The sequence below is a fragment of the Ornithorhynchus anatinus genome, chromosome 12 (genome assembly GCF_004115215.2).
Source record: "Ornithorhynchus anatinus isolate Pmale09 chromosome 12, mOrnAna1.pri.v4, whole genome shotgun sequence".
Taxonomy (NCBI): Eukaryota; Metazoa; Chordata; class Mammalia; order Monotremata; family Ornithorhynchidae; genus Ornithorhynchus; species Ornithorhynchus anatinus.
The window spans coordinates 4,934,570-5,078,748 of record NC_041739.1 but is presented as its reverse complement, the minus strand read 5'-3'; the positions used below and the strand labels follow the sequence as shown (position 1 = coordinate 5,078,748).

The window sequence follows — 144,179 nt, the reverse complement described above, 5'->3', positions numbered from 1 at the left end:
ACCGAGAGCTATGGCTCCCTCACCTCACCCAAATAATGGTTATTAATGGTATTGATAATAATGGCGATGATAACAGTGGTTTGTGTTTAATGCTTACTGAGTAAAGCACTGTATTAGGACTGGAAGAGATCATATCATTCAGACCAGACTCAGTTTTAGTCTCCTGCAGGACTCACAGTCAAAAGAGGGAAATTGGGTATTTTATCCCCATTTTACGGATGTGGAAACAAAGGCCCATTAACTGGGCCAAGTAAGTAACGGAACTGGCTTTAGAACCCGGCCCCTTATACTTCCAGTGTCATCTCACTGCACTGTGTGCAAAGCACTGTACTAAACACTTGGGAGAATACAATATAACAATAAATAGACACATTCCTGCCCGCGATGATCTCAGAGTCTAGAGGGGAAGACAGGCATTATTATAATAAATAGATACATAAATGAATAAATTCCAGATATATACATATGTGCTGTGGTGGAGGGATGGAGGATGCATGGGGGAGCAAGGAAAAATGGTGTAGAAGGGAGTGGGAGAAGAGGAGAAGAGAGTGCAGTCCGGGAAGGCTTCTTGGAGGAGAGGTGTCTTCAATAAAGTTTGGAACAGGGGATTATGGTGGGAGGGGAGGGTGCAGATTTTGATTTTTTTATCCTTGACACCTAGTACCTGGCCTGGCATATATCCCGTTCCAATTTGTGGGATGAGGCCTTGAAAAACAAATGACACAGTCTCCACTCCATCTGGTTATTGGGTTCCAAACTCCTTCAGGTCAGGACAGGAATCACATTTAGTATTACAGTTAATAATGATAATAATAATTACAATAAATATAACAATGATGACTACAGTATTTGTTAGGAGCTTACAACGTGCCAAGGACTGTACTATGTGCTGGGGTAGGTAAAAGTAATTAGGCTGGGCAATGTTCCCGTCCCACATGGGGCTCACTGTCTAATTAGGAGGGAGAAAAGGTATTGAACCTTCATTTTAATAAAAATAATAATGATGGCATTTGTTGAGCGCTTACTATGTGCAAAGAGCTGTTCTAAGCACTGGGGGGGATACAGAGTAATCGGGTTGTCCCACATAGGGCTCACAGTCTTCATCCTCATTTTCCAGATGAGGTCACTGAGGCCCAGAGAAGTGAAGTGACTTGCCCAAAGTCACACAGCTGACAAGTGGCGGAGCTGGGATTAGAACCCATGGCCTCTGACTCCCATGTCCGGGCTGTTACCACAGAGCCACGCTGCTTCTCGTAAGAAACTGAAGCACAGAGTTGTGAAGTGACTTGTCCAAATTCACACAGCAGGCAAGTAGAGCGGGGATTAGAACCCAGAGCCTCTAATTCCCGAGTCCTGTGCTCTTTCCATTCGGCAGTGAGGCTTAGTGGAAAGAGCCCGGGCTTGGGAGTCAGAGGTCATGGGTTCTAACCCCGGCCTCGCCACTTGTCAGCTGTGTGACTCGGGGCAAGTCACTTCACTTCTCTGGGCCTCAGTGACCTAATCTGTAAAACTGTGAACCCCACGGGGGACAACCTGATTACCTTGTATCTACCCCAGCACTTAGATGAGGGTTTGGTATATAGTAAGTGTCTAATAATAATAATAATGATAATGATGATGATATTTGTTTAGCTGCTTAACAAATAGCATTATTATCATTATTATTATTATTATCATTAGGCCACACTGTTTCTCAGTGCTTCTTCTAATTCTGTTAACTGCTTAAATATTCAGTTAGGTTTTCTGAACCCCTTGAACCCTTAACAGAAACTACTGATTGAGTGGCCTCTTTCTTGAGTCAAAGAATGACCTGGTAGAGAGGAAAGAACCGGTGGAAATGGACATGTAGATTTTCTGGGGAGATCAGCCGCCTTTCCCGATGATGAGAAGCAATTTTATAAAATATTGCCTGAACAATGGAGCTTAATCTCATTTAGAGAGAATCCCTTAGCCTTTCCCATATGCTAGAGAAAAAGGCAATACTGAAATACCGCAAGTTTGGTACGTAACATTTAAAACTTTAAACTAATTAACCTAAGGAAGTCTAGTAGTTTTTCACTGTCTTTAAACCTGTAGATAGCAATATGTTTATGTCAAAATACAGTCCCGTTGCACTTAACTTGGGAAAGCAATAAAGAATTTTAAATGATATCATCAGCTGACCGCTAAAACAGTTCAGAAATTAGGAATAGTGTGAGATCTGGGGTGGGGAGGGAGTAAATTTCAATTGATTCTTGCTCAGAGTGACACCAACTTTTATGGAGACACGCAGAATGAGATGTCTCATTTCTTTAGGTGAGGGATTTTTTCGGCCCGCATCCGTGCTTGAGCCCGTGGGAACCCAACCAAGACAAAGGGGAAGATCGAATGATTATGTGCGATCCAGTTTGTCGGGAGAGGATGATTCATCCATTCAGGACCGTTTGATCTCGGTTACCTGGAGTAACTGGGAGTGGAAAATAAATCACTAGATCCCCAACTTTTCCCTCCGGATCACAGAGAATGGAGGTGGAATTGTACGGGTACGTGGGCTTAAGGCCAGCCGGACCTCCAATCCATATAATTTAAAAAGAAAAGAGAAACGAAAGAAAAGAAATGCAAAGGAAACGCAAAGGAAAGCAAAAAGAAAATGGTTACAAACAACATTCCATAAATCGGACCAGAAATGTCACGTGAGCAGTATCTGTGAAGCAGAATACTTGTCTGAGATTATGTCCGTGCCCGGAGCGTAGCTGAAAAGGTCAGCTGAAAAGATAGAAGAGCAGCGTGGCTAGAGAAGCAGCGTGGCTCAGTGGAAGGAGCACGGGCTTGGGAGTCAGAGGACGTGGGTTCTATTCTCGGCTCCATCGCTTGACTGCTGTGTGACCTTGGGCAATCCACTTCTCTTCTTTGTGTCTCGGTTACCTCATCTGTAAAATGGTATTTGTTAAGCACTTACTATGTGCAGAGCACTGTTCTATGTACTGGGGTAGATACAGGGTAATCAGGTTGTCCCACGTGAGGCTCACAGTTTTCATCCCCATTTTCCAGATGAGGGAACTGAGGCCCAGAGAAGTGAAGTGACTTGCCCATAGTCACACGGCTGCCAAGTGGCAGAGCCTGCATTCGAACCCATGACCTCTGACTCCCAAGCCCGGGCTCTTTCCACTGAGCCACAGTGCTCCTCTAAAATGGGGATTAAGACTGTGAGTCCCATGTGGGACAACCTGATTACCTTGTATCTACTGCAACGCTCACAATAGTCTTGGAACATAGTAATCGCATAATTATTATTATTATTTATCAATATGGAATCAGCAGCACGAGAAGCAGGATGCCTAGTGGATAGAGCATAGGCCTGAGAATCAGAAGCTGATGGGTTCTAATTTGGGCGGTGACACTTGTCTGGTGTGTGACCTCGAGATGTTCTTCCCCTTGACTCTATTTTTTGCCATCGTTCATGTCTGTCTTTCTCCCCGATCAGATCGTAAGCCCGTCAAAGGGCAGGGACTGTCTCTATCTGTTGCTGATTTGTACATTCCAAGCGCTTACTACAGTGCTCTGCACATAGTAAGCGCTCAATAAATACTATTGAATGAATGAATGAACCTCGGGCCAGTCACTTCCCTTCTCTGGGCCTCAGTTAGCTCAACTCTAAAATGGGGATTAAGACGGTGAGCCCCATGTGGGATAGGGACGGTGTCCAACCTGATTAGCTATCTGCCCCAGTGCTTTGAACAGTATCTGACACATAGTAAGCCCTTAACGAGTAATAAAAATGCCGGTATTTGTTAAGAGCTTACTTTGTGCAGAGCACTGTTCTAAGCACTGGGGTAGATACAGGGTAATCAGGTTGTCCCATGTGGGGCGTCCAGTCTTAATCCCCATTTTCCAGATGAGGTAACTGAGGCACCAAGAAGTGAAGTGACTTGCCCACAGTCACACAGCTGACAAGTGGCAGAGTCGGGATTAGAACCCACGACCTCTGACTCCCAACCCCGTGTTCTTGCCACTGAGCCACGGTGCTCCTCGTTTTATTGATTATGATTAATATAAGATCCCAGGCCTCCAGGCCAAAAGACTTCCCTGGAGGAGGGTGACATTCTCTTCATCGCCACCCCAATTTCTCTACGTCAGGCTGCTCTGATCTCTGCTGAGCTCTCCCATCCGACTACCTCTTTCACGTCTCTGATTCGGAGCGGAACAAGGTATAATCCCTGGTAGGAAGTGGGTGTCCTGAGCTCTCCTTTCACCAGGGATCTATTAGATGCATCGCGCCCCATCTGTGGCAAAAGTAAAGAAGACTGTGCCGTAGCAAGGTGGTGTACTAAATCTGCATCAGAGGACCTGGTCATTCATGTCATGGATGCAAAATGGGGAATTAATGCCTGTCCTCCCTCTGAGTTAAACTGTGACCCCCGGGCGGGATCTGATTATCTCGGGATCTGATTCTTTTCTATCTACTCCAGCACTTAGTATAGACCTTGACATGCCGTAAATGCTGAAGGACCGTAAGCACGTCCTCTAGACTGTAAACTCGTCTCCTAGACTGTAAGCTCACTGTGAGCAGGAATTATAAATAAATAAATAAAAATAAATTGTGCTATTGTTAAGCGCTTACTATGTGCAAAGCACTTTTCTAAGCGCTGGGGCATACAAGGTGATCAGGTTGTCCCACGTGGGGCTTACGGTTTTAATCCCATTTTACGGACGAGGGAACTGAGGCACAGAGAAGTGAGGTGACCTGTCCAAGGTCACACAGCTGACTAGCGGCGGAGCCGGGACTAGAACCCAAGACCTCTGACTCCCAAGACCGGGCTCTTTCCACTGAGCCACGCTGGTGTTTAATGCTATATTTCGCTCTCTGAAGAGCTTAGTATGGTTCCCAGCACAAAGTAAGGGCTCACTAAATAGGACAGTGAAATACTGCAATCATTACCACTATAATCACAGTGCTCATGCTGATGATGATGACGCTAGTGATCAGGTAGCCCTGCCTACGGAGAAACCGAAGCAGCGTGGCTCAGCGGAAAGAGCGCGGGCTGGGGTGTCAGGAGTCATGGGTTCGAATCCCGGCTCTGCCACTTGTCGGCTGTGTGACTGTGGGCAATTCACTTCACTTCTCGGTGCCTCAGTTCCCTCATCTGGAAAATGAGGATGAAGACTGCGAGCCCCACGTGGGACAACCTGATGACCCTGTATCTCCCCCAGCGCTTAGAACGGTGTTCTGAACACAGTAAGCGCTTTACAAATACCAACATTATTATCATTATTATAAAGTAGTAATGATATTTATCGAGTACTCGATGTAAAAAATAGAGAGAAAAATAGAATTGCAAGACTAGATCCCTGTCGACAAGAAGCTTACAATCTAATGGGGCCTCTAGTTTCAGAATCATGTGGCCATTAAAATATATTCTTATGGAACAGCTCAGTTTACTGTGATTTCTTATGAAATGATCCCATGTCACTTTGTGGGATAAACTCCCATTCCTAAAACAACTTCTTTATTGTTCAATCATATCTAAACACTCTCAACCAGAGAGAGACAACTTCAATATCTACAGCATTTGGAAGTGGATTGATGATGCACTGTACGGGATATGGAGGAATCATTCCCATAAAATTTAGAGGATTATCGTTCGGGGACTAGTTAACCTTTAATGCAAATCTTTTTTTATTGTCCCACTAGAATTGAAAACATTTTATTTTCTTTCTTTGCCATTTTCCTGCACTAGGCTGACTGCGATCTTTGTCTTTGTGAATATGGAAAGAGAAAAAAGAAATGCTCTGACTCTCCTATAGCTAATTCACATAACAACTTGCAGTTTGTCTGCTTTTTCTTCAATTAGGGCAAATGTAGAGAATAAATGTGGAAGTCAGATCATTTAAGGAACAACATCAATTTCATCTCGCTTCACCCCGACTTCTCTCCCATGGTGCCTTTCAGAATTGACTTCCTCTTCCTTCCCCATCCAGCCTCGGGCTCTTAGAGCGCATGTGACGTCTTTGACTGGTGCCTGAAAATAGTAATTTTTGACCTTGACTCTATGACCGATATCAAAGCCTCTTATTTCTGATGGTTATCGCTGATAGGTGCATTTGTGTTTTCTTATTTGGCACCCCTTAATTATTCAGTCTCAATATTCATCGCCAGAAAAAGGTCCACTGAGGACTATAAGAAATCAATTTCAGCAGTTCCGAGTGTCTCACCATTCTAACCATTCCGGGCCCAATTTCTCACTCATTTACGCAAAAAAAAAAAAATTGCAGCCGTAAAAGTTGCCGCTCCTCATATTGCTTTTCTCAGTTGTTGGGTAATGCAATCGTACTTTCTGTTCTTCCCCTTCTTCGAGCTTGCCAGAGACCGAAATTGCAGCGGACGCGGCATGGGAAAATGGAAAAAGAAAAAAAAAAAAAGAAGAAACGCAATATAAAAGAATAAAGTGCTTTGAATTCCAGAGGGGAAATAAAAAAGATTTGTGTTAAAGGTTAAATAGTCCCTAAACCATAATGTTACAAGTTTTATAGGAAGGATGTCTCTATACCCTAGTACAGTGTATCATCAATCCACAGCCAAATGCCACTGACACAGTACATTTTTTATCTCTACAGAACAATATTTGGATACCACTTACCTCTGAGGCAGTTCTTCTGGAAATTATAAATATATTTCTTTCCAGGGATCAAAAGAAAAGACATCAAAATGAATGATGGACTGTGGAATCTGAATTCACAGCTGTTTTATGTAAACTGGGATCAAGAAGGGCAGAATTTCTCGTTCTAGTTGACTTCGCGAAGCTCTGCGGATAGAAGCCTGAAAACGTTGCGACTGGGATATTACTTTACATCCCTTTTTCCCATGACAGAACAAATGATTACAAACAATCTGATTTTCTTTGTTCAAAAAGACCCACGAAATTACAATCTGAAAGATTCTCATATGTAATTTTAGCTCTACTCTGGCCAGTGTGACAGTTTAAACAATAGCCCACTCTAACGAGAACGCAAATTCATCTCTGCACAAAAGTTTCCCTCGCCAGAAGTTAACTTTCTCCTCTCTGCGTTTGGGAGATTGACTGTGGCTGTCTGCCCAGAGAAGACGTATTGTTTCATAGGAGGTCTCCTTCGATAAGGAGGCCCCAGTTCAATCCGAACCCCCCCCCCCCCCAACAAGGTTAACCCATCCAACAGCCGCCGATAACTCTAACGTATTTATTTCTATCCACTCTCGATGCTTAGATGTATGTGTCTAACGAAAGGTATATTAGGTCATTCTGAATACTCCGTCTGTAAATATCTCTATTCTCCTTTCTGCCACTTGCCTGCGACGTGACCTTGGACAAGTCACTGAATTTCGCTGTGCCTCAGGTAGGTAAAACAGGTATTAAATACCTGCTTTCCTTTCTTCACAGCCTGTGAGCCCCGTGTGGGACAAGGGCTGTGTGAGAGCTGATTGTACTCTATCTACTCCAGTGCTTAGCACAGAGTAAGGGCATAAGAACAAATGGCCCAAATATTATGATCATCATTATTATTATATGTCAGTCTTCCCCATTCGAGTGTAAGCCCTCTGTGGTCCCGGAATATGTTTTGTGCTTCTGTTGCAATTTCCCAAGTGCTTGGTTCAGTGTCTTGCACCTAGCGCTTGCTCTAGAAAAAACATCACTTCTCCAAAAAGCAGCGTGGCTCAGTGGAAAGAGCCAGGGCTTGGCAGTCAGAGGTCATGGGTTCTAATCTCGTCTGCTGTGTGACCTTGGGCAAGTCACTTCACGTCTCTGGGCCTCAGTGACCTCATCTGTAAAATGGGGATGAAGACTGTGAGCCCCACGTGGGACAACCCGATTACCTTGTATCTACCCCAGCGCTTAAAACAATGCTTGGCACATAGTAAGCGCTTAAATGCCATCATCAAAAAATGGAATTGGCGTGAGTGTTCAGCATGTTGGTTTGGGGATCCAAGTTGACAGTGTTGAAGGCAGAATTCCCAGCCCCGGCAATTCAGAGTGAGCCCTTTTTTAAAAGTCAAAACTTTTACCGGTATAAATTCTCCAGCTAGTCAGAACTCGGCACAGCCCAAGGTGGAACTTGGGCAGGATAACCAACTGACTTGGATGGCTCAAGACAATTTTCCCAGCAAATGGATTCCCAATGTATGAGGGATGAAAGAATCCTAAATACGGTGAAGGGAATTTGGCACAAATCTATCTCTAGTGGCTGGGACTAGTTAAGATGACTGAAGTGGAAGTGTGGAGATCTTTCCGGGGTATTTTCCAAAAATGTCTGGTGGGAAACGATCCAACAGTTCCTTCCAGCTTCCCATTGCTACTGTTGGAGAAAGAACATCCTTCTGGGTGGACCTATGATAATAATAACGTTGGTATTTGTTCAGCGCTCACTCTGTGCAGACCACTGTTCTAAGCGCCGGGGTAGATACGGGGTAATCCGGTTGTCCCACGTGAGGCTCACAGTCTTAATCTCCATTTTACAGATGAAGTCACTGAGGCACAGAGAATAATAACAATAATAATAATGTTGGCATTTGTTAAGTGCTTACTCTGTGCAGAGCACTGTTCTAAGTGCTGGAGGAGATACAGGGTAATCAGGTTGACCCACGTAGGGCTCACAGTCTTCATCCCCATTTTACAGATGAGGTAACTGAGCCACAGAGAAGTAAAATAACTTGCTCACAGTCACACAACTGAGAAATGGAAGAGCCGGGATTCAAACCCATGACCTCTGACTCCCAAGCCCGGGCTCTTGCCACTGAGCTTGTTACTGACCTCCCTGCCTGAGTAAAATAGAACCATATCATGTCCCGGAGAAACCCAAGTTGAGTTTTCAGTCAGGTGTCATCAGACCAATACATTTATCTTGCGAAAACCAGAGCTCATTTCCCAAAAGAGAAAAAATCCCTCTTTCCCACTGATTTCACGATTCTCCTCCCGTGGGGTGTGAGGTCACCCATCTCATTCCACATTAATCACGGCATGGTTATAAGATGGTAACGACTTTTGCCGAGTGTGATTGAGGCCGCGGCCGAACCAACGACATTATGGCCAAAACCTCCATATCCTATTTCCAATTCCATTACCGACGCCTTAAGCTATCCAGTCCTTGATAGATAGCCTGTTTCTTTAAAGACTCAGATGAAGTGCTTTTGAAGTCCGTTACTCGGAAGTCAGAAATCAAAGCGAGACTTGTATCGATAAAAGACGGGTGGCGAATTTCGTCCAACTTTGCTCCCGCAGTTTCGCGGCTTCCGAAAATCTACTTCATTCTGTCGGAGAAAAGGTATTTTTTTTCTACAAGTGTGTCGGCGGACTAATTGGAAGGCTTGTGATCCATTCCCCATTGCGCTTTGGTTGTCAGTTCATTAGAATTTGTCTCGATTTATAAATATTTCATTGGAAATGTTTTGTTGAATAAGCTCTAAGCCCCGTCACTGCTCTGAGAAGCTGATGGTCTCACCGAAGCCTTCCTGGTGAGCCGTTTTAAAGCCGTGGGTCGGGAACGCGCTGTATAAGCTCTTAATGAGGACGTGAGTCGACTGCCTCTCGGCTTCTTGTTCCCTGTTTCGGGCTGAATATTTTTCTCTCCTCGGTCCACGCTTCACCGAAGAACGGGCGGAAATAGGGCTTCTCCATTAGACTGAAGGCCGTACCGTGCGCTACTATTATTAATGATTACGGTATTTGTTAAGAGCTTACTGTGTGCCAGGGGCTGAACTAAACGCCGGGGTGGATACCAGCAAATGGGGTTGGACACGGTCCCTGTCCCAAGTGGGGCCCACAGTCTCAATCACAGTTTTTCAGCTAAGGTAAGCGAGGCACAGAGAAGTGAAGCAACTCGCCCAAGGTCACGGAGCAGACAAGTCGCGGAGTCGGGATTAGAACCCATGACCTTCTGACTCCCAGGCCTGTGCTCAATCCGCTACCTTATGCTGTTTCTCATGTACTCATGTCCTCTTATAGCCTTTAAGAATGATGCCGTACATTTTAGTAGCTTGGCCTAGTTGAAAGACCACCGTCCTGAGAGTCAGAGGACTCTGTCTGCCGTTTGCCTACTGTGTGTCTTTGGGCAAGTCAATTTCCTGTCTGGGCTTGTTTCCCCCTCTGTAAAATGGAGATTAAATACCCATTCTCCCTCCCACTTAGAGTACGTGGAACAGGGGCTGTGTTTGACCTGATGACCTTGTGCAGAGTACAGGGGGCATAGAAAAACTTAATGCCTAAGATCAATTTTATTACATCATTCTATCTCTTGAATGTCGCAGCGTGGCTTAGTGGAAAGAGCCAGGGCTTGGGAGTCAGAGGTCGTGGATTCTAATCCCGGCTCCGCCGCTTGTCAGCTGTGTGACTTTGGCCAAGTCATTTCACTTCTCTGGGTCTCAGTTCCCTCAACTGTAAAATGGGGATGAAGACTGTGAGCCCCACGTGGGACAACCTCATTACCTTGTATTTACCCCAGTGCTTAGAACAGTGCTCGTCATATAGGAAGCGCTTAACAAATGTCATCATCACTGAGTCGTGTTCTATTCATAGCGACTCCAAGGTTACGTCTTCTCCAGAATGCCTCATCCTCTATTATATCTGCAGCCCCACCCATGGCTCCTCCGCCTCTGTGGTCATGGTCTCCATCCATCTAGATGTTGGTCTGCCCCTTCCACGCCATTCTGGTGTGTGGATCCATAGAGTTTTCTTGGGAAAAAATAGGGAAGTGGCTTATCTTTGCCTTCTTCTGGGCAGTAAAAACTTTAGTCTCTGTCATTGTCTTCGATCAACATTTTGATCACTAGATCATGCCTTTGAGTCTTTCCCATGCTGCTGCTGCTGCCCAGCGCAAGTGAATCATCTTCATCTGATGCTGAGGCTTGGACTTTTCCGTTTGGGGTAACCCTGATGAGAGAATGTCTCTTGGTGGCATAATGCTAAGCTTCATTGGGGAATGCAAGCTCTCCTGCCATGATAAGGTTCTTAGGAGAATATTATATTATTTATCTTATCATATCATATATCATATCATACCGTATCATAACATGTCATGTCATGGCGTGGCATATTGTATTATATTACATTATGTTATGTTTTATGTTATGTTATGTTGTGTTTTATGTTATGTTGTGTCTTATGTTGTGTTATGTTAATTATTGTCAGCGTATTTTTCTGAAATGCTTACTCTGAACCGAGAAATATACTAAGTACTGGAGTAGATACAAAATAATCAGGACCTAAACAACCGCTGACTCACTTGGGGCTCAAGTCTTAAACGAGAGCAAGAGTTCAATCCCCATCTCATAGATGAGAATACTGAGTCTCACAGAAGTAGTCGAGAGGCGTGACCAAGGTTTACCAGCAGGCCAATGTTAGAAGTGAGAACTCCACTCTTCCCACGATTAAGTAGTCCACTTCACCATTTTCAATTATTTTTTTGTCTACTTCCCTCGGCAACAATCACGATTGTCTAGCTAATAGACTGCACTCCCCCAGATGATTAGTACAGTGTTCCACATATAGAAAGTGCTCAGTACATGCCAATGATTGATTAAACTCTCTATGCCTCAGTTTCCTCATCTGTAAAATGAGAAAAATACCCATCTCTCCCTACCTCACGAGGATGTCATGAGGACATGGGTGTGGAAGCACTTTGATATGCCCGTCAGCCTCCCAATACATCTGTAGATATTCTTAAGCTCTACTATTTCCCCTATTCTTAGTCTAGTTTAATATCTCTGTGTCCTGTAGACTGAAGGTTTCTTGTGGGCAGGGATTGTCTCTATTTGTTGCTGAATCGTACTTCCCAAGTGATTAGTACAGTGTTCTGCATACAGTAAGCACTCAACAAATATGATTAAATGACTCAAATAATGCACCTTCCCATGACAGAAGAATTATAAAAAAAGTTGTTAACAGGAGCCAGACATTCTTTTCATTTTCGTAATCAAGGGAATCCAATTTCTCTTTCAAAAGACTTGGACCCGGAGCTTCATCACGCAACAGCAGTCTGTCCACCTCCCCAGATTAGACCGTAAGCCCGTCAAAGGGCAGGGACTGTCTCTATCTGTTACCGATTTGTACATTCCAAGTGCTTAGTACAGTGCTCTGCACATAGTAAGCGCTCAATAAATACTATTGAATGAAAGAATGAAGATATGGGCTCAGATTTGTAGAATTAATCAATCAATCAATTGATGGTAATAATCAAGCATTTACTGCTCACTGTGTGCAGATCCCTGTTCTGAGCATTTGGGAGAGTACAGTACAATAGAATTGGTAGACATAACCCTTCTCTTCAAGGACTTTAGAGTGAAACTTGAATATAGTTTTTCAGAGAGACAGTAACATTAGGCCACTCACTAACGATGAAGAGATCACGACATCTCTCCTAGTGAAGTTCACTTCTCACTTCCAAATCACAGATTCGAAGAAAGTCATCCCGGCTTCTACTAATTTTGCTGGATAATAGTGATGATCGTGATATTTGTCGAGGGCTTACTACTTGCCTCGTCGGGGTAGATACAGTACTGAGAACAAGTATTTAATTTCCATTTTTACAGATGAGAAAATCGAGGCCCAGAGAAATTAGGTGACTAGGCCAAGGTCACACGACAGGCAAGGATTGGAGCCAGGATTAGAACTCAGGTCCTCTGTGTCCTAGGCCTGTGCTCTTTCTGCTAGGTAATGCTGCTTCCCATGGCAAAAGAAGACATCCAATCCCTGAGTAACTGTGCCCTCTACAATGGTAGAAAGATGATTTCGGGATCCCGGCAGCTGTTTAGCTTTGCTAAGATCAGCAGTAGCTCCCAGCAGATTGAATCATACAATTGGCTTTCAAATTGAGATTTGGTTTTCTGAAATGAGCATTCCATTCCTCAGTGAAATATGAGCTCGTCCAGGTAATTCCACTCTGTCCCCGATTTCCTGACATCGGACAGTGGCTCTGGAAATTATTTGAAGGGACCGGGATTCCCTTGGGAACAGAAAAGCCATATTTCCAACCTCTTCAAAGACCAGTCATGAATCAGTGAGAGTCTTGTGGGATGTAGCAGAAAATGCCCTCTTTTGCGTAGAAAAAGCGGGAACAGAAATCCGGGAAGACGAGAGAGGGGATTTATTGGTGTCAGCACACAGGCAACAGCTGGAGAATAGCTGACCATACAATGGGCTTGCTGAACCACTGCAAGACAATAATTGATTTCTTCATTGTTCTGTTTGCTTGGTAGCTGTGCGTGTTCTGCTGATGAAGATGTCTTTGATAGCGGCATTACTTTCTCCTATTTGCTGGAATTTGGCTCCCGATAACTTTCTTGATGGAGAAATGGAAAAGGTCAGGGTGGAAGGTTCTTAAAACGGGATGTTTAACACGCTATGCTATTTTAGTTACCAATATAAACATTAGTCAGACGTGCACAGGACAAACTAACAATTCGTCGATAGTATTTCTGGAGCATCTTCTGAGAGAAGCAGTGTTTCCTAAGGGAAAGAGCCCAGGCCTGGAAGACAGAGGGACCGGGTTCTAGTCACGGCTCCGTCGCTTGTCTGCTGCGTGACCTTGGACAAGTCAATTCACTTCTCGGGGCCTCAGGTGCCTCATCTGCAAAATGGGGATTAAGACTGTGAGTCTCATGTGGACAGGGGCTGTGTCCAACCTGATTATCTTCTATCTAGCCTAGAGCTTAGTATGGTGCCTGGCACATACTAAGGCACATACTAACAAATGCCATTTGAAAAAAAAAAATAGAGAGAGAGAACTGGACTGAGCACGTGGGAGAAAATATCATAAGCAAGTTACATGATTCGTGCCCTCGAGGAGCTTACAATTTAACTGGGGAGATGTAAGCAAAGTGTGGAGAAATGGAAAAGGGAATGCGTCTCTTTATTGGTACATTGTACTCTCCCAAGCACTAGCACAGTGTTCTGCAGACAGTAAACACTTAATAAATATGATTGAATAGAAAGCTCCAGTCTAGAAACTGGAGGACCTGGGCACTAGTCTGAGCTCCGCTACTATCCTGCTGTAGGGCCTTGGACAAGTCACTTAACCTCCCTGTACGTCAGTTTCCTCACCTGAAAAAGGGGATGACAAAAATCTGTCTTTCTATTCACCTCACGGTGTTACTGGATGTAGACAGAAAAAATAGTGCAAAAATAGTGCAGAAAAAATAGAAAAAAAAGAGAGTTTGGGGAATCAAAGCACTCTACAAAAACCAAGTAGTCTTAGCAGTTTGAAAAGCTTTAGCAGATGGCCTCTTTCACAGTGGCTTTAGCCAAACCTCTCGTATTAATCAGGGGATAATAAGGTTAGCTTCTAGTGCTTTTGAAAACAATTCATCATGAACAGACTAAAAAGCATTTGCATCACTGTGTGTTTCAAACAGTGCTTTGCACATAGTAAGCACTTAACAAAAACCATTATCATCATCATTATTGTTATTATTATTACTCTGCTGTTCATCCAAACCATAGAGGCTTCTCACCTCATTTCTGGACAGCTCTTAAATCTGGGCCCACAGACAATAATAATTATAATGATAATATTATAATAATGGTAATTGTTGTACCTGCTAAGCACTTACTATGTGCCAAGCACCGTTCTAAGCTCTGGGGTAGATTCAAGTTTGTCAGGTTGGACACAGTCCCTGTCCCACCTCGGGGCTCACGCTCTCAATCCTCATTTTACAGATGACGGAACTGAGGCACAGGTAAGTGAAATGACTTGCTCAAGGACACACAGCAGACATGTGGAGGATCCAGGATTCGAAGCCTTGACCTAACTCCCAAGACCGTGCCCTATCCACTAAGCCACGCTGCTTGGCGGGAGGATGAGGCAGAAGGAGAGTGTGAAAGTTCTCTCATCTAATTGAAAGGATCTGTATAATAGAGAAAATGGTGATAATAATAATAACTGTATTTGTTTAGCAGCTGTTATGTGTCAGGCACTCTGCTAAACACTGGGGTAGATACAGTAATAATAATAATAATAATGTTGGTATTTGTTAAGTGCTTACTATGTGCAGAGCACTGTACTAAGCGCTGGGGTAGACACAGGGGAATCAGATTGTCCCACATGGGGTTCATAGTCTTAATCTCCATTTTACAGATGAGGGTAACTGAGGCCCAGAGAAGTGAAGTGACTTGCCCACAGTCACCCAGTTGACAAGTGGGAGAGTCGGAATTCGAACCCATGACCTCTGACTCCAAAGCCCGGGCTCTTTCCACTGAGACACAGCCTTAAGGTCACGCTCCTTTTATTAGGCTGCACTGCTTCTCTCAGTTATTACTGGATTTGGTCTCCGGGAGAGAGTGAACCGCTCAGGTTTTCTGTTTCTGTCTGCAGCCCCAGCTCCTGGAGAATTCGAATGTTGCTCTTTTGGAAGAAGGAAAAACCTATTCAATTTTTGATATATTGCCTCCTGCGATCACCTTCTGCCCGAGTTCTGCAAAATTTATGACTCTTCAAAGGAGCTTACTACCCAGGGAGTGACTTCATGAATGGTTTCTCTTTAAAAAGTAAGGTTTAAGGTCTCTAAGGATCGGGGCGAGTGATTATACTTTCATATTTCCCGAATGAAGTATCACAATATGTTCCAAAAGCCCACCCGGTCAAATAAGTTAAATGGAAACTTTTGTATTTCTGATATTGATGTGTGTGGCACAAGGCAATCCTGGGGTTCTTTCTCTTTGAGAAAACTCGCAAATATTCCCAAGTAGATGGTAACAGTACATTTTCTTTCCCATAGGCATTTCCTTGAGCTTTGTCTTACCTTCTGGAGAAGCAGCAACACCTAGTGGGTAGAGCCTGGGCCTGGGAGTTAGAAAAATGTGGGTTCTGATCCCTGGCCCACCACTGGTCTGCTCTGTGTCACCTTGGACAAGTCGCTTCATTTCTCTGAGCCTCATTTCCCTCATCCCTTCTCACTGTACTTCCATTTCACCATCAGACTTTTGCCCGCGTCCCGCCTCTGGCTTACAGTGCCCTCCCCCCCGATATCCGACAGACAATTATTCTTCCCCCACTTTCCAAGACTTATTAAAGGCCCATCTCCTCCAGATGCAAAGTCGTCCTTTCCTCTTCTCCCACTCCCTTCTGCTTCGCCCTGATTTGCTCCCTTTAATGAAGTTGGTATTTGTTAAGCGCTTACTATGTGCAGAGCACTGTTCTAAGCGCTGGAGGAGATACAAGGTCATTAGGTTGTCCCACGTGGGGCTCACAGTCTTCATCCCCATTTTACCGATGAGGTAACTGAGGCACAGAGAAGTGAAGTGACTTGCCCACAATCACACAGCTGACAAGTGGCAGAGCTGGGATTCGAACCTACGACCTCTGACTCCCAAGCCCGGGCTCTTTCCACTGAGCCACGCTGCTTCTCTCCTCCCAGCCCCACAGCACTTAAGGACATATCTGTCATTCATTTATTGATATAAAAGTCTCTTTCCCCCTCTAGACTGTAAGCCGGTTGTGGGCAGGGAATGTGTCCGTGTATTTTTATATTGTCCTCTCCCAAGCGCTCGGTACAGGGCTCTGTTCACAGCAAGTGCTCAATAAATACACTTGAGTGACTGATTGACTCACATGTCAAATGGGGATTAAGAGGGTGAGACCATGTGTCCAACCTCAGTTCCCTCATCTGTAAAATGGGGATTATGACTGTGAGCCCCACGTGGGACAACCTGATTCCCCTATGTCTACCCCAGTGCTTGGAACAGTGCTCGGCACATAGTAAGCGCTTAACAAATACCAACATTATTATTATTATCCTGATCGCCTTGTATCTATCCCGGCGCTTAGAAGAGCGGTTGACAGTTCTAGACCGTGAGCTTGTCGTGAGCAGGGAATTTGTGCGTTATTGTATTGTACTCTCCCAAGCACTTGGTACAGAGCTTTGCACAGAGAAAGTGCTCAATAAATACAACTGAATGAATGAATGAGTCATAACAAGCACTTTTCAATTACCATCATCATGACTGTTATTATTATTATGGGAGACATAGAGGTGTTTGTGCCTCAGCCAATAAATAAATTCAGTAAGAGTGACTGAGATATGAAGTGAAGTTGGTATTTGTTAAGTGCTTACTATGTGCAGAGCACTGTTCTAAGCGCTGGGGTAGACACAGGGGAATCAGGTTGTCCCACGTGGGGCTCACAGTCTTAATCCCCATTTTACAGATGAGGGAACTGAGGCACAGAGAAGTTAAGTGACTTGCCCACAGTCACACAGCTGACAAGTGGCAGAGCCGCGATTCGAACTCATGAGCCCTGACTCCAAAGCCCGTGCTCTTTCCACTGCACCACGCTGCTTCGCCTATAACCAGTGTCTTCCAAGCAAAGTCTAAATATGTAGCACACCTGGGAAATGCTGACAGAAAACTGTACTTTTCTCTCTCAGAAATCAAAGAGAGTGCTGCGAGAGAGAAATTTTGCATCTTGCCAAATGAGGGAAACAAATAGTTATGATGAGGTATGTCAAGGGAAGAAAGAATTACCTGCAGAATTTCATATAAAATCATACCCTGCTTGAGAGAAATAGATGTACAACTTTACCACTGTAAATAGAGAACGTATTTCTAGGGAAAGACATCTTCATACCCTTTCCAGGTAAATGATCTCTAAAAAGAGACGTGTTAAGATAAAAATGAGGCCTTAATCCAATAAATTTAAAAATATAGAAATGGGGGGAAAGGTCATGCACCAACAGGACAAGAATGAAGAAATCCACATGATCTAGTGGATAAAGCAAGGGCTTGGGAGTCAGAAGGACCTGGGTTCTAATCCCAGCTCCACCATTTGTCTGCTGTGTGACCTTGGGTAAATCAAATTAACTACTTTGTGTCTCAGTTACCTCATCTGTAAAATGGGGATGAAGACTGGAAGCCCCATGAGAGACTCGAGCTGTGAATGCTTTAGCAAGTATCCTAAAAACACACACACCCATACTAAAGCATGTGTGGTTTTCCTCCAGTTGAAAACAGATTGATTTCAGCAGTACAGGGAGTTTTATTTTCTTTGCTTACCCAGGGCCAGTTAATCAGGTTCTGAAAAATAGGGAAATCAACTTTGAAAGAGTTCTTGGGTTCTCTAAAAAATGATTAGAATCCATAATCAATCAATAATCAATAGCGTCTATTGAGTGACTGCTTAGTGCAGAGGTCTATACTGAGCTCTTGAGAGAATACGGTATATCCGTTGTCACTTTGAGTGGAGGTATAGGACACGAAGACCCCAAAAAAGTAAAGCGTTTACAAAAAGAAATGAAACATACCTGCTAAAGTTTGGAGGCAAACAATGTATTTTTTTTTTTCCCCCAAATTTGCCTTTTCTGTTTTCCAGCTCTTCATCTCTGCTACCCAAACCCTTTCTGCTAGCTACTTCTAACCACTCTCCCTGAGCCTCCGTGCTTCCTTGTACTTGGAAGCTTTATTTTAAAAAGTCAAATGGTGCCACTATTCTAAAGGATATTCAAAGAGCCTGCCTTTAGAATGGAGGGCTGGAAGATGAAAACTCGCTTGTGAAAGGCTAGCTAAGCAGAGAGGCTGGGCTGAGATGATCTGACGGAGAAACTCCAAAAAAAACCTCCTCTAATTGTTCTGTTCTGGTGACTTCAAAAGGGGTGCTGAGGTGTTCCAGATATATATTTTTCCTTCTCCATTTACTAAAGAAGGTGCTTAGGCGGCTAAGAAAAAAATCCATTCCACATTTTACATCTCTCTTCTAATATTTGGAGTGAATAGCTATCATTCTTCTTTTCTCACCTGGGGAAGCACCATAATAATAATAATAATGATAATAATAATAACGATGTTGGTATTTGTTAAGCGCTTACTATGTGCCAAGCACTGTTCTAAGTGCTGGGGTAGATACAGGGTAATCAGTTTGTCCCACGTGAGGCTCACAATCTTAATCCCCATTTTACAGATGAGGTCACTGAGGCACAGAGAAGTGAAGTGACTCGCCCACAGTCACACAGCTGACAAGCGGCGGAGCTGGGAGTCGAACTCATGACCTCTGACTCCGAAGCCCAAGCTCTTAGTGGAAGGAGCAATATCGTGAGAATCAGAGGACCTGGGTTCTAATGTCTGCTCTGCCGCTGGCCTCCATGCAAACTTGACCAAATCACTTAACCACTCTTTGCCTCTGTTTCCTCATCTGTGAAATGGGGATTAAATAGCTGTTCTCCTTTCCTACTTAGACCTTGAGTTCACTCCAAGTTCAACAGGTCAGACACAGTCCCTGTCTTAGATGGAACTCAAGGTCTAGGTAAGAAAAGAGAACAGCTATTTAATCCCCATTTCACAGATGAGGAAACAGGGGCAAAGAGTGGTTAAGTGATTTGGCCAAGGTTGCATGGAGGCCAACGGCAGAGCAAAGATTAATAATAATAATGTTGGTATTTGTTAAGCGCTTAGTATGTGCACTGTTCTAAGCGCTGGGGGAGATACAGGGTAATCAGGTCGTCCCACGTGAGGCTCACCGTTAATCCCCATTTTACAGATGAGGTAACTGAGGCACGGAGAAGTGAAGTGACTTGCCCACAGTCACACAGCTGACGAGGGGCAGAGCCGGGAGTCGAACCCATGACCTCTGACTCCGAAGCCCAGGGTCTTTCCACTGAGCCTCGCTGCCTGGATTAGAATCCAGGTCCTCTGATTCTCAGGATATTGCTCCTTCCACTAGATTACAGTACTTCCCCAGATGAGAAAAGAAGAATGATAGCTCTTAGATGGAAGCTCCAGCTCATAGTTCAGTGCTTGGCACATAGTAAGCACTCAGCAAACGCCACAATCAATTAATAAAGTCATTTTCCTCATCTAGTCTTAAATTGAAGCCGCAACAACATGGCGTAGGGGGTAGAGGACAGGCCTGGGAGGCAGAACGTCATGGGGTCTAATCCCAGCTCCACCACTTGTCTGCCCTGTGACCTTAAGCAAGTCACTTCACTTTCCTGGGCCTCAGTCACCTCATCTGTAAAATGGGAATTGAGAGGATGAGCCCCACCTGGGACAGGGACTGTGCCCAATCCCATTTGCTTGGATCCACCCCAGCGCTTAGTACAGGGCCTGGCACATAGTAAGCGCTAATGAAATATCACGGTTATTATTATTCTTAATATCCACCACGTGGAGGATCGATAACAATGTGCATTCTTTCTCTGTATTTTTGGAAGCAATAAGCCTGGTGATTTTCCCCCGTTTCCCCCGTCTCCTCACGTCTCCTGGATCGGTTCCCTTGGTTTCAGACTTGGTCCTGAAATAGATTTTGGTCGCGGGCCTGATCGTTTTCAAATAATGCACTTTTGGGGGCTAATGTAGACCTGTTAGAACATCCTTTCTGTTTCCTATTTAATCTAGGAATTCATTGACCAGCTAAAAGTTCCCTGTCTACCTCTGGGAACCCCGTTGGTAATAGTTTAATCCATTAGAGGTACCGTAAGGTTGTACTATTTACGGAAGATAATTAAAGACTGTTTCAGGACTTAATACGGAGAGGCTTGTTTGGGTTTATGCAGTTGAATCATTTGAGCCATATTAAAATGAGATAATATATTTTGCCTATTTATTACACAGCTTCGGGGACTTTTTCGAGACATAATGATGCTTAGTATTTACCGTAAAAGCTGCTTAAAATGCTTTTTTCGTGTTTTCAAAATGCTGTAGTGATCCTGTTTCGTGTGAGGTATCTAAGGCATCGGATTCTTCACCTGGTGGCTTGAGAAATGGAAAATTAGGGTCGAATATGAGAGGGCCTAGTGGAAAGAGCCCGGGCTTGGGAGGCAGAGGACCTGGGTTCTAATCCCAGGCTCTGCCATTTATCTGCTGCGTGACCTTGGGCAAGTCACTTCACTTCTGTGGCCCTCAGCTACGTCATCTGTAAAATGAGGTGTAAGAGTGTGAGCCCTAGGTGGGACAGGAACTGTGTCTGACCCCATTATCTTGTATCTAACCAATCGCTTAGTACAGTGTCTGGCATAAAGTAAGTAGCGGTGAAACAGTGTGGCTCAGTGGAAAGAGCCCGGGCTTGGGAGCCAGAGGTCATGGGTTCGAATCCCAGCTCTGCCACCTGTCAGCTGTGTGACTGTGGGCAAGTCACTTTATTTCTCTGTGCCTCAGTTCCCTCATCTGTAAAATGGGGATGAAGACTGTGAGCCTCACGTGGGTCAACCTGATTACCCTGTATCTACCCCAGCGCTTAGAACAGTGCTCTGCACAGAGCAAGCGCTTAACAAATACCAACATTATTATTATTGAAAGCCAGAAGTCATGGGTTCTAATCTTGACTCCGCCACTTGTCAGCTGTGTGACTTTGGGCAAGTCACTTAACTTCTCTTGTCCTCTCAGTTATCTCATCTGTAAAATGGGGATCGAGACTGTGAGCCCCATGTGGGACAACCTGATTACCTTACATCCCTCCCCCAGTGCTTAGAACAGCCACATCTAGTCTGGGAGGACTCCTTTCGGGTCACTCCATTCAGGGACGCAGAGAGGTCTAGTGGATAGAACCCGGGCCTGGGAGTCAGAAAGACCTGGGTTCTAATCCCAGCTCCACCACTTGTCTGCTGTGTGACCTTAGGCAAGTCTCTTCACTCCTCTGTGCCTCAGTTCCCTCATCTGTTAAGATTATGAGCCCCGTGTGGGACAGGGATTTTGTCCAGCTTAATTATCTTGTATCTACCCCAGCTCGGAGTACGGTGCCTGGCACGTAGTGAGCACTTAACGGTTACCACAATCTTTATTCTTATCAATCAGTGGTATTTTTGGAGTGTTTACTGAGTGCAGAGGACTGTACTAAGCGTTTGTAAGAGTACAATACAGCGGAGTTGGTAGACCTCTTCCCTACCCACAACAAGCTTACACTAGATTATAAGATCCTCAAAGGTAAGGATGTGCTCTTTTAGTTTTGATCCTGGCTCTGCCGCTTGCCTGCTCTGTGACCTTGGGTGAATCTTTTAACATCTATGTGCCTCAATTTTCCACATCTGTAAAACGGGATTTCAATACCCTTACTTGGTCTGACCTCGTGAATTTGTATCTATGCCAGTACTTGAAAAGGGCTGGCGAGCGGATGGTCTCGCGGGTAGAACATGGGCCTGGGAGTCAGAAGGACGTGGGTTCCAATCCCAGCTCGGCCATGTGTCTGCTGTGTGATCCTAAGCAAGTCACTTAACTTCTCTGTGCCTCAGTTATCTCACCTGTAAAATGGGGATTAAGACTCTGCCCAACTCGATTGCTTGTATTTCACCCAGTGCTTAGAACACTGACACATAGTAAGTGCTTAACAAATACCATTATTCTTGTTGTCATTGTTATATAGGAAATATCATCATCATCCTTATCATCCTCATCAAAGAATAGTTCAGAAGCTTTCTGGAACACATTTTTCCAGAAGATAAGAATCCTGCATTTCTACTTACCTGTGGAATCCCATAAAGTTAAGTAGCAATCACCTACCCTTTAGTGGAAAACACCGGAAGCAAAAATAAAGAAATAAAATATAATAAAATGGCCCTAGAAAAACTCTCATATTCAGCAGATTTCAAAAGTAAACTTTATCGAAAGGCAACTCTTTCCAAGCTTCTCTGACAGAGAAGTAAATTTGAAGTGAGGTAAAACATTTAATTAAACCCAGAGGGGCTACCCAGCCATCTGACTCTCAACCATATTTTCATTTTCTCTCAGTTACACGGTAAAAAAAAAAAAAAAAAAAAGGAGCTCCAACTTACTACTGCAGAGAAGGGTTTTGGCATGTTGGACAGGGGTGACATAAATTTAAGTTCGGGATTTTTGTTAGAGAAAGGAGCTTTTCAGGGAACGTCAAATGTCCGTTGCCCAACTCTGTGACTCTGGGGACGATGAGAGTTTGGAATGATTGATTGATTCATTCAATAGTATTTATTGAGCGCTTACTGTGTGCAGAGCACTGTACTAAGCCCTTGGAAAGTACAATTTGGCCACAGGCAGAGACAATGTCTACCCAACGAAGGCCTCACAGTCTAGAAGATAATAATAATGGTACTTGTTAAGCGCTTACTATGTGCCAAGCACTTACTATGTGCCAAGCACTGTTCTAAGTGCTGGAGTAGATACAAGCAGCGTAGCTCAGTGGAAAGAGCCCGGGCTTAGGGAGTCAGAGGTCATGGGTTCTAATCCCGGCTCCGCCACTTGCCAGCTGAGTGACTTTGGGCAAGTCACTTCACTTCTCTGGGCCTCAGTTCTCTCATCTGTAAAATGGGGATGAAGACTGTGAGCCCCACGTGGGACAACCTGATCACCTTGTATCCCCCCAGCGCTTAGAACAGTGCTTTGCACATAGTGAGCGCTTAACAAATGCCACCATTATTATTATTACTATGCAAGGTTATCAGGTTGTCCCACATGGGTCTCACAGTCTTAATCCTCATTTTAGAGATGAGGTAACTGAGGCCCAGAGAAGTTAAGTGTCTTAACTTCTTAAAGTTTCCGTTTAACTCCTCTCTTGCAAGACTGTAGGCTTCTTGAGAGTATGGATTAAATCTCCTTAATGCTTAAATACATTTCGATATACTCAGTTACTGCCCCGACAATATTTGGTTTCACTCTCTGTCTCCCCTGCTAAATGGTAAACTCCTTTAGATTGTATCTACTAAAATGAATTGCACTCTCCACGTGCTTATTACAGAGCTTTGCACAGGGTAAGTAGTTCATAGTCTAATGGATCGAGTGACCAATAATTGTACTCCCCCAAGCTCAAAGTACAGAATAAATCAATGATTCAGTGGTATTTCAATCAGTGGAATTTATCGAGCATTTACTGTATGCACTGCATTGTTCTAAGCCCTTGGAGTGCAATATAATGATAAACTGAGGCACAGAGAAGTTAGGTCACATAATATAGAAGTTAGGGAAGCAGCATGGCGTAGCGGATAGGGCCTGGGAGTCAGAAGGTCATGGGTTCTAATTCTGGGTCTGCCACTTGGCTTCTGTGTGACCTTAGACAAGTCGCTTCATTTCTCTGGGCCTTGGTCACCTCATTTGTAAAATGGAGAATAAGACTCTCAGCCCTATGCAGGACAGGGACTGTCTCCAACCCGATTTCTTTGCTTCCATCCCAATGCCTGGTACAGATCCTGGCCCGTAGGAAACACTTAGCAAATACCCTAATTATTTTTATTATCATTAATATCGTAGAAAAGTGGCAGTTTGCATCCTCAGGGTTAGGGATGGACATAGTAAGTGCTCAATATATACTTTAGCTTGACTGGTTGGTTTATAAGATCCAGTCCCTAATTCGTGTCTCCGGAGTGGGTGTCTTTCACCTTGACCTCGGCATTTCATAGCACTGATGGTGATAACATCCGGCTACCGCCACACGTTCAAAACCGATAACAAATTTAAACCATAAAATCACAAACCTCAGAGCAAATCACCCCTTTCAACACCTATACGGTCCTGATGACATCTCTCATATTTGGGGAAGCAGCGTGGCTCAGTGGAAAGAGCCTGGGCTTCGGAGTCAGAGGTCATGGGTTCGACTCCCGGTTCTGTCACTTGTCAGCTGTGTGACTGTGGGCAGGTCACTTCACTTCTCTGTGCCTCAGTGACTTCATCTGTCAAAAGGGGATTAACTGTGAGCCTGACGTGGGACAACCTGATTACCCTGCATCTGCCCCAGCGCTTAGAATGGTGCTCTGCACATAGTTAGCGCTTAATAAATACCAACATTATTATCCTTACATGCCTCCAACTCTTTCTTGAACTTCTTGATGCACTCATTCTACTCAACGTAATGTGAATAATGGCCTTCGCTAAAAATATCCTTTCCGCTACGCTGTTACAAGATAAAGAGCCTTGATGCAGGCTCCTTTTCTTCATCCCCCCATTTCTTATATCACAGTCTTTGAGGCAGGGAGATCAGGTCACGTCTCCCTTTTCAAATGGGGAAATCTGTCACTGAATCAATATTTATTGAGTACATAATGTGTCACGCCACCTCTTCATTAATTTCCTCTGTATTTGGAGCTTGAGGGTGTATGCGATCCTCCTTCTGGACGGTGAACCCACTGTGGGCAGGGATTGTCCCTATTCGCTGCTGAATTGTTCTTCCCAAGCTCTTAGTACTGTGTTCTGCACACAGTAAGCACTCAATAAATACAAACGAAAGAATAAATGAATACTATCATCAATTAATCAATCTGTAGAATCCCACGTCTTTACTCTGTGCAGAGCTCTGTACTAAGCACTTGGGAAAGTACTTAGAATCAGTATGCGTAATCTCTGCCTTCTAAGGGTTTACCATAATTGCCCAAGGTCACACAGAAAACCAGGGACAGAATGGGGAATTGAACTCCTAGATTTATGCTCTGTCTACTATTACGAATAATAATAATGTTGGTATTTGTTAAGCGCTTACTATGTGCCAAGCACTGTTCTAAGTGCTGGGATAGAAACAAGGTAATCAGGCCATCCTACGTAGGGCTCACAGTCTTAGTCCCCAGTTTACAGATGAGATAACTGAGGCATAGAGAAGTTGCCCAAAGTCAGACATCTGAGAAGTGGCAGAGATGGGTTTCGAACCCATAACCGCTGACTCCCAAGCCCATTTTCTTTCCACTAAACCATGCTGCTTCTTTAAACCATTAAATTAAACTCAACCCCGCTACCTACCACGATCAATAATAATGATACTGGTCGCATTTGATAAGCGCTTCCTATGTGCCGAGCACTGTTCTAAGCGAAGGGGTAGATACAGGGTAATGAGGTCATCCCATGTGAGGCTCACAGTCTTAATCCCCATTTTACAGATGAGGTAACTGAGGCTCCGAGAAGTTAAATGACTTGCCCACAGTCACACAGCTGACAGGTGGCAGAGCCGGGATTAGTACCCTTGACCTCTGAGTCCTAAATCCGGGCTTTTTTCCACTGAGTCACGTTGCTTCTCAAGAATTCAAGAATAAGAATTCTATGTGTCTATAAACCCAGCAGATATTCCTGGCACTTATGTTTTATACCTCCCTATCCTGAGCATTCCTTTATGTGCACTTTTTCAATTGTATATTCAATTGTTCCTTTGGATTATTCTAGTTGTAAATATTATTGTGATTATACGATTACATTTGTTAAGCCCTTACTGCCCCAAAAGCTGGAGAAGAAACAAGATAATTCTGTCAGTCAGCCAGTCAGTCATATTAATTCTTTACTGTGGGCAGAGCACTGTCCTAAGCACTTGGGAGAGTACAGTGTAAGACAGAGCCCCCGTCTCATATGGACTAAGGGAGGCTAAGTACTTTTAAGTCCATCTTTCCCATTCCAGTGTAAGCCCCTCGTGGGTAGACGATTTGTCATGGGTTTTGTACTTTTAAAGTGCTTAATACAGTGTCTTATATTCTGTGGGTGTCCAATAAATGCTCCCGCTCTTATTATTATTAATAATAATAATAATAATAATGTTGGTATTTGTTAAGCGCTTACTATGTGCCGAGCACTGTTCTAAGCGCCGGGGTAGACACAGGGGAATCAGGTTGTCCCACGTGGGGCTCACAGTCTTAATCCCCATTTTACAGATGAGTTAAGTGACTTGCCCAAAGTCCCACAGCTGACAGGTGGCCGAGCTAGGATTCGAACCCATGACCTCTGACTGCAAAGCCAGGGCTCTTTCCACTGAGCCACGCTGCTTCTCCATATCCTCCTTTTACCTCCACCACCATCACTATGCTACCCGTGTGATATAATTAGGGTACTAATAATAATAATAACAACGATAATATCGTCGTCTTCATCTCAGTCCACCTCAGGCTGTTTCCCTCTGAAATCCAGGGCAGTAGGAATCATTCTGTCCTGTGAATGCTCCCCTTTTCCCCACTGACTATTCCAAGGATGGTTCAGGAAGGTGGCGATGAAAGAAGAGTGAGTAGGATCCTGTCCACCGTCTAATCGCCAAGAAAGTCCTTCTGTGTCCCATCTCTTCGTAATTGCTGGATCTGATATGGATACATAAATGCATTTCCTTGTGCATTTTAATATAATACCATACAATAATAGCTCAGAGGTCTCACATCGAGGAGATATTAATTATTGCGAGCTTATTCCCGAAATGTATATTTTCCCATCTGTTTTATCCTTCGGATTTATGGCTTTGATCTTATTTCAGGTTCGGCCATCAATTTGGGTTGAGGTCCTGATCGTTTCGGTGAATTTAGTGAACTCCGAGACATAAAATGGTTGTAAGTAAAATCTCCTCACATTTTCACAGTGGTCGGGGTCAGTGAGAGTTCTTACATGAAATATTTAAGAAAGATCTGACTATAACCCAGCCAGCGTGTGTGGAAATTACATTATTTCTTAGACTATTTTAACATCAAAGGTAGCTCTGAAGTGAAAGATAGTCATTAAAAGTCGAATTGCCGAAAGTGGGCCTGGATTGTGCACTCGAACACATTCCCGCAGACTGAAATAATTTAAAATCTGAAGTGCGATCCGGAGTCACACATGTCAATTACCGTGTTGTCTGTGGTATTAAAAATGTATGCAGCTGAAAAGCTTTAATTATAATGGAGTTTTTTTGAGGTAGAAACTCTTCAGGGTTTCCTTGTGGGGGAAAAGCAAAACAAAACAAAACAAACAAAACAAAGCAAAACAAGAGTCTTTATGGAAACCCAAAGAAAACCATTTGCAAAATGAATACTACTTTTTTTTATGACCTGTTATTGAAAGACAGGCGAACACTAGAGATTTGTCAACATCAAACTCAAAACTCAAAATATTGTTTTCTGGGGAATTCGATTAACATCTTATGACACTGATTGGCAGAAAAGATGAATCTTTTGAGGCTTTGGGGGTTGTATTTTAGGGGAGAAGCAGTATAAATCAATCTCCTGCCTATTGAGATTTTCACTCTTCCAACAACAAAGTATCTTTCTAATTAGAATTACACGTTGGAGTTTGGGTAACATTTTATTTTAACTTTGCAAATCTGGAACACTATTTGGCATCACACTAAGATTTCAGGTCTGGGCAAGTTGACTGCCTTACTTTTCTCAGCGATATAATATTTTTTCTTGAATCTGTTAAGCACTTACTTTGCGACAAGCACTGTACTAAGCCAGGGGTTAAATACAAGATAATTAAGTTGGACACGGTCCCCCGATATGGCGAGAAGGGAATGCGTCTGTTTACTGTTGCACCGTACTCTCTCAAGTGTTTCTGTACCGTTCTCTGAGCACAGTAAGTCCTCAATAAATACGATTGAATAAATGAATGAATACCGTATGGAACTCAATATGAGTTGGAGGGAAAACTTGGTAATAAATGGGGCTGGGAATCAGCCCAACGTAAGGTCATCCGAGACTTCCAGTCGATCCCAAGTCACTCGAGCCGGTTTTCAAAGCTAGTTAGGAAGCAGTGAACTCCTTCCTCCGTGAAGACGTGAATCCCGGTTTGAACACGAGGTTCAAACCCAAGAACGACTCACGCTGTTATTTTTGTGGAGTCGTCCGTCCAGGCCCAAATCCCGGGACTTCCCCGTGTCACGTTTCAGCCTGGAGCAAAGACAAGTACGAGGTATTCACCGTTCAGTTAGGCGATATCGTTCATTTCGAAGGCAGGTGAGCGCGTTCCATCTCCCATCCCCTGAACTCGCCTTGCGGGATCTCGGATGGGAAGGGAAAAGCTAGGTGACCCAATTTTCCAAGCGATCTTTCAAGAATAATTGCTCAACCAGCCCGTCGAAAAGGAGGTTAATTGACTCTGAAGCGTATCAGGGTTCTTTAATTGATAAGAAAATGCCACCTTACTACGCCTCTGAAAATTGAGCCACTAATTTGGCGAACCACGACTCTCCCAGGTTCGCTTGAGTTTATTGGAATTGTCTCCATTCTCCCTGGGTAGCTCTCAGGACGCAGGAGCGTGGCTGATGAGGGACAAGCAAACTCCATCAGCCTCCTGAATCTTCTCCTGGTTGTCCAAAATTATGCAGAGAAATCATACTTCCCCTGGGCTCAGCACCCAGGCTAGGAAAGGAATTCCCAGACATCGGGAAGTGATGAAGGTCAAAATGTGGGCAGCAAGCAATGGGATGATTGATTCCCACGATCGCTAAGACTGATCGGGTTTCAGAATAGTAATGATGATGACGATAATAACTATTGTACTTGTCAAGTGCTTATTTTGTGCCAACCACTGTTCTATGCACTGGGTTAGAAGCAAGTTACCCAGGTTGAACACAGTCTCTGTCCCACACGGTGCTCTCGCTCGTCCCCATTTTACAGTTGAGATAACTGAAGAACAGAAATTAAGTGACTTGCCCGAGGTCACACAGTAGGCGTGTGGTCGAGGAGGGATTGGAAACCAGGTCCTTCTGATTCCCACTCCCATGCTATGTCCACTAAGCCATGGTTCTTCTCCATGAATAGATATCCAGAGAGCTAAACTGAAGGTGGACACACGTCCACACATTTAGGGATAGTTTTCTAGACTGTAAACTTGTGAGTGGGGAATGTTTCTGCTATACCGTGCTCCCCTAAACGCTCAGTACAGTGCTACGCACAGTAAGCACTCAAGAAATACGACCGACTGACTGGTCGACCACTCTAGGAGCCACACTAAGACCGAAGCAATTTTCTTTTCACCAGTGATTTAGGAAAATGTAAAATGGCTCCCCTCTAGAGGATTTCAACTCCAGTTTCGAGGGGGCCAATCCTTTCGCCATTTTCTCTGGTTCCAGAGAGCTGTCGTGCGGAAGTTACCATGATTTGAAACTGGGGCATGGAGCCCTAAGGAGGAGCCGGCGTCCGCCGTCTCCCTTTCCTCGGTTGCGAGCACAGCCCGGGGAAGCTCCCGAACATAGTTCCAGCCGGTAAATGGAATCAGAAACACGTTCAGGGGAAGATCAGGTCAGCGCCACCTTGGCCTGGATTCCCTCAGCGGTAAACACAGCCGGTTAGTCCTTGAAACTTTGATTCCGTCGTCAATCGTTTTAAAGCTCCGGGACATCCCCGGGGAGACGGCAGAGATGTTAACAGAATCTTTCTGACACGGGGAGAGATGTCCACGGGTCAGCCGGGGAAAAGACAAACCATCTTCAAAGGAATTTTGCAGTGGAAAGTTCCGCTTGTGACCTAGTTCTGCAAGGCGGCCTCTGTCCACACAGTCCGGGGAAGGTACGGTGTCCAGGGCTTTGTTCAGTGACCGATGTATAATAAGCACTTAACAAAAAACGAAATAATAATAATTTTGGAATTTGTCAAGCACTTACTATGTGCCAGGCACTGTATTAAATGCTAGGGTGGATACAAACAAAACATGTTGGATACAGTCCCTGTCATTCATTCGTTCATTCAGTCGTATTTATTGAGCACTTTCTAAGTGCAGAGCACTGTACTAAGCGCTTGGAGTGTACAATTGGGGTCCAGATAGAGACAGTCCCTGCCCAACCACAGGTTCACAGTCTAAACAGCGTGGCTCAGCGGAAAGAGCACGGGCTTTGGAGTCAGAGGTCATGGGTTTGAATCCCTGCTCTGCCACTTGCCAGCTGTGTGACCTTGGGCAAGTCACTTAACTTATCTGTGCCTCAGTGACCTCATCTGTAAAATGGGGTTGAAGACTGTGAGCCCCACGTGGGACAACCTGATTCCCCTGTATCTCCCCCAGCGCTTAGAACGGTGCTCTGCACATAGTAAGCGCTTAACAAATGCCAACATTATTAAACAGGGGAGACAGACAACAAAACAGAACAAAACAAATAGTCTGGCGTCAATATCATCAAGATAAGTACAATCATAGATATATATACACATCATTTAGAAAATAGACTACTAAATAGTATATACAAATATACACAAGTGCTGTGGGGAGAAGAAGGGGGAAGAGCAGAGGGAGGGAGCAAGGGGAATGGGGAGGGGAGGAGGAGCAGAGGGTTTAGACTGTAAGCCCATCAATGGGCAGGGATTGTCTCTGTTGCCGAATTGTACATTCCAAGTGCTTAGTACAGTGCTCTGCACAAAGTAAGCGCTCAATAAATACGATTGAATGAATGAATGAAAGGGAGGGCTCAGTTTGGGAAGGCCTCCTGGAGGAGGTGAGCGCTCATTAGGGCTTTGAAAAGGGAAAGAGAGTTAGTTTGGCGGAGGTGAGGAGGGAGGGCATTCCGGGACAGAGGGAGGACGTAGGCCGGGGGTCGACGGCAGGACAGGCGCAAACGGGGACCGTGAGGACGTGAGTGGCAGAGGAGCGGAGCGTACGGGTGGGCAGTAGAAAGAGAGAAGGGAGGTGAGGTAGGAGGGGGCAAGGTGATAGCCTCAAAGCCTAGAGTGAGAAGTTTCTGTTTCTTTCCTCCAGAGATCGATAGGCAACCACTGGAGGTTTTTAAGAAGGGAAGTGACAGGCCCAGAGCGTTTCTGCAGGAAGATGAGCCGGGCGGCGGAGTGAAGAATAGACTGGTGTGGGGAGAGAGGGGAGGATGGGAGATCAGAAAGGAGGCTGACACGATAATCCAGTCTGGATATTATGAGAGCTCCCACAAAAGGCTCACAGTCTCAATCCCCATTTTAAAGATCACGTAACTGAGGCTCAGAGAAGTGAAATGACTTGCCCAGGGTCACAGAGGAGACAAGTGGTGGAGCCTGAATTAGAACCCACGATGGACTGACCCCCGGGCCCTATTTGTTGCATCTAGCTCGATTTGCTTGTACCCAACCTGGCATTTACAGTGCCTGGCACATAGTAAGCGCTTAACAAATACCATTATTAATGAAACCGCAGAGCTAGTCAATCAATCAGTGGTAGCTATTGAGTGCTGACTTTATCGAGAGGTTGGGAGAGTACAACGGAGTGGACAGACTATCACGTGGGACAGCCTGATTACCTTATATTTACCCAGTGTTTGGAACAGTGCTTGGCACATAGTACGTGCTTAACAAATATTATTATTATTATTATCTTTATTATTATTATTCTCTGTGTCTTAATTTCCTCACCTGTACAATGAGACTGTGAGCCCCACATGGAACAGGGACCGTGTCCAACTCCATTATCTTGTATCCACCCCAACGCTTAGTACAGAGCCTGGCACATAGTAAGTACTTAACAAATACCACAATCATTATTATTAGTATTATTCATATCCACTAACTCTATTCTACTATTCCAAACCCATAGACCAAGTGCTCTACTCCCCGGTCTCACCTACTGGACTGTCAACTCCTTGAAGGCAGGGATCATGTCTACCTAATCTAAAGTACTCTCTCAAGTGCTCGACACAGTGCTCCTCATTCAACAAGTACCCACTGTCTCTTGCTAGACTGTAACCTTAAAGGCAGAGATCATGCCTACTAACTCTCCCAATTAAATAGCACAGTGTTCAGCACAGAGTAAGTGGTTAGTCTCCCCTGCTAGCCTGTCAGTTCCTATAAGATATGGATCAAGTCCGCCAACTCTCCCGGGAACTGAGCGCAGAGCTCTGCACTCAATAGGAGTTCGTTAAACACATGATGATGATGATGACGATGATGATGATGATGGAATTGGTTAAATGCTTATTATGTGTCACACACTGTTCCAAACACTGGGGGAGATACAAGCTAATCAGGTTGGACACAGTCGCTGTCCCACATGAGGCTCACGGTCATAATCTCCATTTTACAGATGAGGGAACCGGCACAGACAAGTGAAGTCACTTGCCCAAGGTCACACAGCAGACAAGCGGTGGAGCGGGGTTTAGAACCCAAGTCCTTTATAGTAATAATGGTACTTGTTAAGCACTTACTATGTGCCAAGCACTGTTCTAAGCACTGGGTACGAGGTACAGATACAGAGGAGGTAACTGAGGAACAGAGAAGTGAAGTGACTTGCCCAAGGTCCCGCAGCAGACGAGTGCCTTCCACTAGGCCACGCTGGGGTGAGTCTATCTCCCGCCATCCTAGGTAAAGCGAGGGAAATCTCCATCGGCTTTTTCACGCCACCTTTATCACTCTTCCGGAATCAACTTACAATATTCCGATGCCAGGCGGAACCAAGGCCCTCTACCTTCTGCCAAAACATTCTTAATTCGGGCCTGTCACATCGTATCGGGATTGTGCACCTGACGCTGGATCTGCGGTGTGACCTCCCCTGGAATCTCCTGACTTTATTGAAGGTAGTATCTTCGGAGCCCCGGCGAACCTTCATACATTTTAATGAGCCCCTCGGAAAATAATAGGCCTCTGTCAGCGGGTTCACAGCAAAGTCTACACGGGGAAGGGATATTTCACTTGGGCAGTAATCCCGGCGAATATTAGGGTCAACGCTGGCCTCTATTTCATAGTTACGTGGCACATTCTCATTTCTGGTAGTTATGCCGGTGGTTTTGTGGTTGGCCCATAGAGCGGCGGGGGGGGTCATGCTTCTCTCATGTATCGATTTGTTTTGGGTTTTTTTTTGTTTGTTTGTTTCTCAATATTCATCCTGCAATAATGGCACAGAGTGTTAGATTTCTGTCTCCTGCTTGTTTTCCAAACACCATGGTTGAAGTCTGGAGAGCACGTCCCTTTGATTCAGTCAGCATGGAGAGGTGATCTAAAGTAGTCATGGACATCCCAGCTCTGCCACCTGTCAGCTGTGTGACTGTGGACAAGTCACTTAACTTCTCTGTGCCTCAGTTATCTCATCTGTAAAATGGGGCTGAAGACTGTGAGCCTCATGTGGGACAACCTCATTCCCCTGTATCTCCCCCCAGCGCTTAGAACATTGCTCTGCACATAGTAAGTGCTTAACAAATACCAACATTATTAGAATTATCCTGCGGGTGCCACCGTTTTATTCCCACCTGAAATGTGATTCGATTATTCTCCCCAGATCTTGGTATAGTGGTCTGCACACAGTGAGTGCTCAGTGAATGTCATCGATCGATCGACTGAACTGACTGGTAAGCACTTACTATTTGCCAAGCACTGTGCTAAGTGCTGGGGTAGATACGAGATCAATGGATCAGTCGGGTTTACTGAGCACCTACTATGCACAGAGCACTGTACTAAACACTTGGGGGAGTACAAACAACAGAATTAGCAGACACGGTCCCTTCCCGGAATCGGGTTGGACAGTCTCTGCCCACATGGAGCTCATAGTCTAAGGGAGAAGGAGAATAGCAATTTGATCTCCATTTGACAAATGAGGAAACTGAGGCACAGAAAGTCAACCAATTAATAGTATTTAACAAGCAATTAATGTGTGCAGAGCAACAGTGTTAATTGTTTGGGAAAACAAACAACCAACTATAGAATTGAGTTAATAGATAGGCTCCTTGCCCACCAGCGTATATCTGTTGTGTGACCGAGGACAACTTCAAAAGCCTACTGAGAGCTCACCTCCTCCAAGAGGCCTTCCCAGACTGACCTTCCCCTTTTCCCTCTACTCCCCCTCGTCCCCCACTCCACCTCCCCTCAGTTAAGCCCTCTTTTCCTCCCTTTCCCTCTGCTCCTCCCCCTCTCCCTTCCCCTCCCCTCAGCACTGTGCTCGTTCACTCAATTGTATATATTTCCATTACCCTATTTATTTTGTTAATGAGATGTACAGCCCCTTAATTCTATTTATTGCTATTGTTTTAATGAGATGTTCATCCCCTTGAGTCTATTTATTGCTATTGTTTTTGTCTGTCTGTCTCCCCCGTTTAGACTGTAAGCCCATCAATGGGCAGGACTGTCTCTATCTGTTGCCGATTTGTCCATTCCAAGCGCTTAGTACAGTGCACATAGTAAGCGCTCAATAAATACTGTTGAATGAACTCACTTATCTGTGCCTCAGTTCCCTCATTTCCAAAATGGGGATTCAATACCTGTTGTCCCTCTCTACATGGGATCTGATTATTGGGTATTTACTCCGGCGCTTAGTATAAGGCTTAGTGCTTATCAAATCCCACAGTTATTATGATTACAGAAACCCAGTCCCGTGCTCTTTCCACTCGACCTCGGTGCTCAGATAATTATGATGATGATAACAGTATTTGTTAAGTGCTTACTAGGTGCCAAACACGATTCTAAGTGCTCCGATCCGTGGAAAGTCATGGGAATCCCCCTGGGAGCTGCTGTGTTCAGGAAGGACATTATCCACAAACATTATGTTCATGGGTGAGAAAAATCCCCCTGTGCAAACTTATATAGACTCCTGCACGCAATGGCCACCTAGATATTAGGAGATAGACATTCTAGGGAAGCAGCCTGGCCTGGCGGATAAAGCACGGGCCTGAGAGTCAAAGGGTCATGGATTCTAATCCCGGCCCCATCACTTTGCTGCTACGCGACCTTGGACAAGTCACTTCCCTTCTCTGTGCCGCAGTTCCTTCGTCTATAAAATGGGGATCAAGAAAGAGTATGAGCCCCACGTGGGACAGGGACTGTGTCCAAACCGATCTGCTCGTATCCACCTCAGTGGTTAGTGTAGCTGTAGTTTCTGACACAGAGTAAGTGCTTAATAAATACCACAATTATTAGCATTACTATTATTATTTTGTGGCTTTCTTCCCCATCAAGGGGAAGAGAATAGGCTGGATCTGATTTTTCCAAGAAGCCTATATTGATTCATGCCAGGCTATGCCCGCCCTAAGTTGTTCAAGGCTGAACTTGGAAAAGGCAACCAGCTATTAGTTTCTCCGGCTGTCATATTGCTCCATCAGAGACTAAACTTCCATTCATTCATTTAATCGAATTTATTGAGCGCTTACTGTGTGCACCGCACTGTACTAAGCACTTGGAACGTACAATTCGTCACCAGAGATAATCCCTGCCCAATAACGGGTTCACCGTCTAAACATCAGAGAAGCAGTGTGGTTTGGTGGAAAGAACATGGACTTGGGAGTCAAGGAACATGGCCCACTCTGCCATTTGTCTTCTATGTGACCCTGGGAAAGCCACTTAACTTCTCTGGGCCTCAGTTACCTCATCTGTCAAATGGGGATTAAGACTGTGAGCCCCCCGTGGGGCAATCCGATTACCTTGTATCTACCCAGGCGCTTAGAACAGTGCTTGATGCATAGTAAGTGCTTAACGGATACCATAATTATCAATTATTATTATCAATCGTGGTGCTGTAGGGGGCTTTAACCTGACCCGTGGTGGACAGAGCTGAGGCCGGGGGGTCGGAAGGACTGGGTTCTAATCCCGGATCCACCGCAAGTCCATTCATTCAATAGTATTTATTGAGCGCTTATTATGTGCAGAGCACTGTACTAAACACTTGGAATGGACAAATCGGTAACAGATAGAGACAGTCTCTGCCCTTTGATGGGCTTACAGTCTAATCGGGGGAGGCAGACAGACAAAAACAATAGGAATAAGTAGAATCAAGGGGCTGAACATCTCATTAAAACAATAGCAAATAAATAGAATCGAGGTGATGTACATTTCATTAACAAAATAAATAGGGTAATGAAAATATATACATTTGAGCGGACGAATACAGCGCTGAGGGGAGGGGAGTTGGCTGTGTGACCTGGGGAAAGTCACTTTGCTTCTCTGGGCCTCAGTTACCTCATCTGCCAGATAGAGATGGAGAATCTGAGCTCCACATGGGACAGGGACCGTGACTAACCTGAATGACTTGGATTTAGAATTTAGAATAGGCTTGGCACAGAGTAAGTGCTTAACAAGCACCAGAGCCGTTATTATCAATAGTCCCCGTTAGAAGTCAAGCTCCTTGAACGCAGCTGTATTGTACTTTCCCAAGTCTCAGGAGTGTTCTGAACCAGGATATTGCTCAATAAATACCTTTGATCGATCGAATGAGACAAGCTCCTCCTGTACGACGGTAAGGCAGGGACCATGTCTATCAACTCTAGCAAGGATTAGTACAATGCTCAGCACACAATAAGGGGTCAGTAAATAGCATCGATGGTTGATTGATTGAGACAAAGTAGCAAGGAGAATGATTCCTATCTCTGCTCACGGTAAGCACTCAATCAATACCATCGATCGACTGTTTTTCTACCTAAAACTGTCCTAGGCGAAATGTAGCATTTTTAAGTCTGAGTTTATCTGTCCTTACTCCTTGAAAACAGGCACTGTGCCATTCATGTGTTCCACAAGACCGGCTGGCACGTTTTAGTGGCTTAATAAAAGTTGAATAATAACTTGATGATGTAGTATAAGCAGAATGTGTCTTCTATTTAATTAACTTATGGTATGTAAAAAGAAATTATCCCCTCTCCCCCGTGCCCTCAAAGCAAACCATTATAAAATGCTAATGATGAAATGAGCATGAAATTATATTTATTTTGAAATCCTCTGAAGTTTATTTTAATAAAATCGATTGCTTATTTGCTTGTTTTTACCCTTTAAAATCATCATTTGTCTTTTCTGCCTTAGCTCGGAGAGGCATAAGCACCCTTAAAATGCAGCAGCTTCGGACTGTAAAGTTTTGTTCGGTCACAGTGGGCAGATAATTGAGAGGAAAAGGAGTATAGAATCATCACTACAAATGAGTGAGAAGCATCAAATCACCTGGGAAGGAATAGAGTTGTTAATCCCTGGGGTTCATGGCATACTTTGGCGTGTGAGTGTTTGTGTATATGTAGTGTGGTTGTGTGTGTTTCTTTGTTTGATATTTCCCAACTTCTCCACTTCACTAAGGCACCCTTCTCCCTAGAGATTTGTGGTATTGGCACCAGTCCCTGTCTCCCATTTGGTGTTTGTCATTTCTGCCGCTCAAGGAAGGTGGAAAAAATGATACAAATAGAGATGAAGTGTGTCTAGGCCACCCGTTGGAAGGAAATACCCCAATTGCTTCCTCAAATTTAGCAGTGTTATAATCTCAGGGCTATCGACGAGAGTTTCTGGGGGCTGAAGCAAGGACCCTGGACAAGTCACTTAATTTCTCTGTGCCTCAATTACCTCATCTGTAAAATGGGAATCAAGACTGTGAGTCCCATGTGGGACTTGGACTGTGCCCAACCTAATTAGATTGTATATCCCCCAGCACTTAGTACGATGCGGGGCGCATAGTAAATGCTTAACAGATACTGTTAAAAAAATACAATAAAAAAATAGCGACAACCACTTGAAACAGTCCACAGGAGAGAATGTGCATTTGCATCCAAAGAGAGGGAAAAAAGGAAGAGCCAGGGTGTGCAATCCCAAAATCGGGAGGGTTCTCAGCAGGGAATTAACATTTTATTCTAGTGAGAGAGTGGAGCCGAGGGGAAAATATTGGCATCAGTTTACTGTTTCTTCCTAACAAAACTGGCCAGAGATGAGAGGGTGCCAGGAAAAGATGCCATAATGCAATGAAATTTCCTGAAATTCTTGAAATATCGATTTAAGTGAATGATGTATATTATTAATCAGTATCTGTGGGTTGACCTAACTGCTTTGTGTCATCTTAGGCTATGAGCCTCTTGTCCCTGCCCTGTGTCCAACTTAATTATCTTGTATTTACTCCAGTGTTTAATACAGAGTTCGGCAAATAGTAAGCACTTAGCAAAAACATACTATTATTTTCATCATCATCGAAAGAGTGAGAATAGGTTGGGGGGAGAGAGCTTATTGAGAGAAGGAACATGGATAGAAAGGATGAAAACAAGTAAGCAATTAAATAAATAGACAGGTATGGCTACGGGTGGCTGGAATCAGAAAACCATCACTGCTGCCCTCTCCAAGAAGTGTGTGTGTGTTTGTCTGTGTTTATGTTGCTCTTTATTCAACCTCCTTTTGTTTTCCCGAATGCTCTGCTAACTGTGTCAGACTCAAAGGAGACTGTGAGTCTCCTGTGGGAAAAAAACCAAAAAAACAAAACCAAAAACCCACTGATTTAGAATTCCCCACAGAGCTTGTTATAGCACAGAGCAAGTGCTCAATAAACGCCATTCCGCCTCCTCCTACTAATACTGCTAATACTAACAACCATTCTATTTTAAAATACTTAATCGTGTGCCAGTTACTGGGGTAGATATAAGATTATCGGGTCAGATATAGTCCCCCTTCCTATAGGTGACTCACAGCCTAGTGGGAGACAGGGGAGACTGTGGCACAAATAAGTGACTTGCCCAAGATCATACAGAGAAGTAACTTGCCCAAGGTCACACAGCAGACAAGTGGCCGATCCAGAATTAGAACCCAATATGGGAAATGAGGGAGCTGAGATTCAAATCCATGTCCCTGGACCCTCAGCTCTGCACTCTTTGTATTGGTTCACGTTGCCTCTCAGGTGACTGTTGGTTAATACGACCAGAAAGAATGATGGAGTTGTACATTCCAAGCACTTAGTACAGTGTTCTGCACATAGTAAGTGCTCAATAAATACAATGAATGAATGAATGAATGAAGATTGGTTGACTAACACCTGACCTTCTGAAGGTTGGGAAGAATATAGTTTGAAGAATTGAGAGGGAAAGTGGTTGCATGAGGTAAAGGGAATGGCGATCTGGAGAAAAAGCCTAGTGAGTGATAAGATTTTATTGGTGATTACAAAGAGAACGAGGAACTGCATCCTGAAATGAATTTTCAAGAGAAAACAGGTATATCTAAGCCTTTTTTTATGGATCTGTTCACATGGATGGTGCTTTGCATATGAGTAAATCAATTATACTGATGGTCCTACTTATAAATAGTTTTATGTCTGTCTACCCCATTAGAATGAAAGCCTTTTGTGGGCAGGGAGCGTGGCTCATGTTTTATAATCCTACCGCTACTATAGAGGAAAATTCCCCGCTCTTACTTCACCTCACTGAATTTTTAATACAGACCCGACTGTATTCTTCACTCCTTTAGCTTCAACTTGTTCAATGTGCCTCGATCTCTTTCTATTTCACCGCCAACCCCTTACCCACATCCTCTCTCTGTCCTGGACTACACAATAATAAAAATAATGATGGTATTTGTTAAGCGCTTACTATGTGCCAAGCACAGTTCTATACACTGGGATAGATACAAGGTCATCAGGTTGTACCACGTGAGCTCACAGTCTTAATCCCCATTTTACAGATGAGGTAACTGAGGCACAGAGAAGTTAAATGACTTGCCCAAAGTCACACAGCTGGCAAATGGTGGAGCCGGGATTAGAACCCGTGACCCCTGGCTCCCAAGCCCATGCTCTTTCCACTAAGCCGTGCTGCTTCCCACATCCCTCTTCATATCCACCAGAGCAGCACTCTCCCCACCTTCAGAGTCTTATTAAGGTCATGGAAAGAACTCTGGCTTGGGAGTCAGAGGTCGTGGGTTCTAATCCTGGCTCCACGACCTGTCAGCTGTGTGCCCTTGGGCAAGTCATTTCACTTCTCTGTGTCTCAGTTCCCTCATCTGTAAAATGGAGATTAAGACTGAAAGTCCCAGGTGGCACAATCTGATGATCTTGGATCCCTCCCCCAGCGCTTAGATCAGTGCTTGGCAGAAGGGCTTAACAAATACCATCATTATTATCTCCTTCAAAAGTCCTTCCTTCCCCTCTACTCCATGACTCCTTCTCCCTCTCTCTTCTGGGTCATCTATGCAGCTGGATCTGTAACCTCTGGGCCTTGGATATTTGCCCTCTCCTCAGCCCCACAGCATTAGATTATAACTACGTTATAATATCTCTACGTTATATATTTTCATTTCTTACCGTATTCGTTAAGCACTTACTACCGGTTGGGCACTGTATTAAGAAAATTGGATGGAAACAGTCCCTGTCCCACATGGGACTCACAGTCTTAATCCCCTTTTGACAGAAGAGGTAACTGAGGCACAGAGAAGTGAGTCACCTAAAGTCACAAAGCAGACACATGGTACAGGCTGGGTTGGAACCCAGATCCATCTGACTCCCGGATCTGTGCTCTCTCCAGTAAGCTCCACTGCAGACTGTGAGCTCGCTTTGGGCAGAGAATGTGTCTGTTCTATCTTTTATAGTACTTTCCCAAGCGGTAAGTACAGTGTTCTGCAAACAGTGAGCGCTCAGTAAATAAGATAGACTGACTGGCTGGCAACTCTGATGTAGTTCAGTGACATGCATATAATAAGTGCTAAATAGATGTCACTGTTTGATTGATTGATCAAAGCCAAGACCACATAATTTTTAATTTCTACCTTGAGCATCCAGACTAGTCAGAGCTTAGCCTTTCCTTTGCCACCAATGGAAAAGCCCTTATCCTCTGATGAAACAATCATCCTCAACATGCAACTGATAATGTGCTGAGGAACTGTGAGGTCTCAGACAAAAAAAAAAATCACATATTTCAAGACACATATTTACTTTCTGAGGTCCAGATTCCCGTAACATTTAAATGGAGATAGAGGAGGGGGACGAAAAGGAACTATTTATTCCGTTTTTTTTCCCCCTCTGAGGCCTATGACTGTGAATTGCTTCAGCATCTTCCCATCTTTAAGGACTGTGCATGAAGGAACATCTAAATTTGTGTAATAGATTTTTGAATCACTTCATATAATTACAAAGGAAAGTATGTGCTTTAAATAGTCAAATTTGGATTAAAAGAGAATAATTTACAATTAAGTTGCAATCTGCGATGCTGACAGTCTGCTTAAAGGGAGAATTTTTTTTCTTTTCTTTATACCATCAATGCATAAGGTTTTAGAAACTAGATTATTTTAGATGATCCCGTTTAGATTTTCAGCCTTTTAGAAGGGTACAAGAAACAATAAAGAGATTTTATGTTTGAAGAAGCCAGAGAAGTTTCTATTTCCTGTGTAGTCTTCTTTTTATGCCTAGTGGTGTTCTCTTCCACTGTTAAACTGAAAGGTCCTGGTGGTCAGAAAATACATTTCTTGCTTCTTTGCAATCAGTCCTAATGCTTTAGAGTATAAGCTCAGTGGGAAAGTAGAACAGAAACAAAGCCCACGTTCCCTGTCCACAAGGAGCATCCAGTCTGATGGAAGATTCTGAATCTTCCAACAGATTTGAAGCAGTGAGATCTAATGGGTAGAACACAGGCCTGGGAGTCAAAAGGATCTGGGTTTTAGTTCCGGCTCCACCATTTGTCTGCTGGTGACCTTGGGCAAGTCGCTTCGCTTCTCTGGGCCTTGGTGACTTCATCTGTACAATAGGATATAAAATTGTGAGCTCCATATAGGGCAGAGACTGTGGACTGATTACCTTATATCTACCTTAAATCTTGGAACAGTGCATAGCACATAATGCACACTTAATAAATACCCCCCAAAAAAAAACCCAAGAACTTGTCACTCTTTCCATGAACAGTCTATGAAGAAAGGAAAAGGCAGGGGGACATATTGGGAAGGCTGATTTCAAAGCATCTCAGCTTTTGGAATAACTTGAAAAATTGGGAGTTGGTTTTCTAGACTTCCACTCCTGTCACTATTAATTCCCTTACAGTGATTCTGTCTTGTCCCGGAACATTTGGGTTTAATGATAACCCACAGTCAACTGAATGTGTGGTGTAATGGGGTTCCAGGTTTATCCAGAAGATAGTGTTGTCAACAGGCCGCTAAAGTGGTACGCAGTATCTGAGACTATCTTAGAATTCTGGGATGCATAAAAAGACCCATACTAGTCTTTGCTAGCACTGAACCATTAGCTTTATTGCTGGCATGCTTTCTGTGTGCAGAAAACACTGTCCTAGATGCTCAGAAATGTAAGATGTTTCACTGCCCTTGAGCACTTCATTCATTCAATAGTATTTATTGAGTGCTTACTATGTGCAGAGCACTATACTAAGCCCTTGGAATGTACAATTGGCAACAGATAGAGACAATCTTTGCCCAATGGCGGGTTTAGTTTACATTTTAAGCTCAGTGATGCCTATTGTTTGATCGATTGATTGATGGTTTGAGAAGATGCATGGTCTACTGGAAGAAGGGGGCCCTGCCAGTTGGAAGGCCTCAATAATTCAATCGAACTACGATATTTACTGGACATATATTGTATGTAGAGCACTGTGTTGAGAGCTTGAGAGAGTACAATAAAATAGAATTGGTGGGCAGGCAACCTGTGAGGAGGGGGGGACGGAAATTAAAATGAATAACAATTGTGTACATACACACTGAAGAGATGAGGGTTGGATAAATATCAAGCCCTGGCTCTGCCATTTGCCCTCTGTGTGACCTTGGAGAAGTTACTTAACTTCTGTGGGCCTCAGTTTCATCGTCAGTGAGATGGGGGTGAAATATCTGTTCTTTTTCTCCATTAGATTGGGACCTCAACATGGGGCAGGGATGGGGCACAATCTCCTTATTGTGGACCTATGCCAGTGTTTAGTACAGCCTGTACTATAAAGTCATGAGCAACGTGGGTAAGAGTAAGAGCAGCAGGGCACCGATAGCTGAAATTACCCATTAGGAAGCTGGGTGTACTTAGCTGTAATGTGGAGTCTCTTTTTGGATACTTTGAGACACCTCCTCTAGACGCTAAGCCCACCTTGGGCAGGCAATGTATCTGTTATATTGTCATACTGCACTCCCCCAAGTGTTTAGTGTTCTGCACACAGTAAGAGCTCGATAAATATGACTGAGTGACTCTTGAATCCAACTGGCCCTTTAGAATCCTCAAATGGTGCCAGTGAGTCCCCCATATATAGTGGCTTGAAAAGTCAACAGAGTCTTCCTCAGTCTCTAATCCGTTGCCCTCAGGGAATATCTCATGAACGAGTCTCGGTGGTGCTGAGGTATCAATCGACGAGAATCTGAACGGAGAAATGCGGTTTCCCTGTAATGGAGTAATGTACGAACGATTGGTCTGATCGCCTGCATTTCAAATCTGGTGAACAGAAATCAAACATAATGCACTGCTCGATGCAATATTGATGAGTGCTTGATGGTGTGCTATAGAATCTTGGGAGAAATTGCTGCCATTCTTTCTTAAAAAAAACAAAAAAAAACAGAAACAAACTTAAGCGTCTTCAATCCATGTTGAAGATGTGATTCGGCTTTATGAGCCTAGCTTTTACTCAGCAGAGAGTTCTGGAAGCTTGGTTTGCCATATTAATATCTGCTAGTGACACTTAGGATACCTCTAATCAGATATAATCCATGATTTTTCCACACAAGAATCCAGATCTCCTGTTACAACCATTTGTTGAGGGCAGGGAATGTATCTGTTCATTGTTTCCTGTTTATTGTATTCTCCCACGTGCTTAGTACAGTGTTTTGGACACAGTAAGTGCTCAATGAACACGGTTGATTGATCCATTAGTGGTGCCTTAAAAAAAGCTTGACCCTAACCCTATAACAACTAGCAAGAACGATTAAACATTTTGATGAACAAACAATCTCTAAGGAATATTCCCATTCATGCTTCTGATGGACCAGAACACTCCTACCCAAGTGCCTGTGACAAGGTAATGCAGTATGCAAGGTAATCATATTGTCCCACGTGGGGCTCAGAGTCTTAATCCCATTTTACAGATGAGGAAACTGAGGGAAAGAGAAGTCAAGTGACTTGCCCAAGGTCACACAGCACCGGGGTGGGGCCCAGAATGTCCAGGGTCTGTCAATGAACTACAAGAGCCTTCCCGCTTTCCCTGCTCCAGTAGTTGCTCAGTCAGTGCCTCCTGATCTCCACCCAACATCCAGCCTGGGTTCCTTCTTCCTGAGCTTCACGGGAAATTCCCACCTCCCTCTTTCAGGGCCCTGTCCTTTCCTGGGAAGATTGGGTGACCTATTAATTTAAACTCGGAAGAAAGCTGATCAGGAGGTGCTAAAATCACTTGTTTATTTCATCATCTTGTGGGATTTTACCCCATTAATGTGCCAAAGGGCAAGATATTCTAATTTGTCATGGAACTGTTCCCAGCAGAGGGAATACTGTATATTCCTATGGGCCTATAGACTTACTAGTAATAATAATGTTGGTATTTGTTAAGCGCTTACTATGTGCAGAGCACTGTTCTAAGCGCTGGGTTAGATACAGGGTAATTAGGTTGTCCCATGTGAGGCTCACAATCTTAATTCTCATTTCACAGATGGGGTAACTGAGGTACAGAGAAGTGAAGTGACTTGCCTGCAGTCACACAGCTGACAAGTGGCAGATCTGGGATTCGAACCCATGACCTCTGACTCCCAAGCCCGGGCTCTTTCCGCTGAGCCAAGCACTTACCATGTGCCAGACACTTTACTCAGCACTGGGGTGGATACAAGCAAATAAGGTTGGACACATTCCTTGTCCCATATGGGGCTCACAGTCTTAATCCCCATTTTACAGATGAGGTAACCGAGGTCCAGAGAAGTGACTTGACCTCTTCAGTGCTACACAGCAGACAAGTGGCAGAACCACAATTAGAATCCACGACCTTCTGACTCCTAGGCCGGTGGTCTATCTAATGTGCCATGCTGCTTCTGCAGAGACTTGGCTGGGAGGCCACCATCTTTAATTTTCCTCTACATGGGTGTTCACCCTTGGGAGCACACTGAAGAAAATCTAGCCGACCCATGAGGACCTTCCCTATTGCAATCCTGGTGATTCCCACCTCCCTGTAGTTAGCAAATTCAGCCTCAGATCAACTACGCAGGTCAGGAGGCCGGGGAAATGGCTTAGGTGAGGAATCCAACGGACGGTTATTGTGCCCTCCTTCAAAATCTTACTGGAAGCCCAACTCCTCCAAGAGGCCCTCCCTGACTAAGCCCTCCTTTCCTCTCCTCCCACTCCCTTCCGCGTCACCTTGACCTGCTCCCTTTGTGCTTCTCCCATCCCATCCCCACAGCACTTATGAACACATATGTACCTTATTTATATTAATGCTTGTCTCCCCCATCTCTCGAATGTAAGCTCGTTGTAGGCAGGGAATGTGTCTGTACATTGTTATATTGTACTCCCCAAGCACTAAGTACAGATCTCTGCACACAGTATGTGCTCGATAAATATGATTTAATGAATGAAATGTCTTCTTATCACTAAAGTGCTCTCTGTCCTCAATGTCCTTCTAAAATCACTTCTCTTCCAGATCCCTTTTCTGGATTTAATCTCATCTTCCCACCCTCTTCCCAACTACTCCCACTTCAGAATTTACGCATCACGTACCTATTAGGGTACTGGACCCTACCTCTTCCCGTAGCAGTTATAGAAATGATTCAAACTGCGCTGTTTCCCCATATTGGTCTCTCACCTCTTCTCGACTGTCAGTTCCTTGAGGGCAGGGATTTTGTCTAAATTTCTATTGTGTTCTCCCAGATACTTATTACAGCGCTCTATGCTGAGTAAGCACTCAATAAATACTACTGATCCATTGTTTGAATGAAGAGAAATATTTAAAGAACTGCTCGGCTGATAAACTTGGCAGCAGCAGCCAAGTTGCTGAATTTAATTTCAGAAATTTTACATCTCCAGCTAGCTTTTCTTTACGGTGTCAAAAATCTCAACAGGAAATATTAAAAATAAATCATCTCTTTCCAGTTGTTATAGCATCTGTTCTTATGAAAATTGCAGGCTGAATGGGTATATTGAAGCATACATTTTTAAAAATAGTTTTTAAAATATTACTCTGATTCAGACATAAAACTCTGGAGAGCCTAGATCTGAAAAAATCCCATGAAAGCAAAACAAAGGAAATTTCTAAAAAGTCTGTTCTCTTGATTAACGTAGGTGAGATTCATTCTGAGCTGTGGCTTTTAATAGGCTGTAGTAATTCATATGAATAGGCACATAGTAAGCATGCAATTTTACAGGTTAATACTCCCTCCAAATGTTAAAGTCTTTAACTTATTTTTACTTTTTGGAACATGGCTTAGTAATATTTCTTAGACAACAAACATCTTTCATTCACAGCCTGGCTTAATGCTATCTACTGAGCACTTACAGTATGCAGACAACTGTGCTAACCTCTTGGGAGAGTACAATACAATAGAAAATGAATATAGAACCGGGGTCAAGCGACCTAGGTAAAACATTCAACCTCCTGTTCCTCAGCTTTCTTGTCTGAAAATGGGGATTAAATATCTGTTTAGACTCTGAGCACCATGTGGGACAGGGACCGTACTCCACTGATTATATTGAGTAATAATAACAACGTCAATAATAACAACAACCAAAATAATAGTAATAATCATAGTACTTCTTAAGTGCTTACTATGTGCCTTTTTCGAAGCACTGGGGTAGATACGAGTTAATTAGGTTGGACACGGTCCCTGTCCCACATGGGGCTCGCAGTCTTAATCCCCATTTGACAGATGAGGGATCTGAAGCCTGGAGAAGTGAAGTAACTTACCCAAGGTCACACAGCAGACACATGGCCAAGATGAGCTTATAACCCATATCCTTCTAACTCCGAAGCACCTGCTCTATCGCCCAAGCCACGTTGGTTGAACTCTTAATTCTGACCAGATGGACCCCAAGACTATCCCTGAAATCAGCTTGTGAAAGTATATTTTACCCCAGTGCTCAGTTCAGTGGTTGGCACAAATGTAGTTGCTAAATATTATCTTTGCATATCTGGCTGCGAGGTCCTGGTTGACTATCTAGATTTCTAGCCATGCATCTGCCATTCACTCTTGACTTTACCTCTTCAGTTCTGGAGTGAACCCGCTAACGATTCCTTCCTCAGTTTGTGAAACCTCCCCTCCTTCAGAGCCCTCCTAAAACGTCCCCTCGTCGAGTAGGTCATCTCTAATGAATGGCTTCTTCAACCAGCTGATGATAGGTTTATGGAATCTGTGATCAGTAGAAGTTTGCAGGCGGAAAATAACCGTAGATTTGGTCAATGGATAGATGAGATGTCCATAATGGGTTACCGTAGGGATATATGGAGTAAAGTTAGGAATATTAGGTGGTTCATTCCTAAGTACTAAGGTTAATCTTCAGGAGGATGATAATAATAATGATATTTGTTAAGTGCTTACTATTTGCCAGGCACTGTACTAAGCTCTGGGGTGGATACAAACAAATGGATTGGACCCAGTCCCTGTCCCACATTTCAATCCCAAACGAGGAAACTGAGGCCCAGAGAAGTGAAATGACTTGCCCAAGGTCACCCAGCGGAAAAATGGCAGAGCCAGGGTTTGAACCAGTGACCTTCTGACTCCCAGATCTGTGCTCTATCCACTATACCAAGCTGCTTCAATTGATGAAAGTTACCAAACTTCACTGAGAGAAAACAACCCATAATTCCCCCAAGAATCACAATGACCCAATTGGATCAACCAATCAATCGTATTTATTGCAGTCTACTGTGTTCGGAGCACTGTGCTAAGTGCTTGGGAGAGTACAATTTAATGAAATTAGTAGACATGTTCCCTCCCCAAAATAAGCTTACTGTCTAGAGAAAAGCAGGTTGGACACCTTCTCTATCCCACATGGGCTCTCACACTCGAAGTACGAGGGAGTTGGATTTACTCCCATTTAACGGATGAGGCAACCAAGGCATGGAAAATTTAAGTAACTTGCATAAGGTGAGGCAACCGACAAGTGTCGGAGTGGGGATTAGAACCCAGGTCCTCTGACTCCCAGGCCCGTGCTCTTTCCAATAGGCCACACTGGTTGGAGTCCTATTTCAGACCAGATGGAACAGAGACATAAGACCCTGTAATAGGCTTATGCATATATGTTCTTTCTTATCTTTGAGTTTACGTGCAGAATCTTTGAAGATATCTCCTACATTTAATATTTCTAATGATAATGATAATTATGGTGTTTGTTAAGCACTTACTGAGTGCCGGGCACTCTAATAAGCATTGGGGTGGATCGACTCAAATAGTGTTGTAGACAGTCCCTGTCCAACATGGGGCTCACAGTCTCAATCCCCATTTTACAGATGATGTAACTCAGGCACAGATAAGTGAAGTGACTTTCCCAAGGTCACACAGCAGACAGGTGGTGGAGATGGGATTAGAACTCATGACTTTCTGACTCCCGGACCTGTGCTCTATCCACTACACCATGAATGAACAGATGAGGATGTTGCCCCTGACCTGGACCCGAGAACTTTAGAGGTACATGAGATCTCACAGTCTCCTCTAGATGGAATTCAAAACTTGGTTTATTAGAGTAGCTTGGCTTAGTGGATGGAGCACGGGCCTGGGAGTCAGAAGAACCTGGGTTCTAATCCTGCATCTGCCATGTGTCTTCTGTGTGGCCTTGGATAAATCACTTAACTTCTCTGGACCTAAATTGTCTCATCTGTAAAATGGGGATTAAGACTGTGATCCCCATGTGGGACAGGAACTGGGTCCAACCTTATTACTCTGTATCTACCCCAGCGCTCAGAACAGTGAGTGGCACATAGTAAGCGCTTAACAAGTACATTAATAATAATAACGATCATTATTATTAGAGGATAGTCCTACATCTTGGAGACGTGAAGTTCCCTCACCTGTAAAATGGAAAGTCAATAACTGTTTTCCCTCCTGCTTAGACTGTGAGCTCCATATTGGACCTGATCATCTTGAATCTACTCCAATGCTTAGTACAGCGCTTGGCAAAAAGTAAGCGCTCAATAAATACCACAATTTTCATTCTCATGAAGCCAATGACTTTCAGCCACTTTGCTGGGAGAAAAAGCTCTCTATGTTGTAGCTTTGTTCAAGGCGTGAATTACTGCTACTAACCCTATTCTCTGTAATATAAAAGCAGGTCAATGAATTCTCTCATCTCCACCTGAAATCGAAATCTTGTCTTCACACGTGCAGCTGGTAGGAGTATTTTCTCTTGCTTTCCACGGCAAGCTCACTCACCTGCCATCCTGCAAAGCAGATCCAATCAACTATCCGAGCTCCTTAGACCCCTTTTTTTCTGAGATGGATAACTGCGCGGAGGTGAAATTTTTGACTACACTTCATTCCAGCTTCAGTTCTGGGTTTGCAAAGCATTGGCTAAGAACCTGTTTCTGTCACCCGAGAGGACGCCATCCTGAATAAGAACTACGTTGGGGGGGAAATGTCTTGTAGATGTGTCAGACCACCTTTGCTCCTCTTCTTCAAATCTGTTGATGTGGTGATGGAGACACTACCCTAGCATGCATGAGAATTGCTGGAAAATTCAATGAATTATCCAGAGATGCGGGCATACCACCCTCATGAGTGAGCACGAGAGAAAGAGACAGAGACAGAGAGACATTTGAGTCAGAGAGAAAGAGAGTAAGCCCATCGATGGGCAGGGATTGTCTCTATCTGTTGCCGAATTGTACATTCCAAGCACTTAATACAGTGCCCTGCACATAGTAAGCACTCAATAAATACGACTGAATGAATGAATGAGAGAGAGGAAAAAGGAAAATGAAAACAGTAGCCCGGCATAGTAGCTAAGTCAAAGGGCTGGCAGTCAGAAGGTCATGGGTGCTCATCCTGGCTGTGTGACATTGGGCAAGTCATTTTAACTTCTCTATATCTCAGTTACCTTATCTGTCAAATGGGGATTGAGACTGTGAGCCTCCACGTGGGACTGCATTGTGGCCGACACGATTTGCTTGTACAGAGCTCAGTACAGGGACTGGTACATTTTAAGTGCCTAACAAATACCGTAATTATTATTATTCAAACTTTTTTTTTCAAAGGGCAGGTTCTTTCAGTTGTCTTCATGTCTCCAGATGGCAGTAATTTAGGAAACTGGAGTCCCAAATAAAACTCTCCACACCTGTGATTGCCCTACGAGCCACTGGATGTCAGTGATGTTCCACATAAAGACACTTTAACCCTGTCCGTTCCTCAGGGCCCTCAAAGTGAGGGTTTAACAGAGACACACACTCATGACCTTGTGTCCTCAACTAGCGCACCGAAGAATCTCCAAGGAGTTTCCACAAGAAGAGCTAAGGTGGCTAGAAAGTTCGCTTCTCTTATGTGTCCGTTTCAGCAGACCCCCCCTGGAGAACTCTCCTGTGTCGGAAAATCTCACCTGCTGGAGAGGTAACATTTCTTTATGCTTCTCAGATGTGGTCCTAAACTTCATCACAGTGGGCTGGAATGATAAGTCAACTTGAAGTTTCATTTAATTTCTTCCTTTATCCAGATTTCTTATTTGGGGAGTGCTAAAAAAAGAAACGCATGCCTAAGAACAAGCTCACATATACGTGCACTTGTATGAAAGGGTGTAATATAGATGGTTATACATGGAGTTGCAGATGCTAATTAGGATATTTAGACCTGGATTATCTCCAGTGGAATAGGAAATGAAACATTACTTCTATCGTTCTCATAATATTTGATTATCCATTTAAATTAAGATCAGGGATTCCAAGATGTACGTTTCTTGTTTCGCTTTGCCAGAAATACGTACGTGCGTTTAGTTCAGGAATTGGGAGTGGATACTCTTTGGGGGATTTCCTGATTAGAGTTGATGTAATTGATCAAAAGTAACCTTGGGTATTCAAGAGCTTTAATGGTTTAGGTTAGTGGTGGAATGTCAAGTCTGGACTGTAAGGTCACTGGAAACTCTTTTTGAGCAGAGATCACCATCTTCCAATAATTATATTGCATCGCACTCTCCCAAATGCTTAGTACAATGTCTGTGCAGAATGCACTCAATAAGCACGAGCGATTGATCGACTGTTTTGTTTCTGGGGTTGCAGTTTTTGCTGTGAGTTTTGATTTTCGCTTACGAAGGAAAATCGGGCAAGTTGATTGATTAGGTCATCTCCTCTATGTTGTTGAAGACCCGTCCTCTCCAGAATGGTTTGTATTTCTGAGTGGGGCACCGTGGTTTTACCAGAAATCATGAAATGTAGAGAATGCTTCCCAGTTCACCTCCAAAAATACACCCAGCCCTGCTAGAATGCATGTTGGTTCAAACACAGGTGGGGAGGTAGGGAACAGGTAAGCCCAGTTTGGGCAGGGATTGTCTCTATTGCTGAACTGTACTTTCCAAGTGCTCAGTACAGTGCTCTCCACGTAGTAAGTGCTCAATAAGTATGATTGAATGAATGAATTAGTCTGAAAATGTGATCCTGTATGGATACAGTGCACCACGGTGTTGAAATCACCAATTCATTCATTCAATAGTATTTATTGAGCGCTTACTATGTGCAGAGCACTGTACTAAGAGCTTGGAATGGACAAATGGGTAACAGATAGAGACAGTCCCTGCCCTCTGACGGGCTTACGGTCTAACCGGGGGAGACGGACAGACAAGAACAATGGCAATAAATAGAATCGAGGGGAAGAAGATCTCATTAAAACAATAGCAAATAAATAGAATCAAGGTGATGCACATCTCATTAACAAAATCAATAAGGTAATGAAGATATATACAGCTGAGCGGACGAGTACAGTGCTGAGGAGATGGCAAGGGAGAAGGGGAGGAGCAGAGATGAGTGTGTGTGTGTATATTCCAAGTGTGCAGGCTCCTGCTTGTGTGTGCACTACCATCTCACTTTCCTTAATTTGGAATCATGTGACACTGCAATCTTCTCATTCTATTGTTTTTTTTTTTTCAATGGTATTTTTTAAGCACTTACTCTGTGCCAGGCACTGTCCTCAACATTAGGGTAGACACCATCCCCCTTTTACAGATGAGGTAACTAAGCCTCAGCGAAATTAAGCAACTTGCCCAGGGTCGCCCAGCCGACAAGTGGCGGAGCAGGAATTAGAACACGGATCCTTCCGACTTCCAGGCCATGCTAAGAGCTTTGTGTTGTCCTGCAGACCTGGCCATTTCCTGAACATAAAATCACCTCTTTATGCATCAGTAGATGTTTGGCAAAACCCCAGAGAAACTAGGGTATCGAGCGACTGACCACGTCCAGTGAAAGAAGCCATTTTCCGAGGAACGCGAAGCGGAAAGGACCTGATAACCTCAGCCTCGAAGATATGCTGATATCTTTTGGAATCAAAGTTTGTTAAATTCGTGCAGGGTTCCTCGGTAGGTTGGCACGGTTTGTTCTGTGAAACGTTATTTGGGCAGAATATTTTGAGCCGGTAAGAGTTGCCTCACTTTTTCTCGGCTAAAAGTCAGTCAGTGGTGTTTACGGAGCAGGGACTACGTGCAGGACACCGTACTAGGCGCTTAGGAGGGTACCATACCACAGAATTAGTGGCCACCTTCCCAGCCCACAATGAGATGACGTGATTGATCTTTCTGTAATTTGAATGTCTAGGTCGTCCAGTCGGGTGTGTGATGGAGGATGCTGGGGAAGAGAGAGGGGCGGAAGCTTCCTGCGAAGCTCGAGAGGAGGGGGCCTGGGGTGATTGTGGAGCTTCCTCAGGCTTCGACTGAAGCCAAAAGACATGTGGGTGAACCTGGAGGTGACCCCTGGGGCAGAGGTCACCTTACAAGCAGGACCGAACGTGGGAGATTGGCAGCAGGCCCCGGTCAGGTTGGGAATCACCGGTTGGGCGAGGTCGGGCCATATTGGATCTGAGTTCAACCACTCTGCCTTGGTTTTCGTAGAACTTTCAGGATGCTCAAAAACTTGGTAAGCTAACCAAATGCTTCCGATACATTGAGAAGCAGCATGGAGTGTGGATAGAGTACAGGCCTGGGAGTCATGGTTTCTAAGTCTGGCTCTGCATTTGTCTGCATTTTCACCTAGGGCAAGTCATTTCCCAGCCTGGCAGAGTGGCTAGAGTGTGGGCCTGGGTGTCAAAATGTCCTGGGTTCTAATGCCGGCTCTGCCACTTGTCTGCTGGGTGGCCTTGAGCAAGTCATTTCTCTTATCTACGCCTCAGTTATTTCAGTTATCTCACCTCGAAAATGGGGATTGACGATAATATTTAATAATTACCATATTTGTTAAGCACTTACTGTGTGCCAAACACTTTTCTAAGCGCTGGGGTAGATACAAGGTAATCAGCTTGTCCCATGTGGGGCTTACAGTCTCAATCTCCATTTTACAAATGGGGGAACTGAGGCACAGAGAAGTGAAGTTACTTGCCCAAGGTCACACAGCAGACAAGTGGAGAAGCCAAGTTTAGAGCCTACGACCTCTGACTCCCAAGTCCGGGCTCTTGACACTAAGCCATGCTGTGAAGTGACTTGCCCCATCTAAGTGATTAAGACTGTGAGCCCCATGTGGGACAGGGACTACGTCCAACCCGATTTTGTTTCATCCACCCCGGTGCTTAGTAGAGTGCCTGGCACATAGTAAGCATGTAACAAACACCAGAAATATTACCATAATTCACTTCTGTACTTCATTTTTCTGTGCCTCTTGTTCCCTCATCTATAAAATGGGGATTGAGACTGAGTCCCAGGAAGGACAGGGACTCTGTCCAACTTGATTTCCTTGTATCCACCGTAGCACTTGGTACATGCCTGACACATAGTAAGTGCTCAACAGATACCATTATGATGACAATTATTATTTTGGCAACCGGGCCCCGTCACGGACCCTAGCTCATCAGGGGTACTGTTCAGGTTTTGGACACTTCTGCATATTCCAGAGGTGGTTCTGACTAATCAGCTCCAAAATTTCCTAGGCACCTCCATAATTCTGTTTAAGAAGTAGAAAGAACCTGGGCTTGGGAGTGAGAAGTGGTGGGTTCTAATTCATTCATTCATTCAATAGTATTTATTGAGCGCTTACTATGTGCAGAGCACTGTACTAAGCGCTTGGAATGAACAAGTCGGCAACAGATAGAGACAGTCCCTGCCGTTTGACGGGCTTACGGTCTAATCGGGGGAGACGGACAGACGAGAACAATGGCGAAAAATAGAGTTAATAATAATAATGTTGGTATTTGTTAAGCGCTTACTATGTGCCGAGCACTGTAAGCGCTTAACAAATACCAACATTATTATTATTATTAACTCTATTTTTCACCATTGTTAAGGGGAAGAACATCTCGTAAAAACAATGGCAACTAAATAGAATCAAGGTGATGTACAATTCATTAAAATAAATAGGGTAAAGAAAATATATACAGTTGAGCGGACGAGTAAAGTGCCGAGGGGACGGGAAGGGAGAGGGGGAGGAGCAGAGGGAAATGGGGGGAAAAGAGGGTTAAGCTGCGGAGAGGTGAAGGGGGGGCGGTAGAGGGAGTAGAGGGAGAAGGGGAGCTCAGTCTGGGAAGGCCTCTTGGAGGAGGTGAGTTTTAAGTAGGGTTTTGAAGAGGGGAAGAGAATCAGTTTGGCGGAGGTGAGGGGGGAGGGCGTTCCGGGACCGCGGGAGGACGTGGCCCGGGGGTCGACGGCGGGACAGGCGAGACCGAGGGACGGTGAGGAGGTGGGCGGCGGAGGAGCGGAGCGTGCGGGGTGGGCGGGAGAAAGAGAGAAGGGAGGAGAGGTAGGAAGGGGCAAGGTGATGGAGAGCCTCGAAGCCTAGAATGAGGAGTTTTTGTTTGGAGCGGAGGTTGATAGGCAACCACTGGAGGTGTTTAAGAAGGGGAGTGACAGGCCCAGATCGTTTCTGTCCCTGCTCTGCCACTTATCAACCGTGCAACTTTGGGCTATAGGTTTGGAACAGGTGAGAGAGTAAATGGGGGGACTGAAAGGTCCAAGTAGGGAGTCGTCTTTGGGAAACGGGGGGTATTAACCGAGCCGGGTTCTCCCCATTCTTCTTTGAGTTACCTCTCTCCACCTCCCTCCCCACTGTCCTTCCTACTCTCAATCAAGTAATTTACTAAGCACTTATCGAGTGCAGAACGCTTTCATTTATTCATGCATGCATTCAATCGTATTTATTGAGCTCTTCCTGCATGGAGAGAACTGTACTAAATCCTTGGGAGAGTATACTATAACAGAGTTGGTAGGCACGTTCTTTATCTACAAGGAGCTACTAATATCTCTTCTTTTATGAAATCATGTGAATACTGAGGAAATTGATGAGCCAAGGAGCTCGGGGTGAGAAAGATCAGCTTGTTTCCTCTTCTAAATAAAGGAGATAAGAGGCTGGAAAATAGAGGTCTACTAGTGCAAATCGATGTCAGTAGCACAATAAATACTGGTTGAGGCCAATGAGCCAGTTTCATTGAGGCAGAAATGCAGTTGGAAGTTGCCTTCCATAAAGCGTAAAAATGAGTGCCTTTTCTTCTTTGCCTAGAAAGATTAAGCAATGAACCTATGATTATTACCACCAGTAATACAATGTTGACATCCAATTAGAAACAGGAAGGACATAATGGAAGTGGAAAATATCTACAGACCATCTGGGGATGAAGGAATTTCTAACGTTGGAGAGACTCAAATGATTAGAGCTGTGCATCATAAATTAATCAATCAAACGGTGGCATTTAAGAACTGGTTACTATGTACAGATCACTCTACTAAGCACTTGGGAAACTGTAATTCAGTAGAGTTGATAAGACACTTTCCCTGCTACGTGAAGATGGAAAAATAGCATAGCTGCAGTTGATTAATAATAATAACAATGATGGTATTTGTTATGTGCTTACTTTGTGCCAAGCACTGTTCTAAGCATTGGGGTAGATTCAAGGTAATCAGTTTGGCCCACGTGGGGCTCACAGTTTTAGTCCCCATTTTACAGATGAGGTAACTGAGGCACAGAGAAGTGAAGTGATTTGCCCAAAGTTACACAGTTGTTAAGTGGCGGAGCCGAGATTAGAACCCACGACCTCTGACTCCCAAGCCCGGGGTTCTTTCCACTTCTTAAGTAGAATTATGGAGGTGCCCAGGAAATTTTGCCAGGCCGGCATGGATTGAGTCAGAGACAGGGTAATGAAGGTACTAGTAATAAACATAATAACAATAATAGTATTTATTTAGCATTTACTATGTGACAAACTCTAAACTACATGCTGGGGAAGATATCGTGGCTCAGTGGAAAGAGCATGGACTTTGGAGTGAGAGGTCATGGGTTTGAATTCCTCCTCTGCCACTTGTCAGCCGTGTGACTGTGGGCAAGTCACTTAACTTCTCTGTGCCTCAGTTACCTCATCTGTAAAATGGGGAATAAGACTGTGAGCCCCACGTGGGACAACCTGATTCCCTTGTGTCTACCCCAGTGCTTAGAATAGTGCTCTACACCTGGTAAGTGCTTAACAAATATCAACATTATTATTATATGGATAATCAGGTTGGACACACAGACCAAGTAGAAGGTCCCGTGAGGTTGTTGTGGGCAGGGATTGTTTCTCTTTATTGCTGTTTTGTACTTTCCCAGGCACTTAGTATGGTGTTCAGGACACGGTAAACGCTCAATAAGTATGATCGCATGAATGAAAGAACAGAACAGTTCTGGCTCCGAGGACTAGAGTGGGTTGTTGGGAAAGTGGTATATTTGGTATCTTCATTTACCATTGGATATTTACAGCTGGTCAGCAAAGTATTACTGTCTGTCTAGAAAGTATTAAACCTTCATAGGAGTTTGATCGGTTTTGACGTTTGTCATCCACTTGACATAAAATGGATAGTCTGACAGTGACGAGCTGGCTTTGTTGACAGAATGTCTTAGTTGTTTGGCGGTTGGCTATGTTCAAACAAGACCCACGTATTTCAACTGCACTGGATGCTTCACAGTACCTTTTTATCCCCTTTCCTTCTTAAATAGTATCTTAAAGAAGCTGAGTGTATTGTTGGATGTTTGTTTTGGGGCATTTGTTAGGCGCTTATTCTATGTCAAGCCTAATTCTAAGTGCAGGGATAGATATAGGTTTATCAGGTTGGACACAGTCCCTGTCCCACAAGCAGCTCCCAACGTAAGGAGGAGGGAGGAGGATTGAATTCCCATTTTTCAGATGAGGAAGCTGAGGCACACAGAACTTAAGTAACTTGCTTTAGGTCACACAACAAGCAGTTGGAGGAGATGGTACTAGAATCCAGGTCTTCTGAATCTCTGGCCAGTGCTCTTTCCACTAGGACACGCTGCTTCTCATATGTGTATGTCTCTCTCTCTCTAAATATATAGATTTGATTAAACATCCAATTTATTCATTCTGATTCCAGTGTTTGAAAATGTTTCTATGGTTGCATGAAGGACTGACACATTTTGAGCTATGGCCTCTTTTATTGGGCTAAATCCTTCCAAATAATCAAGTAAGTGGCCCCTTTCTATCTGTACCTCATAAATTCATTCATTTTATCATTCATTACATCGTATTTATTGAGCACTTACTGTGTGCAAAGCACTGTACTAACCGTTTGGGAAGTACAGTTCAGCAACGGAGACAGTTCCTGCGCACAGCGGGCTCATAGTCTAGAAGGGGGAGACAGACATCAAAACAAGTAAACAGTCATCAGTAGCATCAACATCAACAAATAAGATTATAGATATCTACACATCATTAATAAAAATAAATGGAATTATAAATATGTACTCATGCACACAAGTGCTGTGGGGCAGTAGGGGGTTAGAGCAAAGAGTCAGGGCGATGAGGAGGGAGGGGAAAGGGAGTGGAGGAAAAGGGAAGCTTAGTTTGGGAAGATCTCCTGGAGGAGATGAGCTTTCAGTAGGGCTTTGAAGAGGGAAAGTGTGCTAGTTTGTCGGATTTGAAGGGGTGCATTCCAGGACAGTGGGAGAACGTGGGCCAGAGGTCGACGGCAGGGTAGGTATGAACGGGGGACAGTGAGGAGGTGAGCGGCAGAGGAGCAGAGTGTGCGGGCTGGGCTGGAGAAGGAGAGAAGGGAGGTGAAGTAAGAAGGGGCAAGGTGATGGACAGCTTTGGCACAAACAGGAGTTTTTGCTTCATACGGAGGTTGATAGGCAACCACTGGAGATTTTTGAGGAGGGGAGTGACATGCCCAGAGCGTTTCTGCAGAAAGATGATCCGGGCAGCAGAGTGAAAGTATAGACTGAAGTGGGCAGGAGGTTGGGAGATCAGAAAGGAGGCTGATGCAGTCATCCAGTCGGGATAGAACGAGTGATTGTACAAGCGTGTTAGCAGTTTGGATGGAGAGGAAAAGGCAGATCTTGGCGATGTTAAATTGTGTAGGCAGTTTAAATGACACAGTTGCTGGCCTAGCAACAAGACAGCAGAGCTAAGGAGGAGGGAATTGGGTCATTTTGTGATTCCTTCTCCACTCCCTCCCTGAAGCTGCTCAGTTCCATGCTTCTTCCACCCGACTCCCCCCGCCCGCTACCTCAGGAGGTCATCAATCAGTCGATCAATGCTATTGATGGGGCCTCAAAACCTGATATTCTAAAGCTCTTCAGGACTACCTCTGCCCCGCCTGAAGTTGGAAATGTTTAGAGTCCGAAGGTCATGGGTTCGGAGGCCGTCTCCACCGCTTGTCTGCTGTGTGACTTTAGGCAAGTCACTTCACTTCCCTGGGCTTCCATTCCCTCATCTGTAAAATGGGGATTGGGACTGTGAGTCCCACAGGGGACAGGGACTGTGTCCAGTGCTATTTGTTTCTATCCATCCCAGTGCTTAGTACAGTGCCTGGCACATAGTAAGTGCTCAAGAGATATCATTATTATTATTATTGTTGTTATTGTTATTATTCTTATTATGTCAACTCCGGTGGTTGCCCATCCACCTCTGCATCAAGCAAAAACTCCTCACCACTGGGTTGAAAGCAGTCCAGCACCTTGCCCCTTTCTGTCTCATCTGGCTTTTCTATTGTTCCAGCCCAGCCCGCACACTTCGCTCCTCTAATGCCAACCTTCTCACTGCGCCTCGATCTCACCTATCTCGCTACTGACCCCTAGTCCACATCTTGCCTCTGGCCTTGGACACCCTCCCTCCTCAAATCCAACAGATAGTTACTCTCCTCACCTTCAAAGTCTTACTGAAGGCACATGTACTCCAGAGGCCTGCTTTCTTCTTCTCCCACTAGGTTACCCTGTGTCACCCTCTGTCAGTCACCCTGACTTGGTCCGTTTGTTCTTCCCTCCTCCCAGTCACACATAGCTTGAGTATATATCACTAATTTCTCTCTCTCTCTCTCTCTCTCTCTCTCTCTCTCTCTCTCTCTCTCTCTCTCTCCTATCCATTATCTATCTATCTAGACATTAATATACATCTATCTAGCTAGCTAGCTAGCTATCTGTCTATCTATATCTATCAATCAATCTAGCTAGCTAGCTAGCTAGCTATCTGTCTGTCTCTCTATCTATCTATATCTATCTATATCTATCTATCTATCTATCTATCTATCTATCTATCTATCTATCTATCTATCTAGATGTATATTAATGTCTGCTTGTCCCAGCTCTGATATTTGCTTCCTGGGTCATCTAGGACAAGTCACTTAACTTCTCTGTGCCTCAGTTCCCCTGTCCTTTTTAGACTGTAAGCCCCATGTGGGACAGGAACTGAATCCATACAAAATCATATCTACCCCAGCGTTTTAAACACTGTTTGACACACAGTGAATACTTTACAAATACCATTAAAAAGGAAATCTGATATTTCATCTCCATTTTACAGATGTGGAAATTGAGACACAGCCTCAGGAGTAGCTGTATCCCTAATGAAGCTCCAGTAACATAGCTCTGATACTCTTAGACGAATCCGGGGAGTGTTTAATTCAGACACACTGTGGGAGGCCATTGAGATAATAATAATAATGTTGGTATTTGTTAAGCACTTACTATGTGCAGAGCACTGTTGTAAGCACCGGGGTAGATACAGGGTAATCAGGTTGTCCCATGTGGGGCTCACAGTTAATCCTCATTTTACAGATGAGGTAATTGAGGCACAGAGAAGTGAAGTGACTTGCCCACAGTCACACAGCTGACAAGCGGCAGCGCCGGGAGTCGAACCTATTACCTCTGACTCCAAAGCCCAGGCTCTTTCCACTGAGCCACGCTGCTTCACAGCAATTCCTACCCCTGCTGGGATTCTCTGCTCTAGTCAGGTTTAAACCCAAGTCCATGTGACTTGTCATCTGGCTTTGGGAGGGTATGATCTCCTGAAACGTGAAGTCATAAAAGAAGGTATCTCCCCTTGTGGTTACCTTTTTTTTTTTCCCCCATAAGAGGGTTGTCTCCTTAGTTTGAACATTGGATGACACTCAAGTCAGATACCGGAGGGGAAAAAAAAATGCACTGTGTTCTGTAAGAGATGTTCATGACAATAATAATGCCAGATATTTCTATTGTGTGTTTCTCCAAGGAACTCCAAGTTCTTTTCAGATATCATATATTTAATCCTCACAACATCTAAGGGAACTAGCTGGGAGAAAGGTATTATTATATTTCAAAAGACAGCAACTTGACTCGAAAACATGTTTTGTCAGCACTTCTGCCTTCAAACGGAGATTCCAACACTGGTGTATTCTGGTCGAAGTTTTGAAAGAAAAAAAAAAACTCCTCGATTCCATGGGGGAAGTGTTTTGGTTCCAATTCTGCCACTTCTTTCAATCCGCCATTTTAAATGATTTTAGCCTAAGGGTCTGTGTTTCATTTGACGGGTATCTGTTTTGGTTTTTCTATTTCCCTGTCTCCAATGCCGCAGATTCATCTCAACCCTGAGGACATTTATATTTCATCAAAAGAAGCAGTGTGGAACATTCGAACTTTTTTTTTTTTTTTTTTGTCGTATCGAGATGGGATTGTTTATAAACTGAAACAATAGTTGGCATTTTTCTTGACCTGGTCAAGGAATTGAGAATCTTGTTTCAATTCATTTCAAGAAACTGTTGAAAATGAATATACAATATAGGTTGACTTTACTTTGCAAGAAGATAGCATGCATTTATATGTGTGCATATGCATTATACATATATACGAATATAATGAAAATATGAGTCACAAAAGGTATATCTTTCCCTGGTTCATTCATTTATCCATTCATTTTCATTTATTGAGCACTTACTGTGTGCGGAGCACTGTACTAAGCGTTTGGAAAATGCAAATCAACAACAAAGAGAGATAATCCCTGCCCACAACAGGCTCACAGTCTAGAAGGATTCTAAGCTTCTCTCTCTGATTAAAATCTGCATTCTGAAATGATAATTAGTGTGGCATTTATAAATAGACTACTGGGTATCAAGCACTGTAGTAAATGCCGAGGTGGATATTCACACGCTGGCCTGGAGATTCAGCATGACCTAGTGGATAGAGCATGGGCCTGGGAGTTGGAAGGACCTAGATTCTAATCCTACCTCTGCCACTTGTCTTCTGTGTGACCTTGGGCAAGTCACTTCACTTCTCTGGGCCTCCCATTCCTCATCTGTAAAATGGGGATTAAGACTGTGAGCCTCACGTGGGACAGGGACCGAAGCAGCGTGGCTCAGTGGAAGGAGCCTGGGCTTCGGAGTCAGAGGTCATGAGTTCGACTCCCGGCTCTGCCACTTGTCAGCTGTGTGACTGTGGACAAGTCACTCAACTTCTCTGTGCCTCAGTTAGCTCATCTGTAAAATGGGGATTAACTGTGAGCCCCTGTGGGACAACCTGATTAGCCTGTATCTCCCCCAGTGCTTAGAACAGTGCTCTGCACATAGTAAGCGCTTAACAAATACCAACAAATACCAACAGGGACTGTTTCCAACCCGATTATCTGGTATCTATCCCAGGGTTTAGAACAGTACCTGGCACATAGTAAAAGCTTAATAAATACACTTATTATTATTATTATTATTATTATTATTATTATATGAGATAATCACAATCCTAATCTGAATAGTAAGGAGATCAGGGATCCAATGTCCATTTTACAGATGAGGAGACTGAGGGTCAGAGAGGCACAAGTGATGTGCCAAACCTATTGTGGCAGTCCAGTGGCAGAGCAGGAGCTAGAATTTTAATCCCTTGATTTCTCTAGCCTCCTTCTCTATCCACTAAATCATGCCACCTCCTTAAATCTTTCAGTGACTTATCAGTCCATGGACTTTAGCTAGGTATTCCTCCTCATCTTCAGATGTTTCTTTTCCCCACCCCCTCAGACATCTCAGTGACACCTTGCTCTCTTGATAAAATTTGTAGCAAAAATCAGCATGGATGAAAACTTATCCTTTCACACCTTTATTGGGAATAATCTGCAACATGCATGGATGATAGAAAGATGTCCAAGTAACTAATGTTCTAAGGCAACGTGATTGCATAAACATAAGCAGAGTGGACACAAAAGAAAAAAAAAATAACAATTCCAACCTATAATAAAGCAAACCTCGAGTCAGTCATTATTGCTCTATGGTGGGGTGACTGTAGTAAGCACAGAGTGGACACAAAAGACAAAAAAAATTAAAAATACCACATTTCCAAGCCATAATGAAGCAAAATTTGAAACTTAGCTAGGCATCACTGAGAGGCAAGAGCTGGGAAAAAATCCCTTTGGATTATGGACAGGTACAAAATGTCAAGGGGCACAAAGAGAAAATTGATAAATAAATGATATATCTAGCCATCTGTACTTGACCATACAGAAATCAGGGAAATTCTAGATAGTAAAGTATTGTAAGTTGTGGTTGAGGTGGCCCAAAAGTGTGGAGGTGAGCATATGACCTAGGGACAAAGGAAATGGGGAAAGCTTTTTGGAAGAGGTGGGGTTTTTTAATGTTTTGTGAAGATGGAGAAACATCTGGAGTCTGGCAGATTTGTAGGAGGAAGACCATGAGGAAAACATAGCAGGCAGGAGAGGTGAAAAAATGCTCAGTGAGTAGGTTAGCTTGAGGGGACCCAAGAGTGTGAGCTGGGTTGTAATGGGAGAAGAGAGTGGATAAGTGAAAGGTGAGATGTGATGTAATGCTTTAAACTCAGTCATAAGTTAATGCTTGATGTGAAGAGAATTTGAATAGTTTTTTGTTTTTTTTTAATGCTCATGGTGGTAGAGTATGGACTGTAAAGGGGAGAGATTGGAGATAAAGAGGTCAGTGAAGTAGTTGAAACAGTCTAGCTCCAGTCTAGTCAAGATTTGACCCGAGTTCAGATGGAGTTCAGGGTGCAAAGTTGGGCCACAGTGTATTCTGCAAACCTAGAGATTTCCCTACCCTCTCCTTCATCTGGAGCCCGGTGAAGGCATTAAACAAATCTTTTCTAACACAGAGCCCCAAGAGACCCTGTCATTTGCCTGTCTCCTTCTTATAGGTTCCTCTCTATCCTAACCCTTGTCTATCCTAACCCTTTGTTTCCTGGTATTAGTCAGTGTTGTAATAATAATAATAATGATGGGTTTCATTAAACACTTACTAGATGCAGAGCACTGAATTAAGCACTGGAATGGATGTACGATAATTATGTCAAACAAGGTCCCTAACCCACAATAAGAAGGAAACAGATATTTAATACTCATTTCCTAGCTGAAGAAACTGAGGCACAGAGAAATGTAGTTACCTGCCCAATATTTGTTAATTAATTCATTAATTCATTCAATCATATTTGTTGAGTGCTTACAGGGTGTAAAGCACGGTATTAAACACTCGGAGAGTACAATTCACTAACAAAGAGAGACAATCCGTGCCCACAACAGGCATATCAGACAGCAGGGAAATGGAAGAGCTGGAATTAGAACCCAGATTTCATGACTTCCAGGCCAGAATTTTTTTTCTCAGCAAAGCAGCATGGCCTGGTGGAAAGAGCACGGGCCTGCAAGTCAGAGGAATTAGATTCTCATCCTGGCTCTGACATTCACCTGTTGTGTTACTCTGAGTTAGTCACTAAATGTCCCTGTGCCTCAGTCTCCTCAACTGCAAAATGGGGATGAAATGCCTGTTCTGCCTCTTAGACTGTGAGCCCAATGTGGGATTGGAATTTTGTCTGACCCGATTACCTTGTATCTATCTCAGTGCTTAGAACACTGCTTGACACATAATACGTACTTATGACTGTAAGATACAATTGCCCTCTAGATCACTGACTATACTCCTGACTGTAAACTCGTGTGGTCAAGGAATGTGCTTACCAACTCTCATATTGTTACACTTACTCTTCAGAGTGCTTAGTACAGTGTTCTGCACTCAGTAAGCACTCAATAAATATGATCGAATGGTTGATTGATTGTTTAACAAATATTATTGTTATTATTTCCATGAGGCCATTCTAGTTTCCTTCTTTTCTTGACAGACTAGCTCCTCCAATACAGCAGGGACTAAGAAGGAGAGAGCAATTATTTAATCCCTATTTTACAGATGAGGAAACCTGAGCACAGAACAGTGAAGGGACTTTCCCAAGGTCACACAGCAGAGGGGAAGTTCTGATTAGAACCCAAGTCTCCAAACTTCCATTCCCATGCTGTTTCTACTTGAACACCCAGCCTCAGCTGCCTATAGAAAGACTTGTGTTGAAAATATATCATTAAGTAACCTTTCCTGTTATCAGTTTGACGTCCACCGAGATATCCTTTGACACACTCTAAAAGGAACACTTTAAACCTCATAGCTACAAGTACGCTCCTTTAATTTGAGTGAAGAATTTAGGCTTCGTGACCCGGTGAGGGTAGAATTAGAAAATGTGATTTTCACACATCCATAAGCTCTCCCCTCTGGATATCAGAAATAATGGAAAGCCCAAATGTTTGCGAAAAAAGTTGGATCGACTGCTCCGGGCGCTTCGAACCCCAAAACACCTAGGCTAAAAATAACTTTGGTTAGGACAAAAATCTGGTCCTCAAAAATTTCTGCTGCCCCATGGCCATATTTAATCCTTCTAACTCTCTGGGAATTCTCCAGTAGCCTAGCAGTGGGACTTAGTCAGACCCGGAGTAATTAATTAAAATGACAAATGGGGGTAAATGATGAATCTAGACTGTTGTAATTAGAGACTCACCAGGTGTAGTAAATATGTTCTGCTCTCATTTTCAAAACCTCCTCTTCGAGGCTAAGAGGGTGGGAGTGGGGAGCCTTCCAATCTCACCCCTAAGCCAAATACCCTCAGACAGAAGGAATTCTGGTCTGAGCTCAGCTACAGTGATGAGTGTGTGAGTCCAGATATGGAGGAGGGTTGTGGAAATCATTAATAATCTGATGTGGGGAATCAAAAAAGGACCTTAAAAAGGACCCTCTAGAATATAACCTCGTTGGGGGGAATGTGACTCTTGCTATAGTGTACTCTCCCAAGCATTTAGTGCTTTACACCCAGTAAGCATTTAATAAATGTGATAGAATGAATGGATAAATAAATTGGAAGAGGAAGAGGTGATTGAGTGAGTGAGTTGGGATATTGGCGTCAGGCAATATGTAAATTGCGGGGGTGGGGAGAGTGATAATCACGGTAACAGTAATATTATTTCTGGAGCATCCGATAGGTGTAATGTAATGCACCTCATGCTGGGGAAACCATAGTCGTGAACGCTGCCCACAAAATAAGAGAGGAAACCAACTGCTATGGTGGTGGGCCATATTTATTCAAAGCACTCTCCCTTAGAATTCAGAGCAACAATACCCTAAACTGGAATTGCAAGTAAATATTTTTGCTGTACCCCTAGAACAGTCGGTTAAAGTTTCGTCTGACTCAGGTACAGATGGGGAAAACTACAGATAGGGAAAGCGGACAGCAGTTAATTGGTTAAGCAATGCATTTGTCTACCTGGAGAATATTCAGAGGAATAAACTTTCTGATTTTTCCCCCTTCATTTTTGGAGATATTCATTTGCCTGGTTGCCACCTGTCTCTGCTTTTAACAATAATTCCCAAAATGTAATTTTCTACATTTAATCGAACACAGCTATGAAAGTGTTTTATGGGAATGTGTTAAAGATATAAAATTTCAAAAAGAGCATTACAGAAAATGTGATTTTAGGAATAGAAGAATTGTTGAGCTTTGACAAGTTTTATGCCAACCCTGTTCCTTTAAATGCTTTAATTCACGATTGCGGCTGGTCTGAGTTTTACCAATGAAGTAAAGGTTTGGGGCAATGAGCTGTTTCATTGGTGCATAATATCCTTTTCGTGAAACTATCACATGCTACCCAGCGTAGGTGAACATTTTTCATTTTAACTAATAGTTTCTCTCCACCCCTGCTGTGGCTTCCACCCTATTGGGTACAGTTGAATCTTGACTAAGATTTCTTTCAACAAAAAGCAAGACTTTTTGCATGCCTCCATTTTTGTGTGTCCTTTTAATGCTTTGTCAACTAAAATTGAAAAAGACCTGCCAGATCTTCTTTACCAACCGAATCCTTCCAGTTCAGATAAGTGTTTACATTTTGAAATAGACTAACTGCCAGTCTAAATCAATCCATGGTATTTATTGTCTACTGTGTGCAGAACATTATACTAAGCACTTGGGAGAGTACAACATAGAGTTGGAACATGTTTAAGCTCCTTGTTGTACAAATTTAAATTAAAATTTTAATGATAATAATAAAAATAATGGTGTTTGTTAAGTTCTTATTGTGTGCCAGGCTCCGTTCTAAGCACTGGGTTGGATAAAAGTTAATTGGGTTGGATACAAACCCTGACCCACATTTGGACTCAAAATCCCAATCCACATTTTACAGAGGAGGTTTGTGACTTGCCCATGGTCACACAGCCAACAAGTGGCAGATCTGGAATTAGAACCATTACCTTCTGACTCCTGGACCCCGGCTCTATCCACTACACCACACATTACAATAGAATAGAGAGGCAGCATGTGTGGCCTATTGAAAAAAGCACAGGTCTGGGAGGTAGAATTCCTGGGTTCAAATCCCTGCTCCGCCATTTACCTGCTGTGCGACTTGAGAAAGTCACTTAACTTCTCTGTGCCTCACTTTCCTCATCTGTAAAATGGGGATTAAAGCTTCTAGATTGTAAACTCGTGTTTACTCTTGTATTGAACTCTCTCAAGCACTTAATACTGTGCTCTGCACACAGTAAGCACTCAATGAATACAATTGAATGAATGAAATCCTTCCTCCTACTTAGACTGTAAACTCCATGTGGAACACAGATGGTCCAACTCGATTATTTTATGTCTACAGCGATAATATTGATGTATAAAGACATTTAAAGAAGGATAGGAAGATCAGATAATATTTCTAGACTGCAGGCCCATTGTCAGGTAGGGATTGTTTCTATCGGCTGCCGAATTGTACTTTCCAAGTGCTTAGTACAGTGCTCTGCACACAGTAAGCACTCAGTCAATGTGATTGAATGAAGGAAGGAATGAATACCACGTTCTAAATACTGACCTATCCCACCTGCAATTTATTTCAGTTTCTGTCTCCTCAACTAGGAGACAAACTCAGTGAGAGCAGAGGTGCTCTTTACAGGATCTGAAGCATTTATTACAGTGCTCTGCACACCGTAAGCACTCAATACATAATACTAATTGACCGATTAAATCACAGAACACTTTAAATAGAGCTTGTAAGGGGAAGGTATTCCTTATCCCCCCGTTATCCCTTGACAGCCCCTCTCAGGATGGCACCTGGTGAGTTTCCTAAGAAAATCACCCTCCGGCTTGATTCCTTGATGATCCAATATGCAAAATATGATCTTTGTTTCATTGTCTGTTTTCTAGCCTCTATCAGGTAAAGCCCCCTGAATGCGACCTTTATTCAGAACTCAACTTTTCTTACACCGGAAATTCAGGTTACCATTTTGGCCTTTGGTGTTCCTAGAAATCACTTCTTCACCTGATGTGTCTGGAATATCAATATCAGAATCAGCTTCCACCTGCTGCTTTAATCTCATTTCCTCAACCTGAAATCCGTACGCTAGTTTCTGTAATTTCACTCCGTCAAATGTCAGCTTTTTTTGCTTTTACCTTAACCTATTCACACTTTTATCATTTTCCTTTTATGTACTCTCCTTGCAGATCTGGCCTCTACCTTTCATTTCATTACGAACACTTTCTCAGTAATCTGCCTCTTCTCACAACACCACTCCTTGCTTCCAGGCCTTTTTCTGCCTTCCACAAATTCTCCTTTTTCATTGACTTCATTCCAGATCTTCAAACCGACACCCAGTATTTCTTCCACATTCTTTTACTAATTTTCTCATCGTGCTGGATTAGATTTGCTCTTTAGGGACATTATTTTTTGGGTCTGACTATGTTTTCAACTCTTTATCAGTACTCATAAGTAGCCTGAAGATGAGTTGCTCTATTCCCTTTACCTCAGTGATAGAAATAATTGCATGTGTGTGTGTGTGTGTGTACTTTCATATATAAATATAAAGTAAATTTTGTATTTCCTGGTTTAATTTCAAAGCATCTTCTAATCTTTCCCATTTTCCTGTGCTCTACATTATTTGTCATTGGTGATATGAAGTCACATAAAAAACAGATCAAAAGAAATAGCAAAAGGTTTAGAAAACACAATATCCTTTATGAAGAAAATGAAGATAAATGGGTATAATGGTCAGAGGAAAGGAAATCTGGGGAAATAGAGGAAACCTGTTACCTAGTAGAAGGGGGTTTCCAAACCCGGATGGACATTTTCTGGTTAAGGTGGGGAGTTTATGCAAAAATGATTTGCTTAAAGTAGGTGAAGTAAAGAAACAGAGACACACCAGACTATCCAGTCGAATGACTCGAGGCAATCACTGACATAGATTGTCAGGAAACAGGGAGATGGTGAACTGGATTAGAGTCCTCTGAGTTAGAAATGATTTTTGAAATAATGTGATGAAAACGTCATATGCACGGGGATAACTAGGTGACCCTATGGGTCCTCGCAAACTCAAAGGATTCTGAGAGTCTACAGGAAACCATCCATCAAAGGCTTGGGCTCAGGTGGCTGCCATGCTCTTCCCTTCAAAGAATTGAAAGTAATGAAGAAGAGTGTATACAAAAATGACAAAGATGGAGAGGAAATCCACAGAGAGATGTTACAGCCAAATCATTCTGAGGCAAAAGAAAGTATGATTCTGAAGGCTGAAGAACATAAATGAACAGAAGATTTGGTCCATAGGGAAGAACTATTCTATAGCCTATTTAATCACCAAAATATCAATAATGATAGTACTAATACTGACTCTTAATGACATTCGGTTTGAGCTAATAGCTTAACATTTCCCATAGCTTTTCTTCTCTGCCTTTGTTTCCTTGAGAGGATGTGCAATCTATTTTTGATTTTTACTTTTATCCACATGGAGAAAGAGTTCTTTTTAGGTCATTAGTTTGGGGCATAATGAATCCTTTAATTTCAAACTATTATTTAGCAGGGCCATTATTTCAACCTCACCTCATCAGAAAAAAAAAAAAAAACGGTATAAAGTCAGAGTGATTTCACAAAGTGATAGCCCTGTGAAAGTGTCTTCAAGAAAAACTCTTTCATCCAAAATTCTGCTCTCCAATTGGCAAAGGGGATTATCCATGATACAAGAGTGTCTCCTTACTTGGTTATACTGTCCTCTCCCAAGCACAATGCTCTTCACACAGTAAGTGCTTAGTAAATGCCATTGATTGATTGAATGTGAGGTGGCTCCAACCTTATTAACATTTTGTTCTTGATTGACTGGTTGAATTGTGTTTGGGTCAGAGAAAGGGTTCTTCAGACTCTGAGTATAGTGCTCAGCAAATACCACCACTATTCATTTATAACCATTTCTGAAACTTAGTTCCCACCCAAAAAAGAGGAAAATGAAAGAAAATTGGACAGAATGGAGCTACACATGTTGGTTGAGCAGTATTAACCTTTTGTAGCCACACATTCCTGGCACTTTCTCCAGAGGAAGTGCCAAACCTTTGATTCTGAGAAGCAGCGAGGCCTTGGAGATAGAGGCCGGGCCTGGGAGTCAGTAGGACCTGGGTCCTAATCCCGACTCCACCACTTGTCTACTGTGTGACCTTGGGCAAGTCACTTTACTTCTCGGTGCCTCATTTACCTCATCTATAAAATGGGGATTAAGACGGTGAGCCCCATGTGGATCAGGAACTGTGTCCAGCCTGATTAGCTTGTAACTACTCCAGCGCTTAGTACGGTGACTGGTACATAGAAGGTCCTTAACAGATGACACAAAAAGTACCCCAAGGGAGGGCAGACCTTGGCTTTGTTGTTCCTGGTAAAGTAGTTGTCTGATGGACAGGTGTATTGTCAGGAGTCTGTTGACCTGGGGGTTCTGAGATGTGAGGAGTGAAATAGTAGGAAGGAAGAGGTGTATGATCTCTCCATACATGGAGGAATTGGGTTTCCCAATGATCTGGGTAAGAGATGCATATTTTATGGTATTCGTTAAGCTCTTCCTAGGTGCCAGGCTCTATATTAACCACAGGATAGCCAAGTTGTACGCATTCTTTTTTCTCGCGTAGTGCTTAGAGACTTCATTTCCATTTTACAGATGAGATAACTGAGTCTCAGAGAAGTTAAGTGACTTAGCCCGAGGTCACGTAGCAGTCAAGTGGAGGAGCTGGGATTAGAAGCCACATCCTATGACTACCAAGTCCGTGTATTTTTTTTTTTTTTTCCATGAGGCCACTCTGCTGTGATTCGTAGACCCAAGACCAGCCCCCACAACTTCTAAGCTCTCCTGATATTCCAATTCCAGAGACATTATCTCCAAAATACCACCTCAGTTCTCATGTACTCATTGTCCCTTAAAATGCATTACAAACCCTGCTAGATTATCAAGTCTTTAATGGCAGGGGTCTTTCTACTCTACTGTTTGAAATGTCATTAGTTAAGTGCTCACTCTGTGTCAAACACCATTCTAAACTCTCTCCCAAGCACTTAGTACAGTGCTCTGCCCGGAATAAGCACTCCATAAATAATAGCTTGATGGCTGAATTGATGAAACTCATGCTGGAATATTCTCCTCCTTCCCTCACTCACTCTTCACAGTCAGACACCCCCAAAACAATAGTAAAATGAACTTCAGCGGGTCACAGATCTCGGAGATGCTCTATTATTTCAAGTGTGAAAAGCAAATTGATTACAAAGTTATAAGTTAATCCAATTGTCACTGAGGCTCAACTTCAGAGAAGAGAAAAGATGTAGCAGTGATGGGTGAAGAGTAAATCAGACATTTAACCATAAATTAACAGGATTCTCCCAGGATGCACTGTCCAGGATTTTGAGAGGAGTTGCAAAGGACCATAACCACTTAAGGAGAGCCGACATTGTGAAGGTCAATGGTGAATTTTCAGCTGGGGAATGCCACCTGAAGGAAGGATTTTTACTATTTTGGAGTTTCCGGTCGTCTATAACCTGGCTTCATCTTTGCATCTTTGGGTTTCTTTTTCCACATTTTCTCCGCACGATTTTTGTTAAAACGTAAAACCGAAGGTGTAAAATGTAAAAACTGACCTTTCTTCAGAAGAGACAGAGGTAGCTGAGCTGACAGGCGAAATGCTAAAATCATGAACAGTAAGTGCTTAGAAAGGCTTTTTACATGCCAGACCCAATCAATTGTATTGGTGACAATTTACTTAATAAATTGAAAGAATCCTGATGGGGCATGAGGTGGCAAATTGTATTCCCTGAAGAGTTGTTTTCTGTTTGTCAAGTGTTTCAAGGGGCAAGATGGATTTCAAACTGGAAAACATTTTGGTAAACATCTCAGGTAAAAGAGAGAAAAAAGGTTGTGTTAAGCTATTATGAACAGAGCTTATGTGTTCTCCATTTAGGAAATGTAAATGTAAATGTGAACTGATGCTTGTACAATATAAATTGCGTATAACAATCACAGGGAACCTATGGTTTACTAGAGGGGAAAGTAAGGGATGTTTTATCATTCACTCTTAACCATGATCATGGACATTAACTGGAATTGGAAGGTCACTTTTGTGATAAGGGATGTTTTATCATTCAATCTTAACCATGATCATGGTCATTAACTGGAATCGGAAGTTTGCTTTTGTAAATGAATGAATGAATGAATGAATCAATCAATCAATGATATTCATTGAGTGCTTACTACATGAGGAGTAAGTTAAATCGTTACATGACCCCTGAGCTCTCCTCTAAGCTTCCTTGAATAAGCCCTCATCATCTCTTCTCCCACTCTCTTCTGCATAATAATATTAATAAAAATAATAATTGTTTTATTCATTAAGAACTTATCATGTATCAGGCACTGTACTGAGCCCTGGGGTAGATACAAGGTAATTGAGTTGGACACAGGCCCTATCCCACAGGGGGCTCACAGTCTTAATCTTCATTTGACAGTTGAGTGAGACTGAGGCATAGAGAAGTGAAGTGACGACCGAGGGCACACAGCAGAAAAGTTTGTCAGAGCTGGATTAGAACCCATGACCTTCTGACTGCCAGGCCTGCGCTCTATTCACTAAGCCACATTGCTTCTGTATCATCCTTCCACATCGATTTGCACCTTTTAGTCACCCCACCCTCAGCCCCACAGCACTGATGTGCATATCTGTAATTTTTTTTTATGTTAATGTCTGTCTCCTTCTCCAGACCCAATCCTGGTGGACAGAGAATCTTTCTACCAACTCTCTCATGTGTTACTCTCCCAAGCACTTAGTACAGAGCTCTGCACCTGGCAACCACTCAATAAAGACGACTGATGGATTGCAGAGCTCTGTACTAAAAACTTGGGAGAGAACTTTATGACAGAGTTGGTAGTCATGATCCCTCGATATCCAACTGGATATGAATCTATCTGACTACCTGCATACTGGTAAATAAATATTCCATTTTTCAGCTATTTCATCTGATAGTAGACTACGACTCCTTTATAGAATATAATGCTGGGCTACTATAGCTACGTCTAATATTACTACTACTACTAATAATAATGGTACCCGTTAGGTGCTTACTATGTTCCAGAGAAGATCTAAGCTCTGGGGTAGACACAAGCAAATCAGATAGAACACCAGCCCTGTCCCACGTGGGGCTCATAGTCTCTATCCCCCTTTTATAGATGAGGGAACTGAGGCCTAGAGAAGTGAAGTGACTTGCCCAAGGCTACACTTCAGGCCAGTGGTAAGATTAGATTAGAATCAATTACTCTCTGACTCCCTGACCTGTGCTTTATCCACTATGCCATGTTGCTTCTCATGGTAATAATTCATTTGTTAAGTGCTTACTATGTGCCAAGCACTGTTCCAAGTGCTGATGAAGATAAAGTTAATCAAGATTCAGTACCTGTCTTGCATCGTGCTCTCGGTCAAAGTGATAAAGAGAACCGGCATTTAACCCCCATTTGGATGATAAGAAAACTGAGGCATAGAGAAGTGAAGTGGTTTGCCCAATATCACACAGCAGGCCGGTGTAATAGATGGAATTAGAACTCTGGACTTCTGACTCTCAGGCCCATCCTCTTTCCACTAAGCTATACTGCTTCACTTATTCTCTATGTCCATGAGTTGTTGATAAATTTTGTTTTCTCCCTCATTAGATTGGAAACTCCTTGAGAGCAGGAAATATACCTTTCTTCTACTGTGTGTTTGTGTTACCACAAAAACAAACCTCGCACTACAGCCATGATATATTCCTCACAGATGTAGCTGCATTGTCCCTGGTATATCATGGGGTATGTTTTTCCATGGTTTACACTTCACAAATTGGAACTTCTTCCATTTATCTCTGAAAATATAATATAAAATTTCTGCACGTGTAACCTGTAATACTGAATATTCTTAAACCAGAAATTATTCTCTCAATTCAAATAATACTAGAATATTACTACTAATAATAATGATGGTTTTTGTTAAGCACTTATTATGTCCCAAACACTGTTCTAAGCTCTGAGGTAGATACTAGGTAATCAGGTTGTCCCACATGGGGCTCATGGTCTTAATCCCCATTTTACAGGTGAGGTAACTGAGGCCCAGAGAAATGAAGTGACTTGCCCCAGGTCACACAGTAGACAGGTGGCAGAACCGAGATTAGGACCTATGGCCTTCTGACTCCCACTCCCTATCAATCAATCAGTCAGTGACATTTATTGAGCACTAACTGTGTGCCGATCACTGTACTAAGCTCTTGGGAGAGTATTCATTCATTCAATAGTATTTATTGAGCGCTTATTATGTGCAGAGCACTATACTAAGCGCTTGGGTTGATGGCCACATCCCCTGCTCACAAGGAGCTAAAGCAGAGCAGACAGTCTCTCTTCTTTCATTCATTATATTTATTAAGCGCTCACTGTCTGCAAAGCATCGTACTAAGCAATTGCCAGGGTACAATATGACAATAAATTGTCATATTCCCTGCCCATAATGAGCTTACAGTCTAGAGGGGGGCACAGACATTAATATAAACAAATGAATAAATGAACATATTGCAGATATATACTTCTGTTTTGGGGGGGGGGGAAGGGCAGGAGGAAGAGGAGCAAGGCAGGAACTGCAGAAGATTCAAAGTAGATGAACCCAATTAAAATTCTCTTTGGGGCCCCCAATCTACAGAGTGTGAAATTTCAGCATTTGAATGCTCCCCCGCCGAATGGAGCTGAATAAGTTGAGGACATTAGTTTTCATACTTTAAAGCATAAAGTAATTACATCATTGTAAAAATTACATGTCATCATAACCCTTGATGCTTATTGCATATAGTTCTTGTCATCTCCAAAGTACTTTACATATATTGCCTAATTAATGCTCCCTAAAATTCTGAGGGGTTTGTAAATATTATATAAATCTCTCTGATGAAAGGAGGAATGATGAGATTTAAGTGACTTATTCAAGGTCACAGAGGGAATCAACAGCCATTACATAATTTGATTTTATTATGGTACCTCCGAGCCTCGATCGGTCCTTTTCTATTTCAGTAGTAAATTAATCCCGAATTCACTATCTCAGCTCATATCTCCTATCCACCCTTCCTAGGAGGTGTTCGGTCGGGACTTTCGGAAGACCAACAACCTTCTAGAAAGGCACAGTCATTTATCTCAAGTGGTTGAGAATAATTTAGTTCATTTAATATGTGTGAAATTATGAGTGGCGTTTATTCAGCACTTACTATGTGTCCAGCATTGTACTGAGCGCTGAGGTAGATACAAGGTCATCAGATGGGATTGCTTGATCACCTGGAAATGGATGGGGAGGTGTTTCTGAAAGGATGAGACCTAATTCCTTCATGAGAATTGTGTGAGCATCTCCTCATGGGAGCAACATTGTAATCTTGATACAGTTACTTCCCAGCTAAGCACCCACAGAACGGAAGAATCTGACATGTTTCCTGCCCCTAGGGAATTTTAGTCCCGTGGGGAAAACGAACAGGCTCCCGATGACAAGTTTATCACACTGGATCCAAATAATGAGAGAACTTCCACTCAGGCCAGTTTGGTAAAGGAAATTGATTGCTCTCATTTTGTTGTCGGTACTGGGGAGAGGGATCATTATTATTATTATTATTATTATTACTATTATTTATTATTACTATCACACTTATCATTGTTATGGTATTTGCTCAGTGCTTACTAGTGCTCAAACAACCGTTCTAAGCAACAGGGTAGGTACAAGTTAATGATGCTGGATTCAGCTGACCCACATGAAGCTCAGGTTCTAAGTAGACGGGAGGACAGACATCGCAATCCCGTTTTACAGATAAGTAAACTGAGGACCAGAGAAAGGAAGTGCTCACCATCGGCTTTAAAGGACAAAATCATCTTACCTCCTCCTACCTCGCCTTGCTTTTCTCCTACTACAACCCAGCCCATGGACTCAGTTCCTCCGGTGCTAAGTTTCTCACTGTACTCCGATCTCGTCTATCTCATCGTCAACCTCTGCCTCGGGCCTGGAATGCCCTTCCACTTTCTATCCAACAGACATTGACTCTCCCCATTGCAGAGTCTTACAGAAGGCCCACCTCCTCCAAGAGGCCTTCCCTGACTAAGCCCTCCTTTTCTCTTCTCCCACTCCCTTCTGCATCACCCTAACTTCCTCCCATTATTCGTCCCTCTCCCAGCCCCAGAGCTCTTAACGTACATATCAGTAATATGATTCATTTATATCGATGGCCGATCTCCTCCTCTGGACTGTAAGCTCATTGCTGGCAGGGAATGTGTCTGTCCATTGTTATAATTTACTCTTCCAAGCACTTAGTACAGTGATCTGCCTACAGTGATCGCCCCGTAAGTACGACTGACTGACTGGCTGACGAGCCCAAGGTCACATAGCCGGCAACTGACAGAGCCGGAATTACAACCTAGGTCCCTTGACTCTTAGACTCGTGGGAAATACTTAGCAAAATAGGTTTATCAGGTGAGAGGAAACAGTATTCATCACTGATACTGCAAAGAGGATGCTTCAGTGTCCTGTAGGAGACAGGTGAGATGGCTCAAATCCTCACTGAAATGGAGTAACACATCAGTTGCCTGTCTCCAAAGCATTGGAAATCCATGGGAATAAAGCTCAATTTCCATCAGACAAAAAGCTGTTATTTTGGAGGCAGGTTGGCCTATTGGAAATAGCATGGTCCAGGATTCAAGATACCCAAGTTGTAGCTTAGCTCTTGGTCTGCTGTGTGACCTTGGGCAAGTTATCTAATCTCTCTGGGACTCAGTTTCCTAATCAATAAAACAGAGCTGCTCTCCCTCCCACTTGACTCTGAGTCCTGTATGGGGCAAGGACTGTGTCTAATAAGATTATCAATCATTCATATTCACTGGGTGCATACTGTTTGCAGATAGCTGTACTAAGCCCTTAAGAGAGTAAATTATTATGGTATTTGTTAAGTGCTTATTATGTGCTGGGCACGATTCTAAGCACCAGTTAGGTGCAAGGTAATCGGGTTGATCATGGTCCCTGTCCCACAGGGTGCTCATAGTCTTAATCCCCATTTTACAGATGAAGTCACTGAGGTACTGCAAAGTTAAGTGACTTGCCCGAAGTCACACAGCAGATAAGTGGCAGGCGCAGGGATTCGAACCCACATCCTCTGTAATGTAACCAATTTGGTAGACATGTTCCCACAAGTTAGAGAATTATCTTATTTTCTAACCTGCTGCTTAGCCCAGTTCTTTGACACAAAATAAGCACTTTGGAAATACTATTTGTAAAAGGGTAAGATTTGATCAGATTTAATTGGGGGAGGGAGTTCAGACTAAAATGAGGCAACTGCATTGTGGGAAACCCAAGGAACCTATCATCGCTTCTGATGGGAGATCAGAAAACACCTGGTGGTGCAAAAACAGAAATGTAATTAAAGGAACGAGTCCGAGGGTCCGCCCAGAGTCTCAGCCCCGCTGCCTGCCTCCTCCTCTAATTTGCTTCTGGCGTGGGCCGAGGTGAAAGCGCTCAACTTTAGCCCAGGGTGTTTAATATTCATTGATAGTTCTCTCCTTCGTTTCCGATCCAGGCAATTTCAAGATCATTTCTTTCCCCGGGTGCCGGTGGGAATATGGAATCGTCGATCAGTAATGCAGTCTTTGTTTTTGAATCCTGGAGGCCTTGAGATTGGGAGGAGCTATATGGCCGCTGGAGTCTCCTCTCGATTGTTTCCTTGAAGTGAAGAATTTTATTTTTAATATTTCCCGTGGGTTGGGAAACATTGCCAATCGAAACTCTTGGGCTTTAGGGGGGAAAGGCTGGGATGGGGCTAACGGAATGAAAAACACAGTGTGATGGTCTTATAGAAAGGCACCTTCTTCCCCCTTCCGCAATCACATCTCCTCCAACCTTCTCTAACTCTAAATAACCCCCCTTTATAACTCCCCACCCAGGACTGATATAGCCTAGTAGAAAGAGCACAGACGTGGAAGTCAGAAGGCCAAGCTCTTAACACAGTGCTCTGGACACAGTAAGCAATCAATAAATACCACTGGTTAATTCATAGCCGCTTCCATCTTCTCTGAAGTACTGTATATTTGTGACTTACGTTTCCTCGTCTCCGCCACTGAGTTGTCTGCTCTTTGAAAGCTGGCGCTGTATCCTACTTAGGTTTCTCTCCTACTTGCCTTGTCCAGTGCTTACTAAATGAGGTTGATGCTGATGACAGTGATGGTGACAGGGGTACTCATAACTTGAATTCTCAGCCCAGTGAAATTCTTTCCAACATTTCCCCACTTATCTAGAAGCAAATAGATGAAAACAGATTTCTTTCACCTATGTTTGTAGTTGTTTCTAACTCCACTGAACAAGTACACAGGGATGGCTAAAGATGTTTGCAGCCAAGAAGCCTGGTACATGCTAATTCAATTAAAAAAAAAAAAAAAAAACCACTCCCCCCATATTTCACATGGTGGCTGAAGTATACAATAGATCCTTTTTGATTTTAGAGATTCTGAAAGACCAAATTACCATCCCATTTCCTGGAAAAGAGGCTTCCCCAGCCCCTGGTACAGGATGTATTCTTTAGAAGAGATGAGCTAAATAGTGTCAACAGTTTCATTTCCACCAGGAAAGTCATAGGACTAAGAATAGCAGTAATTCTACATTGCAGATGGTAAGTTCTTTTAAGGGTAAGGATCGTTTCTACTAACTCTGTTATTCTTTTCCAAGCCCTTAATACCCAGTGCTTGGCATTGGGTAGATGAATGCTAGCTACTGATTGATTAATAAACTGTGAGCTCATTGTGGACAAGGAAAATGTCTACCAACTCTGTTGTACTGTCCCAAGGCCTTAGTTCACTGTTCTGCACACTCATTCATTCATTCAGTTGTATTTATTGAGCACTCACTGTGTGCAAGGCACTTTACCAAGCTCTTGAGAGAGTACAATATAACAATAAACAGATGCACTCCCTGCCCATTACGAACTTACAGTTTAGAGGGGAACCACACTTTAGTATAAAGAAATACATAAATTATAAATATGTTCATAAGTGCTGTGGGACAGAAAGCACTCAATAAATATGATTTATTAATTGAGTGATTTTCCTGCTCATGAGGAGGTTATGTTTATCATGAGAAGGGATAAACATGAAATTATTGACAAACAGTGTGACAAAATGAATGATCGAACAGATGAATGATTAACCCTATATATGGAATTGCTGTGCATAGGTATAAACAACTATAGGCTGTAAACCTATTTTGGGCAGGAAATGTGCCTACGCATTTAGTACAGTGCTCTGTACGCATTAAGCTCTCATTAAAGATGACTGATGGATCACTTTAGAAGGAGTAGGCAATTGCTATTTTCAAAACTCTAGACTTTCTTTCATAATTCTGGAAGCAAGGAATTTATTCTTTCCAGTCCTTGCTTGGACATTAAAAGGATGCTGGTTGGGAACTCGGTGACCCCGACTGTATGATCTTCACCTTTCCGGATGCCGAAAAGTGTTTTCTCCCTGCTACTTGCAACTTGGAAAATGTTTGTTAAGAGCCCTACAAGCTGTCAGACATACCAATAACTGAATTTCCTTGGTTTGTCATCTCTGACTTCGCTATGAAAAGAAAGGAAAACAGCAGAGGGGTGGGCAGGGGGGGAGATGCTTCAGAGGTAACATTGGGGATATTTTGATATTGCCAAGTAAAAACATTTAGGGTTTTCTCTGGAACCAATGAGACGCCTCACCCCGTTTGCAAAATTTTCTAACAGTGATGAGTCTAGGCAAACTTGCCCTGAATGGTGAGGATTATAGAATGTGAGCAAGCTGCACTTTGGACCAGCAGTCTTTCCTCCCCACAGACTATCATCATTTAAAAAAATCCACCCAAACATATGCATATCCTATGTCTCTCCTTTCATAAACACCATTCATCTTTTACTCCCTCTGTCCTTGGATCGCCTGGAAAATGTTTCCTGGTTAATTAGTCTAGAAGTCAGTGCAACTTATCCAAGCGGAGCCGAATGAAGAGCTGTGTTCTGTTTGGCTCCTTCTCTGGTCCTTCTTTTCTCAGAACAGTGAACTCACTGCCTCTCTGGAGCCGTCCCCTTGATTACCATTCGGCCTTCTCTATAATAAACTTCCAACGGAGGTCATAGTACCACTTCTCCCCTTTGGCCTGCACTTATTCTATGAAGAGATTGAGTGTATTAAAGGGAAGATGGACAGCTCTCCAAAAAATAAAATAAAAAAGGCTGATTGTATTCCTGCTAGAGGGAAATATGGGCTATGTTTTCTTTTTTCTGTTCGAGAATTGAGCATAAAAAATTCAGCACAGTGGAAGTGTTCCTTGGAATCAATCAATCAGTCATTCAATTGTATTTCCTGGGTGCTTACTGTGAGGAGAGCACTGTACTATAAGCACTTGGGAGTGTATAATATAACAGACTTGGAAGACACGTTCCCCTGTTCACAGTAAGCTTATGGCCTGGGGATGGGTGGGAGGACAGACATTGATAGAAATAAATTTCAGATATGGATGTAACTGCTGTGGAGCTGAGGGAGAGGTGAATAAAGGGTGTAAATCAAGTGCAAGGGAGGTGCAGAATGGAGTGGGAGAACAGGAATCGAGGGCTTTGTCAGGGAAGCCCGCTTGGAGGAGATGCACTTTTAGTGTGGTTTTGAAGGGTGGGAGAGCTGATCTTCTGTCAGATATGAAATTAAACTACAGCTTTTGCAGTAAATGGGAATAAAGAAAATTTGAGCCTCTGTCAATTCATGGGGTGAAAAAAGAGAGGAAAGAGTAATCGATGACATTGCATTACATTAATGAGTATTTTAAATCAAACTTTAATTTTACTGTAATATTTATTGAGAGCCCACTATGTCCTAAGCATTGTGGTAGATACAAGAGCAGCTTCATGGGCTAGTTGAAAGAGCACAGGCTCGGGAGTCAGGGAACCTGAGTGTTAATCTCAGATCTGCCAGTTGCTAATTGTGTGGCCTTGGTCAGACCATTTCACTTCTTTGCACCTCAGTTTCCTCATCTGTAAAATGGGAATTTAATACCTGTTCTCCCTCCCACTTAGACTCTGAGCCTCGTGTGGGATAGGGATTATATCTATCCTGATTGACTTGTATCTATCCCAGTGCTTAGAACATTGTTTGACATATAGTAAGCCCTTAACAAATGTCTTAGTTAACTAATTAATTGTTAAATTAGACACAGTCCCTGTCATGAATAGGACTCCTAATCTTAGCCCTATTTTACAGATGAGCAACCTGAGACCCAGAGAGAATAAGTGATTTGCCTAAAATCACCCAGCAAGATAATATCAGAGCTCCCAGAACACCGGTCTCCTGGCTTCTTGTCCAGTGTCCTTTCTACAAAAACAAGCTGCCTCCCTGCTCACGTTGGAAAAGTACACAGTATAAAAAATGAATTCTCTTGCAAACTTCCCATTTAGTTTTGGGCCTGGGAGATAAGCACTAATAATTGGAAAAACAGAAATATAGTTTTAAAGACTAGCACACTTTGGAGTTGCAGTTATGTTCTATTTAGTCCAGAGGGCGAAGAATCGTTCTTTCATGTGAAAGAGCAAAAAAAATTATAATCTTCAGACCCCGATGACTCCTAAGAAAAAAAAAAAAGTGTGATATTGGGGTGAGCAATATATTAGATTTTTTTTTTTCATGACGCAAGCGGTAGTTTGGAATTGAACAAAGATTGTGCGTGGAGCCAATTTGGGCTGAAGAAAATGGCTAGAATTAAGGAAAGTAGCACTATTGGCTTTGTGGAGAAAAGTTCTTAATTGATGATGAAAACTTTCAATCACAGTCATTTTACCAATCCAAAGTATTCATAATTGGAACTTCTTATGAAACTGAGCTTCAAAATTCAGAGACCCACTAAAACCAAGCCAGTGCATGGAGAGTAATTATTGCCATTATTTCTCGTCCTTACATATGTAAGCGAAATGAGTAGCACTTAAAAATCTCATGCTGTGTTGTGAGGGTTATTCCAGAGGACACTCTGACAAAGGTTTTTGAGGGGTTTCATAGAAGGACCGAATAACACCAGATTCAAATGACTCCAAATCTGGGCTCAAAGAGAAACAGAGACATACATGCTAATGGAGGAATTTATTAAACATTTAATAATAATAATTTTGGCATTTGTTAAGCACTTACTGTGTGCCAGGCACTGTACTAACCCCTGGGGTGGATACAAGCAAATTGGGTTGGACACAGTTCCTGTCCCATGTGGGGCTCGTAGTCTCAATCCCCCATTTTAGGTAACCGAGGCACAGAGAAGTGAAGTGACTTGCCCAGAGTGACACAGCCGACAAGTGGATGTTCATTAGCACTCATGATCTTCTGACTCCCAGGCCTGGGCTCTATACTATGCCACGCTGCTTCTCTACCTAATGCTAAGCACTAGGATATAGACAAGATGATCAGATCAGATACAAGGGGTCTTGTCTTATGTCGTTGAGTCGTTTCCCACCCATAGCGACACCACAGACACATCTCTCCCAGACTCCCCGCTCTCCATCTGCAATTGTTCTGGTAGTGGATCCAGAGAGTTTTCTTGGTCAAAATCAGGAAGTGGTTTACCATCGCCTCCTTCCGCACAGTAAACTCGAGTCTCCGCCCTCGACTCTCTCCCGTGCCACTGCTACCCAGCATGGGTGAGATTTGTCTTGTAGCCGATGGCCTGCTGCTCACTAGCCACTGGCCAAGGTAGGAATGGAACGGACGGGCCTCTCCTTGACTCTCCCTCCCGGAGCCAAGACTGGTAGAGGGCTGGAAACTCTCCAGATGCCACCTTGAGAGGGGGATACAAGCAGCATAACAGTATAAAAGATAAGAAAATGGTCATTTCCCCAAATGTTGAGAATTTCCCAAGGCCACAGAGCAGGGAAGTGGCAGAGCCAGGACTAGAACCTGTATCCCCTGGCGATTAATTCTGGGTTATTTCTTCTTGGTTCTGTTTTCACTCCATGGAAATTTTCTCTCGGAAGAAGGGCTCAGGGTCAGCTGTTGTTGAATTAGAGTGGTCTTTCTGAGGATGTGGGGATACAACCAAATCAATCAACAGTGTTTATGGAGCGTCTAGAGCACTCGACTGAGCACTGGGGCAAGTCTAATATAGTTGGTAGACGGTATCCCTGACCTGCTCTAACTGGAGAGACGTTACAACAAATTATACCTAGGAAGAAGTAGTAGAGTATACAAGAAATGTGCATAAATGACTCAGGGGGATGGGATGCCACTGAGGTCCTGATGGAGAAACTGGGGGATTTAAAGTGGTGAGATTGGAAAATAAAAATTAGAAATTAATTATCCTCGCCTTCCACAGCTCTCCTCATTTTCAAAGACCTTCTGCAATTGCAAGTCCTCCAGGAGGCCTTCCCTGATTAATTGCTCTCCTAAGCACTCCATAAATATCACTGATTGATTGATAGATTGATTTTCATATCTGATCGGGGAGGGAGCTGTAGGTGGGGAGAAGTGACCAGGAGTTTGGCAGCAGGAAAGAACAAGAAAGGGGCTCTGTGAGTAGGTCAGCGTGAGAGGAAAAGAGAGTGTGAGCTAGGGTAGAGTGGGAAAAGAGAGTAGAAAGATCAGAGGGAACCCCAGGTCACATCTAAACTATGCAATGTGACCTGACAGAGGGGGATGGCATGTTTAATGGACACAGAAGAATTTTACTTTCTGCCTTCTAATATTTTCAACCCTGATCTCAAGCATGAGAGTTGGCTGCTTGGATTGAAGACAGCAGCTATTTGTGGAGAGGGCTTGCTCGACTGTTGATTACAGTGTGGTCACCACTGCAATGGAGAGATAGAAGCCGTGTGGCCTAGTGGAAAGAGCTCCGACTTGGGAGTCAGAGGTTTTGGGTTCTGATGCCGGCTCCGCCACTTATCATTTGTATGACTTTGGGCAAGTCACTTAACTTCTCTGTGCCTGTTACCTCATCTGGAAGATGAGGGTTAAGATGGTGAGCCCCACGGGGGACAGGTGATTACCTTGCATCTCCCCCAGCATTTAGAACAGTGCATGACACATAGTAAGCATTTCATTAATAACATTATTATTTTTTATTAAATGGGAGTTAGATGATACTCCTTAAACAGAGATTTCCATAAGATTAGGGTGCCAATAGGTAGGCTGAAAATAAAGAGAGGTCCTGTGATAATAATAATAATAATACTTGTTAAACACTCCCTGTCGGCCAAGCTCTATAATAAACACTAGTTAGGACCAAGATTATCAGGTTGGATAGAGTCCCTGTCCACATGGGCCTCCCAGTCTAAGGGGATACAATTTAATCCCCATTTTGCAGATCAGGAAACTGAGGCCCAGAGAAATAAAGTGACTTGACCTAATCACACAGCAGACAACGGCGGTGGAGGTGGGGGAGGGCCCTTCCCACTAGTCTACATGACCATTCACTGAACAAATAGAGAAGTGGTCCAATACTATATTGGACAAATCCACTGAAGCAGTGAATTATATCATTAAGTGATAGAATGATTGATTGATTTAAATGGGAACTGGGTTTTCCACTTATTGGATAAGGCTATTGAGACATTGTATAGACCCTGACACAATGAACTTGCAACTCACTCTTGCTAAAATTAGTAATTGCATCGGTTTAATCTTCTGGCCCCACCATGTCTTCTTGTCCCTTTTTGATTCTTTGACAAAATTTTCCTAATAATAACTATGCTTAAGGATTAAAATGAGAAATTATCCTATTAGGGCTTGATCAACTAAATCAAATACTTTGAAACCATCAGCATTCTGAAATCATAAAAGTCCCATTTCAGTTATTGAATAAGACCAATGGATGGACTAAAACTAAACAAAACAAACAAAAAACTTGGAAAGATTTTTACTACAGATTTTTTTTTAAAGTAATATTTCAGAACACAAAGATGGCAGAACCATACATAACAGTCCTGCAATTGGGATAATGCACTTTATTTTGGGGAGTTTCAAATAAGGAGAAGCCCAAATTGTTTAAATAACATCCTGATGAAGACGGGATTGGGAACGCTTATCCTCGCCTTCCACACTTTATGCTGAATTCCTCTCAGGATTCCTTTCAGGATTAGCAATAGCTAGAAGAATCATCACCTCACAAATCTCCTCTCAAATGTCTGGATTTTGGAAGCATCCTTAAAGGAAATGGACTAGACTTCTCCGAGCTGCACTTTGCTGCAAGCCGAGGAAGGATTGTAGGCCAATTGGAACAATGTTTCTGGCTTGTTTTTTTTTTTTTTGTTTTTGTTTTGTTTTTGTCTATGGGGACTGCAGCACCTCTAAATGGGTGGTGACCTAGATAGATCAAGATTCTGAATCTTCAGGTGCCCCCAGATGCTTAAGCTGGTTTGGCCTACCTCTAATCTCTTCTAAAACTTATGGGGAGATGTTTTTAGTAGTTTCCTGATAAGGCTATCTTCTCTTCAAGCTTTCACTTCACTACCGAAGGTATTAACATATTAAAGAAGACTATTTTAAGAAAAACCATCCCTGTAAACCAATGAATGACATCACGGCAGCCTGCAGATAAGGAGAAGGATTAAACATACCGGAAAGCTTCTCAGGGAGTGTGTTGCTGCCTAGAGTTTCCCAAGCATAGAGAAATCACATTTACCATTTCTGCTTTCACTTCTCTGCTCTTGTTCTCATAATTGTCCTAGTGAAAGTCCCTTTTAAGCCATTTGGACAGATTCGGAGACTGGATAATAATACTACTACTAACTGTGGCATTTGTTGAGCGCTTATTGTGTGCCAGGCACTATAGCACTGGGGAGGATACAATGAAATCAGGTTGGATACAGTCCCCATCCCACGTGGGGCTCATAGTCTCAGTCCCCATTTTACAGATGAGGTAACTGAGGGACAGAGAAGTGAAGTGATTTGCCCAAAGTCACACATAGGAGAAATGGCAGAGCCTGGATGTTTGACTCCTCGGGGAAAAAACATGTTCCCATTTTGCCCCTGCCACCCACAAGCAGCTGGGTTAAGGAGATATGGGTGTCTTTATGTTTTATACATCCCTGAAATAATTGCTTTGATTTTATGAGATAATGAGGCCTAGTGGATATAGCGCAGGCCTGGGAGTCAGGAGGACCTGGTTGCTAATCCTGGCTACACCACTTGTCAGCTGGGTGACTGTGGGCAAGTCACTTCACTTCTCTGTGCCTCAGTTCCCTCATCGGTAAAATGGGGATTAAGACTGTGGTCTTAATTAGGTCCTCTCCCAGATTAGGTCCTCTCCCAGACTTCTCCCAGATTAGGTCCTCTCCCAGATTAGGTCCTCCCCCAGACTTCTCTATCACCGTGGATGGCACGACCATCCTTCCCGTCTCTCAGGCCCGCAATCTCGGTGTCATCCTTGACTCGTCCCTCTCGTTCACCCCACACATCCTATCCGTTACCAAGACCTGCCGGTTTCACCTCTACAATATCGCCAAGATCCGCCCTTTCCTCTCCACCCAAACGGCTACCTTACCGTTACGGGCTCTCGTTATATCCCGGCTAGACTACTGTGTCAGCCTTCTCTCTGACCTCCCTTCCTCCTCTCTCGCCCCGCTCCGGTCTATTCTTCACTCCGCTGCCCGGCTCATCTTCCCGCAGAAACGATCTGGGCATGTCACTCCCCTTCTTAAACAACTCCAGTGGTTGCCTATCGACCTCCGCTCCAAACAAAAACTCCTCACTCTAGGCTTCGAGGCTCTCCATCACCTCGCCCCGTCCTACCTCTCCTCCCTTCTCTCTTTCTACCGCCCACCCCGCACGCTCCGCTCCTCCGCCGCCCGCCTCCTCGCCGTCCCTCGGTCTCGCCTATCCCGCCGCCGACCCCCGGATCACGTCCTCCCGCGGTCCTGGAACGCCCTCCCTCCTCACCTCCGCCAAACCGATTCTCTTTCCCTCTTCAAAACCCTACTTAAAAATCACCTCCTCCAAGAGGCCTTCCCAGACTGAGCTCCTCTTCCCCCTCTACTCCCTCTGCCATCCCCCCTTTACCTCTCTGCAGCTAAAGCCTCATCTTCCCCTTTTCCCTCTGCTCCTCCACCTCTCCCTTCCCATCCCCACAGCACCGTACTCGTCCGCTCAACTGTATATATTTTCGTCACCCTATTTATTTTGTTAATGAATTGTACATCGCCTCGATTCTATTTAGTTGCCATTGTTTTTACGAGACGTTCTTCCCCTTGACGCTGTTTATTGCCATTGTTCTCGTCTGTCCGTCTCCCCCGATTAGACCGTAAGCCCGTCAAACGGCAGGGACCGTCTCTATCTGTTGCCGACTTGTTCATCCCAAGCGCTTAGTACAGTGCTCTGCACATAGTAAGCGCTCAATAAATACCATTGAATGGACTGTGAGCCCCAGGTGGGACAGAGACTGTGTCCAGCCTGATTAGAGCTTAATACAGTGCCTGACGCATGAGGACAGACCACTCAATTTAAAAGTCATCAAGGAAGTAACATCAAAGCAGTGCCACACACCACCTTCGTAGAGTCCAGTGGCCCGAAGAAGCCATCTGGGTTCAGTTGCCTGGACTGTCACTAGTAGCCACGCTCCAGTTGGGAGCATTGGAAAGAAAACCAAGCATGAATCCAGCAGGAGGGTTTTTCACTGGTTCACTGGTTTCTCATCAACTGCTGGTCGGTACAGTTGGGCTTCAAAATCTATTTATTTTCACTGAAATAATCTTGCATGAAGGAACGGGTTTTGAATGACTTGTGTGATACCTCTCCAAGCACCAATAATATGGATACCTTGAACTAATCCTGGTATCTTTAGCTGAGAAACACCGTGGCTAAGTGGAAAGATCCCGGGCTTGGGAGGCAGAAGACATGGGTTCTAATCCCTGTTCCGCCACTTGTCTGCTGTGTGACCTTGGACCAGTAACTTAACTTGTCTGGGTCTCAGTTACCTCATTGGGAAAATGGGGAATAAAAGTGTGAGCCCCACATGGGACAGCCTGATTACCCTGTATCTACCCCTGCGCTTAGAACAGTGCTTGACACATGGTAAGCACTTAACAAATGTCATCATGATTATTATCAGGAAAACCTGAGGATTTCTGAATTAAAGAAAACCTGAAAAAATAATGACAGTAATAAAAATGATGGGATTTATTAATTGCAACCTCTAAGAGGGAGGAAGAAGAGGTATTTCATCCTCATTTTATAGATGGGAAAACTGAGGAACAGAGTAGCAAAGTCACATGTCCCAGGTGATAGAGCAGGCCAGTGGAAGCAGTGTGGTCTAGTGGAAAGAGCACGGGCCTGGGAGTCTGAGAACCTGGGTTGTGATCCTGGTTCTGTCAGTTTCCTGCTGTGTGACCTTGGGCAATTTACTTAACTTCTCTGTGCCTCATCTGTAAAATGGGAATGCTATCCTACTCACTCCTGCATAGTCTGTGAGCCCCATGTGGGAAAGGGACTGGGTCCAACCTATCAAACTTGTATTTATCCTCGTGCTTACAACAGCGCTTGATGCAAAGTAAGCGCTAAACAAATACCATAAAACATAAAAAACCAACAGCAGTGGAGCCGGGACTAACGAGTGAGACAGAGTGAAGCAATTTGATCAGCCGTTTCCATATCAAAATGATTTAGCGGAACATTTGATTAATATTATCATCATCAGTCGATCAATGAGTACATACTGAGCACTTACTGAGTGTGGGAAGCAGCGTGGCTCAGTGGAAAGAGCACGGGCTTTGGAGTCAGAGGTCACGGGTTTGAATCCCGGCTCGGCCACTTGTCAGCTGTGTGACTTTGGGCAAGTCACCTAACTTCTCGGTGCCTCAGTTACCTCATCTGTAAAATGGGGATGAAGACTGGGAGCCCCACGTGGGACAACCTGATTCCCTTGTGTCTACCCCAGCGCTTAGAACAGTGCTCGGCACATAGTAAGCGCTTAACAAATACCAACATTATTATTATTATTATTATTATTATTATTACTAAGCACTTGGGAGAGCCCACTGGGGAGCAGGGTGGCCTAGTGGATAGAACATGGGCCTGGGAGTTAGGAGGGCCTGGGTTCTAAGGCCAACTCCACCAATAGTCTGCTGTGAGACCTGGGATAAGTCACTTCACTTCTCTGCGTCTCAGTTAACTCATCTGTCAAACGGGAATTAAGTCTGGGAGCCCTATGTGGGACCGGGATGGTGTCCAAACTGACTCACTTGTATCTACTCCAGTACTTAGTATGGTGCCTGGTACATAATAAGCACTTAAGAAATACCAGAAAAAAGAAAGAAAAGCATGACTTCGTGCCTTTGTGATAGGCCCGCTAGTTACTTTTTGTTTGTTTTCAAAACCTCGGCTTTGAACGACCTTTAATTACGAGACTTTTCCACTGGGAAGGTCGAACTCCTGTATTCTCTCTCTCTAGATCCTTAATAACCAACCTATTGTCTCAAAAGTTGCTCCGGTGAACCCCTCCCGAAAATGGAGTTTTGTTTCCATTTTTAAAATTCCGAGAGAAGACAGAAAGCGCCATTCTGTACGAGCACTGGGGACGGAACAGAATGTGATGCCGTACCCTGAAGAAACTCCCTCTGTATTGTAATGCTTTTTATCCACAGATGTTAGTGGAAAATTGATATAATGGTGTTCCTTGTGAGTCTACAAGAAACAAACAAAAAAAAAAGCATTTAAAAAGTAGAATGGATGTAATTGTATGTGATAAATGAGCCTGGTGGAATTATGCTAGAAACCCATGGGGAATAATTATCTATCAATGGCACCTGCAAAAGAATTATAAGCAGCTGCAGAATTTGATTTTTGAGGACATATGTACTGACACAATCATTCAAAAGAAAAGAACTGGTAGGTTGCTATTGAGAAGTGAGAAGGGGCTGGATGGAGGGGAGAATAAGAAGGAAGGGATTTAGGGGTAGTGATTTTGGAAGTAATCTGGTGAGCCACCACTAGAGATGTAACTTTTATCGTGGAGAAGATTAAGTCTGCAGGCGCCAGAATAATAAGAGACAAGCGGGATGCTCTTCGGAAGAAGAATAGGAATAAAGGAGTAAAGCCACTGTTCTTTAATCAGGAGCCAGAGGGGAAAGTTGGATTGGCTCTTGCCAAACAGTGTTGCTTAGTGGAACGATCACGGGTTTAGGAGTCAGAGGACCTGGGTTCTAATCCTGACTCCGCCACGTGTCTGCTCAAGTCATTAGCTTCTCTGGGCCTCAGTTTCCTCATCTATAAAATGGGGATTCATTACCAGTTCTCCCTCCTATAATAACAATGATAATGATAATAATGGTGTCGGCAAAGGACACACTATGTGCCAGACACCGTTCTGAGCGCTGAGTACGCGGCAAGGTGGTCAAGGTGGATGCTTCCATATTCATGAAATGATTCCTTAACTTTACTCTAGGTCGCTCTAGCACATGAAGAAAGCTGTTTTACCCTAATGCCTTTTGTAAATAATATTTCCAACACATTTTCTGTAATGATGCCAACTCGTTCCTACCACTATCCCTGGATTGCTTGACGTGGGAGTGTCTGAGGGTTACAGCAAATGTTCTCATTAAAAAAATAAAAAAATAAATAAAAGCTTGAACATCAAGAGTGGAAGTAAGAGAGAGCAAATAAAGGAATTATAGGTTCCTTAATGGTTGTGTGGAGCAGTAACAGGCTCCCACAGTCTAACCGGCCTCCTTCATCCTCAGAGATGTCATTCAGTGGAGAAAATATATCAATCTGGAAACTTTCCATATTAACCCTTAAGCAGTGGAGAATTAAACACCTGCTGTACTTAACTTTTTTTTATTTTTAATTTTCTCTCTAAGAATGCGCTATCAACAACTCTCTCAGAATCAGGCGAGTGAAAACCAGAGCTTGGGTGGTGCTCTAGACTTTAAGGTCCTCATGGGCAGGGAATATGTCTACCAACTCTGTTGTAGTATACTGCCCCAGATGCTTAGCACAGTGCTCTGTACACAGTAAGTGCTCAACAAATATGACTGAGGAATCGATGGGTTGTGCGTAGGGGGAAATAACCAGGCCAATTCAGGTCCAATCCCGACTTCTCGTTTCCTCCATTATTTTGTTGCGCTGTACTTGTCAGTTGCATTATCGTGCTTAAAGATTTGCACGGGTGTACTTGTCAGTTGCATCCCTCACGGGGCCTTGACTTGAAGAGAGGCACCATTTCAGTTATGGCAGTGTACCACGTTGGTCTAGCCTCAATAATTGATTCCAAGTTTTCAACTGAGATGCAGCATGATCCGCGGTTTTGTTTTACTGTGTCCTTAACACGTTCCCTCTGCCCTACCTGGTTTCAGTTTCCCAAATTCAGCTTTCCATCCACCATTTGTTTGGGTTGGATAGTCCTAATCATCCCCCTCACTCAGCCTGCTAGGCATGACGTGTTCAATCAATCAATCAGTGATATTTATCGAGTGCTTACTGCAGACAGAGCACTATGCTACTACTAATGGTGGTATTCTTTAAGCACTTACTATGTGCCAGGCACTGTACTAAGCGCTGGGGTGGATACAAACAAATCTTGAGGGACACAGTCCCTGTCCAATGTGGGGCTCACTGTCTCAATTCCCATTTTACAGATGAGATAACCGAGGCACAGAAAAGTGAAGTGACTTGCCCAGAGTCACTTAGCAGACAAGTGGGAAACAGCATAGAGCATAGACCTGGGAGTGAGAAGGTCAGGGGTTCCAATCCCTGATCCACCACTTGTCTGCTGTGTGACCTTGGGCAAGTCACTTCACTTCTCTGTGCCTCATTTACCTCAACTGTAAAATGGGAATTGAGACTGTGAGCCCCACATGGGATAGGGACTGTGTCCGACTTGATTTGCTTGTACTCACCCCAAGACTTAGAATAGTGCCTGGCACATAGTAAATGGTAAACAAATGCCATGATTATGATGTGGCAGAGCTGGGATTAGAACCCATGACCTTCTGACTCCCAGGCCCGTGCTCTTTCCACTATGCCATGCTGCTTCTCTATTAAGCGCTTGGGAAAGTTTACTCTAACAGAGTTGGTGGACTTGTTCACTGAGTTGAGCAGGGCTCCGATGCCGGGAGACTGATTCTTTTTCCAGAACTTCAAGTGCTCATCTACCTCCGGAATTCCCTGTTTTTCATTCCCCGAGACTCAGGAAGGCTGCTGGCAAGAGATTTCTGCACTGCAGGCTGGAAAGCAAAACTTCAGTAGTCCAAATGTTTTATTGTTCTCCTAAACAGCAGATCAGCATTTTTTTTCTGCTAATGGCAGCATTGTGACTATTGCTATTTCACACGGTTATTTTCTATTCCTTTATGCCCCCAGAGACCATCCATTCGACATGGTCTACCTATCTTCGAATCAAGAGAGACGTAGGAGGGGAAGGATGCGAGCCTCAGCATTTGGGAACGCCAGCCCCTTCAACATCAACGTGGAGTCTATCTGACCTTGGAAAGACCAAATGACAGGTCTCTTCAGCTGTTTACTTTCATTAGGAAGGCAGTGCGATAGAGGGGAAAGGGCATAGGTGTGAGAATTGGAGGACCCTGGTTCTAGTCCCAGTGGGTGACTTTGGGCAAATTGTTCAATTCTCTGGGCCTCAGTTTCCTTCTCTTTTAAATGGGGCTAAATAAACATAATCCCATAGCTCTGAGGAATGGTGGAAGGACAACATATACATTTGTTGTGTGAATGTACTGGGTAACCTTGGTTAAGTCACTTCAGTTCTCTGGGCCTCAGTTTTCTCATCTGTGAAATGGAGGTAATGAATATTTTCCCTGTCCCTCAGGAATGGTGGAAGGACAGCATTGACCTTTGTGATGTGAATGCACTTACATAAAAGTGTTATGTAAGATAAAGACTATTTTCTCTTTTCCCACTCCCTCTGTATCGCCCTGATTTGCTCCCTTTATTCACCCCTCCTTCAGCCCGGCAGAACTTATGTACATAACCAGAATTCATTCATTTATATTAGCGTCTGTCTTTCCATCCAGACTATGAGCTCATTGAGGGTAGGGAATGTGTCTGCCATCTCGGTTGTATCATACTCTCCCAGTGCTCTGCACACAGTAATCGCTCAGTAATATGATTGATCATTATTATTATCATCATCAATTTATTATTAACCAGGTGTGATGAACACCTCTTAAATCTTAACTGGACCATTCCCATTCTTGCCAAAGCCCACTTTGGTTTCCTAAGGCTTCAACATCCTTTCTTCAGAAACAAGCCCAGCTTCAGAAGTGAAAAATAGTTCTTCTGAAACTTTAGCCCAAATCCATCATTACTCGTGTCCTAGGAACAGAAAGCTCTAGAGGTTTGAGGGCCATTTTAACTTCCCATTTGGAGAATTTACTTTCCCCTGGAGAAATTGGCCGGCTTCATAGGAAAGTAAATGAAAACAGCCCCAGATCCAATTATTCCCCAAGCCGGTCTCCACATGCCAGCCCTCCAGAGAGGGACTGAGAATGACTCCGTGGGGAATTTCTGCCCCCCGACCCCGGGCCGGGAACCTTTGACTGAAAGACAAGGGGATCCGACTGTAAGCGTGGGCTGTTCTCTCAGAATACAAATCCCACTTTTCACCCTGCAAACCTGGTTGTGAGGAGGTGTTTCCAAAACCATGGGCACTCCGGAGTAGTTCAGGCTCTTGTTTGAAGATGTTATGTTCCCAACCCGTCGATCCGACTTCTAACTGCCAGAGTAACTGGTTCAGAGAGTGGAAACTCCTTGTGAGGAAAGAAGGTGTCTTCTGTTCTTGCTCCTCTAGGCCGGAAGCTCGTTGTGGGCAGGGAATGTGTCTGTTGTAATAGTCATATTGCTAGTATGGTGCTCTGCACAAAGTAAGAGCTCACTAAGTATGATTGATTGGCTGACTGATTCTTTCCCAAATGGTTTGTACAGTGATGTTCACGTAGAATTGCTGGGGAAATTCCATTATTTCTACTACTGAAAGTATTTCCTGGCATTGGGTCCTTTTCTTATAATAATAATAATAATAGTGGTATTTGTTAAGGGCTTACTATGTGCCAGGCACTGTTCTAAGCACAGAGGTAGATAAAAGATAATTGGGTTGAGCACATCCCTGTCCCACAAAGGGCTCACAGTCTTAATCCCCATTTTACAGATGAGGGAACTGAGGCACAGAGAAGCGAACTGTCTTACTCAAAGCTACACAGCAGACAAATAGCAGAGTCGAGGTTAGAAACCAGCTCCTTCTGACTCCCGGGTCCGTGCTTTAACCACTAGACCACACTGCTTCTCAAATTGCTTGCATTTTATCTTGAATATTAGCATATATTACTAAGATGATGTGTTTACTCAGGAATAAATCAAAGGCCATTTAGTATATGAAATTTTAAATGAACTGACACCACGTCCTTGATCTAAGAGTAAGGCAATTTTTATTTTGATTCCGGATGAAACTATCTTTTGCCATCTGGAAATGGATAGTCTCCTATGATAACTGTATGCTACTCTAAACGTATTTAAAGACTCCAGGCTATATCCTGTCTTTTCCAGTTTATATTTCACCCAGCTGTCTGGATCATTCTTCTACAAAATCATTCCGCACACATCTCTCCCTTCCTCCAAGACCTTTCATTCATAGTATTTATTGAGCGCTTACTATGTGCAGAGCACTGTACTAAGTGCTTGGAATGAACAAGTCGGCAACAGATAGAGTCCCTCCCGTTTGACGAGCTTACAGTCTAATCGACGGTCTAACCTCCAGACAGTCACCCATCCATCTCCACATCCAACAGAAACTCCTAACGGGAGGCTTTCAAATGGACTTCTCTCCCTCCTAGCTCACCTCGCTGCTCTCCTGCTACAACAGGCACACACCCGTCACTCATCTGATGTCAACTTACTCCCAGTACCTCGATTTCATCTCTCGCATTCATTCATTCCTTCATTCATTCTTTCATTCCTTCATTCATTAGTATTTATTAAATGCTAACTGTGTGCAGAGCACTTGGCAAGAACGATTTGGCAACAAATAGAGACAATCCTTCCCCAATGACGGGCTCAACGTCTTGATTCTATTTATTGCCATTGTTCTTGTCTGTCCGTCTCCCTCAATTAGACTGTAAGTCCATCAGAGGGCAGGGACTGTCTCTATCTGTTACCGATTTGTCCATTCCAAGCGCTTAGTACAGTGCTCTGCACATGGTAAGTGCTCAATAAATACTATTGAATGAATAGAAGAGGGGAAACAGACAACAAGACAAAACGAAACAAGTAGACAGGCATCAATAGCTTCAATATAAATAAATAGAATTAATAGAATAACAAATATGTACGTATATCTACAAGTACTGTGGGGCGGAAGGGGGATAGATCAGAGGGAGGGAGTTGGGTTGATGGGGAGGGGAGGAGGAGAAGGGGGGGTGCGCTCCGTCTGGGAAGGTCTTCTGGAGGAGGTGTGCTCTCAGTAAGGCTTTGAAGGGGAGAAGTGTGCTAGTTTGGCGGACGTGAGGAGGGAGGGCGTTCCAGGCCAGAGGCAGGACTTGGGCCAGGGTTCTATGGTGGGACAGGTGAGAACGAGGCCCAGTGAGGAGGTGAGTGGCGTCAGAGGAGCAGAGCGTGTGGGCCGGGATGGAGAAGGAGGGAAGGGAGGTGAGGTAGAAGGAGGCTAGGTGATGGACAGCTTTGAAGCCAAGAGTGAGGAGTTTTTGCTTCATGTGAAGGTTAATAGGCAACCACTGGAGATTTTTGAGGAGGGGAGTGACTTGCCCAGAGCTTTTCCGTTTCGAACCCATCCTCTTGCCTTCATCCTCCCTCTGACCTGGAGCTCCCTTCCCCTCCATATGCAAAAGACCATTCCCTCTCCTCCTTCGAAGCCTTTTTAAAATCCCATCTCACTGAGAGGCCTTCCCCAACCAAATCCTCATTTTCCTGACACCCACTCCCTTTGAGTCACCTACTCATTTGGATCTGTACACTTTAAGCATTTGTTATTCACCCCACCCTCAGCCTTATAACAATTATGTATATAGCTGTAATTTATGTGGGCTGGAAATATGTCTACCCCAACTCTTTCTTACTGCACTTTTTCAAGTGCTCAGTACAGTGATCTGTAGACAGTTAAGTGCTCAGTAAATGCCATCAATTTTTCAGGAAAATTTTATTCAGTTAGTTGTTCATCTTTTTTTTATATTTGTTAAACGCTTACTATGTGCCAGCCACTGTACTAAAGGCCAGGGTCCCACATGGGGTTCGTGGTTCTAATCTCCATTTGATAAATGAGGAAGCTGAGGCATAGAGAAATGAAGTGACTTGTCTGAGGTCACACAGCAGGCAAGTGGAATAGCGGGATTAGAACCCAAGTCCTCTGACTCCCAGGCCTGTACTCTTTCCAAAAGGCCATGTTGATTCTTACAAGGGTATCACTTTATTCAGGAAGGTTAAACTAGATGGACAAATAAGAGAGTACATCTCGCTTATTCATTGTTTCCCAATCAACCCATCTCTAGATATAGACCTCAACCTTGGTGTCTTAACATCAGAGACCAGCACAGTGTTTTCCATCATGACAGAAGAGGTGACAGGTTGGAATATTGCTTATGGTAATATAGCTAACTGCTGAGTCTTTTAAAAAGCTCTTGAAGATTGAAATGTTCTCAGCCCAGTTCTTACCTTGGTCCCCAACAAAATAAAATTAAAATTATAATCGCGGTTCACCATTATCACATGCATCATCCTCCTCACCATATTACCATCATTATCGTCACCACGCTCGTCATCCTTTACCATCATAATCCCTCCATCCAGGGCTCTCAGCATCTTGATCAAATTCTCCAGTATAAGCCCCATGTGGACAGAGAATGTTTGGCTCTTTTGTGTTTTATTTTCCCAAGCGCTTAGGATAATGTATAGCAACAAGGGAGCTACACGCTCCTTGTTGGCAGGGAATGCGCATGCCCACTCTTTTGTATTGTACTCTCCCAAACACTTACAGTGCTCTGCACTCCATAAGCCCTCAGCAAATACCACTGATTGATTGGAGCTCAATAAATACTATTATGACAGCTCAAGGATCGGCCCATCTAAGACATGTGGTATTGGTTAAGATCCCTATGAGTTCTCTGTGGGCGGGGATTGTCTCTATTACTATATTATACTTTCCAAATGCTTAGCACAGTGTTCTGCACATAGTAACTGCTCAATAAATACGAATGAATGAATGAATAAATGCAATCAAATGAATACTAAGTGCTGGTATTGATCCAAGATACACAGGTCAACCCCAGTCTAAGTAGAAGGGAGAACAAGTATTGAACCCCCAAATTACAGATGAGATAACTGAGGCTCAGATATGTGATTTACTCAAGGTCATAGTGCGGACAAGTGGTAGAGACGGGATTAGAACCCAGGACCTTCGACACCCAATCTGATGCAAAGACTTGAAGGGATCAGTTCTTTGGTGTTTCATTCTCCACAAAGTCAGTCGGTGTATTTGTTGAGCACTTACTGTGTGCAGATCACTGTACTAAGCGCTTGGGAGAGTACAATTAAGCAATAAACTGATCCATTCCCTGCTAGAACTGGACACAGCTTCTGTTGGTCCCCTGGTCCTGGCGAGCCCAGACTAAACCCAAGTTGAGGGGAGGGCCCACTGGGTTTAACGTCTAAAACACTCATCGGTCTCTTGGTGTAAAAGAATGAACTGCTATCTTTCTGGAACTCCAGCTAGAAACTCAGAACATCAGCCATTCATTCAACCGTATTTATTGAGCACTTACTATGTGCAGAGCACTGTACTTGGCCATCCATCTTGCCCCTTGACGTTTATTGAGCTGAAGAAATGGATGAGAGTTAGAGTTAGGGTTAGATTTAGGGTTAGGTTTAGGTTAGGGTTTGATGGGTGATAAAGTCTGAACCATTTTCTTTTTTCCTCCTTCAAACCGTTCCATGGTCAGAACACTTTTCACAAGTTTCCTGAACTTTGGAGTGGAGAAAACTTTTCTGTGATTAAGAAACCACCTTCAAAACTAATCCAGAATGGGTTCTCTCTTGTGTCTAGTCCCTTTCTCTCTCTTCCATATATATATATATATATTTTTAAAGCTTTCATAGAGAGGTTTCTAACAGGCTGTCATAGTTCATAAACTATCTTTTCCCCCCACACAATGCCGAGAGTGGCTCTTTTACAATGCAATCCACACCGGAAAAGATTCCAATCAGTTAAAAAAGTCATAAAGTGAGCACATCAAAAATGAAATTGCTTCTGAGTTGAGGAGAAATATTTCGTAAAAGCTCTCGGCATTCATTTCACCGGAAGAGTCAATGGCCTGGCCCAGCTAATCAAAATGGCTGCCAGCTTGGTTTGAAGGGACGGTAAATACTCCGTCAGTGTCTGAGTGGATAGGGCTGCTAGTAATAATAATGATGGTATTTGTTAGTATTTATTGTATTATTATATTTAGTATATTATTAGTATATTTTTGCCATTGCAGATCTGCTTCTATACACCTACTCTGGCATTCTCTGAGGGGGTCTTTGGTGTCATCGCAAACCTACTCTTCAACTTACTATTCAAACCCACCCAGCAATCAATTTTAAGTTCACTGTTGTTTTCATTCTTCTAGGTAATCTTATTTAATTAGGCCGCTCTCAGTCCTTTCCCAGACTGAAGTTCCACAGCTGCAGATGGCATAAAGTCCTCAAGATTCGAAACCGCTGCTTTTGTTTCAGAAGCCTGCAAACTTTTCAGCGATTGCGTTATTGTCTCTCAAATTATCTTGCCAATAAATAGGTCCTATTTTTTTCTCCCCACTTGGGGCTGCTTTTTGTGGAGACTTAGGGTCTCAAGAGGTGATTTTCAGGCATTGGAAGGGAAAGTGGGATGATGAGTTATGAGAAAACAATTGTGGGGGTAGAAGAAAAAGTTACAATTATCATCGGGATAGTCTTCTACCCCATCTCTTACTCTCTTTAAAGCATTCCCTCATCTCAATGTCCTTTACATCTTGTGCGTGACACAGAGGGGATATGTTTGCCTCAGACACTGTGGCCACAAAAGCCGTCGCCAGCGACGATAGCGGTTTCGATGATAAGACTCTGATTGTGCTCAAGGGCTTTATTCCTAAGGCTTCTTCCACCGGGCGGTGGATACAACTCTTAAATCAGAGATGCCCCTTTCAACCTTGGCAGTCCCCGAAGAAATGCTTTTCAGGCCCCACCTTCCATTAGCATTCCCCTTCTTAACGAAGGAGACTTCACCTTCATAGGATTATAATTATTCATGAAATTTCCCACAGCACATATGAACCATGCAAATCATTTTTCAATTCCATTTTCGTGCTAATGTGAGGTAATATTGCAATCATGCAGACTAGAGTTTACAAAGTCACTGGCCTGATGCTCGCACCATCGGTGTGTGTGGGTGTGTGTTTGCGAGGGGAAGGAAGGAGGGTTAAGAGGATGGGTCACCCTCACGGCCATAAGGTTGAATCAACATCAGCGGCCAGGGAAATGCCAAGGAAGGCCAGGCAAATCCAAAATGTTGGGTCTTGTGGCTCTCCAACCAACGCTGACTCTCTCTGGTCTGCGTGAAATCTCAATTACCGGAGATGAGCACATTCCTTGGCATCAAGCTTGTTTCCAAGCTTGATTGGGGATTAAGATTATGAGCCCCACATGGGACAACCTGATTCCCCTGTGTCTACCCCAGCGCTTAGAACAGTAATAATTATTACTATTATTCCAAAATAACTTCTTTCACAGTTAGGCACTGATCAGTTGGAAAAATCCCATAGTTCATCTTAAATAGAAACGAGCCGTGGAATCGAGTGCTCTGGGTACATTTGTGCTTCTTGACCCCTTGTTTCCTCTCATGAAACTAAGCTGCTCTGATTGGTTGATTGACCGATTGAATGACCGGCCATCTCTGGCCTTAGAAATCAATCAATCAATTGAATTTATTGAGCACTTACTGTGTGCAGAGCATTCTACTAAATGCTTTAGAGAGTACAATATAAAAGAGTTGGTAGAAATGTTCCACGCCCTGAGGAACCTAATATTGTTTCTCTGGTAGAAAGGATTTTAAAGAATAATACTTGAGTGCTTACTCTGTGCCAGACACTGGGGTAAATATCAGTTCAGGCACTATCCCAGCACCACATCACAGTCTACGTTGGAGGGAGAATAAGAACAGTTTACTATCCTTTCCACTGTCATCATGACGCTAAAGTGGAGACTAATAACGGTAGTAAAAATGACATATTGCAAGCTCCTTGAGGGTAGTTTGGTAACGCTGTTGAATACTCCCAAGAGCTCAGTACACTGCTGAGCACAGAGTAATTGGTCAATAAATACTACCAATCAATTGATCAGTATTGAGCATCGACAAGCAGTAATATGTTTTACTAAGGGCTTGGGAAATACAAAACAAACTAGTGATGCATGTCCTCAAATAGCTTCTATTGATGATGATGATGATGATGATGATTTGTTAAGTGCTTCCTATATGCCAAGCACTGTTCAACCCACGTCCTTCTCACTCCCAAGTCCTGGCTCTATCCACCAGGTCATGCTGCTTCTCAGGGTATAATTCTCTGGGTATATAAGCATATCAGACATGCCAGCTAATACGTGGATATAAGTGGTTTTTAAATTAAACAAGCTATTAAGAAGAATGGAAAAAAGTCACATCTTTCCTATGGCTTTGTTTGGATTCCTTTGGTAAATCAGGTTACTGAGTGGAATTGTTCAAGAAACACTGCCCTCCTAATATACAACAACAGCATTTGCCTGAATGCCGAGAAAATAAACAAAGCACAAACGCTTTTATGCATTTCTTTTCTAAACAGGAAAGGGGAGTTTGGAAGAAGCACTTGAATCGCCCATCAGAAAAACTCCCTGGAGAGTTTGGGAAATTTCCATGGTTTTATTTTGGTATCTACCTCATCCACTGCACTGAAGCTCTTTTAGAGTAGGTGTCTTGCCCACTATGTTCCTTCAAGTATTTAGTAATAATATCAGTTATTTATGGTACAGAACGGTGCTCTGCTCACCATAAGGGCTAAACATTATTATTTGATAGCTTGATTAGGACCAAAGTGCCTGGTCATAAATCTCCAACTGCATGGCAAAATCCAATAGCTGGAATCCAAACCCCAATATATCATTTCTATATTCACCACTTCCCTATCCCGTTTTCTTGGAGTGGAAAAGGAGCTACTTTTAACCAGCTACTAAAAAACCTTTGTGGAAATTTGCATTTTTACCCATTTAGACTCCCCAGACTGTACTCGATCAATTTCCAAAACAGGAGGATTCAACTGGAGTTGGTGTTCTTGATGGAGAATCTTAAATCAGCAATGAAACTAGCACTTTTTTCTATTTGTCAGGACTTGGGATTGTGGAATGGGTTTGCCAAAAAACAAGGATTATGACAGCTCCCACATTCCTCCTCAGTGGATAAGTGATGGGAAAAGGGATGTCTAAACTTCTAATCTTGACTCCACCACTTGACTGCCTTGTGGCTATGTGTCAGTCTCTTGATTTCTCTGTACCAAATTTTCATCATCCGCATACTGGGAATTAAATATTCATTCTCTCCCTCCATTAGATTGGGATCCCCACATGGGACAGGTGTTGTATCTGTTTTGATTATATGTATCGACCCCCAACCAAGCCCAGTGCTTATCACATAATACATTTTTAATAAATATCATAATTTTCATTATTATGATGAAGACCATGATGATGATGATGTGGTGAGAACACTAATTTATTTCCGTTATCCAAGGAATAAGAGTCTCGAGACTGTGAGATCATTGTGGGCAGCCAATGTGTCTACTACCTGTTATATTATACTCACCAAAGAGCCTAGGACAGTGCTCTGCACACAGTAGTGCTCAATTAATGTGATTGATTAATTGATTTCATTTTTCTTCCAAAGGTTGACCCACCACCACCTAACTCACCCTGCCAAAAGCTTCTAAACTCTGAAGCTCCAAAATAGATGGACAGTTTAAATCAGTGAATCCTGATTTCAGCCAAAGAGAGTCCATGGGATGAGATTGGGAAAAAAAAAAAAAAAAGTTCTGCTTCTGAGACAGCTTCTATTTTGGAGAAACTTTCCAAGAGGCAAAGGTTTAGTCGATGATTATACACGACAAACACTGTTAGCCTGTCAATAATCCTCCAGAGAAATTCCAAGTAGAAGGCTAGGGCACACAAGGAGCCCTCAATTGTAAAAGCTCAGATCCCTGTCAGACCAAAATAGACCAAAGCTCTCGGAGGAAAAATCTCCTTTCCAGTGAGTAACCTAATATTCCATGAATTCGGACCTAAAGATTGCCTAGATGCTATTTACAGAAGCCATATGGAAGATATTAAATGGCATGAACAACAGGTTTACAGGTTATAAAGGCCTGAGGTAATGAATGATTTTTTTTTTTTCTTGTAAATTAAGAAAAAGCAAACCTAGAGTAGCTGATCTAGACTGTAAACTCATTTTTGTGCAGGGAATGAATCTGTTTATTGTTGTATTGTCTCTCCCAAGCACTTAGTACAGTGTTCTGCATACAGTAAGTGCTCAATAAATACGATTGAATGAATGAATATAATCCATCTATTCCGTTATGTAAAGCAAAAGGTGCAAGCAGGAAGAACAAAAGAACCATGGTTGAATCTACACTGGAAAAAGTAGTAATAATTTGAAGAAGAAAAAACACAAATTCTGATTTTTAGCAACTGAAATATTTGCAACATAAATGTTTGTATGGATCAGATCTATGCCATTAGGTTCCCGAAAGGAGCAGATGAAGAGGGACATAATCAAAATTTGCTTGGATTTTGGGAATGCTTTCTAGGGCATCCTTAAATTGGTTCAGGAGTTGTCAAAATGGCCATTTCCATTTGACCCTTTCAGCTTATTTTTTTACCCTTTCCCTTTCTAAAAAGAACGTAAGAACAGAATCAATCAATTCTAGATCACATCATCCATTAAGTCCAAGATTTTGCCTCCATCGGTGGCACCCAAATTCTTGAGGAATAAACATCTTAGTGTTTGTTAATCAATGATATTTATTGAACACTTACTGCGTGCCAAATGCTTACTGTACCAAATGCTTACTGTACCAAATGCTTCAAGAAAGTACAGTTCATTAGGGTTGGTAGACCCGTTTCCTGCCCACAACGAGTTTACATTCTGGAGGGTGAATTAACCACCTATCATGTGAAAAGCACAGTGCTAAATACTGGTAGAAACTATGCAATAGTTGCCCTTGCGATAGCCATGTTAACAGTTAGAGAAGAACCGTTTAACATACCTTATATTTTCTATCCCTAACTTTTTAAAAGCCCATTTTGAATGGCTTGTTCGTAAATTAATCCCCTGTTGATGTTTTTAGCCTAAACCATTTTCAGTGGTGCCAGATTTCATATACTCACCTCCTGACAGGTGAAGAATCATTTCCTTTTGTTAATTTTGGCTTCTGGCTTCGACAGCACCTCGTCCTAATGGTGAGAGACTCGGGGGGCTGGCAATTCTGCGTGTGCCTTGACCACATATGTCAAGGTTTTGTTGACTTTAATCAGGTCTCTTCGTGGTCAGGGTGTTTCTAGGCCAAAGAGTTTCACTCTCTGAATCTTGGGCAATAAAGTAGAAATAGTCAACCTATCGGCTTTATCTTCAGGATTCAAAAGAGAGAGCCCTCACTCTAGGCTTCAAGGCTCTCCATCACCTTGCCCCTTCCTACCTCTCCTCCCTTCTCTCTTTCTACCGCCCACCCCGCACGCTCCGCTCCTCTGCCGCCCACCTCCTCGCCGTCCCTCGGTCTCGCCTATCCCGCCGTCGACCCCTGGGTCACGTCCTCCCGCGGTCCTGGAACGCCCTCCCTCCTCACCTCCGCCAAACTGATTCTCTTTCCCTCTTCAAAACCTTACTTAAAAATCACCTCCTCCAAGAGGCGTTCCCAGACTGAGCTCCTCTTCCCCCTCTACTCCCTCTGCCATCCCCCCTTTACCTCTCTGCAGCTAAAGCCTCATCTTCCCCTTTTCCCTCTGCTCCTCCACCTCTCCCTTCCCATCCCCACGGCACTGTACTCGTCCGCTCAACTGTATATATTTTCATTACCCTATTTATTTTGTTAATGAATTGTACATCGCCTCGATTCTATTTAGTTGCCATTGTTTTTACGAGATGTTCTTCCCCTTGACGCTGTTTAGTGCCATTGTTCTCGTCTGTCCGTCTCCCCCGATTAGACCGTAAGCCCGTCAAACGGCAGGGACTGTCTCTATCTGTTGCCGACTTGTTCATCCCAAGCGCTTAGTACAGTGCTCTGCACATAGTAAGCGCTCAATAAATACTATTGAATGAAAATGTAATTTTTGAACACAATGTTAACAACAACAACAATGATAATAAAGTAACAATAAAATTACTAATGGATAATAACTGTGATATTAGCTAAATGCTTACTATGTGGTACTAAGTGGTAGAGTAGATGATTATGGTAATAGTGTAGATGATTATAACAATGATGAGAGTTAATAATAATAATGGAATTTATTAAGTAGTTCTATGTGTAAGGCACTCTACCAAGTGCTGGAGTGGATACAAGCAAATCGTGTTGCATCCAGCCCCTGTCCTACGTGGGGCTCACAGTCTCAATTCCCATTTTACAGATGAGGACACTGAGGTCCAGAGAGGTGAAGTGATTTGCCCAAGGTCACATAGCAGACAAGTGGCGGAGCCAGGATTAGACCCCATGACCTTCTGACTCCCAGGCCCGTGCTCTATCCACCACGCCAGGCTGCTTCTCTATATTACAATCCAATCCAATCTATCCCACCACTCAAAACAGTGCTTAATACATAATAGCACCTTACAAGTTCAATAGTAATAACAATAATGATTTTTACCAAGATGCATAGGGAATAATCTCCCATATTGATCACCAAGTATTAATCAACTAAGGAATCCAGTCCTAGAATCATATAGCGATGAAGCTATGTATTGATAATTAGTCATTATGAAATAAATGATTTTTCTTTTGTACATTTAGAAATATTTTTGAAGTATAGGAGAAGATATCTTGGGCTAAAAGAGTAGAGATCTTGCAAATAAGCTGACACCCTGAAAGCAAAGACCTACTGAAATGGGGTTTAGAGATCTCTAAGTACTTTCCAGGATGAAGGGAATGGAAAAATGAGGGAGTGCGAGGGTTGAGCTTAAGTCTACTTTGAACATTTGACAAATAAAAGTGGGATCTCAAAGTGGGAAAGTGCTATGTGAAATAGTAGCATTAGAATTCATTAGCACAGTTGGGAAAAAAAGCCAAGAGGGTTATTATTTTATCTGGAAATCCCTGAACTGTGTCTTTTCTTATAATAATGAATATTTATGGTACTTAAGTGCTCACTAGGTGCCGAGCTCACTGTCTTAATCCCCATTTTTACAAATGAGGTAACTGAGGCACGGAGAAGTGAAGTGACTTGCCCAAAGTAACAAAGCAGACAGGTGGTGGAGCAAGGATTAGAACCCAGGTTCTTCTGACTCCCAGACCTGTACTCTATCCATTAATCCACATTGTTTCACAATCACTGATAGCAGAAGGCATAGGGAAGTGACTTAGTCTCTTTTATTTGCCCAGGCACTAGGGATAGCAGCCATCAACTTGCCCCCTCCTACCTGACCTCGCTTCACTCCTTCTCCAGCCCGGCCCGCACACTCCGCTCCTCTGCCTCCGCTCACCTCCTCACTGGGCCACGTTCTCACCTGTCCCGCCGTTGACCCCCGGCCCATGTCCTACCTCTGGCCTGGAACGCCCTCCTTCCTCACATCTGCCAAACTGGTAAACTTCCCCCCTTCAAAGCCCTACTGAGAGCTCCCTTCCTCAGGAAGCCTTCCCAGATGAGCCCCCCTTTTCCTCCCCTCGTCCTCCCCTCCCCTTCGCCCCGACTCCCTCCCTCTGCTCTACCCCGTTCCCTGCCCCACAGAGCTTGCGTATATTTGTACATATTTATTATTCTATTTATTTTCTTAATGAGGTGTATATATCTATGATTCTATTTTTCTATTTTGATGCTATTGATGCCTGTCTACTTGTTTTGTTGTGTTGTCTCTCTCCCCCTTCTAGATTGTGAGCCCGTTGTTGGGTAGGGATCGTCTCTATCCTTTACCGAATTGTTCTTTCCAAGTGCTTACTATGATGCTCTGCACACAGTAAGCACTCAATATGATTGAATGAATGAATGAATACTTTTACTATATTTTCCTGCACACAGCAAAAACCAAGTGCATTGTGGAGCACACAGAACATTACAGGGTCCCGCACCCAGAAGGCGATCACTATAGTGTCATCACTACGATACAGTGAACTGAACAAATTTCATCGACGACGGTTTGTTTAATTGGGTTTTGAAAGGAACTTTTGACACTCATTTCCTGTTTCCTCCTTCACCCCTAGGTTTCTTTCCCTCTCCAGAGTGATGAAAAGGGACCAAGAAAAAATGCAGAAAAGTAAGAAAATGACTGACCAAATGATCAGGCCTGGATGCAGATGGAAGACCTAAAAGGATTAAAAAAAAAAAAAAAAACACAAAAAAACAAAAATCTCCAAAAATGTTCGGAGCCGTCCTACAGGTAGAAATTCAACCTGTTTTCTTTTTTTCCCCAGTTGGTTTCAAGTGCATCATTTACATTTGAAAAATCATTATTCAAAATCTAACACCTCCTTGAGAATATTTTGCTAATTAAGAATTTGCATTCAAAACCAGAAAAAAGTAGAAAACCTAATAGTCTCATTATATTTTAAATCCAACTCAATTTACTTTCCAATCATTGATCCACTTTCTTGGACATATCCAATCAGGCTTTTAAGGAATTGTGAGAAATCACAGTTTTGATGATAAAATGTAATAATCAAGCCTGATTAACAGGTAAACTCCAGAAGCAACACATTGTAAATCTCAAGATAAAGAGAAAAGAGTGAGAAACAGAAAACTGGGTCTAGGTTCTGTACTCATTATATGATCATTTCAACCTCGAGAATATCCTTAGCCTTTAAGCTGAAGTTGTCTTAATAACTCATTTGAACCCCAGAAAAAGGGATAGATTTTATCTCTGTGGTCTACCAGTTCACAGAATCAACCTCAAGCTCTCCCAGATTTCCAAAACAAAACAAAAAAATTCCCCTAAATTTAAATTTTATAACATTATTATTTTGGGTTCGTGTCTACCCAAATACCGTAATATCATAAATACCATAATTATTACCCCCCTGGGAACTGAAAATACATAGTGCACTACACCCAGACGATAATCAATTAATGGTATTTATTGACCACCTACAGTGCGTACCATACTAAGTGCTTGAATAATAATAATACTAATGGTATTTGTTAAGTGCTTACTATGTGCAAAGCACTGTTCTAAGCACTGGGTACAAGGTGATCAGGTTGTCCCACTTGGGGTTCACAGTCAATCCCCATTTTTCAGATGAAGTAACTGAGGCACAGAGAAGTTAAGTGACTTGTCCAAAGTCACTCAGTTGACAAGTGGCAGAATCGGTATTAGAACCCATGATCTCTGACTCCCAAGCCCGTGCTCTCTCCACTGAGCCATGCTGCTTCGAGACACCAACGTTACTAAAGTTCCCTCTCTAGAGGGGGAGGTAGACATTCATATAAATAAATTGTTGATATGTACATAACTACTGTTGGATTGAGGGTGGGGTGAATATCAAATACTCAAGAATATTCATTCATTCATTCAATAGTATTTATTGAGCGTTTACTATGTGCAGAGCACTGTACTAAGCGCTTGGGATGAACAAGTCGGCAACAGATGGAGACGGTCCCTGCCGTTTGACGGGCTTACGGTCTAATCAGGGGAGACGGACAGACAGAACGATGGCAATAAATAGAGTCAAGGGGAAGAACATCTCGTAAAACAATGGCAACTAAATAGAATCGAGGCGATGTACATTTCATTAACAAATAAATAGGGTAATGAAATTATATACCGTCGAGCGGACGAGTACAGTGCTGAGGGGATGGGAAGGGAGAGGGGGAGGAGCAGAGGGAAAGGAGGAAAAGAGGGTTAAGCTGTGGAGAGGTGAAGGGGGGGTGGTAGAGGGAGTAGAGGGAGAAGAGGAGCTCAGTCTGGGAAGGCCTCTTGGAGGAGGTGAGTTTTAAGTAGGGTTTTGAAGAGGAGAAGAGAATCAGTTTGGCGGAGGTGAGGAGGGAGGGCGTTCCGGGACCGTGGGAGGACGTGGCCCGGGGGTCGACGGCGGAACGGGCGAGACCGAGGGACGGCGAGGAGGTGGGCGGCGGAGGAGCGGAGTGTGCGGGGTGGGCGGTAGAAAGAGAGAAGGGAGAAGATCCAAGACCATAAATGGTGCAGAAATGGGGCGGGGGGTGTTAGGGAAAAGAGGGCTTAATCGGGGAAGGCTTCTTGGAGGAGGTGTGACCTTAATAAAGCAACAAAAGTGTGGTGAGTCTGGAACACATGGAGAGGAAGAGGGTTTCAGGCCAGAGGTTGGATTTGGGAAAGGGCCTGATGGTGATGTAGATGAGATCAGGGCACGGTGAACAAGCTGGTGTTAAGGGAGTGAAATGTGTTCGCAGGGGAGTAGCTTCTTTAGTGCTTTAAAACCGATCGTACGGAGTTTCTGTTTGACATGGAGGTGGACAAGAAAGGACTGGAGTTCTTGTTGATGATGGTGATGATGCTGATGGTATTTGTTAAGCTCTTACCACGTGTCATGCGGTGTTTTTAGGGATGGAGTCATTACAAAATAATCTGGTTGGACACAGTCCCTGTCCCACATGGGGCTCACAGTCTTAATCCCCATTTTACAGTTGAGGGAACTGAGGCACAGAGAAGTGAAGTGACTTGCCCGAGGTCACACAGCAGACAAGTATCAGAGCTGGGATTAGAACCCAGCTCCTTCCGACTCACAGGCTCACATTCTTTCCACTGAGGCCATTGCTTCTCTAGTTCTTGAGGCGTGCGGAGATGCGGACTGAATGTTTCTTTTAGACAAATGATCCAGGCAGCAGAGTGGAATCTGTACTGAAATGGAGAGGGGCAGAAGGAAGGGAGGTCAGCAAGGAGGTGGACATTGTAGTCAAGGCAAGATTTGCTAAAATACTCAAATAAATACTCGGATCGGCATGGTAGCAGTTTGGATGGAGAGGAAAGGGAAGATTTTAGGCTTGTCCTGAGGGGAGAATTCCCACCAGGATTTGGTGAAAGGTCGAGTACGTGGGTGGCATGAGAGAGATGAGTCGAGGATAATGTCATGGCTCCAGGCAGGCTGGTGGTATTGTCTCTGTGCCTCGGTTACCTCATCTGTGAAATGGGGATTAACTGTGAGCCTCATGTGGGACAAACCGATTACCCTGTATCTACCCCAGCGTTTAGAACAGTGCTCTGCACATAGTAAGCACTTAACAAATACCAACATTATTATTGTTATTATTCACTATGGTGATGGGAAAGATGGAGGAGGACAGGATTTGGGTGGGAAGAAAAAGACATGTTTAGTTTGGGCAGAGCACTGTAGTAAAGCACAGTACAATACAATGGAGTCGGTAGACCATGAAACAAAGTGCTCACAGACAAGCTTGCAGTTGAAACGTTAGTACCAGCAAATGTCACCGGGGCAACCTTCAAACGTTCTACGGCCAGCATTAGGGGCAGAATCTTCGATTGAATAGACCATTGATCCGACCCAGCCTTGGGTGTCTATAAAACAGTGTCAAGAAATAAACTAGTTTCTGCAGATTACTGTCCAAGTTGTTCCCCTTTGCTGCCCAATGCCGTTTTTAATAAGGAACTAGGGAAGTCTTCATTTGTCTTTATTGTGAAAGACTTTTAGCTAATGTAAAAATGTAATAATAATCACGTAAGTGGACCACCAAGGAAAAAATCACCATATGCATCTAGTATTAAATCTACCTTTAACTGAACACTGCTATTATTTATAAGGTTTGACTGTCTCTAGGTGGTTTTAAAGCATCCCCGTCTATGTTTCTGACAGAACGATCAACAAGGTTACGCCACTGTTCCTTGAAACTGTCCATGTATCCATTCTGTTCATCTACGAACGACATGAGAAAATATCAAAAAAATCAGTTTCAGCATCTTACCCTTTCACTTTTGATTGAAATTTCTCTCTGAGTGTGATCTTTTGCATTTCTAATGGTATCATCATAACCATTGAGAACACTGCCATTTCTCAAAGCTGCTAACGTGGCCACAGGGGTAATCTTTTGGGGTGAAACTGGGAAGACAGGATAAATGTAGGATTTTCCCCAAGGCCAAATCTAAAAACACTGATGGGATATTGTGTCTGTCTGTCTGTCCCTTTTGACACTATGGATTCTAGTAATATTCAAGTTTTCTCAGTTACTAAGCAGAAATTATCTGTTGCCGACTTGTTCATTCCAAGCACTTAGTACAGTGCTCTGCACATAGGAAGCACTCAATAAATACTATTGAATGAATGAATGAAATTATATCACCAAATTAAAGATGAAGTCAGCTTTTTTTGCTTTCATGATCCTGGATGATGATGATGATGACAATTTTATCTATTAAGTGCTTACACTGTGTCAAGCACTCTTCTAAGCACTGGGGTAGATACAAGTTATTCAGGTTGAACACAGTCCCTGTCCTACATTGGCTCTCTGTGTAAATTGGAAAGAGATAAGATTAATTCTTCACCCTCTCTCTTCCTCTTGTCATCAGAAGCATTTTTGGAACTCTGAATGTAGTACCTGCCTTTTGGGAGATTAGATTAGAAAGTCTTCATGGGCAATATTTTTTATTGTATCATACTCCCCAGGTGCTTTGTATTTTTCTCTGCAGAGAGTAAACACTCAAGAAATGCCATTGAAATGATGAAAATCAGATTCATTGCCTTTTCCATCTATCTGTATCTACATATGGGGCCAATTCACAGACTGAAGGCTCCATTTTCCTCTGTCTGTTTTACCGTTATCATTAGTTTCCATTATAATTGGTTTATTTCCCCCTCTGATATCATGGAGAGGAATCTATTCCATGGATTGGATGGAGACAATCAATTCCCACCTTTATTGGAACTAGTTTTCTAGCCTCAGTCTTTCCAGGAGAATACCTAAGAGTTTCAGTCAGCGCGGTAACAACTCCAAATGGAGGGCTTCTGGACGATTAGCTCTTAATGATAATAATAATAAAAATGGCATTTGTTAAGCATTCACTATGTGCCCAGCACTATTCTACGCGCTGGGGTAGATACGAGGTAATCAGGTTGTCCCACGTGGCGTTCCCAGTCTTAATCCCCACTTTACAGATGAGGTAACTGAGGCAGAGAGAAGTTAAATGACTTGCCCAAGGTCACACAGCAGACAAGTCACGGGGCTGGGATTAGAACCCCCTTTGCCTCTCATTCCTCATCCCCTCTTTAATCCCTGCACCTTTTTCCTTCAACACTCCCAAAGGAAATTTAACACCTAAGACTCATATCGTGCTCCTCTACCAAGTCCCCAGCTCAATCAATTGATTAATCAATTGATAAGATTTATTGAGTGCAAAGAGCACTGTCCTAAGCACTTGGGGAAGTACAGTGCAAGAAACCGGGTAGATTACAGTTTACAAGGGGAGACGGACATTAAAATCAATAAAGGGCAGAAGAAATATCCTTTAGCGATGCCGATGTAAGAATCGCAACCTAGCTATTGCTGCCAAATACCATTTTTTTTTTTGTGAAGGGGATTGAGGAAACCGGGTTTTATTTAGAGTGCATTACAGCTAGTGTACAGGAAAAGCGATTTTTTTCCCCAGTAAGCAACATCTGTTTGCATATTTGCCCCGGTAAATAATGGATAAAATGGGGGATGTGTAGGAGAAATTAATTCAACAGGTACCAACTCATGAATAACTATTACAACAACGAAGCTGCTGGCTTGCTGTCTCATCTGCATAGTTTATGCACTTCAATCTGTGACATTTGGTATAAATTACTTATTCATTCACGTAAATGCCTGTCTCCCCCTCTAGACTGTAAGCTCATTCCGTGCAGGGAAGTCGTCTGCCAATTCTGTTGCATAGTACTCTCCCAAATGCGTAGTAGAGTGCTCTGCACAGAGTAAGCACTCGAGAAATACTCTGATGATTTTGTGTCCCAGGGTTTCTCAGGTGGACATGATAATACTGTCCTATGATAAAGAGACCATCCGTGTTTACCACAAAGATTGAACACAGATGTTTGATGAAATTCAGCAGTGACCTTTTGGAAATCCAACCTGAAATAAGGGAAGGTATTGGAAATTCTGAGCTTGACTCTCTCCCCCGCCCTCCCCCATTCTACCATCAGTCCAATTCATCTATTTCGGGGTTTTAGCAGAGAGAGGAAGATGCTTCAAATAATTCCAAGAGAAGCAGCATGGCCTAATGAAGAGACCACGGGCCTGGGTGTCAGAAGGACCTGACTTCTAATCCCAGTTCTGCAACTTGTGTCTGCTGTGTGACCTTGGACAAGTCACTTCACTTATCTGTGCATCAGTTACCTCATCTCTAATATGGGGATTAAGACTGTGAGCCCCAGGTGGAACAGGGACTGTGTCCAATCTGATTTGCTTATGTCCACCCTAGCGCTTGATACAATGTCTGGCGCACAATAAGCACTTAGCAAATACTGTTTTATTATTATTATCATTCCTAGTTATGCTGCTTTTTGACAATCTGGATCTGGGTCATGTATCAGGGGCATTAATCGTCTTGTTCTAGGTTAATTTACAAACCCGAAAGTTGTCAATGTGGCCCTAGAATGGAAGATGAGTCTGATCGTGGAAAAAAAGAAAAAAACAATAAAGAAAAAGATGATCATGACAAAGCTAGAAAGAGCAGCTTTATTAGCAGTTAAGTAGCTCTAACAGAAAAGCATAAATCTGGATTTACTTAAGATTCATTTGTTAGTACTAAAATTTTCCATTTCATTTTTGCACACACCAACTGATTAGTAATTATCATTCTTAAGAAATTAGCCCATTTTCTCTGGGCATTTTCTAGTGCTCTGAAACTTTCTGAGGTACTGGTTACTGAGTGTTGAAATATGGAGATTAGTAAATCGATTTTATCAGACAAGAGGTGAGGATTAGGGTAAAACATTCAAGATCAATGAATGGGTGAGGAGCTAGATTTTTAATTTTATTCATCTCTAAAATTGTCTGCCTTTTGGGAGCTCTGTGTTGCCTGTGTTCAGGGGTTTCTGGGTGGGAATCTTTAATGTTTCCTATAGAAAAGCAATTGTGGTAATTATAGAAGATAACTAATGAATTCTTACTTCTTAGGTATAATTAGTCAAATTTTAAAAAAATAATAGTGTGGTACATTTGCTAATTATGCACATGATGCTAATTTCTTAAAGATTAAGTGCTTTTTTGCTAATTGACTTTTCCAAAAAACATTGTTTTCTGTGTCTTATTAGCAGACCTCATTAAAAACAAAAAAAGATACAGGTATTTTATTTCTTTCAAGAAAAAAAAAAAAAAACTTTTCCTAAAGGTGGTAAATATACGTTTTTGATGGTACTTATCAAGCACTTACTATGTGCTAGGCATTGTACTAAGTACTGGGCTAGAAACAAGATAATCAGGTAGGAGAGTCTGTGTACCATGCAGAGTAACCATTTTAATAATAATAATAATAATAATAATAATAATAATGATAATGTTGGTATTTGTTAAGCACTTACTGTGTTCAGAGCACTGTTCTAAGCACTGGGATAGATACAGGGTAATCAGGTTGGCCCACATGAGGTTCACAGTTAATCCCCATTTTACAGATGAGGTAACTGAGCCACAGAGAAGTTAAGTGACTTGTCCACAGTCACACAGCTGACAATAATAATAATGATAATGTTAGTATTTGTCAAGCACTTACTATGTGCAGAGCACTGTTTTAAGCGCTGGGGTAGATACAGGGTAATCAGGTTGTCCCACGTGAGGCTCACAGTTAATCCCCATTTTACAGATGAGGTAACTGAGGCACAGAGAAGTTAAGTCACTTGCCCACAGTCACACAGCTGACAAGTGGCAGAGCCGGGAATCGAACCCATGACCTCTGACTCCGAAGCCCAGGCACTTTCCACTGAGCCACGCTGCTTCCCCAAGTGACAGAGCTGGTATTTTAAATCAGAAGGTGAGCAACCTGAGGCACAGAGAAGTTAAGTGACTTGCAGGTCAGAGGAAGAGTTGGAATTATCTCTTCCCCTCTTCAAAACCCTACTTAAACCTCACCTCCTCCAAGAGGCCTTCCCAGACCGAGCTCCTCTTCTCCCTCTACTCCCTCTGCCCCCCCCCCCCCCTTTACCTCTCCGCAGCTAAACCCTCTTTTTCCCCTTTTCCCTCTGGTCCTCCACCTCTCCCTCCCCATCCCCACAGCACTGTACTCGTCCGCTCAACTGTATATATTTTCATCACCCTATTTATTTTGTTAATGAAATGTACATCGCCTCGATTCTATTTAGCTGCCATTGTTTTAACGAGATGTTCTTCCCCTCGACTCTATTTATCGCCATCGTTCTCGTCTGTCCGTCTCCCCCGATCAGACCGTAAGCCCGTCAAACGGCAGGGACCGTCTCTATCTGTTGCCGACTTGTTCAACCCAAGCGCTTAGTCCAGTGCTCTGCACATAGTAAGCGCTCAATAAATACTATTGAATGAATGATCAACCAATTTACTGATGGTATTTATTAATAACAATAATAACGATTATGGTATTTGTTAAGCGCTTACTATGCGCCAAGCACCATTCTAAGTGCTGGGGTAGATACACGGTAGTCAGGTTGTCCCACGTAGGGCTTAATCAGTCTTAATCCCCATTTTACAGAGGAGGTAACTGAGGCACGGAGGAGTTAAGTGACTTGCCCAAAGTCACACAGTAGACAAGTGGCGGAGGTGGGATTAGAATCCACGTCTTTTGACTCCCAAGTCCGTGCTCTTTCCACTAAACCACACTGCTCCCCTAAAGTGCTTTAGTAAGTGCTTACTGAGCACTTACTGTGTGCAGAGCACTGTGCTAAGTGCTTAGAAGACTACAATAGGAGAAAATAGGGTCTCGTCTCCCAGTCCCATCATCTTTCCCCCAGACCACACTGCCTCATGGATTCTCCCAAGGAGGTGTAGCATCCAGTTGTCCAACTTTCACAACTGCTTGGAGAAAGCCACTTCACCCTGGGAAGTTAAATAGCAAGGACTTTTTTAATCCAGCTGAGTTTTTCCCTGCAAAAATACCCAGAAGTGACCATTTCTGAGCTTGCTCTGAGGCACGTATAAATATGCTTTTTCAGAGCGAGTGAATAGATTGTTAATGTTAATGTATTGCAAGAGTTTGTGCACAGTCAACAAGGAAATTGAATTCCTTTTGAAAGCTGAAAGAGGTGACCACCTTATTCTAGATGAAGAGTTCATTAATATGTAAATACTCGTCTCTTAATACATAGGACACCTTTTTCTACGAGATCCTTAATTGCCCAAGACCAGACGAGGCTTCACTGTTATTTGTGAGACGTATAACACCAAGTCCACAAAAACTTAGGAAAAAACAAGATTCCCGAAGCTATAACGCACACACACAGACACACACACTCCCCTCCCCACACTTTACTCCAGACTTTCACTCTGAAAGGAGAGCGGTAAAATCCATTTCAGAATTCTTAAAAAAAAGCAACGTGTCTTTATCACAGTGAAGTCAATAATAATGATGATGATGATGATGATGATGGCATTTGTTAAGCGCTTACTATGTGCCAAGCACTGCTCTAAATTCTGGGGGAGGGGGGAAAGGTAAGCAGGTTGTGCCACATGGAGCTCACAGTCTTCATCCCCATTTTAATAATAATAATGCTGGTATTTGTTAAGCGCTTACTCTGTGCAGAGGAATGTACTAAGCGCTGGGGTAGATACAGGGTAATCAGGTTGTCCCACATGAGGCTCACAGTCTTAATCCCCATTTTACAAATGAGGTAACAGGCAAAGAGAAGTTAAGTGACTTGCCCACGGTCACACAGCCGACAAGCGGGGGATCCGGGATTCGAACCCATTACCTCTGACTCCCAAGCCCGTGCTCTTTCTACTGAGCCACGCTGCTTTGCTTTATGTAACATAAACTAGCATGCCTAGTGAAGGGAGAGGTTTTTTTTGTGTGTGTGTTTTGGCTTTGATCATTTGCACGACTATATTAGTTCTTCCATCTCACTCTGTTCTGGAGATAATAAGAGTAATAATAATAATTATAATAATAATAGTATTTATTAAGTGCTTGTTATGTGCCACGCACTGTATTAAACACTGGGGTGGATCCAAGCAAATACCAACATTATTATTATCATTATTATGTGCAGAGCACTGTACTAAGCACTTGTTAGAGTCCAATACAACAGAATTAGCCGACACATTCCCTGTCCCTTAGGAGTTTACAAAAATGGGGAACGAATGCCTGTCCCTCTCCTCTTTCTTTAGACCTTGAGCCTATAGAGAAGCAGCGTGGTTCAGTGGAAAGAGCACGGGTTTAGGATCAGAGATCATGGATTTTAATCCCGGCTCTGCCGCCTGTCAGCTGTATGACTTTGGGCAAGTCACTGAACTTGTCGGGGCCTCAGTTGCCTCATCTGTGAAATGGGGATTAAGACTATGAGCTTCACGTGGGACAACATGAATACCCTGTATCTACCCCAGCGCTTAGAACGAATACCAACATCATTATTCTTCTTCTACGGGGCAGGGACTATAACTCAACTGATTGTCTTATCTCTACTCCAATGCTTAGAACAGTGCTTGCATTAAGTAAGAATTTAGGAAATCACAAAATCCCCAGAGCGTGTTGGGCTTGGATCCTCCATGTAATTATTCACCAGGAGACTTTTAGCTCCCTACTATCATAACGGCTGGATAGACTCACTCAGGCAGGAAGGCGGAGGAAATGTGACATTATTTAGGGCCAATAAGCAGGGAAGCCAACTCTGAAGTTCAATCAGAACCTTTCTGCCGGCTCCCTATGAAATGCCCGTACACACGGAGGTGAAGCTTCCCTTCCAAGCCCCCCGTGTCTGTGAAGCGAACACTGCCACATTCCATGCTAGGAAACACCCTCGTCGTGGGGAGGAACACAGATGTCCAAACGGTTTCCTGGATCTTCTTGGGAACAGATTTGGAAGCATTCGCTCATCTCCAGTGGGGTCTCTCACTAGCGGCAGCAGCTGCCTCCCCTGTCCTCTGCAGAAAGTTGAAACAATTTCCCGTCCCTCCGCAGCCGACTGTGGTGTCCGCTATTTACGATCCTAAAGCGACGTTCATCGCTCAGCTTTTGGACGGATGTACGAGACGAATCGGTGAATTAATCTTCCCTCTCTGACACTCCAATCTAGAGTCTCACACCTGACAACTCCCCCCAACCTCCCTCCACATATGCTAGGCAATATCTGACCATCCAGATGAGCTTCGCACTGAGGCTGGAAGGCCAACAAAATTTTGCTCTAATGGAGAAGCAGATTCAAGGAGCATGGTGGTCCCGATGGCACACATCACTCAGCACGCCAGATCCTCTGTATAAGATGTGGTATTCTCTGCGGTCTTTGTACATCGCTCTCTTCTACACCGAATGGATAGCGGATCCGTTCTTGTGGAGACTGCCCTTGGGTCCGTACGTATCGATTATCGATTGTTGTGCAGCTGCTTCGAGAGATGGAACCATATAGGAAATCATTAATAGTGGTATCTGTCAAATAGTGGTATTTGCCAAACACTTTGTGTAAAGCAATGGGATGGATACAAGATATCTATTGGTTGGATACAGTTCCTGTCCAACATGGGGCTCACAGTCCAAGTCGGAGGGAGAATGGGCATGGAATCCCCATTTTAAAGATGGGGAAACTGAAGCCTGAAGAATCTGAAGAAGCAGAGCGGCCTTGTTTTTTGAGAACGGGCCTGGGAATCAGAAGGACCTAGGTTTTAAAACGGGCTCCGTAACTCATCTGCTGGGTGTCTTGGGGCAGGTCATTTAACTTTGTGCCTCAGTTACTTCACCTGTAATATGGGGATTAAGACTATGAGCCCCATGTGGGACAGGGATTGGGTCCAACACGATTATCTTGCACCTACTCTAAGCACTTAGAACAGTGCTTGCAAATAGTAAGTGCTTACCAAATACCAAATTGGTATTATTATTCTTATTAATAATAATCTCAGGACCTTGCTCTTTACACTAGTTCATGCTGCTCCTGCAGCAGATGTTAGCCAAATGGTATTGAACTAGTGTCTCCTTTGAGCACAGCAATGTATAATTAATCAATCATATTTATTGAGCTCTTACTATGTGCAGAACACTATACTAAGCATTTATTATTATTAATAAATCAATCAATGTTGGCATTTGTTAAGCGCTTACTATGTGCTGAGCACTTTTCTAAACCCTGGGGTAGATACAAGGTAATCATGTTGTACCATGTGAGGCTCACAGTCTTAATCCCCATTTTGCAGACGAGGTAACTGAGGCACAGAGAAGTTGAGTGACTTGCCCAAAGTCACACTGCAGACAAGTGGCAGAGCCAGTATTAGAACCCATTACCTCTGACTCCCAAGCCCGGGCTCCTTCCACTGAGCCACGCTGCTTATTATTTATAGAATACAATTCAGCAGAATTAGCAGATGTGTTTCCTGCCCCTAATAAGCTTGCAGTCTAGAGGGGGAGACAGATATTAATATGAATAAGTAGGTATGCTTGGGAGCGTACATTAAAGGTAGACGCTTACAATCCCTTCCCATTTTTTCATCTGATAATCCTCCATGGACCAATTGGGCTAAATATACCTGAATTAAATTTTCAAAATCTTCCCCTAACGTCTCTTCACGTTCCTCTAAGGACCCACAATAGACCTAGCTTTAGAACATATCCCAGCCCTTCTTCATTCAGCCTATTAATAATTTCCCTTTTGGCCTAACTTTCTGTAGTAACCATTTCCATGGGTTTTCCACCCAGTGTGAGAATATTTTCTTTGGATTTTCAACCCACCAGTTTCCCGATTCAGTGGGAAGTTCTCCTTGTCCAGTAGTGTGGAATGTGATCCAGTGCTTAGAATGGTAGTTGACACATAGTAAACAGTTAACAAATACCATCATTATTATTATCATTTTTATTATCATGAAGTACAATTCCATATTTACCTTGTACGCAGTAAATTTCAATCAGGCCCTCTCCCGACCTCCTCCTTTCCAAACTGAAGTGTTCTGACGTGTTGTGTCTGCCTGTTTCATTGGAGTGGAAGCTCCATGCAAACAGGGAGTGTTCTTTGGGTACCTGCTGTACTTTCCCAAGTGCTTAGTGAAATAAACTCCTTGTTAGATGTCAAACACCCTCTTAGGGTCACACCTGGAGAGTTTCCAGTACTCTACCAGTCAAGCAGATACCTACCCATTCCATTCCTAGCTTGGCCAGTGGCTCACGATTGGAAGCGAATCTGCTACCAGTCAAAGCTCCCCCGTGCTGGGCAGCAGTGGCACGGGAGAGAAGGAGAGAGACTCAGGTTTACTGTGCGGAGGAAGGCCACGGTAAATCTCTTCTGGATTTTTACCACGACAACTCCTTGGACTCACTACCAGAACGATCGCAGATGGAGAGCGGTGTGTTCTAGGAGAGATGTGTCCATGGTGTCGCTATGGCTTGGAGATGGCTCGACAGCATAAAACAAGATTTCAACCCCCCTGCTTAGTTGTAATGTCCTTGAGGGCAGAGATCATGTCTACTCAACGACCGGACTCTCCCAAGTGCTTAGTATTATCTCTGTATAGAGTAAGTGCTCAGTAAAGGCGATCAACTGATTGATTGTGTTTCAGAAGCACTGTGGCCTAATGGATAGAACACAGGCCTAAGAGCCAGAAGGACCTTGGTTCTAGTCCAGTTTTGCTCAAGTCACCTAACTTCTCCATGCCTCAGTTCCCCCGTCTGTAAAATGGGAAATATAACTTAGCTCCATGGGGGTCATGGACTGTGTCCAACCTGACTAACTGGTATCGACTCCAGTGTTTAGAACGGGACCTGGCACATAGTAACGTTCAACACATACCATTAAAAAAAAAAAAATCTCTATTGCAACCTGCTCCATGTTCATGATCGTGCAATTTCCTTTCAGTCAATCATCCTCCTTTGTCAATAAAGAAGCCCAAATCACTCAGAGGTCTGCCCCATTCTTAGAAATCCTGAGTAGAAGCTCCTCTCCGCGTGGCTTGTTTGGAATTCATTATCTTTCCCATCATAAAACTGCCAAAAACTTTTAATCCATTATTGTTTGTGACTCCCAGTTTTCTCTGACTTTCATTTCCCAAATGATGCTTCAGCTTGTCCATCACTTATTTCCAATAAGATAGTCCATCCCACCTAAAAGTAACACGAGATGATCCTGAAGGGTCTAATGAAATTGTTATCGCTTGGAAACAACAAAGCAATTTCCCCTTTATATTTGGTAAAATAGAACTGTCAGCATTCACTGAAAAGTAGGAACAAAAGCAAGTTATAAAGAACAAGAAAGATATTCCTTCCCTAATAATGATAATGATTATGGTATTTGTTACGTCCTCACTAGGTAGCAAGCACTGTACCACTGGAGAAGCAGCATGGCTTAGCGGAAAGATCCCGGGCTTGGGAGTCAGAGGATGTGGGTTCTAATCCCAGCTCCGCCACTTGTCTCTGTGTGACCTTGAGCGAGCCACTTAACTTCTCTGTGCCTCAGTTACCTTGTCTGTAAAATGGGGATTAAGACTGTGAGCCCCACATGGGACAACCTGATTACCTTGTATCTATCCCAGCGCTTAGAACAGTGCTGGGCACATAGTGAGTGCTTAACAAATACCATAATTATTATTATCATCATCATTCCTTAGTTCATTCATTCATTCAATCATATCTATTGAGCCGTTACCACGTGCAAAACACTGTACTAAGCACTTGGGAGAGTACAATGTAGCAATAAACAGACACATTCCTGCCTGGCCTAGATGTAGGATATTCAGGTTGGATGCCATCTCTGATCTCCAGGAGCTTACAATCTAAGGGAATGTATTCAAATCGATTTTGAAGAATAGCCGTGACCTAAGTTTGCAAAATGGGTTTATTTGTAATATCCGTAACATCTGAACTATTAATTTTGGAGTCTTAGTCCAAAATGAGTTTTACGTGCTCCAAGAAATCTACCCAGATTCCTTCCATTCCTCTCCATTCTGTAGTCTTAGGGGTTTTACTGGTATGAAGATGATTTGATTTCTAATTTCAGTCTTCACTTTTTTGATACCATCTCCTGTCCATCCGTTTACTAGTATGAAGATAATTTGATTTCTAATTTGAATCTTCACATTCTTGATACCATCGCCATTCTATCCATTTACTAGTATAAAGATGATTTGATTTCTGATTTGAATCTTCCCTTTTTCGATACTATCGCCTATCTACCCATTCCAACCCTACGGGATAACCCAAACAATCCATCCGGCGCTTATTTTTACACCTTCCGGATACTTGTCAACATTGATCGTCCCCTTGTTGATGGTTTTCCAAGCCATATCTCTTTAATTCTTTTGATCTTTATTCCTCCGGTTTCTTTTTCACTTTTCTTCTTTGAATCCCTTCCAATTTACCTAAGTCTTGCTAATATTCTTGGTCTCAAACTACTCATGCTGAAAGTTTCCATCTGGGAATGTGGGGGAAAATCACATTAGTTCATGGTTGCCATCTCATCAGAGAAAGTTGCATGTATTTAACATATTTAACATATCCATCATATCTAAGGTCTCAGGAGCCTTTCATCTTCTTTCTACCCAAAGAAGCCCACTGTGGGACATAACTTTGAGTCTCTAATTTGTCTCGAGGAACTTAAGCTGGAAAGAACCTAAAATTGAAAGAAAAATCAATATTATAATTACAGTCATAACAACAATAATGATCATTATTGCTATGACTGTAATTATAATAACATAATTAGGATTGTTATTAATCAAACATGGTATTGATGAAGCAGCATGATCTAGCCAATAAAGCACGAGCCTGAGAGCTAGAGGACATGGGTTCTAATTCCAGCTCTGCTACTTGCCTGCTGTAAGAGCTTGGGTAAGTCATTTAACTTCTCAGCGCTTCAGTTTCCTCAGATGCAAAATGGGGATTCAAAAACATGTTCGTCATCCTATTTAGACTCTGAGCCCTCTGTTGCACAAGGATTGCATCTGGCCTCAATAACTTGTATCTACCCAAGGGCTTAGAACAGTGCTTGACACATAGTAAACAATTTTTTTTTAATGGTATTTGTTTAGCTCTTACTATGTTTAATCACTGTTCTGAGTTTGGCATAGAAAGCAGTTAATAATAATAATAATAATAATGGTATTTGTTAAACGCTTACTATGTTCAGAGCATTGTTCTAAGCACTGGGGGGAGATACAGGGTAATCAGGTCACCTCACGTGAGGCTCACATTTAATCCCCATTTTACAGATGAGGCAACTGAGGCACAGAGAATTTAAGTGACTTGCCCACAGTCACACAGCTAACAAGTGGCAGAGCCAGGAGTCGAACTCATGACCTCTGAGTCAGAAGCCCAGGCTCTTTCCACTGAGCCACGCTGCTACCCCAAGTTAATCAAGTTAGACACAATCAAATTAGACACAATCCCTGTCTCATGTGGCTCACAGTTTGAGTAGTAATGATAATAATAATAATGATAATAATGATAATAATGATAATAATAATAATAATAATAATAATGACGGTATTTGTTAAGTGCTTACTATGTGCCAAGCACTGTTTTAAGCACTGGGGTAGATACAAGATAATCAGGTTGTCCCACATGGGGCTCACCGCTCTTAATCCCCATTTTACAAATGTGGGAACTAAGACACAGAGATGTGACTTGCCCAAAGTCACACAGCAGACAGGTGGCAGAGCCAGGGTTAGAACCCACGTCCTCTGATTCCCAAGACCCGGATCTTGCCACTAAGCCACGCTGCTTCTCTGTAGTAGAGATATCAGGTATTTAATGTCTATTTTGCAGCTGAGGAAATTGAGGCACAGGTAAGTTAAGTGACTTGACCAAGGTCACACAACAGGAAATTGGCAGAGTCAGGATTTGAATCCAGGTCCTCTAGGCCATGCTGCCAAAATCAAGCTATCCGATCTCTCATACTCAATCCAAACAAACCAATCTCTAATTAATTTTGGGATTGCTCCCTCCGACCTCTAGATTGTAAACCCCTTGAGAGCCGGCATATAATTCTGATAATTCTACTGTCCTCTCTCACATTCTCTGAATATTAGACAAACGGGCCTGAAATTGGAACTGTTAAGGCTAAAGGCGTGAGGCTTTCCTTATACTCGCTCCTAGTTGCTCTTCTTCACTTCTAATTTGTGGACTTTCACATCAGGATTGGAATTTTCACAATTGGCCTTTTTTAAAATGTGTTTCCATTGTGTGCTTTTGTTTGTTGGGTTGGTCTTTCCTTTTTTTGGCATTCGTTAAGCACTCACTATGCATCAGGTATTGTTCTAAACTCTGGGGTAGATACACTGCAATCAGGTTGGACACAGTCCATGTCCCACATGGGACTCACACTCTTAATCCCTCTTTTTTAAATATGAGAGAACTGAGGCACAGGGAAATTGTGACTGTCCCCAGGTCACACAGCGGACAAGTAGCAGAGCTGGGAATAGAACCCAGATTCTATTTGCTAAGCCCTTACTATGCGTCAGACACTTTTCAAAGCGCTGTGATAGATACAAGTAAGTCAGGTTGGAAACAGCCCCTGTCCCACATGGGGCTCAGAGAATTAATCCCCATTTTGTAGGTGAGGTAACTGGGGCACAGAGAAATTGAGTGACTTGCCCAAGGTCACACAGGAGACAAGTGGCGGAGTGGGGAGTAAAACTAGGTCCTTCAGAGTCCCAGGCCTGGGCTCTATCCATTAAGCCATGTTTCTGACATCCCAGGAAACTGGCACACAGTCACCCAACAATTTTGTCTCCTGATACTCACTATTTATAAATTATTTTACGTCTTTCTCCCCAGGGAAATTATAAATGCCTTGTAACCAGAGAAAGAGAAGCATCGTGGAAAGAGCCCGGGCTCGAGAGTCAGAGGACATGGGTTCTAATCTTGCCTCCAGCATTTGTCTGCTTTGTGACCTGGGGCAAGTTACTTCACTTCTCTTTGCCTCAGTTATCTCATCTGTCAAATGAGGATTAAAGGTGTGAGCCCCACATGGGGCAACCTGATTACTGCGTATCTACACCAATGCTTAGAAGAGTGCTTGGCACATAGTAAGTGCTTAATAATAATGATGATAATGTTGGTATTTGTTAAGTGTTTAATATGTGCAGAGCACTGTTCTAAGTGCTGGGGGAGATACAGAGTCATCAGGTTGTCTCACGTGAGGCTCACAGTCTTCATCCCCATTTTCCAGATGAGGTAACTGAGGCACAGAGAAGTGCAGTGACTTGCCCAGTCACAGTTGACAAGTGGCAGAGCTGGGATTCGAACTCATGACCTCTGACTCCCAAGCCCGGGCTCTTTCCACTGAGCCATGCTCCTTAACAAACACCATCATTATTATGATTATTATTTTCGTGTCCTTTTCATGACATTTAATCCGATGCTTGCTATGAGCTAAATACTGGTGTAGATAGAAGGTTATGAGATCGGTCTTGGTTTCTGTTCCCCGTGGGGCTCACAATATATTTTTATCTCTCTTTTCCAGGTGAGCAAAACTAAAGTCAGAGAGTGCCCAAAGTCACACAGAAAGCCAGGGATGGGGAGTGTCTTTGAAGCCAGGTCTTCTGAATCTCAGTTCCTTGCTCTTTTCGGTATTAAATTCACCCAAGTCCTTAGTTCATGGAGTAGGTGTTCAATAAGGTAGGTTCCGGCTTGTTGTTGAAAACAAATAAATGCCCCACCTCCAAGAATGTGCTGTAATCCAGTGACATGACCCGTATAAGTAAAAATCTAAGAGGGAAAGAAATGGTGCATCCCTTTGAGGTCTGACCAAAGCTACAGTGTTTTCTGTGAGAAAATGTCATTATTTCCCCATTCGCAAAGGGAATATGTCGAGCTGTTTAAACTATTGGTTTTACATTGATGGACTGAAATTTCATCTCGCACTTTCTCGTTCATTTTCATTCCTCATTCTGTGGGAGCAGCCCCCAAACACAAGTCAGTCATATCAAATTTAAGAAGGGAAAGGGGCTGTAGCATATCTATTTTTAATAACTTTTCAAACTTTAAATATCTTTTTTTTAAAAAAAGGAGGAGTTGATACTCATCACCCAGAAATCCTTAATTATTAACCTAGGTTATAAGAGTTATAAACTTCAAAAGTAAATGAGCTATCTGCAAAGAGCTATTCTGTCTTTCATCAAAGATAGATCAAGTCTCTTTGATCCGAGGAACAATGGAATGTGTAAAGCAGAACTATCACCTGTTTGGGGCCAATTGATTAAAAGAAATTTCTCAATTTTTTCATTATTTGAAGTTAAGGATTCAAGCTGTCTGGGAACAAAAATCCTGAGTAAGAAATCAACGGAGATAGAAATTGCTGTCACCCCGGTGGACTTTCTAGTTAACATCACTTCAGATTGTGAGTCCTAGTTTGACCCCGTCAAACAGTCAATCATATTTATCGAGCCCTTACTGGGTGCAGGACACTGTACTAAGTGTTTGGGAGGGTACAACACAACAATATAACAGACGCAAGCGTCGTGTAGCGGATAGAACACCATCCTGGGAGTCAGAAGGTCAAGGGTTTTAATTCCCGCTCCATCGCCTGTCTGTTGTATGACCCTGGGTGTGTCACTTAACTTCTCTGTGGCTAAATTACCTCATCCGTGAAAAATGGATGCCAACGTGGGACAGGGACTGTGTCCAAGTTGATTAACTCGTGTCTCCCTCCAGTGCTTAGAACAGTGCTTGGCACATAGTAAGTGCTTAACAAGTACCATAATTATAATTGTTATTCCCTGCCCACAAGAGGTTTACAGTCTAGCGTCAGTCTGGTTCTGTTCTTTGGCTTTTTTGGGAGGTACAGATTGGAGTCACTCCGCTCAGATCATTCCCACTGGCTGCCCGATGACAAAATATTGATGTTAATCTGCCTGAATTCATTTGTCTTATGCTGTCAAGTCGTTTCTGACCCACAGTGACTCCACAGACACATCTCTCCAAGAACGCCCCACCTCCATCTGCAATCGTTCTGGTAGTGGATCCATAGTTTTCTTGGTAAAACTACGGAAGTGATTTAGGAGTGAAATTTTCTCTCTTTGTTGGAGCTGAGGTCGATTCTAACTCCTGCCTACCAAACATGCTTTTAGGACGAGGGAGGCAACAGGGTTTCTGTAGAGAGGAGATCTGAGGAACTTTATAGTCTTATCCCAGTAGTTTTGGTGTGTGTTTGGGGGTTGGAGTGGGGGGAAAGGGTGTGGGAGGAGGCCTGAGGGAGAGGAAAGAAACTTGTCAACAGAAGGTCATTATAACTCCAAGATCGGGTGAGTTAAGTCAATCGATCAATACTATTCACTGAACACCTACTGTGTGCAGATCACTTTGCAAAGTGATTGGGAGGGGATAATAAAGTCAGTAGATGGGATTCCCTTTTTCAAGGAAAAACACGATCCTGGTCCGGCCAGCTCTTTTTCGGTCTCTGACTGAGGCATTTGGAGGCTTAAAGGAACCATATGTTAGTTCCCTTCATGTACAGATGGTTCTAAGGAATATCTAACATCTCTAAGCTTTCCACTGGCATTCCTAGCATCACACATGTATAGAAATTCTCCTCTCACAGAGACCCTGAGTAATAATACAGCCGGTTTCTCCTCCTTTGCATTCTACTGCCCTCTCACCTTCCTCCTCCTTCTTTCTCTCTTTTCCTTATCATCACCACTCCTCCTTCCCACCACCTTATATGAAAGCTGAAGACAGCAATGGAGACTTTGCTATTTAGAAAATACCCAGATAAAATTACCGGTCAGAATGAGAAAGACTAATGGGAATTTCTAAAGCAGTTACAAGTTTTTGAATCATGAATACATGAATCTATTTATTCTTTGAAATGTTTGACTACCAAGCACAACCTGATGTTCATCTGACATTAACAGAATGAACAGAATTCTCTTTTTATTCACTTGACAACAAATCCTAACTATACTCTGGGATTGGTTTTGTTTATAATTGACAATGCAGATTATATATCTATATCTATATATCTATATCTAGATATATTTAATTGTAACTAGTTTTGCTAGTTTACTGGTATAATTAGTTCACATTTAATTTAATACCCTGGTATCTAGACAAACTTGAGAAATTAACTATTTACTTCATTAACTTATAAACACAGCTCTGTGTATATTTGTAATATAATGGGGTAGTCTGAGGAAACAAAAATGACTATTGGATGAGAATACTTCATGTAAATTATACTCCTGATTCTTTTATTTATTCTTTTTCATTTTTAATGTGGCCAACTTTGGAATTTTATCATCCAATTGGCAGTCACCGATGAAAGGCTCATTCTAAATTAGGCTGTATGAATTCTTAAATTTATGTTTAAAATCTTATTAACCACTGTACCAAGAGCATGTTTGATGAACACAGTTTTTAGTGTGAGCATTAATAGCTTATTTCTGAACATTTTCTTAAAAACAATGAAGAGCATTTACGGACCCTGGATGCCCGTTTTTATAGTAAGCCCAACTTCCCAAAATTAAAAAGTAAGCATTCAGGATTAGGAAAGAAAAAAAAAAAAGAAAAGCACGAGGATAAAAATCACCCCTCATCACCACATGTAATGGGTAATTGATTGAAAATGCTAGTTACATTTCCCTAGGGAGGTAATCAATCGTATTTACTGAGCACTTGATATGTGCAGAGCACTGTAATAGGCACTTGGGAGAGTACTGTAAAACGGAGTTGGTAAACACATTCCCAGCCCACAGTGAGCATATAATGTAGAGGAAAAACTATTCCCTCACTGGGCAATTGAAATCAGGTCTCCCAGATGACAGATGGGGATAACAATAATAATGATAATGGCATTTGTTAAGCACTTTCTATGTGCCAAGCACTGTTCTAAGCACTGGAGTAGTTGCAAGGTAATCAGGTTGTCCCACCTGGGGTTCACAGTCTTAATCTCCATTTTACAGATGAGGGAACTGAGGCATAGAGAAATTAAGCAATTTGCCCAAGGTCATACAGCAGGAAAGTAGCAGAAGTGGGATTAGAACCCATGACCTCTGACTCCCAAGCCCATGCCGTTTCCACTAAACCACGCTGCTTCTCACCACTATATTAATGAGGTATCAGTTCTTCCAATCTTAAACATTTTTTTTTGTGTGTGGGGGGGTGGTTTCTCTTGGAAAATATAACAGTAAGAGATAGAAAATGCTTCTTGGATAGCGACAGTGCTCAATAAGACCAACACTTAGTTGGAATTAGTTGGACATGAGGAGACAGGAAAGTGAGATTTAGAAATGCTATACAAGTGTATAAAAGAATACTGAACAGGTGATAGAGTAATAATAATGATAATAATGATAGAATGTATTAAGCACTTACTATATGCTGAATGCTGGTTGACATGTTTAGGCCAGAAACAGCCTCTGTCACCCAGAGGCCTCATACTCGAAGAGGGCTAGAGAGCAAATAGCTCATTCTATTTTCATAGTTCAAAAATTTAGAAATGGAGAAGTAAAGTGAGTTGCCTAAGTTCTTGTCTGCTGTGCGACCTCGGGTTAGTCTCTTTCTCTGGGCCTCAATTCCCTCATCTGTAAAATGGGGATTCAGACTGTGAGCCCCATGTAAGGTAGGAATGGTGTGCAACCTGATTAGCTTGTATAATAAGTGCTTAACAAATACCGTAATTATTATTATCATTATTGTGGCAGATCTCCTGACTTTCAGACCCAGGCTCTTTCCGCTAGTCCTGAATTGGGCTGATGGAGAAGTGGTAGCTGTTACCCAGGGGTGCCGGCTTTCTTATGGGTCACCCTTCCCCCACAGCCCTTTCCTCACCTTCTTGTCTTACACTGGCCACCCCATCCCTCATCGCCCCCGCCATCATAATCTGCAATTGGTCGTGTGAACGCTGAGGAATATGCCGAGACCCCCCAATCCATCAGAGTCCTGATAAAGAAGTGTCTGAGAGTCTTTCTGACTGAACAGTTTGGTGACCAGCGATCCTGCCGTGGATCAGGATCGGAAACCAGTGAGTGTTGTGTCTTTTCAAAAGCGAGTGTGGAGATACTATTATCTACACACCGCCAAACGCGTCAGTATCAGCAGAGGGGTTTGGGGCCGCAGAGGAATTCATTTATTCCTATTCATGTCTTTCTCCCGCTCTAAGAGTGTAAGCTCGTTGTGGGCCGGGAATGTGTCTGTTTACTGTGATATCGTGTTCTCCCAAGAGAAGCAGCGTGGTTCAGTGGAAAGAGCACGGGCTTGGGAGTCAGAGGTCATGGGTTCGAATCCCGGCTCTGCCACTTGTCAGCTGTGTGACTATGGGCAAGTCACTTCACTTCTCTGTGCCTCAGTTACCTCATCTGTAAAATGGGGATTAAGACTGTGAGCCCCACGTGGGACAACCTGATTCCCCTGTGTCTACCCCAGCGCTTAGAACAGTGCTCAGCACATAGTAAGCGCTTAACAAATACCAACATTAGTATTAAGCGCTTTGCACAGAGTAAGTTCTCAATAAAGATGATTTAACGATGAATGAATGAAAGGGGTAAAAGACATGATCGAATCATTGAGGGGTTTCTATTCTAAAAGGGGAAGTAGTAGATATGAATAGGTGAATACACCATAATTCCAAGAGATACAAATAATAGACTAATAAATATATGAACAATGAATAAACATGTAAAGTGCTGAGTTGCTTCCCTGTAACCCTGGTCTTGTTTTTTCCTTCCACTCCCCTCCAAATCCCACCCTCAATTTCTCCCCTTTTCACTGCTCAATGCTTAGTATAGTGCTAAGCACTTAGTAGAGTGCTTTCGCACAGTGAGCCCTCGATAAATATGACTGAATGAATGGGATGTTTGCCCCCCTCGAAGGGCACGATCCAGAGGATTCTAGGAATGGGCCACACCACATGGAACAGATAATGAAACCAAAGTTTCTCCTGCAATGCAAATGGCACTTTCTGGAGCGAACCTGACCCACTGTTCCTTTTCGAAGCTCACAGTAATTTCTGGTGAGCATTAAGAGAAGGGGCCAGGGGATCAGAAATCAAATCAACGCAAAGCTAAGGGAAGAGGTCTTCGTAGGTACTGAACCAATCAAAGCTCCCCGGACTCCTCCCACCCCTAATTAGAGGACATGTGCCCAAGAAAACTGCTGATTTAAATGCCAAGCGATGGAGAACAGGTGGTCACCATAATATAAACAATGCCCTACGTTAATGAGCCTAATAGCAAATGTTTATTGGAAAGGAATTTGGCAATTGTTGTGGAAAAATGAAGGATTCTTGTGTGTTTTCCTTTCCCTTAAGGCGGTGGAAGTCGAGTAAAAAAATGTGTGCCAACTGGACGGATTTGTGCTGGCCTCTCTGTTCAATATAAGGCTGTCTGTACACCACAAACAGCGTCTTTTTTAGGGGCATGAAAATAGCCCATCTAATTCTGATGTTTCCTTCCGTGTATCAGGCCTCATTCAAGAGTTTTGGGTAAATGGTATAGACTTACACACTCACTTGGGGTTGTTCCTTTCTTCCAAGGGTTCTGGATAGAATATTTCATTTCTGCTGGCAGAAATTCTGTCATTTAGGACAGAGAAGGCATCTTGTTTATCTTCCTTTCTCAGATGAAGGAAATAAAAATTAAGACAAAGAGTGGTATCCTCCAGATAGTATTATCAACAACTCAGAGGGAGGGAGAGAAGAAAGATGGCTTTCGTTCTGGGGTCTTTTATAAGGGGATGTTATAGAGTCTCCAAGGGTCCCAGCAAAGATAAGAGATGTGTTAGGGAGTTTCACAGGGTAGGCTTGTAGTGTACTCAGCCCGGGCCTAGGAGTCAGAAGGTCATGGGTTTTAATTCTTGCTCTGCCACTTTGTTGTGTGACCTTGGGCAAGTCATTTCACTTCTCTGGGACTCCATTACCCCATCTATAAAACCGGGATTAAGACTGTGAGCTCCATGTGCTCCAGGGACTATGTCCAGCCTGATTTGCTTGTATCCACCGCAGCACTTATGAATAATTATGGTATTTGTTAAATGCTTTTTATGTGCCAAGCACTATTCTAGGCACTGGGGTAGATACAAAGTAAGCAGGTTGTCCCACATGGGGTCACAGTCGTAATCCTCATTTCACAGATGAGGTAACGGAGAACCAGAGAAATTAAGCGGCTTGCCCAAGCTCACGCAGCTGTCTGGTTTATAGTAAACACTTAGAAAATACCATAATTATTATTCTTATGAGTAGGCTCTACTTGTAATCGATGAATCAATAGATGGAATTTACTGAGTGCCTTCTGGAGGCATAGCACTGAAGAAAGGGAGAGTAAATGAAAAGTCATGATCCCTGACCTCAAAGAGGTTGCAGTCCAGTGAGGGAGACAGACGCAAAATGTGTTACCGACGGGAGGAAGAAGACAATGAAAAGATGGATATATGTGTGCTTGGAAGGGCACAGTAGATGATATCAATAAAATTGTACTATTTTCCCCTTCAGTACTTCTCCTGCCATCTTGACATCACCCTTTCTCCCTGATCGGCAGAAAACGTTTCTTTCTTTATTTCTTCATTATTTGTTTCCTCCTCTACTACTGCTTCGGAGACCTAAGAATTGACTTCCAGGTGCAGGCAGAAAAAGACAGATTTTGGCAAAATGCTCAGAGAGTTCCCATCAATACGGTCAGAGTGCCCAGACCAATTTGAGGGAGGTGCAATGGAAGTCCTACTTTGCCTTTAAAGCCCAACATGATCTCTCAAAATAATAATAATAATTATGATATTCGTTAAGTGCTTACTATGTGCCAAGCACAGTTCTAATCACTGAGGTAGATAAAAGGTAATCAGCTTGTCCCATGTGGGGCTCACAGTCTTAATCCCCATTTTACAGATGAGGGAACTGAGACACAGAGAAGTGAAGTGGTTTGCCCAAGGTCACACAGCAGACAAGTGGCAGAGCCGGGATAAGAACCCACCTCCTCTGATTCCCAAGCTCATGCACTTGCCACTAGGCCACGCTGCTTCTCAAAAACCATTTTGGGTTTTAAGAGTGGTAACTGCTGAGAGACTTTTCAATTTAATTAATGGCATTCATTGAGTTTTTACTATGTGTAGACCTCTGTACTGAATACTTGAGACATTACAATACAACAAAATTGATAGCCTCTTTCCCTTCTCACAACAAGCTTAATTTTGTTTTCCAAGTTGTCTTGCTGTATAAGTGTCCTACACCTAACATGTTCATACTCATATGGATGGAATCTGTGTTGTGTCCATGAAAGGGAGAATGAAGAATTTTAGACTCCCTGGAAATCCAAGACTTTCATGCAAAATATCTGGTTAAATGTGATAAAACTGCATATTTGGCCTGAGTCTGTTGCAGTGTTCTTCAGCTCTCTGTTACTTTTGCAGAGAAAAAGTCTAACACTCCATCAGTCGATCAGTAGCGGTTATGGAGCACTTCTTGTGTGCGTATTACTTTACTTAGGCTGTGGAAAGGTACAACAGAATTGGTAGATATGATTCCCTGTGTTTGAGAAGGTTAGAATCCACTGAGGTAGCCACTAAAACAAACGACAAATGCTCGTAGATAATTATTCTACTCGGACATTCGAAAGCCAAACTGTATCTCAATAACCAATGAGTCTTAATGTGTTCAGAGTGAATTAGGTTCACTTTTCCCACAGCTCATGTTTCATTAGACCTTTTGGCTCGAAAGCTGATGGGGAATTGGGCACCATCCTTTCTACCGTTCACATCTTTGTAGAACGTGACTGTGTTGTGAGAAGAGGCAGTTGAGTATATGTGGACAACGCCAGTCAATGCCCATTTGGAATAGCTTGGATACAGAATGTTTTTGGAGAAAGCATGAGACTGGAAATCTGGAGCCCCAAGGTTTAATTCCACCTCCACCAATTGTCCATTATGACCTTGAGCAGATCATCTTTTCTTCATATCCTTTTTGATCCTTACAAAAATTACCGTAGCTATATTTCTAATACAATTTTCCTAAACATAACATCCATCAGGAACATTAGTTCTGTGTTACAGGAGAATGGAATGTCTTGTAATACTAATAATTATAATAGTGATAACACTACTACTAATAAAATAAAATAAGAATGGTATTTTTTAAGCACTTGGCAAGCACTGTTCTAAGTGCTGGGTTGGATCCAAGCTAATCAGATTGGACACAGTTCCTGTCCCACATGGGGCTCACAATCTTAATCCTCATTTTACAGATGAGGAAACTGAGGCGCAGAGAAGTTAAATGACTTCCCAAGATCACACAGCAGGCAGGTGGTGGAGCTGGAATTCTAGACCGTGAGCCCATTGTTGGGTAGGGATCGTCTCTCTTTGTTGCCAAATTGTACTTTCCAAGCTTTTGGCGGAGTGCTCTGCGCATAGTGAGCGCTCAATACAAATGAGTGAATGAATGAATGAATGAATGGAATTAGACCCCAGGTCCTTCCGACTCCCAGGCCTGTGCTCTACTCACTAGGCCACGCTGCTTCTCTGCTGTGGTTTCTTTTTGTTTTTGAGACGGGCCGGCAATAGAACAAATTGCTTTATATTTCTGATCGTGTTCGATCCACCTTTGAGCTTCACTTTCTGACAAGTAAGATTTCCGTAAAGCAGCCTAAAGCTCCTTGGAGAAACGACACTATATAAATGCAAAGTAAGGACAACAATGATAATAATAAAAACAACGTGTCTCAAATCCTGTCCTTATCCCTCTCAATCACACTGTAGCTCTCCGATTTTGAGACGACTGTTTCCTTCCTAATTCAGCCCTGGGTAAAGATAAGGTAGAGAGAACTAGTCAATGCTAAAGTAATATTTCTGCAGTCAGTGCTGTCCGTCAAGAGCCGCGGAAATGGGTTTCTTCTCATTTTCTCCCTATCAAGCAAGCATCGTGGGGATCTCAGATGTACCCCCAAATCCACCACTTTCACCACCACCACTGACAAATGAAAACTCTTTGTTAGGGCAGCGGGACATTTTAGGGGAGTCTTTGCGGAAGAAGGGGCAGATCATTCAATAAATGGCATTTATTCTTTCCATCGTAATTATTGAGCAGTTAGTGTTTTCAGAGCACCGTACTAAGGACTTGGGAGAGTATAATTAAACAGTTGGTAGATGCATTCTCTGTCCCTAATGGGCTGACAGTCTACGTGGACCACTTAAAATAGCAGTCGGTAGTTTTCATTGCAAGCCCTGAAAAGTGGACAGGCAGCAAACCAAATCTAGGTCCCCAGTGATGGGAGGTTATTGTTTTCAGTGGGTGTTAGTGGAAAAAAAAGCCATAATTAAGGAGAAAAGGGCAGTCAGGTGATAGTTTAGCCTGTCTTAGTCTTGGTTCTTGGAATCAATTTACATGAGTAGCCATTTTGGCTTTCACCACTTCCATCATTCTGCATTTAAAACCCACATTTCCTCTGCACACATTATTGTTTTTCTTTTTTTTTTTCCTCCAACAATTTCTGATACTCAGGTCTCCCTCAGGGAAGTACATGTCTGGACACTTAGTAATTGATTTTCTAGTTCATTATTGATAAACTCTTTCTCTTTCTCCTTTGCTGTGTTTCTCTGGATGCTATTTTAAACCCAAATTTCTCAGGAGATAACCAGAGTCCCACCGTGAACATTGCTATTGAATTCATTATTGACCAAAAGGATAATTCTCCAAAAGCCATTATCCAATTGAACGCTGAGAAGGATGAAATAACTTTTGGGAAGGAATTTTACCTTCCTTTAATGAAGGTGAAGAGAAGTGAGGAGGTCCCTTCAGGTTCAATAACACGTCCTTGAGACCGAAGAAAAAAACTGCAGAAAAAAATATTACAAACGGGACTGAGCCTTTTGCTCTCTAGGACTGAACGACTCTCTAAATGCCTAATGATAATGAAACCTTTTCCATTTCAATCTATTCCAGGCTTCTGGTGCTGAATCCATTGTTTCAAGAACTCCCTTCTGCTAATATGAAAGGAAACCCTCAAGACAATCAACTCAGTGCTTACGCACGTTTCCACGCACAACAAACTACCTTTATGTTATTGATAAGGACTCCTCTTGTGTTCATTAACCTCTACAGGAGGGTGAGACCACCAAGCTAAGTAATTGGATGAGAAAGACATATAAACCAAACTTTCTTTGCCCTTTTACTTTCCAGAACCAGATCACTGATGTTTTGTTTGCACCAGGTTTGGAAATCCTCTCACGTGTACAGAAATGGATACATTTTTTAATGATACTTGCTAAACACTTATTGTACTCCTGGCTCTGTACTAAGTGCTAGGATAGGTACAAGTTAATCAGGTTGGAGACAGTCCATGTCCCACATGGGGCTCACAGTCTTAATCCCCATTTTGCAGATGATATAATTTAAACAAAGAAGTTCAAGTGACTAGACCAAGGTCATGCAGCAGACAAGTGGCATTAGAACCATGTGTTTCTGACTCCCAGGTTTTACCTCTACCCACTAGGCCATACTATATGACTTGTTAACTTGTCTACTTTTTATACTATTGTTCTTTCCCCGATCTCATTATCTATAACAAATTTACTTCTTCCTGACTCCTTCATTAGACTCTTAGCTCCTTGAAGACAGGAAATCTATGTCTGGCTTCTTTTTTGCTTGCCCAAGAACTTGGTACACTACTCTGCACACTGTGAGCATTACCAGTGATGGATTAATTTATCTGTAGGTGCTTGATAAATGACCTTGATTTTGTTCATTTGGCTAATTCTTATATCTCACATCCGATTCCTCGCCGTCTTGTTTTATACATTCCTCTGAAGAATCGTACTGTTGTTTCTTCCACATGGATAGAGCCCTCTGCCAGTCTGCCAGTTTATGGTAGGTATAGGGTAGTCATTCATTCATCCAATCATATTAAGTGCTTACTTTGTGCAGAGCACTCTACTAATCTCTTGAGAAAGTACAGCACAGAAATAAACAGTGACATTCTCTGCCCACAGTGAGCTTACAGCCTAGCGGCGGGGAGACAAACATCCATATAAATAAATAAAATAACAGTTATGGACTTAAATGCTGAGGGGCTGGGAATGGGGAGAGAGCAAAGGGAGCATGTCAGGCTGATGCAGAAGGGAGTGGGAGGTGAGGAAACGTGGGGCTTAGTCTGGGAAGGCCTCTTGGAGGAGATGGCTTTGAAGTGAGGGAGGGGTGATCACACAAGCATTTAGTACAGTAAGTGCTCAGTAAATACTCCAGACTGTGAGCTCACCGTGGGCAGGTTATGTGTCTGCTTATTATTATAGAGTAATAATATTAAAATGATAATAATGATGGTATTTGTTAAGCACTTACTATGTGCAAAGCACTTTTCTAAGCGCTGGGGGGGATACAAGGTCATCAGGTTGTCCCACGTGGGGCTCACAGTCTTAATCCCCATTTTAGAGATGAGGGAACGGAGCCACAGAGAAGTGAGGTGACTTGTCCAAAGTCACACAGCTGACAAGAGGCAGAGCTGAGATTAGAACCCATGACCTCTGACTCCAAAGCCCAGGCTCTTTCCTTTGAGCCACGCTGCTTCTCCGCTGCTGCTTGGGAGTGTACTCTCTCAGGTTTTTAGTACAGTGTTCCACACAAAGTAAGCACTCAATAAATATGATTGAATGAATGAATCAATGAAAAAGGGCCCTGCCTATAAACCTTATTGTACTCTCATAATGATTGTGCAGGTCTCTCACACTCAAGCGATTCCATCGATCACTTTACTGAGCCATGATTCAGCCTCAAATCTATACCAGATCGGTAGGAAGATATATCGATCAGACATCCACGCGATTCCCTCCGTAGAAGCGTGGTCTAATAGGATCGATAATTTTACATTTTAAATTCCATCAAACTACGTGCCATCGAAAGACCTAGAACCAGCAAAATGGCCTTCGATATGTTCCTCTTCCACTTTTTTGAGGGTTTTGTGAAAGACGGTTGAGGTGGGGCGGCGTTTCTAATAAGCGCCGATTAGAAACCTAAGCAGTTTTTAAACTTAGCCCATACTATAGCCAAATATATCACCAGGCATTGTTTGCTAAAAAAAGTCATGGTACAGCCACATTCTGTGAGGAAAAACTGGAGTCATTCCCCACGGTACAGTTGAATCCCTCCCGGCAAATCCGAAGGGCTAGTTTCCACTTGCCCTCTGGAAATTTCACTTGGAAAAATGCGAAATGCCTATTTTTTTTGCTGACTCAGTCCCTCATTGAGGCTATGTCTGCCCCAGGGCGCTTGTCAATTGTAAGTTAGGATGCTGCCTTTTCGGGATACGTATCTCATAGAATTTATTCACCCCGCTGTCAGCTCTGCTTTTCACCGACCCTTTCTGGGAATAAAGTAGGTAATTGGTGCCCGACGCATTAATCGCTGAGCCCCTCAAGGGGTCCGGATCTGAAGAATGCATTATAGACCTCGTCGCTCTCGGATGGAGATGCTATGATGCTTTGGGTTAAATACCCTAAAATGATTTTTATTTACACCTACCTCGGGTCCCAATCGACTTGACCTTGCACCTCTTAATGAATTGAAATTTAAAACCGTTTGGGAATCCAGATTAACATCGATAGGATTGATAATTGTTTTTTCACAACAGAAGAACTTTGAAGGTTCGGTCTTGCCGAAGCCAGGTTTCCTACGGGGAACTGCAGAGATTACTGGCGGGATATCCATGAATTATTTAATTATGATGCTTGTCAAGTGCTCACTATGTGCCCAATGCTGTTCTAAGCGCTGGGGTAGAAACAGATTGTTCAGAATGGACATAGTCCCTGTCCTATGTGGGGCTCACACTCTTAATCTCCACTTTACAGCTGAGTCGTCTGAGAAGTGACGTGACTTGGCCAAGGTCACGCAGCAGATAGGCGATGGAGCCGGCATGAGAACCCAGGTAATAATAATAATAATAATGTTGGTATTTGTTAAGGGCTTACCATGTGCCGAGCACTGTTCTAAGCGCTGGGGGAGATACAGGGTCATCAGGTTGTCCCACGTGAGGCTCACAGTTAATCCCCATTTTACAGATGAGGTAACTGAGGCACAGAGACGTTAAGTGACTCGCCCACAGTCACACGGCCGACAAGTGGCAGAGCCGGGATTCGAACTTATGACCTCTGACTCTCAAGCCCGTGTTCTTACCACTGAGCCACGCTGCTTCTGAAACCCAGTCCCGGGTTCTACCGTCTAAGCCACGCTGCTTCTCTGAGCTGAGACGTGCTGGTCTAAGCGATGTGATCCCGTGCGTGTGCCTGTCGGTGTCCGGTTTAACAGGGTGCCAGCACTCTGCACTAAGCATTCTGCGTCCTACTTAATGCCAGAGCTTGCCAATTTAGCTTGAAGTGCTGAGCTGTAAAGGTGTCGGTGAGGTATTGAGAGACAGCTGCTCCGTTCACGCATCGGTTGTCCCTTAACATCACCTTCGGCCCTGGGAGCTGGCCTTGTGCCCGGGTTTAGATCGACACCCCCGTCCCGGGGGTAAGGTGAAGCCGAGGAGAATCCCTTCCCGGGTTTATGGCAGCTGGCTTTCTCCCTACACCGTGGAACACAAGTGGAGTTGAAAACATCCGTGTGGGAGGAATAGCAACTACAGGTGGTTTGGATGTGTAATGATAGTAATACTATTACTAATAATTGGTATATTTGTTGAGCGCTTCGTTCCAGGCACTGGAATAATGATGGCATTCATTAAACGCTTACTATGTGCCAAGCACTGTTCTAAATGCTGGGGTAATGCAAAGAATGTATACATTTTTATTACCCTATTTTTTTTGTTAATGAGGTGTACATAATAATAATGTTGGTATTTGTTAAGTGCTTACTATGTGCCAAGCACTGTTCTAAGCGCTGGGGTAGATACAAGGTCATCAGGTTGTCCCACATGGGGCTCACAGTCTTAATCCCTATTTTACAGATGAGGTCACTGAGGCCCAGAGAAGTGAAGTGACTTGCCCGAGGTCACCCAGCAAGGCACTGGGGTAGATACGGGGTAATCGGATCGGACCCGATCCCTGTCCCATGTGGGGCTCACAGTCTTAATCCCCATTTTCCGGAGGAGGGATCTTAGAAAGGGAGAAGCGAAGTGACTTGCCCAAGGTCACCCAGCAAACAAGTGGCAGAAGCAGGATTAGAACCCAGGTACTTCTGACTCCCAGATTTGTGACCTAACCGCTAGACCACGCGCACGGTTCATTTCCCTTTGTTCGTTCATTCAGTCGTATTTATTGAGCGCTTGGTCTGTGCAAACCACTGTCTAAAAATCTGGCCCACCTGATTAACTTGTACTACTCCAGCTCGTGGAACAGTGCTCGGCACAAAGTAAGTGTTAAACAAGGGCCTTTTTTATTATTCATCGGTAGGTTCTTAACTTCCTATCACTCACCTTTGACCTCCAGCACTGTGCCGTCCTCGTCACGGGCCACGTCGAACAAGCGTTGCGTGTATGTGACAACCTAACCCAGTGACCCCCGACCGGTTATTCTTTTTTAATCTTTTTAAAATCTCAATTGTGTAAAAGTAAAGGAGTAAAAGACTCAAACGCTCCTCTCTGTTCATTAGCGATAACATTTATTAGTTCGCATTTGCAATTACTTGACAACCTTGGTCATGTTTTAATAAATGTGATGAATTTGCAGGAAGATAACAACGGGTTTTTATTAAAATCCACATTTTGTCACAACAGGATAATAATAGATGTTATATCTTCTCTAACTGAATACATGCCAGCTTTAGATTAAGAAAGGTGCCGTTTAGGTGATGGAAACAATTTAAAATAGGATAATGATAAGGGATAAACGATGTAAAATGTCAGACTCTCTTCCAATAAATATACAATTCAATTATTTTCTACTCGAGGTTACAAAGTAATCATACTTTCTTTGGAAAAAAAAATATAATTAAATCGAGATACTCTTGTCTAATCAAGGTAATATTACTTTCTGAAACATTTCATTTTTGCTACACATTATTGAGTCTCAAAATATGTTAGCAGGATGTAGAAAAGGCTATGTCAACCCAAAGGCAGGGCAGGAAGGAGCGAGAGCATACATTTTTCATGTAGGCTCCTCGCTGTCCTAATCGACTCCCCCCCTTAAACGTTTCGGGAAAATGTTTCCTTCAAACTTCATTTGTAATTAGGGAGGGTGCCTGCCAAAATGCTCCGTGCCCCTGACGCCGGCAGCCAAATGCTTTGGCAGGAGTCGCGATGGCTCTCTTCCACGCGTCCCCACGACGGGATGGAGGCGATAAGGGTGCCATCTTGGCCCGTGAGTGTCCTGACGACCTTCAACCTCAGAAAATGCCACAGAAATGCTGCTTCCTCAGTTCCGGCCGTAGATTTCCACTTGGCCCACAGTGGAGGCTTAGCGAATGCTAGTACTGACGTGACTCGACGTGCCTCTCACCTTCCCAGTCCATCGTCTCTAGGCATCATCTATGCACTTGAGAGGCAACCTGGCCTCGTGGAAAGAGCACGGAACTAGGAGTCAGAAGACCCGGGTTCCGATCCCCGCTCTGCCAGTGGCTTGATGTGTGACCTCGGGGGAGTTACGTAACTTCTCCGTGGCTCATTTCTCCTGTTCTTCCTCCTGCTTAGACTGTGAGCCCCTTGCGGGACAGGCAGTGCATCCAACCTAATTAACGTGCATCTACCTCAGCACTTAGAACAGTGTTGGATGCGTAGTAACCGCTTAACAAGTTCCATAAAAAAAAGACCGCACCCCCTAAGCACCTCGATACCCACCCTATCCCAGTGCCGCCCTCGGCTCCTCCATATTTATGTCCATATTCTTATTCTCTGTTCCTTTCCCTACCCGTAATTCATTTTCATGTCTGCCTCGCCCACTAGATTACAAACTAGAGAAGCAGCGTAGCTGAGTGGAAAGAGCATAGGTTTGGGAGTCAGAGGTCATGGGTTCGAATCCCAGCTCTGCCATTTTCATTCATTAATTCAATAGTATTTATTGAGTGCTTACTATGTGCAGACCACTGTACTAAGTGCTTGGAATGGACAAATCGGTAACAGATAGAGACGGTCCCTGCCCTTTGACGGGCTTACAGTCACTTGTCAGCTGTGTGACTGTGGGCAAGTCACTTCACTTCTCTGTGCCTCAGTTACCTCATCTGTAAAATTGGATTAAGACTGTGAGCCTCACGTGGGACAACCCGATCACCCTGTATCTCCCCCAGTGCTTAGAACAGTGCTCTGCACATAGTAAGCGCTTAACAAATACCAACATTATTATTACAAACTCTGCCTAGCCCATTAGATGACAAACTCCTCGAGGGCAGGGTTTGAGTCTACCTACGCCATTGGAGGGTCTCAAGGACATGGGGCAATGTTCTGCTCACGGTATATGCTCGATAATTACTATTGTTTGATTAGAATTGTTTGGCCAATCAGAGAAGGGGAAGGTACAAACTCTGAGATTTTTAATCTATTCCAAATGTTCTCCGGTGGCAAACAGCTATCTGAGACTCTCCTCTCAGAGCGCCCAGACTTCTCGTTTACCTGAGAAGATTCTGGGACTTTCAAGAGTTGGGAAAGCCCCGGATCTCTTCCTAGATCCCGAGAAAAAAATTCTGCTCAGCCTAAACTCCCGAGGGATCTCGCTGTTGGGTTGGAATTCCCTGACACGTGCTGAAATCCCCTCTCCCTTCTCTCCACAGGATCCCGGGAGAGGATTCTCTGAAGTCATCCCAGCTCTGAATGATAACAGCAAGGAAATTCTTTACTGGCAGTAGAAGGATTAGCATTTACCGAGCACTCGCTGTGGCCCATTCTTCTAAGATCTTGGAGAGGAACAGCAGAGAATTTACTCATTAGGAACGGACTTGTTAAAGGGGGAGAAGCCCCCCAAAACCACGAAACATAGAGTAATCAAAGTAAATAGTGGAATCTATACCTGTAAAATTGCTGAGGATGGGTATACGTAAATGAAACTGATTCTGGTTCAGTGACATGAGAGATTAATAATAATGATTACCATTATTATGGTATTTGTTTAGCACTTACCATGTGCCAAGCAATGTTCTAAGCACTGGAACAGATACGGGATAATCAGGATGGACATAGTCCCTGTCCCACATTGGGCTCATACTCTTAATCTCCATTTTTAACACATGAGGTAACTGAGGCACAGAGAAGTTCAATATCTTGCCCAAGGTCACACAACAGACAAGTGAATTGTACTTTCCAAGTGTTTAGTACAGTGCTCTGCACACAGTAAGGGCTCAATAAATATGAATGAATGAATTTATGAATGAATGAATGGTAGAGCTGGAATTGAACCCCATGGGCTTCTGACTCCCTTTCATTTACTATTACTATTATTACTACTCTTATGATTAATAATAATCATAGTATTTGTCAAGCCCTTACTATGTGCCAGGCAATATATTAAGTCCTGGGGTGGATTCAGTCCCTTGACCCACGTGGGGTTCACAGAGAAGTGAAGTGACTTGTCCAAGGCCGCACAGCAGCCAGGTGGCGGAGCTGGGATTAGAACCCACGACCTTCTGACTCCCAGGCTTGTGCTCTATCCACTCTGCCTTGCTGTTTCCTCTATTACCACTATTACTCCTAGTTGTATCACCGTTGTGTCTAAGTTCTAACTCTGTGCCAGACACTGCTTTGTCCCATGCGTTTAGTATCACGCTCTATATACCATAAGCCCTTGGTAAAGAACTCTGATCTATTTCCATCAGAGAAGCAGTGTGGCCCAGTGGAAAGAGCCTGGGCTTGGGAGTCGGAGGTCAAGCGTTCAAATCCCAGCTCTGCCACTTGTCAGCTGTGTGACTGTGGGCAAGTCACTTCACTTCTCTGGGCCTCAGTTACCTCAGCTGTAAAATGGGGATTAACTATGAGCCTCATGTGGGACAACCTGATTTCCCTGTATCTCCCCCAGCGCTTAGAACTTTGCTCTGCACATAGTAAGCACTTAACAAATACCAACATTATTATTCTTCTTATTATAATCTGGGGTGCCATTGGAAATTGGGTCATTTTGGAGGAAGTATCACCCCCTTCATTGTTCAGGGGAGGGTATGCTCCAGAAATAAAGAAGGATTTTGAATAATAAAGACTATATTGATTGTATTTATTAGGGGCTTCTTCAATGCCCAAGCACAGTGCTGATGACCGGGAAAGATTGAAGATAACCCGATCGGACAGTCTCTGCCACACGTGGGATTATAAACATGTTTGTGGGCAGGGATCTTATCTATTAATTCTATCACATTCACCAAAGCAATTAGTACAGTCCTCTGCACATAGTAGGCATTCAGTAACTATTATTGATTGTTTGATTGACTGGGGATCATAAACAAAGAGGGAGAGGGAGCAGGAATCTTATTCCCAGTTTACAGATGGGGAAAATGAGGCACAGAAAGATTAACTGATCTCGCTATGGACACCAAGCAAGCAGGTGACAGAGCTAGAATTAGACTTTAGGTACTTTGCCTCACAGAGCCGCACGCTTTCCATTAGCCTACATTGTCTCCTAACTATCCTTTTTTGGTCCGTGGAGCAGGATGAAAACAAAAGGGCTTGTTCTGGAACAAAACCAGGGCCCACTGATTCATCAAACCTACGAAGCATCACAGAGTTGAAAATGTAGCTCACGATCGAAATGATTTTCACGTGCCCCAGGATTCATAGCCGGTAAATAAAAAAATAAAAAAAAGCAAACTCGCCTCCAATACACCTCACTGGAAAGCCAGCTGCTAAAAAGTTTCTTCAGTTGAACGGGAACCTGGTGTAAATTTTAAGAGTCAAGGAAAGGGAAGTTGGCTGGCACCCCCGAAGCCAGGGAGATAGAAAAGTAGAAAAGGGGTCCTACTAATCATTCCCTGTGACTTTAAGGAGGGCTTTGTT

At 43.2% G+C, this 144,179-nt stretch overlaps 1 long non-coding RNA gene across 1 annotated transcript; it reads left to right on the top strand.

Annotated features, from left to right (window-relative positions):
- The first annotated feature begins 50,516 nt into the window (after positions 1-50,516).
- Positions 50,517-106,649, top strand: LOC103169982. The gene is made up of 3 exons (XR_003763204.1): positions 50,517-50,677; positions 92,421-92,563; positions 106,520-106,649. It is a non-coding gene; the product is annotated as an uncharacterized LOC103169982 (long non-coding RNA).
- Positions 106,650-144,179: the final 37,530 nt, after the last annotated feature.